Source organism: Episyrphus balteatus, chromosome 3, assembly GCF_945859705.1.
Source record: "Episyrphus balteatus chromosome 3, idEpiBalt1.1, whole genome shotgun sequence".
In the NCBI taxonomy this organism is placed as follows: Eukaryota; Metazoa; Arthropoda; class Insecta; order Diptera; family Syrphidae; genus Episyrphus; species Episyrphus balteatus.
The window spans coordinates 51,234,079-51,355,974 of record NC_079136.1 but is presented as its reverse complement, the minus strand read 5'-3'; the positions used below and the strand labels follow the sequence as shown (position 1 = coordinate 51,355,974).

The following is a 121,896-nucleotide window of genomic DNA, read 5'->3' as shown; positions in this document are numbered from 1 at the left end:
CTTTTTGACCTCAACAGGTAAATATTACCGAAACTCATGTGAAAAACAGGATACATTGACGAAATTCGTGATGAAGGTTTAAGATAAAGCAGAGACAAAAGATTCATAAAATTTCTAAAAATATTTTTGATGAAAGGGTGTTTTTTTGATGGGTTGACTTATGTGTGAGAAAGGTATCGTAACAGCTGATATAAATTTTATTAATTTTTTAAACATGGTGAAAATGTTTCGTTTCTTATAAGCGTTAAAAATCTAAAAAGTTTACAAAATTATCTTGAGTGAATTTTTTTAATGATGAAATCCAGAATTAATATCACAAAAACTGGAAGAAAAATGTAACACCAACGAAAATCGGTACATGTTTCATTATTTATAACAGAAACCAAGAATCTAAGCAGTCTTTACAAAATATACCACACTCATAGCCGTAGCTAGGATTTCGTTTCGGGGGGGGTTAGCTCAGACCAAACAAAATTTTGTTTTTAGAAATCACAATACTTTGTATCAACTATATGTAACTGCAGTCGATTCTAAATCCCGCTAAATCAAATAGTCATTTGAACTGTGTAGAAGCGAAAAATTTGCCAATATCCTTTTTAAGTATTTTTTAGGAGAGGAATTCGTAGTTAAAAGTTTAAAAAATCCCTGCTTACGGTAAACGAATTTACAAAGAGTGATAAGTTGGTTGAAATAAATTGCGAGCGTTAGCGAGCAAGAAAATTTTTTTTAAGAAACAAATTTTAACCATTCTAAGGCTTTATAAAAAAAATTATTTCGTACAATTTAATATACAGGGTGTCCCAAAAGTTAACGTCGAAACGAAAACGGTAGATAGGGTAGGTAGTGACAGTTATCAGAAAAATAATAAAAAAAATCGCAGCCATATATTTTTGGAGTTATGGGCATTTGAAAAAAAAGTCGAAAAAATGGTCACCCTGTGAAGGTTTTTCATGTGCCGTGACTACAAATCTTAATTTTTCTCATTTTTTTCTTTTGTTACGGAACCTTGAATAACCCTGCTATCAAATGCATTCAAAAATTTTAACTCAGCTGTATCAGTTTTAAAGAAAATATTACTTTTTACCCAACTTAGTACTAAAAATTTTTACATGACTCTAATTCAATGAGCCGTAGTGTAAAAAAAATGCACTACAATGTTTCGGCAAGTTGCCTTAAAAGTTGGTGTGTTCAATTCTCTTTTCAAAATGGTATAACATTGTTGTTAATATTCCATAAATAACCGAGATACATTTTTTTTTCTTAAGAAATCCGACTTTTTTATGAGGTAATTTTTCCATGTTATTCAAGTTTTGTACCCTTTCAGAACCTTTCAGAATATTTTTTCGATTTTCGCACCATATAAAAATGCTATTTATATAAAACCGGATATTGCAGCGACACCCTACTATTTTTTTTATTAAAGGGGATCAAAAAACAAGAATATTGAGAAGAACAAAATGTCCCGTTACTTTCTCTTATAATTTTTAGAAATAAAAACAAGTTTTTCTTCCATTGCAAAAGTATAATCGCATTTTTTTTATTTTGAGTATGGCCAACAAGGTTTTTGTTACAGAAACCAAGAAATACTTTTCTAAAGGTTTTTTATATGCTGAGCTCGAATCCGAACTCAGAAAAATTCTATCACATCGCGTTTTTGAGATATTCCCGTTAGAAAATCGAAAATCCCGCTTTTTACCAGTTTTCGAGGTTATTTCCTAGCGTTGGTAGGTACTACAGTCTCTGAATAAATCGATACATTTATTTTCGCTTACATACTGGATTTAAGGTTAACATAGAACAAAAGTGGGTAATAAGCAATAAGCAATAAGTACTTGTGGTATTTAAAGGGTTCTTAAAAGAGCATTTTAAGGTGTTAACATAGTGCTTAAGGAAATGGTCAAAGAGATAAAAACTCTTTGTAATGGACCAAACAATTTTTGTTTTCCTTTATACAAACTTCATCGACAGCTTCTGCAACGATGCAAAATTGGTAGTGATTTTAAGAGAGATTTTCATATAGGTAATCAAATCACTAAAATACAAAACAAATCATTTAGTGCTGCACATATTAGAATTGTATATGTTTATAATATAGGTATCTTTTGATTTTCTGAAAAAAATTTCGGGGGGGGGGGGTTAAACACCCAAACCCCCCCCCCCCTAAATACGGCTATGACCACACTATATTATTTTCAATGGTCCAGAAAACTAGTTGTCGGCTTGTTGCACATTGATTCAACGAAGAAGAAAACCCAGATATCTCAAAAACGAACAAAATTGAGTTAGCTTTGTTCTTTTCAGGTGACGATATTATATTTAACTTTACGGAAACCAACAGTTTAATGCTTATTATACTTTATATAAGCTTGGCATTTTTTGTCAGCAGTTTTATATTTAGTTTATCCAGATCCATACAATTTTGCACCCAAGTTCGTTTAATAAAAAAAAGTCACTATGGCGTATGAGTAATATTTTTTTTGGAATTAACTATGTTTCTTCATTTGATCAATTTGTATATAATTCATACGAAATTGCATTCATCTGCAATTAAATTTAAAACTATAAAAATTGTTTACATTTTGAAATTGTTTAAAACATTCAAAACACTATATACTACAAATGACAGCACTGTTGCAGTCACAATTATGCAAGTTATTCTATTTCCAGAAAAAAGAGAGAGTATAATAATCCAGTCTCTGCAATAAACAAAATTCATATACAAATCAAACCTGAACTAAAACCCAACAGAGCCATTCCAATTTCCAACTCAGACGGACAACCATCAGTTATAATCTTGCTTATATTTTGCAATATCAATCGGTATCAAAAAATCTTAAAAAGAAAACATTTTTTTTTTAATATTTTTGTTTTGATATCTATCAAATTTGATCGAAGTTCAAGTAATTCGGGTAAATTGTGCATTTTTATTAACATTTTTATCAGAGTTTAATAATGCTTATCATAAAATTGCACTTAAACTGAACTTTAAAGTCCAAAGTTCACTCTTCCACAACAGTTTATTGAGTGTTTGTTTTGTTTCTCTACTCGTACTCTAGCTAGCTAGTACCTACTATCTACTTTGTGAATTTAATTTATACTTTTTTGGAAAGTATTATTTAGTGACAGTCTCTGTCTCCATCCAGTGCATGCAAATGTCCAAAGAGGCCATACAATTTGTGAATATAATTTGATAAGCTATTGAGCTTTGTAAGAAAGGTACTTTGAGAATTTTTGATAAGAAAGGGAAGTAGTGGTTCGGTCATTAATATTTTTAAACGCATTCTGAAAAGCTTTCGGAGACATATATTGAAGACCAGCGGCAGAGTGTCAAATAAGTTTATCTCATTGTTATCACAAAATTACCCAATTTATGTTGCCAGAAGTGAGTAGGTACATATTTTTCGAGACCGTTTTTATGCTATGCATTGGAGAAAAAGATGATTAAACAAGAATCTTAATTTTGGTTTAAATATTTGTGTGCGATTAAGGTTACAAAAAATATGAATAAATAAATTGTTATCGATTCAATGAACAAAGAGAAAGTATAAATAAATTGTCAATGTTTAAGGCAATATGATGAGAGTTTCTTGTAAGTTGAATATATGCAGGAGAATGACTTTAAAGCTTAGCAAAAAAAAATTATTACAAATTCTTGAGTTAATTATTATCTTGTGTAATTGTGTATTTAAACTATATGTTCAACTTTAGATACATTGCAAACTTTATGGAATTTTAAACCGGTGTTCGTTATTTATTTTGTTGTTTACTCTTAGGGAAGACCAAAGGTTTATTAGTGTAATCCTTGACTTAAGTGACATTTAAATTAAAATAAATAATAAAATCACTATGCAAATTGAATTTTTTAAAACTATTTTGGCACTTAGTTGGATTACCTTCAAAAAAAATTAAAAAAAAAAACGATTCAAACTTTGAAATGTAAAAGTACTGTGCCTATATAAATAAAGTGGATTAACAAATCTCATTTAGAAGTCACTGCATTTTTGTTCAAGTTTTCATTTCCATACATATTTTTTATACGAAAATTTCTTAAATTATTAATTTTTTTCGAAAGAAATTAAAATCAAACAGTCGTATAAAATGAGAAATATTTAAGGGGAGATTTTTGGGTTTACAGTAGCGCTCTTTCTTTTAAGTTGATACCAATTAGTGATAATTTTAGAAAACGCTTATATACTTTGCTATACCTTCACTAATTGTAGAAACTCAATATTATGTAGGTATGATAGATTATAACTGCTAGCTGCTGCGCCCTTCATGATGATGGTTCGAGAATAAATTTTTCTTGTTGTAAAAGAATTTCTATTGATGTGAAATAAGCAATGCCTTTCCCTTTAAAAAAAAAGTCAATACAGGTTGAGTTTGTAGATCTTGCAAATCGTGGAATAAGTTAATTTCTTCCTATCTAAAGAATACCGACTCTTCATTAGCCAATTTTTAAATAAATGACTGTAGTATTCTGGGACCCCATCTTGTTGATTATGATTACGGTGACCATCCGTCCCGGTTTACCCGGGACTGTCCCGTATTTCTACAGCTTGTTCCGGGTTTTTATTTAAGAAACCCGGGACGTATAAGTGTCCCGTATTTTGTAATTTGTCCCGTGATTGTCCCGTATTTGGACATTCTCTGATTTTTGTATTATTCAATATTTTAAATACTTTGTATGGAAAACTAGAAAACAGTGGCTGGAAATTAAAGTTTTTCTAATTTTTCGGAAAAAGCATTAAACCTAGTACGCTGCTGAAGCAAAACGAAAATTTTTCTTAATCTCCAAAGTCAAAAAACTTTTGCTGCAAGAATAATTGCCTGGACAAATAAATGGGAGTGACAAACTATTAAAAAATCTCCATATATGTATTCTAACACAGGTAAGAATTTCGTTACCTAAGCTGCGTATTGTGCAACCAAAAGCAAAATTTTGTGCTGGTTTTGTATGAAAATTTTCGTTTCGCCTCTAGACTAGGCTTTAGTTTTTTTTTAAATGTTCGTCAATTATTTAGTTCCAGCTTCTGTCTGTCAGGTTGCTACACCAGGTAAAATGTTTTCGAATAAAGAAGAGTAAAGAACCCAGATAAGTTTCAAAACTTTTAAGGACATGTTAAAAGTTGTGTTAAAGATCATACAATTCCAAAATCATTTAAAATAAAATTAAAATGTTAAAAACAGCTCTCCCGGTTTTGATTAAAAAAATATATGTTTAGATGTTAATAACAGACATTGCTATAAAACCATTTTCTTGATTTCTGGTTTTGTAAACGACTTAAATGGTTTCAACAAAAACGCTCCCATAAAATCGTTTAGGAAATCTTGATGTCAAAATAAGAAAAAATTATGAAAACTCATTTGAAAAAATTTAATTTTTTTTTTTGAAAAATCAATATTTTCAAAACGATCAAATGAATTTTTTATCTGTCCCGGGTTTAGATTCCAGAAATATGGTCACCGTAATTATGATGCACTTAGGTAAATTGATAAAATATTCTGGATTGGATCTGGTAAATCATTTTGCAACACACCTCCATCAATCAATATTCGCAATTAAAATTAAAAATACAAAAAAAACGGGATCTTATCTGCATACAAATTTGAATTAATATTTGTTGTAACTGCATTTTAAATTAATATTATCTTAAAGAAAAAAAAATAATAAATCTTTTACTCTTAGTATTTTAAGACTAAAACAAAAAACACATCTTCTTAAGATTTCAACTGGTGGAGACTTTCCCGCAAGTATCTTAAAATGTATGAGTTTTCTGGTAAACTTGTTAACCACTTCTTTTTTGTTAATTAATATTTTTCTCATAAGAAATTAATAAAACACTATGTTAATTACACAATTTCTCGAAGAAAATTGGAGTAAAATTTAAAAAATCATCATATGCAAGAAAAAATGAACATAAAATGTTAATCTGATTAACCAAAAAAGATATCAACATTTTTTAAACGCACCTACAAAGAATAATATTTCACCTAAATATAATTATTAATTGTTTTTATTAATTCATCCCTTTAAATTTCTCTTGTCTTATAGTAGTTCCTCACAATATTATAAAAAAAAAAACAAATGTAATAAAAAGAAATGTAATTTAATTGCTGATTAACGATTAACGATTACTGATTACTGTAATCATTAATCGATTACTGATTACAAAATGTAATCAGTAATCGTTAATTAGATTACTTTTCTTGCCAACACTGTTTGAAAGAAATAGTATTGTTGGAAGAAAAATTCCAAAAAATAATTTTTGGATTTAAATAAAAACAAAAAGCATATTTTTTTTGAAAAATCAATTTCCTCGAAACGGACCAATGAAATTTTTTTTTTTTTTTGGTTGAATTTCATAAAACAAATGATAGCAAAAGATTCTCTAGGTAATTTAAGGAAAATATATAAAAGGCAGTAAGGGACAATCTTCCATCGTTTAAGCGATAAATGCAATTTTCTAACATTCTGACCTCAAACACAAAACAAATTTTTTGAAAACAACGGCAACACCTACAATATTTTAAAATACATTTTTAGAAAGCCAGAAGCTCATTCATATCTCTTAAATTTAAATTCACTAAATTTAATCAAGACTTTTTGAAAAAATGGTCCTCAAACTCAGAATTAAAAAAACAAAATGTTATTAGAAAAATTTAAAATGACTTTTTTCCAAACTTTTTCTGATAAAATATGAATTTATTTAAAAAAAATTTTTGGCCATAAATATTATCAGTTGAATTTCGAAGCAAAAAAGGTAAAATATATCACACTTTTGAAAAAAAAAAATGAAAAATTACTTCAATTTCAATGGTTTTTTTTTATTAAAACTGAATGTTTGCATTGAAATAATTAATTTTCTCAAAGACTGTGGTTAATAGGAACTTTAAATTTTTGCTATTTAACTTTCAACAGGGTTATTAAATAATTAAAAAATAATTTTATGTTTAGATGTTGAACTTTAAAAAAAAAATAAGTTACATTTTTTTTCAAAACTTTTATTAAAAAAAGTTCTTCGAAAATGAAATACTTTTTAATTGTTTTCATAAACCGTAATACATATTGACATTTCCTTTTATAATTTGAAATCATAATAAATGCGGCTAAAAAAATTTGAAAATAAATGCATTTTATATTACGACTAAGTTTAAAAAACGACATGTTAAAATTTTTTCAATAATTTTTTTTTTTCAAAAATCTGAGTTCAATTACCATTCTTTCAAAAGCCGTTCATTCAATTAACTTAATTTTAATTTTACATATATGACTAAGCTTCTAGCTTTTAAAAAATGTTTATTTGAATATTGTAGGTGTTGCCGTTGTGTTCAAATATTTTTTTTTGTGTTTGAAGTCAATTAATAAGAAAATTGCATCTATCGCTTGAACTATGGAAGATTGTCCCTCACTCCCATATATTTTTTTTCCTTGAATTTCCTAGACAATCTTTTGGCATCAATTAATTTATAAAATTTAAGAAAAATTTTTGAAAAAAATTTGTTTTTGTTCACAAAAATCTTCAAATAAATTTAAAAAATCAAAACGGCAACACCGTCAATTTTTAATCTATAGACTTTAAAGTATTTTTAATTACCGACGTTTGAAAAAAAGAATATCAAAATCTAAGCTGTTCGGCCGGGTTCCCTAATATTGCCAATTTTTGAGCTTTAGTTACTCCACTAAAAAAAAACTATTTAAAAATAAAAAAGGCCTCTGAAGATTCTTAAAAAAAATATTAGATTTTTTGAAGTAAATCAACCCATCCATAAATTCTGAGATTTGTGACATTTTCACTACCTATCCTCGTCAGAGTCATGTTTGAGGGTTTTTTTTGCAAGTTCAATTTTTTTTCACGAACATGCGGAAGTAAGTTATAATGACAATGCTATAGGTACTACTAATAACAAAATAACTTTTTTGCATGTCAACAACTTCTAAATTCAGTTTGCTCTTCTTTAAAAAAAAAAACTTGTTTACCGATTTGATTAGATATGGGCGTATACTTTTTACGTTATAATTTATTATAAACATCGGTTTTATTAATAATTATATTTTCACAAATTACCGATTATTTTATTTATATGGTTCAAAAGGAAAACATTGAAAACAGTGAAAAATCAACTTATGTATTCAAAGAAAAGAACTAGGTAACTCATTCATAATTCATAACTAAGATAGTTCCAGAATCGTGATAGCGAAATTCTACGGATCAAGGGGCACGGTAGTGCCCAGCCAAGTTCTCTAGCAACTTTGGCACTACACCCTTATTTACAGGAAACAACTCAGGCCATTATCGACCCCCCTCTAACTTCCACACTACATTTGTTGAGCTCGTCAAAACCAAACACCTCACAAAATTTCAGCCTCCTAAGATGAGTAGTTTCTGAGATATAGGGCTTCAAAAATCGCAAAAACCGTAACTGACTGACTGACTTACTCACTCACTCACTGACAGATCATGAAAATTATGGAGAACTTCCCGATATCGTAGAAACTTGAAATTTTACACGGTGATAGGACTTGTGGTGTATACAAATTTGAGATTTTCAATTCAGGGGGCGTGGCATCCGCCCATTTCCGCTGAATTTTCATCATATATTATAGAGCACTTCTGATTATCGTAGAATCTTGAAATTTGGTAGAATAGTAGAGCTGGTAGTTTATACAAAGGAAAAAATTTAAAACTTGCGAATTTCAGCCAGGGGGCGTGGCAACCGCCCATTTCCGCTGAATTTTCATAAATTATTATAGAGCACTTCTGATTGTCGTAGAATCTTGAAATTTGGTAGAATGGTGGTGCTGGTAGTTTACACAAAGGAAAAAATTTAAAATTTGAGAATTTCAGCCAGGGGGCGTGGCAACCGCCCATTCCCGCTGAATTTTCATCAAATATTATAGAGCACTTCTGTATGTCGTAGAGTCTTGAAATTTGGTAGAATGGTGGAGCTGGTAGTTTACATAAAGGAAAAAATTTAAAGTTTGAGAATTTCAGGCAGGGGGCGTGGCAACCACCCATTTTCACTGAATTTTCATCAAATAAAGAGATTTTATATTCTACATACCTTGCAAAAAGTAGTGAAATCACAACAAAAACATTACTGTTAAAAAAGAGCCAAGTTATCCTATGTTGAAATTATGCTGGCACAAAAAGTACTGAGATGTAAAAGTGTACCAAGTTCTAAAGTTTAGGTTCAAATTCGTATCAATAAAATTTTGATTGTTTACTTGGCAATTTTTGAAATAACTTTAAAAATCGATGGTTAAGAAAAATTGTCAAGAGAACAATCAATTTATTGATACAAATTTGAACCCAAACTTTAGAACTTGGTACACTTTTACATCTCAGTACTTTTTGTGCCAGCATAATTTCAACATAGGATAACTTGGCTCTTTTTTAACAGTAATGTTTTTGTTGTGATCCTTTTAACATTATTGGACACTATAACCTTTCAATAAAGATCTAGGTTATCCAGGAGTAAAAGTGTTGTTTCTTTTCGCCATAGTCGTAAAGCCTTCTAGAATCATTTGCACACTCAAAATCTTTACGAACTTAGATAAATAAATTATTTACCAAAAATTATTTTTTTCTTTCGAAAAAGTGGTTAGCGTTTACAGTTTCCTTTAATACCCTGATAGTTTAAGCCAGCCTCATTTAACATTCATATAAAATCTTCAATAACTGAATGCTTATATTTTTATTTCTTTTATAGAAAATGGACCGCGAAAGTCTTTATGTATCACAAGATGGCGAACCATCAACGTTTGAATTTGACGACACTCTTCCTCCGCTACCACTGCCCAATTTAATGACTACACTCCTGCGTTACTATGAAAGTGTGAAACCATTTGGAACTCCCCAAGAACTGCTCAACACACGAAAGCTTCTAACTGAATTTAATCAGGGAATTGGTGCTCAGTTACAAAAAAAATTACAAGAACGTGCTTCCAAAATGAAGAATTGGCTAGAAGAATGGTGGGATGCATACGCATACCATGCCTTAAGATTGCCTTTATATCCATATATGGCCATGTCAACAGTTTTCAAGTTAGACTGCATTGGAATTGAAGAAAGTCAAGAATATTGTCTAAAGGCTATGGCAAGAATCATACATCACACTATTGAGTTCTGGGAACTTTTGAGATATGAAAGAATGAAACCAATGTCATCAAATGGTGGAAAAGTTAAATATTCATCAGCTTTATATAAACGATTTTTGTCAACCAGTAGGATTCCAGGTGATCCTTTGGATAAGGTCGTAAGACATTTTAGATCAAGTACGGACTTTTTTTTGTTCAAGAAAGTTCGATTTCTCAACCTTTTTATCATTAATTTTTAGTAAGTGAATCTGAAAAACCTCCAACGCATGGCTTGATCTTTGGTAAAGGAAGGATATTCCTATTCGATTGCCTCAATGAAGACGGTTCAATTTTGTCACCTCAACAGATCTTGGTGATCCTTAATCAAGTCACTGGAACTTTAGAATTCGAAGGTAAAGGTGATTGTGTGCCTGTCTTGACTAACGACGATAGGACTTTCTGGGCAAAGGTATAAGTTAAGATTGCCAAAAACCTGATCAAATCTAAATCGGTTTTCATTTGTCAATAGAATCGTCAAAGATTGCTTGAGATTTCACCTAAAAATAAAGAATGTCTCCAATTAGTGGAGAGTTCTATAATTGTTGGAGTTTTAGATGATAATCAACCAAAAGATCATGAAGATTCAGCTAACATAGCGATAGCTGGTGATTTCCATTCAAAATGGTCAGACAGAAGCAGTATGATTGTTGCATTTAAAAATGGAAGATTTGCATTTATTGGAGAGGTATTAAATATGATTTTTAGCTGAAATAATAAACTTTTTGAAACTTTTATATCTTCTAGCATTCAGCTTATGATGGAACGCTTAGTTGTCACTTTTCGTTTTACATGCATCTTAGCCTTTTGGAGAGTGGAGAGCCCAACTGGAATGACAAGCCTAAAAACTCTCCAAAGCCAATTGAAGAGATTCGTTTTGATTTGGATGAAACTCTTCAAAATGAAATCAAAAGAGTGATGTTAGACTGTGATTCTAGAGTGGGTTACTAACTTCTTGAAAAATGTTCTTGGTTTTTTTAACCTTCCAGTCTCAATTTTTAGCGAGAAGATGTTATTGTAACTGATTTAACTTTCGATGGGTATGGAAAAGATACTATTAAAACTTTTAAGCTTCATCCTGATTCGTTTCTTCAGATTATTCTTCAATGGACTTATTATTTGCTTCATGGAGAGTGAGTTTTTTTTATTCTTGATATCTCACCTAACTTACAATATAAATAATTCCAGATTTGCTCCAATTTATGAGTCAGCTTTGATGCGACAATATTATAATGGTCGCACAGAAACACTTCGATCGTGTACAATGGAAGTTGTGAAATTCATCAAACTTGCTACAAATCCTGATTCGACGAAAAATTCAATCGCAGAAAGTTTGCGAAAGGCTGTTAACCATCACACTCATATGATGAATGAAGCTCGAGAAGGACGAGGTATCGATCGTCATTTGTTCGGATTATGGTGTGTCATTCAAGAAGAGGGTCTAGAATTACCAGCACTGTTTACAGATCCACTCTATTCGAAAAGTGGTGGTGGGGGTAATTTTGTTTTATCCACCAGTACCTTAGGTTACACCATCGATAATGGCTATGTAGCTCCAATGGTTATGGATGGATATGGTCTGTTTTATAGCATCGTTTCTAATGCGTAAGGTTTTGCATTGATAACTTTTAAATTTTTGTTTTTATAAAATGTAATTTATTTTACAGAATTCATTTGTATACAACAGTTTTTCGAGGAAGTGAAAAAACAAGCGCACACAAGTTCAACAAGAAGTTTGATGAAGTAATGCTGATGGCTAAGGATATACTTGAAGGATCGTCACCAGCAAAATTATGAACAATATGTATGTGGCGTAGTGCAAGGCCAAAAAGTGTTCTAAATCTGTTTGCTGTTAATTTTATGTGATAGTGTGATAAATTGTCACAGATTGAAGGGTCCTCTTTAAGGCAAAAAAATTGTTTTAATAAAACTTTAACAAAACATTTTTTCTGTTTTACTTGAGACCGAAAATGTCCCGAACATGTTCTGAACGTGTCCCGAATGTGTCCGGAACAAGTCCCCAACATTTATTGAACGTGTCCCAAAGGTATTAGAAATTAGATTACAATGATTTAATCTCAGTTTACAGTAGGTGCAGGTAAAATACATATTACAAAAAATCTATAAATAAAAAAAAATATTACCTTCATGAAACTTTGCAAAAAGTTTGCTTTTGGAATAAGAACCAAGGATCAAAAGAGTATAAGTATAAAAAAAAAATTAGGTGGAAGGGTGTTTTTTTTTTTTTGCGAAAAAGAGGGAGGGGTTTAGGGTCAACAAAACAGTGATCAAGATTGATTGTGGAATATAATCATATGACACGTGTTGTTTTGATATTATTTCATGCTGAATCAAATGACATGCAAATAAAGTGAAGACGATTCTTTGCCGATTAAACACAAGAGTGCTTGCTTTTTTACTTCAACAGGTAAAATAGAGAAAATGTTGAAAACATGATACACTGAAAAATTCCGAATGAAGGTTTAAGATAAAGCAGAGACAAAGGATACATAAAGTTCTTACAATATTTTTGGTGAAAGGGTGTTTTTTTGAGGGGTTGAGTTATGTGTGAGAAAGCAATCATAACAGCTGACATAAGTACCTACATTTTGTTAATTTTTTAAACTTGGTGAAAACGTTTCTGTTGTTATAAGAACTAAAAATCTCAAACAGTGTATTAAATTATTTTGAGTGAAAGGGTGTTTTTTTTTTTAAAGAAATGATGAAATTCAGAATTAGTACCCACCACTACCACAGAAACTGGGACAAAAATGGTACCCTAATGCAAATTGGTAAAAATATTTCATTTTCAACGGAAACCTGAAATCTAAGCAGTCTATATAAATATTTCATGTGAAAGGGTGTTTTTTGGGAAATAAGGAAAATCCGCAATAGTCCGACAAAATTAATGGTATAATAGTTATCTTTACAATTTTTTTTTTTAATGTTGTCTTTGCCGTGTTAACTTCAGGTGAATGCCAACCATGTAATCAAGAATGCAGTTGTTCTTACATATTATGAAAATAGGTACTCTTATTACTTATTTATTAAACAGATAACTGTTGATTTAAGAAGTTTTGATGGAGTTAGCAGGAATTCTTTGCGAATAATGGAGTAAGCAGGTTTAAACTCTAAGCCGACGATATAATAATAATGGTACCCTATTGAAATTCAGCAATTATATTACTTTTGAAATTGGAAGTATTCGTAAGTGTATATAAAGAATATCATTTTTAAAAGGGTGTTTTTTTTTTTTTAAACAACAAAATTGATGGGACACCCTAACGAAATTTGGTAAAAAAAGTTGCATTTTGGATAAAAATCAAGAAAAAAGAGCAATCATAAAATAATGTAGGTGATAGGGTTTTTTTTTCGAAGAACTGGTACATTCTGTTATTGGTCCCAAAAAGCCGTGAATTAAACCTTCATTGTTTGATCTATCGTTTTGTGTGCCTTTACCATAATGTTTCCTTACTCCTTACTGTATCATGTTGGACTTACTTTTTTTTGTTTACGCTGCCAATTTAATACCTATTTTATTTCTAACGTAGTTCAATAACATCGAAAACTCCAAAAATAAAAAAAAAAGAAATTCAATTTTTTTTTTAACAAATTCTATTTAAAATATTTTTTATTTTTAATTCGCTTAATATGTAAACAATATGAAAAAAATATCTCGCTTCGATTATAATAATATATTGTAAAATAGATTCTTAATTATAATTATATTCATTTCTTTTTTTTTATATAAAAAAAAACACGTTTTATTTTTCTATGAAAAAAATGTTCGTTTTGCATTATAAATAAATATTTTTAAGATATACAATACATGCTTTTTTCTCTTAATACATACAATATTTAATAATAATATTTTCATATAATTTTTAAACTTATTAATATAAATCGAAAACACAAATTAAAAAAAAATAATCAAGTTATAGAAAAATAACTAAAAAATCTTCTCTTTGAAATATAAAATGTGTATAAATTCTAAATTTGAGCATTTGCAAAAAAATAAAACACTTCAGGTCCAACCTATCAACCTTGTTGAAGGTCTTTTTCTCTTAAACATTCATATAATTATGATTCTCTTCATTGCCATTTCCATTCTCACAAACTAATTTGCCATTTGGTACATTTTGGTATACTTCAGCTGCCACAACATCCTTTTTAACTTGTGGTGCAGCTTGTGGCTTAAATGAACTGCAAATATCCTTTGGTGCGACTTTGGTTAACTTTCCATAAATTATATTTGATCTATCATTTAAAGTTTGTACTTTAATGGGTTGCACAGTGACGCCATTTTGATAGCTATGCTCATTCTCTTTGGCCTCAACAATGGTATTCAGATAGCCATTGCTGTTAATTGATGATGACATTGACTGATCATTATTTGGCACCTGGAATACTGGAAGGTTCGATGGAAACATGTAGTAATGGTCACTGTTGCTGCCATTATTTGTGGCCGGACTGGGACTAGTTGGGGTCATCACTCGTGGATGATGTGGAAAGATAATTCTTTCTTTCTCCTCGCCAGGTGTTGAACTGGGCGTTAGAACTGGCCGAGGTGGAGGTGGGACTAGATAGTTGTCCATAAGACTACCGGGTGAACCGATTCGGCACATTCCGAAACGACGTTCTTCATGATCGGAATGGGTTCCACTGTCCCCCAGACTAGCTCCACTGCATGCACTTCCAGTACTCAATCGACCAGACGATGAAGATGATGACACACTTTGAAGACTCAAAGTGCTAATGGGACGCTGGCTTGACTGGAAGGAGGAAGCAATTGATGATTTCGTCTCGTCAGGACTTTCAATCGTCACCTTGTGAACTGGTGTCTTATGTCGAGAGAATAATTTCTTGATCTTTTCGAAGGGAGTCTCTCGTTTCATGTTTGACTTAATTTGCACTTGAATTCTTTCGTACTCTTGTCTTAAAAGCTCAATCTGTTCTTGTTTCTCCTTGAAACTCTGTTTAACATCGTTGCGGTGCTTCCATTTCTCAACCAATTGTTCCACATCTCGAATTGACAGGACATTGTTTTTGAAATCATTCATTATTTCGACGAGTTCATCATCGGCATTACCTTTGTTACTCGAAGCATCACTTCCGGTTCGCTTCAGAGTTCCCAACTTAGATGTGGATCCCATTTTGTTGAGATTCATTCGAGACTGATGCATTTCTTCCAGAGGGAGTTTTTCAAGTTCGACTGGTTTATTCGAAGGTTGGAAGAGATAGTTTCCATCATCTTCGACTGTCTGCACGGGGATATTTGATGGTTGAAGCATATAATCCAGCATCGATGCATTGCAGTTATCTGGGACATCTTGACTTAGTTTCTCAGGCACTGGATAGTGCTTTAGCGGGTGAATAACATTGCGTTTGTTCTTCTCTTCGGACTGATAGTACGGTGGTTCACTGATCTTCAGTTCATTTGTGGTGACCTCAGCTTCAGTGATGATCTTCATTTGATCAAAGTTTTTGGTCATTTCCCCAGAGCTTTGTAAATTATCATCTTCAGTTTCCACACTCACATAGTTGAGATTCGAAACTGCCATTGTAGTTCCTGAAGCTTGAGCTGGACAAGGAGAATTATCTCGATCACTGCCACTACTCATGTCCATGTATTCGGCCTGTGCCGCAGCAGATTCTTTGGATTCATGAGATTTCTGTCGACTAACAGTTTGTTTCTTTGGTGATTCAACTCCTGCCTTTGCTTCGATCATAACTTTATTTTTGGTATTAGCACCATCTCCTTGGATTCCCTTAAAATAGTGATACATTGTGGTGAGTTCATGGAATTCCGAGAAACTATTAATGCTCTGTGCAAGTTTGTGGAATCCTTCGAGATCAGCCAGTTCGGCAGGTGTTTTACCAACGCAATTTCGAACTCCACAGGCAGTATCACCACCGGGACATTCCATCAACTGTATACATAGACGATCGAGTCCGAATCGTGCTGCGAAATGTAAAAGAGTTGGATACTCTTCGGGACTTGATTCGCGGATAGTTAGGAAATGGTTTTGTTTGTCAAATGGACCAGTTAGTAGATGGAAATTTGGAGGCATGTTCTTTTGGAAGCATTGCAACAAATGGAGGTCCAATGAATCACGTTCGGTTAAACCGATGCCTAATGAATGACACATGAATTCAATTGGAGAGTCTTCAGTTCGAAGAAGTTGTTCGAGTTCCCGAAGGCGACTTTCGCATTTGATTGGTCGGCTTCCGATAGTTTTTTCATTCTTTTCAATGCGAATTTCTACCATTGTTGAGATTTCCATGCAGGATTCTAAAATCAAAGAAAAAATTAGTTTCATTTCTAAACCTTTTATAAATGAGCTTTGTTTTACCTGGAATTGTAAATTGTATTGTAAACGGATTTCTGCGCTTAAAGTTTCGCACTTCAATGAGTTCTCCGGATTTTTCAATCATAATCTTTAATACATCGTCTTTGTCCAGGGGTTCATTTAACATTGCTACAACTTTATTTTGACCAATTTTCACCTTCCGCGGAAGAACTGTAAAACCTTCAGAGCTGCTAAAACTTTTTGTTTGACTTGTATTCATATCCTGGCAGGGAGGACGTTGACAGAGCGCCCTTCCCAGGATATCAGTTGCAATACCAAGAATGTTACCAATTTGAGATTGATCATTGTCACGTATTACACAACGACGCCATTTGCGGAATGATGGAAGGGCTAAAAGAGTTAAAGGATTTTGTTATGAAAATTTTTTGAGAGCTAAAAACTTGGGTGTTTTAAACTTACCACTTTTATGAAATTCAAGACATTTTTCCTCACTAACGTCCAGTAGAATAGCGAGAACCTTTTCAATTTTCAATATAGCCGAAAGTTGAGATTGTAAAAATGAATGTGATGTTGCCAAAAGAGCTGGACAGAGGATAACAATTTGTAAGGCAGCATCTTGGTATTTTCGGGCGAGGTCCTCACTAAAGGGTCCATCGTCAATTTTGACGTGAAGAAAACTGAAAATTAGAATAAGTCGGTTAGAAATGGACTAAAGAGTAAGAAAAGAAAAGTCAATTAAAACATGCATGTTTTCGAAAATCAACAGCCTTTTGATCTTCCTAGAACATAAATTACTTCATCAAGTCTTTTTAATATAAAACTTAATGTTGGTTTTTGAATTTAGTTTTGTAAGTTACTGCAAAACAGCTAGCAATTAATCGTTGCATATAGTAAGAACCTTTAACTTTGGGTCTTTCAGGCGAATGATAAGTAAGTATCCTATTCTAAAGTTGTCATTTGTACTGATGTACTTATTTGCCATGTGGTAAATTTTGGCTATTATTCAAAAACAAACATTTGGCATGGCCAGATGCTTCCTGTTCAATGACAAGGTGATTAACCTGTTTGAACTTTTGAAAAATTCCAACACCTAATCTGATAAAAGTTTTATCGAAACAGAATTTTAAAGCACGTGGAAAGCAAGTAAAAACAAAGGTTTTTGCCAATTTATTTTGAATAGGTTTATTTTCAAATAACAATTTCGAACATCGAATTCGAATTTATATACATAGGAACGTAAAATTTCCTGTATTTATAGGTTTATTTAAAAAAAAAAGCTCACTTCAGTACGAAAAAAGTTTTAATCTGTGAAGTTTTGTTTTATTAATAATTTAGTTACAATATGAATCAAAAGTTGGATAAAATTATTTTACAAAAAACTGCTTCCGAAATTCTGTTTTTCAAAATTCTGAATTTCATAGTTCTGTTTTACAAGATTTTGCGAAATTTTGTAAAATCATCCTCTCAGTATTTTAGTACCTTTGTTAATTCTCATCAAAAATTTGATGCTTATTTGATTACTAAGGTACTAACTTTGACAGATTTTTTTTTATTAATTTTAATTCGACAAATTTATAAGTTTAAAAACATTAAGAAAAGGTTTTTTTATGTTAAATATTTTCGAAAAATAATTTCAAATTTATTAATTTATAAAATAGAAACGAATAAATTCTAAAAATTGGAAAAGAAAATTAGTTAATTAGTTGTCAACATGTAATGCAATATGTAATGCAAATGTAAGTTGTAAAAACGTCAACTTTTGAAAAGTATTTACAACAGTATTAAACAACAAATAGTTAGGACGGTACTAAAGTTGAATATTACTGAGGTGTATTTTTGCTTAGTAAGCGAATTTGCATTAAAAGCTGGCAGAATTTTGAAAAGCAGAAATTTGAAATAAGGAATAGAAAAATTCAGAATTGTGAAAAAGCAGATTTTTGAGAAATTGAATTTTAGACTTTTATGAATGTTTAAAGTTGCATTTTCAAAAATCAATAGTTCTATGTACGAAATTTAATTTAAGATTTAAATTTTCTCTTGGAGAATGATATTGATTTATTTATTTATTTTTAGTTAATACTTGAAAGAAGAAGGATGTGCACTCGTCCTTTCATATAGACTTTTTCTGCTACGCCTTTCGAGAACGGAACTTTCGATTCATAGAAAATTTATATTTGTTTTAATTGAATTGAATCAATTGGTAACAAATAAGAAAGATGGACTACTGAACTATTGTTCAAAGAAAAAAGTGTTTCTCATTCAGTGAATTGGAAAAAAAATTGCTCCCTTTAATCAAAACTTTCTATTCCTTTCCATGGAATTTTGCACCTTATGACTTGACGGGGAAGAATTATTTTGAGGTAAGTTAATTACTTAACGTTTGAGGATAAATTCATTTTCTGGGGCTGGTTTAAAAACCATAACACATTTCATCCAAAATCAATTATAGTATAGGATTCACTTTCATCAATTTTTTCTGTTTATACCTATTTTGCAAAATTATATGACGATGTTCAAAGGAATTTATTGTGAGAAAATTACAATAAAAATAAAAACTATTGACTTGCTTGGAAAATGCTGTTAAAAACACTAATTTTATTGAGCACATTTAAAATATTTTATAAAACTCACTTGAAAGGTTTACGTCCACGTTGTTTAGTAATTTTATCGAAATGATTTTTAAGAAAATTCGCTCGCAATATTGCACGTTCGCTATGTTTAGCTGTTATGATCAGGATGTCGTCCATATTCGAACTGGTTACACAGTTATCTGAAATTTTATAAAAATAGATTTCATATGGTTAAAAATCAATTCAGGTAAAAAAAAAATGGTTTTTATCGATATTTGTAAACAAAAAAAGTGATAATACAAAATATTGACTTTGGGCCCTTCGAACTAGCCTATAAAATCTCTCACCTTCAAGAGGTATTTCTGTATATTGCGCGTGAAATGCAAACACCACCCTCTTAAGAATTCTTATTTGCATTTCATCAGATATCCTTTTTTAGTGGTCTTTTTTTTTGTAAGCTAATAATAATGTTATCGAAAATTCTAGATACGACAGGCAATCTTATTTTCTATTTTTAAAGAAGAAGTCTCTCCCACAATATAAATGATTACAACAGATCTAGTGAAGATGAGAATCAAATATAATCTTCAGTAAGAGTGTTTTGTTAGTGATTGTTGATGGCTATGTTTTCTTGGTTAAACAAAAATATATATCTACGGGGGAAGAACGCCGCCGCCGCGGACGACTTGTCTGTTGGAATTATTAATATTGTCCTTGAGAATAAGCCGGCTGACTTCGTTTGATGGGGTTTTTTCAAAAAAGACCAAGAGACACATCATCAATGCGCCGAAGAAAAAAATATAAGAAAGAATTCAAGAAGTTGATGAGCAATTGTCTGGGGTAGAAAAACGACATGGATACATAATTTCATGGCAAAATGTAAGCAAAACGATCATGATGATCATCATCGTCATCGTTTTGAAATGTCGCGACGGATGTTTTGTTTCAGTGGCAACACAACTATCTGGTAAACTTTAGTTTTTTTTTTCTTTTATTTGACGAATCTGGTAGCAATATGATGAAGATGACAAAAAATTATAAAAAAAATACTAAAGTTTTATTTTTGCGTAAAATTCTAAAATAAGATCTGGACAGACTTAATGACTTAAATGATATTCTATGCCATATGCATTAATATGAAAATTAAGATAGACGGGTGGTAATAAATAAAATTGAAGAAATCGTGAAAAGGAATAAATTTTGTGTTTCTATATGAGTCTTTGTGGAATACATAATTTTTGTTTGGCATGACATAGATTTTCAAGTGAAGCAAATGGTCAGTGGATCATCACAGAACAAGTAGAATATAATTTATTGGAACAAGGTAGGTACGTGAGAAATGATGGGATTTTGTTTTCGACAAAAAGAAAACTTCAGAGAACTTCGTTGTCTTCGATTTTATAAATGCTCGTTGGAAAAAGCAAAAAGAGGACTCTTTCAAAAGTTATAACAAAAATTCGATTTTTAATAAAAAGTTCTCACTCAACAGTCAACAAGGCTTGGAAATAGTTCCACAAAGCAAAAACTTGTAAGATGTTGAAAAATTGCATTGTTTTTTTCTAGCCTCAAGTAAGACTTTATGGATTTAAATTATATTTTCTACCACACTTTTTTATATGGGTTTTTACCGCCTAGTTTTCGCACCTAGTAAAAACTTAAAAGTATTCAATAATTGCAAATTTTTTTAGAAATCTTATCGAACTAAGTTTATACAGAGAGAAAATAATGTAGGGATAGCTGTACTCTTGTTTTTTCAAGGATTTTTTTATACTTATTATTGGTATATTTAAGTAGGTATATTATGATTTTATATATAATAGAAATAATGTTATCCCTGGCGATATTTTTTTTCCGTTGAGACTCACGATTAGGGAGCCTATAGAAGTTAGATGAAGAAGGGACTTCGAAAAGACTTCTAATAGTCTTCTCTAACAGCTTTATAGAGAAATTAGGAGGTTAACAGAAATAGTAAAGTTACTTGTTACAATCGGCTAAGGTTCTATGGGGAAAGAAATGAGGAGGCATTTTTACTAACTAAATTACTGCGAATGAAGATCAGAATGAATTAATTTGACTATTTTGTATGGAAACATCTCCATTATGCTAGATTTTAAGGCTTTCTTTGTGAGATACTAAGCTTAGAAAATAAAAGTCTTTAGACTTAAACTAGCCTATTTAAGTTTCTTCAAATTTCCTGATTCAGATTACATATGATTATATCTCACACTTCGGGTCCACCTGAATTAATTCAGATCAAAATGCCCAAAAATATCGAAATAATCCAAATAGTCCAAAAACAATTTTCTAAGGTCTCGAAACTCCAAAATACATAAAACTTAAAATCCAAACAGGTTAACTTTTCTTACTAGTTTTGACCCCAGATTTGTGAGAATTCTGTTTTTTTGGTTTTCAATATCGATGAACTTTTTGTTGGTGAAATAATGATTACAATTGAAGTTTAAAGTGCACTCTGTGATAAAAACAAGAAATGTTGGTCAATGGTAACACTTTTCTGCATTGCACATATTTTGTTGCATTTTTAAGTAAATCTAAGTAACATTTTTACTAGTATGATACACAATTTTGAGGTAGTTTTAAATGCCGAATCTAATAAGATCAAAATGATGCTTCTATCACAAAAATTACAATTGATTTCTTTATTTTTCTGACTTTAACAAATAAACTTATTTTTTTTTTTTAATACTACAATAATTTCAAATCAATAACCTTATAATTAAAATATGAAAATAATTATTTATTTTAAAATAGCCTTTTAAATAGACATTTTTATATACATAAATGATGGCAAATGAGTCAATAAACGATTCATTGAAACATCGATAAGAATGCTTACTCATTTTTTACAACAAACCCCATACTTTTATTGTTCCCCTAAGGAGATGAAATATAACACTCACTATTTAAAAAACAACACCGTAGAGACAAAAAACAACAAAACACCAACAGAAACAAAAACAAATAATGCACTTTCAGTCACCTTTTAACTTTGGCATATTTCCAGATTTTTTCTTAATCATCCCACTATAACAACAACAACTACAGCAACTCATTTATTATTATAAACACATATTTCTAACAAACTCCTATCAAAAATTTGAATTTATTTTTTTGTTTGTCAAGAATTCACGCACTTTCTTTAAATCAGTGGGGCTTTTTTCTTATATTTTTTAAACGATAAAATCCGATCGAAAATCCGATCCGTCAAATAGGATGTAAAAAACTATATCATCCGCATATCCCAAACCGATCTTTATGGCCACTAAATTGCTACTACTCTTTACTACTTCGACTGCTCCCACTATTTCCGTGGTGGAAACGAAAAATGCGCGCCCTCTCCTTGTTGTGGTTTTTGTGGTGCTGACGGTGTTGTCTTTTTCTTGATATTTTTGTTGCACATATCTCACAGAAGCACAACCAAAAGCCAAGTCAATTCGAAAAATCCATCGTCGTTGTCGTTGCAAGAAAAACCAAACCAGATGCACTCTTTTTTCACTTTTCACTTTTTTAGACAGTCTTTGGGTTATTTTTTTTTTGTTGAAATTTTTAAAAATAAAAGAAAAACAAAAAAAAAACCATCAACAGCAACCATCAGCAACCCCGAAAAGAAAACATTTTTGAATTTATTTAAATGGCACCCAACGAAATCAACACATGCAAGAAACATCCCAGACACTGACTGGAGTAGATCCTGTGTGTTCGATCTGCGAGAGGGCGGCAAATAAGAGACCCAATCAAACGCAATATTGCAATGCGAATATTCAAGATTCACGAGGTTCGAGGACGGAAAATCTTACAAGAATTCCCTTTTGGCAAGATCACCGCGACCGATCGCGATCTTGTAGCTTTTTTTTTAATTATTTTTTTTTTTAAATAAGAATGTTCGCAGTAGTTGTACTTTTTGCGAGTTCACTTTAAGACATCTGCTAAGTGTTACGGCTTTGACCGAAAATAAAACAAAACATTCCCATCTGCCACTGCATCACATCTTTAGAAATCTGCTATATCAAAAATGAAGACAATTTGCATCTTGAGATTGAAGTTGTGATCGCTACAGAACTGTGATGGCTGATTCATTACAAAGAACGTGATCGCAATTATTGTGACGCTTGCTTCTAGTGTATTATGGCAGCTTGTTCGATCTTAAAGCTTAATGGTTGTTGATGTTGATTCAAAGATGATTCGCACAGAGAGCACTCTCTGGTAAATGTCTTATTTCGAGGCAGTTGTTGGCATATCGATTGCAAATAAAATTTTAAAATTACTAAAAAAGTTCAAGGACCTACTCTTGTAAAAGATCGTGTTAGCCGACGATCGCCGCCGCCGCCGTCGCCAGATCACCCGTCGATCGATTTTGTTAAAGTTTCTTTACTATTTTTAGGAATCGTTGAAGAGATAAGACAAAGAACTTTTTACTTTAAATTCAAAGAGATAAAATGTAGGACAATGTACATAATTATTTTTTTTTTATTTTAGTATCAGAGAACGCGACAGACAGACACTTACGTCTTGTCTTGAGTGGTTTTCGCTAGACCGACACAATTAGCAAACTGTGCGATGAGAAGTTGAAAAATTGAAATTGATTAAGGAATTTGTTAAAGTTTCTGGTTTTGTTTGTTTTTTTTTTTTTTCTAAATTGACGGGACGAGGTTTGAAATTAATTAAATCATCACTTAAATGGCCGTCATGTTGATAATGTGTTACTTTGTATGTACATTGTATGTTGAAAAAAAGCCCACTCTCAGTTTTTATGTTGCGATCAATTAAATTCTTTTCGTTATAGTTTCATAACTTTTTGTCTGTTTGTGTTCTTCTACACATGACAAAATTTAAAAATCTGCCTTAAATGTATGAACAAATTGTCAATTAATAAAGAAGTGAAGACATAGGCTTTTGGGTAGGTCATTACCATCACCGAAATTAATCAAAAAAAAAAGAAAAGATTCTACTCTTAATTTTGGTCAATCTTTGCGATTTTTTTTTTTGGTTCATTTACGATGAGAAACAGTTGATTTTTTTGTTCCCGCATTAATGGGACACTTTTTCAATCCTTTTATCAAAATCTCTGAATATTATTAAAGAATAAGGGTCAACCAGCACGAGTGACCAGCATATTCAATTGGTGACCGTGTGCATGTGCACCAAATGCAGACATCAAAATACAATAATTGTCAACTTCCGGAAAGTTAAACGACAAACGGACGACGATTTGAAATGAGGGAGAGACTTAAATGTAAGTTAAGTTTTTTTTTTTTTTTGAAAAGTAGAGGGTGTACATTATATGCAGTTTGATTATGCATCAAATATTGTGCGTGGACCAGTGAAGACACTTCCGGTTGATGGCGACGGTTTTGGTCTTCGTTTATAGAGGAACTCTTTTGTAACAAGTATTGCTTGTGGTTATTTTAAAGAATAGAATATTACAATAACCAAAGAGTACAAACTTCTTACGTAGGTAAATTTTAACAATGGAACATTAGGGTGGTCCAGAAAAATCAGGAAATGATATAAAGATCAACAAAATTTGAAAAGTTATCATATCACTTGTTATTTATTGACGGTGAAATTGAAAAAAAGACCACCCTAATTAAGCTTATGAAGTGTTGGTGGAAAATGATAGCTATTTATAGACAATTATGACCATAAAGCAATATGTTTTTTTTTTTTTTCAAAATTTTGGAAATTTTTCTAAGTGCCTGGATCAAAATCTATCACAGTCAAAAAGGCTTTCAACACCTTTTGCGCCAATCCCACGTAAACTTTCCAAAATAGAAAAAAAAAAAAACTCACGGCAAAGTCATCATGAACAGCCCAGGTAAAATTTAATAAGGAGAAAGAATACAAAACATAAAAAACAACAAAACTATATTTCATGATGGGCTATACCATGATGAGTTGTCCTACGATGATAATGTTCTATAATATATGTTATGATATGTAAGGCACCAGTTCAAAATCTGATGCTAGACTGTATGGTACGAGTTTATTTTCACATTTTCCATCAATTTGACATATGTGCATATTAGGGCTGTAAAAGTAACGACAAGATGAGTACCCGCATGTATACGTTACTTTTAATACTAGTACCCGCATCAATAATATCGTTGCTCGTTACTTTCGTATGCTTCGTATTTTTCGTATATTTCGTATGTTTCGTGTGTTTCGTATGTTTCGCATGTTTCGTATGTTTCGTTACTTTCGTTACTTTCGCATGCTTCGTACATTTCGTACATTTCGTATATTTCATGTATTTGATACGTTTCGTATGTTTGGTATTGTAAGTATGTTTCGTACGTTGGTATAAGGGTGAAAAAATTTTTTTGTATAATCTAAGCTACATTTTAAAGTCATAAACATTAATTTAAGTTGCGGCGTTTTCATGTTATAAGAGTTTGAAGGTAGCTATAATGATTTTTTTTTTCGATTTTTTTTAATCAAACATGGAAACTTTTTTTATTTTTTTCCTAATTTTTCGACAAAACTTTGGTAATTTTTTGTTTATATTCGTTCAGTAATCTTATTACAATTCTTTAGAGACCTTTATTTCAAAAGTACATCGCGTAGATCTCGAAATATTAACACTTCAATACAACCATGTCGAACAATTTTTCATTTTTTTTTCTGTTGAGAGTGATTTTCAAACCTCGTTTTCTCTGCTTTTTTTTTAGTTGAAAATTTTGCACTGAAAATTAACAAATTATTTCAAAAACCAAAACACTTTTGTACATTCTTAAGCTATATTTCAAGCCCATTAACAAAAAGGTCATAAACACATTGGTTGCGGCATGGGTATATTTCGGCCACATAGAGAAAATACTGAAACGTCTCTTTTGATATTTTTGAATAAATTATTATCGATACGACAACACAACTATACCTTGGCACTACCGTTTTTATCGAGACAAAAGTAAGCTCCAGATAATTATCTGGAGTTAGCATTCCGACTACGGTAACGATATCGATACGACATGCTAAATGCGACAAATTGAGTGTACTCACTTCGTTTCGTATCTCATATATCGGATGATTTAGCATTGAAATTGGAATGGGGTCGGTACTCGTATGTTTCGTATCTCGTATTTTTCGTTACTTTAGTACCCAGTAACGAAACATGCGAGTAACTATACTGTTTAGAAAGTAACGTTTCGTTACTCGTTACTGAAGCTTATACCCGCATTTTAGTGACGAATACATACGATTTGCTACAGCTCTAGTACATATCGAGTGTTAAATGAAAAACTTCTCAAACCATAAAACTTTAGTTTTGTTTAGTGTAATTTTGTGATTGTTTTTGTGATACAAGAAACCAACCGTAAGTTTTAATGTAATGTTGTTATAAATATCTGTCTTCTTCTCAGCAAAGCTTTTCTAATTTCTCATCGTTGAGCCTCTATAAAATTTCTTACAAAAACAACTTAAAATCACCAAACTGTCCCCACAAATTTCCATTTTCGATGTAAAAAAACAAACCCCTTACTTTCTTCAAATACTCGTAAAACATGAATCAATCTTATTTTACACCAGCCATGACAGTGATAACATTCCCTAGCTGCTGGTGTGTGCAATTTTATTGTCCATCAATCAAATTCACAATTTTAGATTCAAGTTGAATCTCCGATCGAGAATGTGTTATGTATTTTCAACCAACAACGTGTCGTTGTCTCCCCATAACGATCACCTTCCTAAATAAAATAAATATCCCCTTTTTTTCATCTAATAATAAATGTCCTCATAAATATCTCGCCGTAGCTCATTTTACGAGGAATTCTCTTCCCCAAAAAATGCATATAAATTATGAAAGGAAAAGACCATGATGGCTTCTTGGATGCATGAAATTCTATGGAAGCATCAAGAGAGAAGTGATGAGGTAGCTAGCATTAGATACTCCTTCTTTTCCTCATTAATAAAGAAACGGAACAAATAAAATAGATTGTACCGAGTTAGTTGTTAGATTTTTTTCGCAGATGTATCAGCAAAAGAACTATATAAATGTGCATAACATCTGCAAAAATTTCATCCTTCCTTTTCGCTAGACTAACCGGATGCTAGAAATTAGACTTCACCATTCTGCCATGTTTTGTTGAATAAACGGAGAAAAGGGAGGAAGCCGCCATCATATACATAACAAACGATACAGAATAAATGGCCATGTTGAAGTGCATCTGTCAATGGGCACTCATTCAAGTTCAATTTCAATTCATTTAATATTTTCGCGGTAATATTTATGATGTAGCCGCGAATTAACTCTTGTTTCTTATAGCATTGAATTTCTTATTAAGTCGTTATATTTATGGCGATCAACCAGAATTTACAGCGAAGCCCTTTTGTTTTTCTCTGTCGGAAGGGGTAATCGAACAGTGCTCAATTGACAGTCAATAATAAAAACATTTGTCATTGTCTTTGAATTGCACAACTTGCTTGACACTTTATTAAATATTTTGAGAAAATAAGTTACCAAGAAAAATTATCACTTCTCAATTGAGAAAAATGGTAAAATTGAAAAGTTATGTGAATGATTTAATTTAGTCAGTTATGCCGACTTTTCATACGAGTCAATTTTTGTCGTGCGGCAAAGCTTTTTGACTCGTGTGAAAAAAGGCCGCAAGTGACTAAAGTGACAATTCTTATATGTAGTAGAGTCCCAGTCGAATTTAGCCGTCACGTGTTTGTATAAGATTCAGAGTGAAAACTTATTTTTTGACACATGTCAAAATGACATTTTCTTATATTAACAATATTCCTGCGATTACATGACGGTGTTCACATTGGCCTCAAGTCACAGACTCATTTTGACGTTTATGTGTTGCTTTCTCACTTGCACTTCATGATGAGAAAGAGATGTCAAAAAGAGGCAGGAAATTTAAAACTCATTTAAAATCTTCGGACTTACATAGCTGTCAAAATGAGTCGGCGATGACGTGAGGCCAATTTGAACACCGTCCATCGAAGCACTACTAGGAACTAATTCTTTAAAGGCATGTTCACACGAGTTCGAAAAAAGTTTTGATAAAAGTGAAAAATTCTAATATCAAAACACAGAATTCACTTTCCTATTCACTAATCTTGCATTGTAAATGATAATCAACATTTAAATATTAATTTCCGCAAAATTCCACTAAATCCTCTAATGATGTTCCAATCACCACTAATCCCTACATAAACTCCTACCTTTTCGTAGAATTATAAAATTCAGCACCTGCTAAGTTCTCAACACTTGATTTAGTGATTTCCTCTTCAAAAAATTCTACAAAATTCCAATGATCATGTCTACATAATTCTTCTTCTAAATCGTTGAACCATTACAAATTCCAAGAATCATTTTATACAAGTTTTTCGACATAAAACAAATTAAACAAAAGAACAACTCAAATTTTCCCCATTTTTGGACACATGGACACCTCCATTAATGCATTTGTATTCCAAATCAAACTCTAGAGCACACTTTTCATTTCTATTCAAGACTCTACATAATTTTTAAATGCAGATTCTTCTTCGTTTTCTAGAAATTTATTATTCATTCAAACTATCTGTGAGACTGACGATTCGATCCTCTAATGAAATCTAACACGCGTTTATTCTAATTTAATGAACGAATTTATATTTTTCCCTGAACTGATTTTAATTTAGTTATTTTTTTTTTCTTTTTGTCTAAATCGAGATATCAGCTTTAGAAGGGGGCATGCCGTAAAAAAAAATTATAACAACACCACTACAAGATGCGTTCGTTTATTCGTTCCATAAAAGAGCGCGCGTGTTCTCCTCCCCATTTTTAGATTAGAAACGACAGGAAATCGCTTGTTTACGTGCTCTACATGTGTGTCTATATAGATTGCGACTACTGGCATTTTATGTTGGGTTTTTTGGAGGAGTCCATCTCTCTGCTGCTGCTCTGCCATTACTACAGATGTTCGTTTTTATTTCTCATCTTTTTTAGTGGAGCCCACACTGAAGTTTTTTGAAAAAAAAAAAAAAAAAAATTATGCATCCATCCATATATTTATCACATACAAGTAATAATGCTGATGCAGACCCTCATAATACGGTTCATTCATTTAATTCGATGGAATTTCGTTAGTTTAATGTTTTTGTGTATTTAGACACTGAGTTAATAGACTCTATGTACGAGTACAATCATCATCGTAAAAAAAAAGTAAATAAACATGACTACTTGGCTCTGTTCGATTTAAAAATTATTCGTGATTCGTTAAAAATGATCGTTAAAAAATTGAAATTTTAAAATAAATAAACATGGAGTCTTTTGACAGTTTAACTCTTCTTATAAATGTCAAAAATTGTGTTATAATTTACGACTTTTTAACTTTTATTTAAGACTTTTCTCTCTATTATAAGAGCTCTTCCATCAGGATCATTCTAAGTACTTTTGTAAACAATAAAAATCTCCTTGAATTCACATATGGAAATTAAAATATTGAAAACAAAGGACACTCAATGTGCCATATAGTAATATTAAAAGAAAGACAATTCACACGCTGTGCTGAATAATTGTGACTTGACTTGAAATAGTCTGACTCTGGCCAGCAACAAACATATGTAACCAACCCGTATTCCATCAATAAAGAAAGGTTTTTTCGGGGATTTCTTTTCATTTATTTTTTTCAATTGAATTTCATATAGATACTTTAGCTGCTGTTGTGGATAGCAAGTTCTTTAGGATATATTTAAAAGATGCAGACCCGCACAGTAATTATTTTTGAGTGTGCGTATAGGTACTTGAGGATTTGTCCTTTGTTAAATAACGCACTTGAAGTGGTCTCTTGGGCACTTAAGACAATAGGATGGGTTTTCTTCTTTTATTTACACTTTTTTTTTTCTTATTTTTTTTTTGAAAATATTCTTATGAAGACCAAATTGAATGTTATTGGAAGGGATTTACGCAAATTGGAACATGTGTCATGAGTTGACTTAAATCACAACAAAAACATTACTGTTAAAAAAAGAGCCAAGTTATCCTATGTTGAAATTATGCTGGCACATAAAGTATTGAAATATAAAAGTGTACCAAGTTCTAAAGCTTGGGTTCAAATTCGTATCAATAAAATTTTGATTGCTTACTTGACAATTTTTGTTTTAAATACCGATTTTTAAAGTTATTTCAAAAATTTGCCAAGTAAAAAATCCAAATTTTATTTTTATTTATTTTTTCGTTTGTATACACCACAAGTCCTATCACCATGTAAAATTTCAAGTTTCTACGATAGCGGGAAGGTCTCCATAATTTTGATGATCTGTCAGTGAGTCAGTTACGGTTTTCGCGATTTTTGAAGTCCTTTATTCCAGAAACTACTCATCGTAAGAAGCTGAAATTTTGTGAGGAATTTGGGTTCGGCGAGCTCAACAAATGTAGTAGTTTGAAATTTCTGGCATCTTTGGTGTGGAAGTTAGAGGGGGGTCGAAAATGGCCTGAGTTTTTTCCTGTAAATAAGGGTGTAGTGCCAAAGTTGCTAGAGAACTTGGCTGGGCACTACCGTGCCCCTTGATATAATCGGTTTTCCGTAATAAACAATTAAAATAATATTGGCTACATTACATTTTTTCATTTTGTTGATTCATTTGGTGGTTAGAGATGGTGGCTGTTGGGTATTGCAATGTGCGAAATTAAAAGAATATCAGTAGAAAAGTATAGCAAACGCATACAAAAATGGTAAATCTCGCCCTAAACTCGTGATTCCAGAACTGGAATGTTGCAAAAACAAACTATTAAATTCCAGTTGAATTTTGTGAGTCCTCTCTAAAACTGGCAAATATCAATGAAAACCATTGAATTGCGGCTAGAACGGAGCTGAAACTGATAAATGGCAGCCTTAACTCAAAAATCGCATCCGAATGTCGTAAATTGGCAAACACAGCTAAAACTGATAAGCTTCGTCCGAAACTGAAAAGTTCCACACAAAACAGATTGATATCTTTCGAAACTCGTGATTTGCAAAACTGCTAAAATGCTCAAATCGGAGCAGAAGGTAGGAAAAACAGCGCCGAAACATGCTAATTCTAACTGAAACTTAAAAATCGCAAACAAGATTGGAATCTCACCTCAGTAGTAGCCAAAACCGGTAAATTTTAGTCGAAAGTTATAGACTTTGGACAAAACTGGTAAATTTCAGTCGAAATTTGTTAGTATTAATCGAAATTCGGATTAAAATGAAAAACTGTAGGCGAAAATACTTAAACGATTTTGAAACTGTACAATTTCAAATTTGATTGCCAAATCGCATTCGAAACTTATAAAATCGAAAATCTTTGATTGATTTAGACAAAATTGCTGTTTATCTGTCTAAACCTACAATAATACAGGCGGAGTCATACAGACCAAAGAGTATATTATTCATTCAAAAGTTTTTTTCAAAATATCAACAGAAACTCCTTTCAAGATTATAAATGTAGAGCATCTCATTTCAAATTAGAATGAATATAAATTTTGTTACAAATAAAAAAATAGAAAGCAAACTCAAGAGTTAGAACATCAAAGAAATGTAATATGAATCACAGAAAACATGATCCATCAAAACAAGCAAACAAACACATTTTCTTCTTAGCAAAAATATTAAACAAAAAACTGTTTACATAAAATATACAATGTTTAAATTCGCACAAATCACATCCTGATTTAATCTCTTTGCGTGATTCATTTGCATCAACAATATAAATCAATGGAAATCGAAAAAAATCAAATTAGTAACCAAAAACATTTCTTGAAAATTCGCATTTTTTAAGACATTCGTTTGTATTTTAGGACTGTTTGATATTTTTCTAGTTCAATTTAAAATCTTCTTTCCTTTTAAAACCTAAAACAACAATTTCAACACGAAACAGTTAAAATCATTTAGGTATAACATGGCACAAACTTTAACTGTTATATTAGTAACTAGCTGCCCATCTATTTGACAGAACAGGAAACAATTTCGTTCAGTTTTTGACATTAAATTCCGCTTGTTTTTAAAAATTATGGTTGAACTTTAAGGATTAAAGGAAGAAGAACCACTTAGAAGGGTTGATCGTTCAAAAAATTCAAATTGCATCATGTTTTTTAAAGAAAAAATTGAAATAATCGCGAAAAAAAACTAAATGTTTTTTTTCTGATTCACACCTTGCTCTGAATTTGTTTATCTCTTCTCATACAATGTATAAATACAATTCATGCATCCGGATAAAAATTCTCTCGATGCAGGGGCGTACACTCCCTTGGGGCAAGCGGGGCGACGCCCCGGGGCCCCCGACCGACCTCAGGCCCCCCACTGAAGACAATGCAGAGAAGGAAACTGTTAGCATAAATTGAGTTACGAAGTAAATTAAAATAAGTTTGAATCACTTCGGATACAAGGGAGACAAATTATGTCATTCAGTGTAATGTATAATGTAGCCACATAATATATATTGATTTGATAAAAAGGTTACCCCAGGGGCTCCAAAAGGAAATAAACTGCTTTTTTAAAAGAAAAATTACAATTTTATCTTAGGGCCCCAAAAAATATTACTTGAAAAATCTTTGCAACCACTAATAATACATTAGGGGCCCCCAAAAAAAAAAAAAAAACTTCAAGCCAGGGCCCTGCAGGGACCCCAAATGCCTTTACTTCAGTACTTAAAAAAAAATTAAGTTAAAAAAAAATTGTTTTTTTTGCCCCAACATAAATACATCAGGGCACAAACTAAAAACATTACGTTATTGGTTGCATTCCGAATATTACATCAGAACAGAGGCTTCAATACCTATTAATTCTTGGCTCCAAAAAAATTATATTATATTTTAGGGGCCTCTTAGCACTTAATTTTGATAATTTTGAGACCCCAAAAATTATTTTTCAGGGGCCCCAAAAGAAATAAACTATGTTTGATGATGGAAAATCAAATGTGTACACATTACTTTAGAACAGAGACCCCAAGAACTATCAATTCTAAGCTAAAAAAATTTTATTTTAGGGGTCTCTTAATATTTAATTTTAGTTTTTCTGGGGCCCCAAAATAAAAAAAATATGTCTGATGATGGAAACTCAAATATGTATTTATTACTTCAGAACAGAGGCTCCAAGAACTATCAATTCTAAGCTTCAAAAATTTTTATATTAGGGGCCGCTAAATATTTAATTTTGAGGGCCCCAAAATGAATTTTTCAGGGGCCCAACAATAAAAAAAATTATTTTTGATGATGGAAAATCAAATATGTACATGTACATATTACTTCAGAACAGGGGCCCCAAGAACTATCAATTCTAAGCTAAAAAAAAAATTATTATAGGGGTCTCTAAATATATCATTTTAGGCAAAGTGCATTACGAACATATTAAAACATTAAAATAAACCTAAAAATATATAAGCCATAGAAAAAAAATGTATGGCGTATACATACTTTTTTTTGTATCTAAAGGGCCCCCAAATATGAAAGGGACCCCAAAATTTAGTCTTGCCCCGGGGCCCCGACGACTCAACGTACGCCACTGTCTCGATGATCCATTTACCTCATTGTAGCATGAATCTAATCCAATAGGCATTTCCGATATTATTTTTCTTAGTATTAATTTTTTTCAAAAAAAACAACGAAAAAGATCGTGTCCCCGTTTCCATTTCAAAACACCCAACTTGCGTGTACCTAAAACCAAACAAAATCGCACATATCGATCGCAAAATAATATTCTTTGTTAGTTTGTGGATTCAAACTACTAACTTGCCTGTTTTCTGCTTCCACTCTTCTTACAATTTAACAAATATTGGTTTATGTTAAAATTCAAACAAACAATAGACGTGATTTGAATCGAAAGTATCATTGCTATATCCCATCACTATAATGTTCGTATTACAAACAAAAAATGAGAACGTGCTTAGATAGAATTGCGTGTGGAGTTTCAGACGATCTATAAGAATACGAAGACGCACTACGCAAGGAGAATCAACAGGATAGTTGTTGGATTATGTTTGGAAAAGAACTAACAGAGTTGAAGTTGTATCTTCTAATAAAATTGTACAGGAAATGCAATCCATGTTTTCTGTACACGAACAACTGTGTTACTCTGAACTTGTCCCTAAGCAACATTGTTGCCATTATAAACTTCCGGAGACAAATTATGAAATTCAACAGATTTGATTTGAAAATAGGAAAGAATCATTAAAAAATGGAGGGAAGGATTTCAAATAAGAATCCTTTGTTGCATATTTTTAGAAAGAAAAGATAAAAGGAAGCACGAGCCGTTTTTTTTTATGATGAGTTGGTTTGAATACAAACTAAAAATAGGGGAGAACTCATCCCTTTTTTCCGCTGTTGAAAATTAATAGAGTTGGGGGAAAGGTATGACAGGAAATCCAACATTGTATTAACTGTCTGCAGTACCGCCAGTTGTACAGTGTATAACTCTTTCATGTTCCCATTTCGATAATATTATTATGCTGAAGGTAGACATAAGTACCAAAACCTAGAAGACTTCACAAAAACCGAACTAATCCCACTCAAGTGGTGGATTATGAGTTCAAAAAGCATGTAGGGTTTGTTTTTTATCCACTATCCCCCTATTCTCTTTGACAATTTTTATCGCTGGCGCGGTATAGTGATGGCGGTAATAGATTACTCCAGCAAGGGTGTACGTACTAGAGAGCTCTATTTGGATTCATCAAGTGCGTTTGTTGCTTCGCTATGTGTACATTATCACTTCAAAAATCATCATTGCTTTGTGAGTTTTGAAGAGGTATTATAGGTACTTTTGAGTGCAGTGATGCGCTGCGTTTGTAATCTCTCTCTCCCTCTACAATGCATTATAAAATGATAAATTTTTTGTTTGAATCTTCAATGATAACGACTACGATGATGATCATGATGATGATGATCGGTGATGTCGTAGCTTGTCACCGCACTTAAGATTGAATTTATGCATTTTAATTTTTTGCTCTATAAAACCATATGTGTAGAGTTTAGAGGTACAATTTTACTATATAAGTTTCTTCTTGGTTTTTATAAAGTGTACGCGAAATTCCCATACCACTTAGAATTGATAGTTACAATTTTTTTTTGTCCAGAAGTTATATTTGAGTGGGAAAATCCAATTTTTTATAATGGATTTAAAGTGGTTAGGTTAGAGCAGGGTGAATTAGTTAAGGGCTATTTTTGTGCGAAAAATATTAGAATTAGTACCTACAGTTTGATGGCTGAAGGACTTGCCTTCTAAATTGGAGTCTTCTTATGAGATTTGAAGAAAGAATGCCTTAATGATCAAGCTAGAGCTCTGCGTTTAGATATTCTTATCCAGAATATCTGATCTAGTCTGAGTTGATAAGAGTTCTATTTAAAATGCAATGTCTTTCATTGGAAGAACTCAGTGGAAAATATAACAAATGAACGAGTCCTTAATAGCATCAGCAAAATACTGGAAGAAACGATGGTTGACTGAAGATATTTCATAGGAATGCAGTTCGGCCTACTATAAAATAACCCGACACTGCATTATAGCTTTTTTCTTTTCCAAATAAAGAGCTTTCAAACTGTAGTCTCAAAAGGCTCGAAACTAAATGAGGTCAGTTTTTCTACTACTTGATGTCATCCGAACAACCTTGAACTTCGTCTCACTTTTTAACATCTATGATGCCAATAATTATTGTTATTTTGTAAGCTCTAGGCCTTATTTTTACAGACTCTTCTTGAAACTGTCGCACAGAAAAGAAATTTAGAATATTTTTCATACAATTTTAGTTGGATGATCAGAAGCATGAAGTATCTACATAAGATAAAAGAAAGAGGTTTTTCATAAAACCTCAATGTAGAAGCTTCACCGCAATACTGATAACAAATAGGAAACAATCTTTTTCTGGGCTTTATCAATAGTTTTTCAAGAAAATAAACAAATACATATTGGCTCAAATAAAGGTAAGAACAAAAAGTAATAGAGGTTTTTTCTGTAAACTCTGATATCGCTAGCGATATAATGGCTTACTTATCTATTTATTCAAGTACTTCAACTTTGTTATGCAAGTAGTTCGTAGTACGTGAAAGCACTTCAAAGTAGTATGGAAATGTTAGACTTCTCATGAGTAGATGATTAGGAGATCTAGTACTACAATAAACGCATGATCTTCTGCTCTAGTATCATGTGTAGTTGGTAGTACTAGATTTCTAGTCATGAGTATTCTATCACCTTCAAAGGAAATCAGCCAGTGATAATAAGACTAATGATGAATAATATTGAATGATGAATTATATATACGACAGGAAACGAAAATACTAAAAAATACCAGTTGGGCAATGATATAGGTAGTCAAATAAAAAAAATTTCTAAGATTTTATTTTCAACCCTTAATTATTACCCATCAAGCAATATGTACTTTTAATTTACCATTTTTACTCGCTTAAAACGATTAAAATATGTGTGCTATTCAATCTTCACTTTGGCTTGTGAGAATCATTTATATTAAAATTAAATGTGCAAAATAATGTTCAATTAAAAACAAATACGGATTTTTAAGTGTTTGTACCGTCAAGTATGAATTCTAAATTAAAATTAAAAAGTTTCACTACTAACAATATTTAGGATCCAAATATTCGTTGGGCGCCATTTAAATAAGAAAATTGATATTTTGATTTCAAATTAAAACTCACCACAACAAAATTCTTGCATTTCCATTACAAATAGACAGAATAGACTATTCTTAATTCTATTCACAATTGTTTAATAAAAATTGGCAATCAAAAACCACCTTGTAGTTATTTAGACACAATCACACATCACAGAGGTTTATATTTATTTTCTTTTAACTGTTTGTTTTTAATGCATTTCAAACATTTCTTTATTTTCAATAATTTTTCTTTTTATAAATCAACAAAATTCACTTTTCCAAAATATTTGTTTCAAACTGAAACTAGCAGTTTTCAAAACCAAAAATCAATTTTCTACCACCAAAAGGGTCCGCTAAAAAAATTTCTTCGGAAAACTCACACTCACGATCCAACCACTTGACAATCGTTCCGATATCTGTTGGCCATGTAGCTAAACAGCAAGAGAACACTGGCCAAGAGACAGAACAGACAGTAGCACACACAGTAGCAACATTATACCTACCAATACAATACACAGTATTGCTTGCAAAAAAGGAACAAGTTGAATGAAAAAAAAAAAAAAAAATAAAAATGAAAAAGAAAATCATTACCACTGGTAATCAAATATGCAAAACAAACCTACGAAATGGAGAATTGAAAGAATACAAAAAAAGTAAGGAGCTAAAAAAACACAGAAAGTAGAAAAAAAAAAAATCAATCCAACAAATACGTCAAAGTGTTGAATTATGGCAATGCTAACCATAAGTTCTGTCATGTAGCTGTTTTTTTTTTTTTTTTTTAATTCATATTTATCCCTTCTGTCATTCTCTCTTGGAGATAATTTTTTTTCTTGTTGTTTTTATTTTTATTTTCTTTCCTTTAAGACAAAAAAAATATAATTTTTTTTATTAATAAACAATAATAATGGTCGATGAAGACCGAAAATGACGAACAACGACAGAAAATTGAAGGAAAAATTAAAAATGCAACATATGATTGTTCGTGATTGACAACGGATCAAAAATATAAAACCCGCGATATACCTATAGAATAGGAGAGATGGGAAGGGATATATGGAGACTTAATGGAAACCGAGAGGAAGCCAGCTCTTGACACTTGATTAAATTAATAATAATTTTTTTTTTTATTTTGTATCTATTCAAGTATTTTTTTTTTGTATTTTGTTTTTGTGTAAGGAGTTGAACTGTTGAAAAAAAAAAATAAAAAAGAGAAAAAAAGGAAACACTTTTCCCGTAGAAAGAAACGTGACTTGTTGACATAATGTCAATAAGTTAATGCACGCGCGCATGCAAAGTTTTGGGTTCACCCTGATGGCAGCAAAACAACGTATTTTTTTTTTTCTTATTTTTAGAGTTTTTAAATGGATAGGATCTTTTTTAACACACAGCAACACAACAAAATACTGCAATTTGGTATTCTAAATGAATTTTTTGAGATAAAGGGCCAAAAGGACGATTCTTTTCAGAAGAATTTCATTGAGAGATTCAATTCATTTATGGAAATCACGCATTTTGTGTTGTTGCTGTTTGGTTTGGCTTTAGTTTGAAATTTTTGTATGAATAAACTTAGGCTTCGAATCAAATAAAAAAACAATGAAGAGAAAGCCGACTTTTTTTTCTATCAAAGGATCTGAAAATGCATTCGGTGTGGCGTTTGATCTACAGATAGATATATTGAAGAAAGGTGGTTTTAATGCGACGATTACATAGTCTTTAACACGTCCCTAATCCAGTGTTTGGAAACTTAAGTATGCAGAATGAAAAATTTGGGTGCAGGATAAAGAAGAGTAATAAAAAGACGTTAACAATAAATCGAGCGTGAGATTGCCCTACTGACTCATTATTTTAACACCAACCAATGAAAGTATTAAGGTATTAGGTGTTTTTAACAGTCGATACCAGTTTTAGATCGTTTAGATCAAATGATTTTACTTGTTCTTTTTCTCGCCATGAATCTTTTGTCTAGGATTCATAGGTCTAATTGTTCAGGTGCAGTGTTCTTTACTTGGTTTTCAAGCAATAGCAACTGAAATTAACGAGTTGACAGCAATTTTTTGAGAAATTTTGGATATTCGGTGTTCACCGATCGCTAGGTATTTTCGGATCGAGTCAGAGCACGGCCTGTGAAATGGGCTGGCAGTACACAATTAGGCTTCTTTAAAAAGTTCTAAGCACTTGAGCCCATCAGTATAAGCTATCGACGTCTTGTAAGCCCAGCATCGATTACTAATTTTGAATTGAATTGCAAACAGAATTTGTGCACCACTTTTTTCGGACCGAACTGAAGAAGAAAAATCAGCTCAGGGGATCTTTATATTCGTTTTAGATTTCCAGAATTATTCCCACGACACGCCGAAAACCAGCCGCGAACCGGGTAGGTGAATACCCTTTTAAGATGATTGCAAGGTACACATCCTTTTTCCTATAACAACCAGTCAAAAGAGGCGTTTACCCGGTTCCCGGCCGGTTTTTGGAGTCCCTTTCACTAGGTAACTGCTGGAAATCCTAAAACGTTCTTTTGGGACTTGATCTTTTCCTTTGTTTCAAAGTATTTTGAGTCAGTTGCTAGCTTATTGATAACGATCCTCGATGTTATAGGCAAAGAACAAAAATTAAGGATTTGGCATCTTCCATTTGAATCTACTCAAATATAAATGTAAATATTTAAGTCTGAATGCATTCATTTGGAATCGTTCAGTATATTTTAGTGCAATGATGAATATAGACTGTTTTTGGGGTTTTTTTCGTTTGGGTCTGATATGATCTTCGTCAACAACTTTTCATTAATTTGGTCTTAATGGTCAGGGTTTTAAATTTTTTTTAGGTGGTTTTTTCTCGGGTTTAAAAGCGAAGTGCCTTCTTCATTCTCTCTCCCCAATCCTTCTTATACCTTTATTAAGTCAAAGAGGGTTACAGATAACAATTTCTGAAATTTAAAGGTTTTTGACTAACTTCGGAAGATCATTATATTTTCAGCTACGTCAGAAAAATATAAAAATAGGCACCTTAGATAAAGCAATACCAGGTTTGGAACATCGAATCTTTCTCAACAGCCTACCCAAGAGGAGAACAAACACATTGGATTTCTTTTCTCACGTTCACTTTCATGTGAATTTTGTAAAAACCAATGTAGCCAAACAATTGAAGGAATCATTTACCATCAGTCAATCATCCCTACAGACTCTCTCATATCTACGGAAATCCAAAAATACACGCACGCAGTTTCCCATCACCTATCCCAGACAAATTTTTACACAATATTTCCTTATTTCCTGATTAAAATTCCATAAGTTACTCTCAAATACTCTCTCCAAACACAAGCTATACCTAATATAAACAAAAAACATTTCATTCTGTCAATTTCGTCTACCTTACGTCATCGGAATGTCAAGTTCCATTATATTACATTATATTGATTGAAACTTATGTAAAATTCAAACTTTTTAAAATTATTCAATATTTCTTTATTTTGTTTTTTCTTCAGACTCCTCATTTATTATTGCTTATTTGTAAGAGAACAATTATAATCACTCGACACCTTATAGAAACATATCATCGACCAAAAGGCAAGGCATTACTTCATAGCTGATTTTTTTTTTCACCAGCCTAGAGTCGCGATAGAAAATTCCCTTGCTGTCAAACTGACGCCAGTTCTCAATCAAGCAAGGAATCACATTCATCTTTTTTTGTGTTGTTGTTGCTGTTTTTGTTTTAAAGTCTCCAGAATGTGCATCTATTAGATTAGATATAGCTTTCAACGCTTTATATTATACAAGTCTTATAGGAATTATAAAAGGTACCTCTATGCAACGGCATAGAGGCAACCCCTCCTTAAACATTAAATCAATCATTCACCACCCTCACACGCTAAATCTATAAAATACTAAAAACAAAAAAAAAATTTATAAAAAAAAACCTCATTACATCACAACGTGTATCTAATCTTATGGTTTGTGCGTGACGCTTTTGTGTATCGTGTCGTCGACGTTGTGATGAGTGTCGTCAGTCAGTCGACTGACGACTAAGACGCGTCGACAGCGGTTTTTTCCCTGTCAATAATAATTTTCTGATAAAAAAATTTAAATAAAAAAACATAAACAAAAAAAAGGTGATTTGAGACACAGTATTAGCGGAGCTTAAGCTCCGTTTAAAAACAACTTTATCCTCACATTTATTTCACAATTTTTCACTACAAATTGTGGTAATAACTCTCAGTGGCAACCGCGCGCCGCCATTAACAATGGCGCCATTTCTGCAGCTACGTGCATCGTATTCTAAAGTTAGGGAAAATATTTTATTTATAATAATAAAAAGCTGATGCATGCCGCCACCACAATAACATCAACAACAACAACAACAACAATTGTCTCAGGTTCAAAAACGAAATCATTTTTATGTTTATAATTTATTGCAAATGGACGTTTAACAGTTGCAATTACAAGGATATGTGATACGAAAGTGAGAGTTGACAGTAGCACTGAATGGTTTCATTTCACATTCATTTTTAAATTAATGATGGCGGCGAGTGGACTGTCATCTTTTGTTGTCAAATTTATGAGACAATTCACAATACAAACTTTATTGAAAGAGTAATAAATTTTGTTCGTTTTTACTTTTTTTAATTAATATAGGTAGAAGACAATATTTATAGAAAGAGAGGTCAGTAATCCATAAAAGAACTAAAAAGAGGAAACAAAAAAGAATAATTGAAAACATTAGGACAGTGCGTTACCGTAATTACATTTACAACTGTTGTTTCCGGTTAACGTTAAGCATTCAGACAATCAATATATGGTCGTTCACACAGGGCGATTGCATTAAACTGCATAGCCACAGAATATACACAACAAAGAAACTAAACCCACATGAAAGTACTAGAATAATAATTATATTTAATTTTTCATTTATAAGTTCCTGTTTGGTTAATGCCAATCAACAGGAAAGGGAGTTTTATAGCTTTGTTTGCTCCAAAAACACAGGAACTCTATGAAGTTGGGCACGTGCCAGTTGTTGTAGGGCGGTGGTGATATGTTGTTTACATTTGCATTCTAAAAATGGTAAAGAGAAACCGTTTTTCTTTCACATTCGAAAAAAAAGAAGGAAAACAATATAAATGGCCAACCGTTTTTTTTTCTGTTTCTTTTTTAATTCAAAAAAATAATAACAGCACTGGTTTTTGATGGGGGAGGGCTAAATTTGTTTTGGTCGTGTGGCATGTTTCCTTAGAAGTAAAAATGCATTTGGATTTAAAGTCTCATAAAAAGAGATAAAAACTTCTAAAAAAGCATTTAGACTTTTCATACGAATATGGTGATCAGATAATATTCTATTCTGTATGTGTGGTATATGTCGATCAATATGATGGGGTATGGAAGAACTGTCAAAATTGACGAACATGTGTAAGAAGTCATCGATTTCTAGTTTTGAATATATGGATGGTGTCAGACGGTGTGTTCTTGTTTTAATGAAAATGGGGAGCTGTTTGAATGTTTGTATATTTATGTTATTTGCGTTTGGAATTTTTTTCTTACTTTTCTGGAATGAAAGAATTCCAATTATAGAACTCAATTCAGGGTAAAGCAACTGAAGTTGAAACTTCCGTGTGTGTTTTGGATGTCCGCGCGGGCATAATGTGTGTGTCTATTATGCCAGAAAGTGTTATGTGGAGAATTGCAGGTAAAGTGCGATCGTATAGAAGATGGAATCTTTGAACTGCAAAGTAAACATTTTAATGTTCTTATTTAATTTTTTGAGAAGTTGAGTTCTTTTGCAGTTTTTCGATTTTTTTTTTTGAAAAATTCAGATATTTAGAAGAAAAATTTGTTATGATTAACCATTGCGATCAATAAACATAAATATTTATGTACATTAGGGTGGGTCAAAAAAAATCGAAATTCTTTTTGTTTGATTTGTTACTCCGAAAAATCGATTGCTACACACTTAATAACTTTTTTCACTAACCTAACCATTCTAAAGATATTTGAGGTCAAATTTAAAAAAAAAATATAAAAACATTTTTTACTTTTCAAAATTTTCTAATTCACTGAAAATTCATTATTTTCAAATTAACAAGATATATTCTTGTAGGGGCTTAAACGTTCTTTGATTCCTTGGAATCAAATTGATTGCTTTAACCGTTAAAAAGATATTCGTATCCAAATCACAATGCATACGGGTCATAACAAAACTATTGGAATTAGTGGGCATTGGTTTGGATACGAATATCTTCTAAACTGTTAAAGCAATCAATTTAATTCTGAGAAATTTTTTATAGAACGTTTAAGCCGTTACAAGAATATATCTTGTTAATTTGAAAATAATAAATTTTCAGTGAATAAGAAAATTTTGAAAAGTAAGTAAGATGAAAGCAAATAACTAGTTAAAGTATGTTATAAATGTTCATTAAATAATTTTACAGAAGAGCCTTATTGGAGCAAGTCACTTAAAATAAAAAAGTAGCTGCACGACATACAACATAACTAAAGTGAATGTCCACCGGAAGCAAAATTTAAAAAATTCTTATCTACATAAGGAAAGTTATAGAAATACCTACATACCTACGTACAGGATTATGAAAATAGCAACATTAATTGCTTGATAATTTTGTTTAGTTAATTACTCAAAAAATCGGTACGTTTGCGAAATAATGTTTTAAAAATCTATACCAAATTTAAAAATTTCTTGCCTTTTAAAAAAATAAAAACAGCAACTGATTTGTTTTATTCTTACAAAAATATATTTAAATAAATTCAAAATAATGAAAATTTGTTGAGAATCTTCTTAATATGAAGAAAAATTCAAAATGTGAACAAATATTCTGATTAATTATAATTTATTTGAATGAAAAGTCATAACAAAAAAAATTATTTTAATTTTAAGTTTCAAAACTGATAGGCAAGTCAACCCTACAAAATAGGAAGGTGTACTTTTCTGATCTTTTTTGTTCTGACAGTTTTCAAGAATTTGTGCTGTTCTGATCTTTTCTGTTTCAGTTTTTCTTCATTAAACAGACCTTTACTTACATAAAAATGTGACTTTGTGACTTGGTGCAATAATCATAACTAAAAAATTGTTTACTTTAGCACCAAGATCAACATCCAAGACGTTCACAATGCTCCCAATGCAAACGCCATTATTATTGTTGCCTTGATTTTGCCTAATAGATTAAAAAATGTATCAAATAACATTTTGCAAAGGTTTTCTTTTTGGATAAATCTGTTCTCCAAACTAATTAAGAAAAGACGGGAGAGAATTAGGTGTTTACATATATTGTGGAAAAAAACCATAACGCAGGATCGAAACTATTCCCTTACAAATTTCAAGTACATAATCTGAGTGAATAAAATTAACTAAATAGTTCTTAGCTAATTTATTCCTCTTCAGAAATTCTGCTTTTGGAGCTGATTCTGTTGGAGAATCGTTGATTAGAACATCCCATAGATTCTTGGATTCCAAATGAATTTTTCCTCGGAACTGCCAAACGTCATATCCCAAGCCGTTTAACTGTGGGATACCATGAAAAATCCTTACTTATTGAAATTCAATGTTTAGGCTTCCAAATAAAAGATTTCCAAGAAAAAAGTTTCCAACAAGAAAAATATGTTTAATTTAATAATAACGATGTTTTCGTTACAAAGTTTAAATTCCGAATAAAAATAATTTAAATGAAAATTGAAAGCTAATAACAAACAAAAAATCGATTGCTACAATTTCAATAAATGCAAAATAGAGGTTAGAAACGTTTTACTTTGAATATTTATGGAAGATGAGATCTTTGCCTAAAATTAATCTACATGATTGAAAAATAAATAAGGACATTTAAACCTACCTACAAATAATGGTAGCTCTATTGATTTTTAAGCTTTTTTCTTATTGGTTTTGACTTGAATAATTGGTCATAAAACACATATTTAAAATTAAAGTTTACTTTTAACTAGGTACACTCAGAGAAAAAATAACTATTTCAATAGTTAAAACCGTTATAAATAATTAAAATACATAGTCATGATTGACTATTTTAATAGTAAAATTGACTATTTAATAGTTAATTTGGAGAATACGAGTACTTCGATTGACTATTAAAAAAGTCAAAAATAGCTACGTTTTTATGACTATTTTAATAGTTATCCCGATATCAACTAGTTTTAAGTGCATATTAAAAAGTAGATTTAAAAAATGAATACTTTCTTGTTTGTCTTTATATCGTCTTACTTATTTTGAATTTTAACTTACCCCTTCTTCTTCCACCAGTACCGCGATATCTGCTTGGTGAAACAACAGGTGGCTTTGGTGCAATCATATTTGGAACTTCATCAGGTGATGTTGGACTTTTCAATCGATCTCGTTGGCTAAAATTGCCAAACGAATGCCTTCGTGATCCATGACAAGGCAGTGTGTGATGGTGATTTTTACTAAAAATAAAAACAAAAGTTTATAAAAACATCGTAGATTTTAAAAAATGTCAGTATCTTACCTTAAGGGTGATGCATTGAATACATCATCATTTTCAGGATTATAATTGGCAGTTTCATTATAAGAACCTAATCTCTCACGAAATGATTCAATTGTATTAGGACGTCGCAGAAATGGACCATTAACACTTGTTGGAGAACCTAATTCGAAAGCCTGAAAATAAAAAATGAAATAATATAACAAAAGTGTTTCACTTTTTATGAACAAAAAACTTACATGCATACACCCACCACCCGAATATGAACCAAGTGATCCGAAACTTCCTCGTGGGCTGCCTAAAACTGAAGCAGCTGAATCCAAATTTGCTGAATTAATTGGTCGAATTTTCTCAGGAATGGCAACCCTTGGACTGCTTCCTTTGGAATTTCTTCGTTTGAATATTGAAAACCCCTTGCTAGAAGTTGTCGAATCTGGGGTTTTCGGTGAAGATTTGTCATTGTAAAAATAATATGGGTTATCTGGAAAAAAAAGTAATAACAAATTATTAATTTAGTGTTGAAACTTTGTTGTTGATGATTAAATATGTATAAAATTGATTTTAATATTTTTTAAGGCAAAAAGAGTAATAAACTAAAAGAAATGCTTTAAAAAGAATTTTGGTCACAAGGCCCAATATGAGGATTTCGAAAACCCTTTTTCGTTCAGAATCATCAAAAAAGATTTTCTTCCTTAATCAGACACAAGTATAAGCATATTTTTCATTAAAAGTGGGTAGCAGTTAGGAGGCTAAATTGGAAAAAATAGATCGAGAAAAGTTGCAACACATTGATTTTAGAAATTAAAAAAAAAAAATTCAAATATCTAAAATTTTAAATTTTTATTTATTTAAAATTTCTTTGATACGAGCAAATTGAGACAGTTGAAAACAATAATCTAGATAAGCTTTAAAATTAAGTTAAAATTTCAGAGTAAACAAAATACTTTTAAAGGAACTCATACATCGGAAAAGTATAGGTACGGTAGCTACTTGTGCTACTTGTACAAAATTACTTAAAGAATCAAAAATTCTAAAGTGCTTCCGGCATTCATCTTTGTTTAAGCAAAATTGGTGTTAAAAGCAAAAAGGTGCTTAAGAAAGAATACCTACCAAATAAAGCAGAAATAAAGATTGAATAAAGAAGTCATAAATTTCATATCATTTTAAGACTGTGTCACATAGTGAAAGTGCGATGCACAATGATGCCAGAGGTCTGGGTTGAAGTCCCTGCCTCCACCACCTCTTGCGAGTAATCGACAAAGCCTCCAAGTGTATCATTGTCATAAAAAAGTGCTTTGGACAGGTAAATTGTGGGTCCCTTCTATTTATGCAAATTAGCAACACGCACACAAGAATAAGCATTGCTCCATTTTTGTGTTACAAGTGTGGAATGGACTTACATTTTTTATTCAGGTTGAAAGGTCCAGTTTTTGCGAAATAGTACCAAAATTAAAAATTTCAAGCTTAAAGAAAGCGTCAGTTTTTAAAACCACAATTTTTTTTTCATGATTTTTGAAGATGTAGAAAATAACAATGATTGTTGCTAAAAAATAATTTTAAAAAACAAATGGGGAACAAAAAATGCATATGTTATGTGATTTTAATTGACTTTAAGAGCTGATTTCAAACATATTTACAAATTTATTATTTCACGTCTACTTTTTAGTTTATTTTCAAAGAAAATCTGATTTATGTTTAATCCACCATATTTATATTTTCATGGTATGTTGTTGTTTTTTATGGGAAACCGACGAAGTTACGAATACCAGAGTTACGGGCGACAGAGTTACGAGCGTCAAAGTTACGCGAAACCGAAGTTACGAAAAACTAGAGTTACGAATTCTAAAGTTATGTTAAGCTATGACATGTGATTTTTGGGTTGGCAACAATTGCGAGGAACGATATGGTATTATGGAAATACAAACAAGAGATTAACATTTTTCTCATTGGTCAGAACTAAATGCGTAAAGCGAAAACGGGTGTTATTTAATTTTGTAAAATTTTGATTGGATAGGTATAGATATACATATGTGGTTTTGTTTTTGTGAGAAGATCGCAAAAACGTTGAAATAGAAAAAAAAACATAAGTATACTTATGTAAGTTTGGGGGACATAATTGAATTTAACTTCTTATTTGTCCAACTAATATTGCAAATACGTATTTTTTTTTCTATTAATTAATATAATTATTCATATCGTATTTTGTAATACCCACTTTGTTATTATTTAAATTAAAATAATAACCAAACCACCCCTTTTTTTTACAGACGTTATTTTGGTGTGGTGAACTGTTGTTGCAATTGTTGCCAACCCAAAAATCACATGTCATAGCTTAACATAACTTTAGAATTCGTAACTCTAGTTTTTCGTAGCTTCGGTTTCGCGTAACTTTGACGGCCGTAACTCTGTCGCGCGTAACTCTGTTATTCGTAACTCCGTTACCATTTCGTTTTTTATAATCCAAAGTTAGAAGTCACAAATTGGTATTTCCTACAAAAAACATAAGCTTTTGAAATATCATACATTTTTATTTCCAATATCTTTAAGAGAAATATAATAATTTTGAAAAGAAAACATAAATATTTTTTAGATGATAAAATGACTTTTTGAAATTATAAAAGTAGTTATGAGAAAATGTAAAAATAAAACGCTTTTTTACCTACCAATGTGCAAATATTTCAAAAACATCACATGACTAGGAAATTTTTACTTCGGATTCGGAATCAGCACACAAAAATCCTTTGTTATAGTACTATTTGCTTTTAAACCTATTTTCGTTGCATTAATTTTGTATATATTACTTTTAAACGGATTTTGTTTTGTTTTCAGAATTTGTCTAGTTTACATTAAAAAGTGATGAAACGCAAGATAGAGATAAGTCAAAATAGAATCGCTAATAGTTTTTTGATAGATAAACCTAGGTTAAGTTTAACTGTTTCCGTAAATCCTTCTTGTATTTTTCATCTAAAAATCCCTAGGGATACCTAGAATTTTTCTTATTCAGAAGTAAGACTGAAGACTTTTATTAAAGTATCAACTGGACGGTTATTCATATCCTTTTAAAGATAAAGTAAGATCCTAGATAAAGTATGTATAACCAAAAATTAAAGAATAAATAGGCTAAATCCGATTGATTTCTTAGGATAAGTTTCAACTAGACGGGTTTGAAAAATTCTACATACCAATCTAAAAATGGTTTACAACAAAAAATGAAAGAAACATCCTCTATGATATAGTATGTTTATTTTCAATTTGAATTTCAATTAAGCACTCATGAGATATTTAGAGGATTCAAGGATAGGTTCCAACATCGAGGACCTACTGTCATCATGTTAAACAGCTTTTTCAGTAGTGGAGCCTGGTATATTGAAATGAATGGTGATTGAAAAAGGTGAAGAGTTATCCATAACCGACTTCATATTCCAACAAGATTATGCTTCTACCTACGATCACGTCCTTTAAAGGCTGAAAACCTAGTCCTATTCGTTTTATTGTATCAATGATTTCTTAAAACATTACAAAAATACCAAACATTCATGTATGTGCACACATTATCAATTTTGTGATACGCCCTATATATTTAAACAAATATTCTACCTATTTATCTTTTTCAATAAAAAAAAATATCGTTTCGTTGGGCGCCATTTAGTCTTCTTTCGTTCGGCATTTTTTTTTTTTTTGAAGATAAACACCCAGTTGATAAAGTTGAACGTATAGTAATTTTTGACCATCAAATATTCAGCCCCTAATATAACATTTTCCATACTTTAAATAAAGAATGAGGATCAAGTTCAAGTATACCTGTCTGTTTCGGAATGACAAAGTTGATGAATTTAAGGAGTCGAAATTTATACTGCTCCAAAGAACATCTAGACTAGGTCACTAATAATCATCAACCCGGGACTGTGAACGCCTGTAGTTAGTAAAGACCTACTTTTTGGGTCTTTAAAAGTCCAATCACCCTTAACCACTAATTTATTGGATCTAGCCAGGTAACCAAGACATTCATTTATTTTAATCAAAGTTTGCAGGTTTACTGGGACTTCATTTTTAGCTTCCAGAAAAAAAAAAAACTGGGCCTTCTGTAAATCTTCCGATATAGAAGGTCATCATTAATGGTATCTTAAACCGGTTGCTAAATTCATTAAAATGTTTAAGATTTTAACTGACAGAATGGTTTTTCTTCTATACCGGAAGTTGAATAAAAAAATGTCCCCCTTAAGCTCTTGATAAAATTTCTTACCTGATATAAAAGAGCTGCTATTATCCACAGTTACGAACATTGTAATGTTTCTTTTTTAAATTTATTTTTCGATTTTTTTAATTTTTTTTCGTATTTCTTTATATTTTTCAAAATTCACTCTTTTTTTAAAGAGTTTTCATATTTATCAATAAATTGTTGCAAAAAACTCATTTTTATCAAACTAATCAAACAGAAAAACAACACTTTGCTGTCACAAACAAACAAATATAAAATCTTCTCATACGAATTGAACAATCAAATTCATACAAAGTCAACAGTCACTTTCACTATCATTCGTCGTTGCGCCAAAAAGAAATATCAGTTCAAAATAAACAAAAAACATCAGCAACAACAACATTAAACATTGAATTCAAAAAAACAAAAAAAAAAGAGAAAATTCCCACTTGAATACGACGACGTCATTCGATTTAAAACGCACTAAATGTACTGAGCGAACGAGGACGGGTCATATTGTCATGTACCCTTAGAAAGAAGTTCCGATCCGATCCAAACTCTGAATCTGAATCCGCCAAAGTAAGAAAATTCCAAAACAAAACAATATCTCACAGAGGCGATATTATGTTCTCTATACACGCACACCACACTACCTACTTTAAGAATTTTATGTTGCTCTAGCTTGCGTCCGTTCTGTTTGGTTCTGCTGCAACATGGGATTCGAAAACAAAAGAAAATCATTGAAAAGTGCATGCACTGGCCTCGCCATCGATACAAGCAGTACCCTCTTCTTGGTGTACTACGATGGCTGTTTCTTGTGTATAGACCTTCCCGTTGCCGTATTCCATATTGCACCCACTCTACCAACAACATAACATAAGTGTATGCCTTGCCTATGCAAGCATGAAGGCAACAATGTTGTGTGATTCTCACACACACACAGAAAGAGTTTGTGGAAAATCTATCAGAATTTTCTTTCCCCTTGCAGACGCTCATGTCAACTTGACGTTTTTCTGTGCGATATGATGTTTCAGCAGGCAAACTGAATGAGTGGCATCGCCATGCACATACATTGTTGTGGTGGTTCATTTGGAATTCATAGCATAGGGGTTGATATCAAACGTGTTGCAGTTGCATCTTGCATGTTTAAATGGAGTTTTTGAAAGTACTTTTGTTTATGTTGAGTAGCTTTCTAATGACCAAGAATACCTAAAATTTTAGATGATTTTGTGTTTTCTGTTTAAGCTAGTGATATTAAATGAAGATCAATCATGGCAGCATTTAATTTTTAAGAGAATGGCCACACTGGTCACTCAACTATATGCTACCAAATTGTATTGTAAAATTTCCCTGTCCGTATAATTGTTGTTTTAAATTTGAAGACAAGTATTAAAAATAATATTTCAGCCCTTAATAAACAAGGCAAATCAGATAAAAGTTTATTTGTTAACTTATCATCATCAAAAGAAGAATAGTCATTTCGGGAACGTATTTAAAATCAAAGAAAATATCAATAAAGTTTCTAACGGTAATAAAACACTCTAACTAGTTGCACGTACTTCCACGTAGATTTTAAATTTTTAGGACTGTTCAGAACTTTCAAAAAGCTTTGAAATGTCAATAAAAAAAAAAAATTTCGTCTTCAAATGTTAAAAATAGCTTCATTTCTTAAACAAATCGGAATTCAAAGAAAATAAAAAGTTAAACGAAATGCGAAATTATCAACTTCCTACTGTATTGTTATTTAAAGTTTCAATTATTTTTAGAAATTTACGTACCTACATAAAAACACGTATTTTAAGTTAGACAAAAAGCGGGAAAACTTATATAATAATAATAACACCGGCACACAAAATAAAAAAAGTGTCAAGTACCAGGAACCAGACCTATCTTTCTATATGTTTTTGGGCACGCTGAATTCGAATTTCAAGTCCGTTTGGCCCTGTCACCCTCCGGTTTTGAGTTAAATGCAAAAAAACTAAACAAAAGGAAGTTTTTTGCTTTTTTGGGGTCTTTTTTACATTTTTCTCAAAACTGGAGGGTGACCGGGCAAAACGGACTTGAAATTCGAATTCAGAGGGTCCAAAAACATACATACATACAAAGATAGGTCTTGTTCTTGGTACATACAACTTTTTTTTTGGTGTGCTGGCACTGTCGTGAAATTTCGCTTTCATCCCCGGCACACAAAAAAAAAGTTCCATGTACCAGGAACCAGACCAATCTTTCTATATGTTTTCGGACTCGCTGAATTCGAATTTCAAGTCCGTTTTGCCTGAACACCCTTCAGTTTTGAGAAAAATTCAAAAAACTCAAAAAAAAGTCATAAAAATCCAAACAAAATGCAGTCACAGCACAAAACTGGAGGGTGACCGGGCCAAACGGACTTGAAATTCGGATTCAGCGTGCCTAAAAACATATAGAAAGATAGGTCTGGTTCCTGGTACATGACACTTTTTTTATTTTGTGTGCCTGTGTAATGAATACAGCGAGAATCGACTTGCTAATAATCTGGCAACGATGGTCCCTTTCTTTTGGAGTTGGTAAGCTATTCATGAGTAGAAACCTAGTACTACCAAATACACTTTCCTATTTACTCAAGGAGATGATCATGAGTAGATCTTTGTACTAAATCTTCTTATTATATACTCATGAGTAGTCTACCACCTCCAAAGGATCGTGGTCAAAAATGGGCATTCCAACAATTATAGCAGAGGTAAAATATACAAAAAAAAGTCCAACTTACAGAATAAATCAAAGTAAAGGGTTTTTAATTTAATGCAATTAACTTTATTTTCGCATAAGAAATTACCTGAAAGTCCACCGCTTCTTGAGTCGTACACCTATATTTTTTAAAAACCCGTATATCACAGAATTGTCTACAAACAAAATGCAGACACTTCTCGTCTCTTCTGATCGTTTTGTTGATTTTACTCTTTAATACCGAATTTATCAGGAAATATTTTATGGTCACTTTTCCAAATAACAATAGGATTAAACTTTAAGATTCAATAATAACGAACATTGGACCTGCTGAATTCGAGAGATGGAACCAAATTTTCTACGAGCTCGTTGTAAAACCTTTAAATTTTTAGCGCATTTATAACACATTCCTAACAATCCTTATTCTTTTAAGATTTTAATTTAAGATTTTAAAAGGAAAATATGGCAGAAGTGAACTTTTTGTGTTTTGAAAAAGAACATGTTGCTAATTCAGTGTTTAAAGTGTCTAGTAATCTAATTAGGGACCGAACGGTATAGCAATCACCATATATTACAACCCGAGTATTTAAAGTGGTGAAGAATTTTAGTCAAAGATAATATTTTTTAGTTTTGGAACTTATTCATTTTTCCCAAATGGTGATAAATTTAATGATTATTGAGTTCTTCTTGCGAGAAAACTACATTATGATTTAATTTCTTTTTAAAAATGAAAAATTGATGGGATAAGAAACCAGAACAGTTTCTCAATTTTATTGATCAACAGGGTGTCTTGTTGTGTTCATCTATTATATGTTTAATGATTTTGATCATCTCAAGTTTAGTTATTCATTAATTTATATTATTTGTTCAAAATTAGTTTCACCAATTGATTATTGTCCAAATTTATCAAAATGCAGGCATGATCACCATGATCATTTACAGTATTTGTTTTGAACATAAATGCACCCATACCTAAACTAACTATTCGTTTGATTATTGTCAAAGGACCACACATGATATATCCATCCGTTCAATCTTTTAGGGTCCCCTTCGAATGTTTGTGAAATATAAAATAAGGTAAATGTGCGCAAGGGAACTCTCAATTTGAACAAAATAATTTAAACAAAACATGTTCACCCAATGCTATATGCCGCCTTACTTCCGGGATCGAATGCTTCAAGCGAATCATTTTATTTTGGGTGCGTTCGTACGAATATTATAGGAGTATTATGCGATCCTAGAGGTAGCATAAGCGCAAGCAGACACTATGCCAGTATCGTTTCCGAAATTTTCAATCTGTCACCGTCTTCAGGAAACAATTATTTCGTTCGTTTCGATGGTATATATGGACTAGACTATAACGTACACACTCTCCCCTTGAAGATTATTGTTCGTGGTGCATGTCCCCCAGAATATCGTTTGATTCAATAGTCCAGGTGTTAGAGTTTGATCTCAGATAACCAGGTGATTGCATTGAAAGATCTTGTCAAAAACAAAACTGGGACCTAAGCTGATCGGAAAGTTGTTGAAGTGCTTATTCTACTTCTTAGGCAGGCTTACCTTACACTTGTCTGGAGAATTGTTTGGAAGTAAGCAATGCTAGGTTATATTGGGGCTTAAAGCTTTAACTCCCCAAATTGTACTTTTTCACTCTAAAAAAGCACAGATTTTGAGCTGGGATCTACTGAAACTGATTTCTTGAGGGCCCTTAACATGAGCTTAAAATCTAGGTTTAGTGCAAGTATGGATCTCCTTCAGCTTTAAAAATATAGTCCTTTACATCCGGAACAGAAGGTTAAAAGGTATATAAGCTGTCCGAATTGATCATTCCATTTTGGAAATCCAAAGTAAAGATTATAAATGTTAAACAACTTTTCTACCCAGACTATAAACTTTTGCATTGTGATCATGGCGATCATTATTGTCGTCAACGCATACTCGTCATAATCACAAATTCTATACGACTTCTTCCTGTTTTCTGTTTGATGGTTAATAGATTTTTATAGGGCTCCCTGTCCCTGAGGTACTCAAGGGAAACCCATTTTATATACAAAAAGCTATGGTTAGAGCAAGAGCAAGGGTAAAAAAGACACACAAAGTAAGAAATAAAATTCAAGTACGTAAATGAACGACACAAGTGCACAAGGAAAAGGGACAGACAAAATAGACAACCCTAACATACTGCGACTGCATGTACGCTGTCAGCACTGGAAGACAATAATGTTGTTGATGGCTTTGGAATTGGAATTGGAATTGTGCTCCGGTGCATCTTAATTATTACTCCTGCTTGGATCGCGTATCGAACCAATATCATAAGGGGGGAAATCAAAAGAGGTAGACATCAGCAACAACAACGACAACATTTCAGAACTCATTTGAAGCGTCCTGTTTATTTGAATTTTAGCAGTTAGGTTCCTTTACACAACACGCGGACAGCTCCAGCAAGAGAGAATTTGTATGTTTTTCGATATTTCGAAAACAGATCTCTCCAATAAAAAAAAACAACATTGTCCATATGGGATGTTTTACGAAATTAAAATGTTTATCTTTAAGTGCGTTTACTTCTTGGTGCAGAATGCATATAGCAGTTGAAGAAACTCATCATCTTGTTTTGACCGTTAAATGTTGTTTGGAAATTTTTATTTGAAAAAAGTGTGGTTCGCATTTCTTTTAGACTGATTGTACACTGCTCTTAAAAATTCTTTTTGGAATAAATAAAAGTGGCTAATTCCTAATCAGTTTTAAATGCTTAATGCGAAAAGAAATTTTACTGTTTCAAAGCGTTGCGTAGGACTATTTACTTAAAATTATGCTCATTCAAAAGACATAACTTTTTAATAAATTACATTAAAACAAGATTGTTTCTTAAACAAAATTTTTTGAACTGTAAAGTAAGAGTGACTCTTTATTCATCATTCAACCTCTGACTTTCGTTATTCAAGAAATTATGTCGGTAATATTACATTATTTGTGTGGATCAGAATCAAAACCCATTTTATCCACTTTTTTTGATTTCGAGTAAATCGCGAAAAACTTGTATCTCGTAAACGAAACATTTTTTAGTACTTTTTTAAATGCAGGATTGATTCAATTAGGATTCCCTACAATTCAAGTCCAGAAATCGTGATCTGAGGGTTTTAGTTTTAGAGCTATACCCAAAACAAATATGGATATAATGGATTTTGAAAATCACCTCTGAATTTCAGGCCAAAATAAGAAAATATGGCATTCAAAAAAACTCAATTAAAAACCAGAAAACTTTATTTCCTTTTTTTTAACTACGTCTACTTTCTTGAACAAATAAATTCAAACCTAAATGCCGAAATTTTTTTTTCAAAAATCCGTATAAATTTTCGGATATTCCCATCTAATCTCATCCCATGGATAAAATGGTTTTGAATTTCAAATTTATTTTAGAAATAATATTTTGAATGGATATAATGGATTTTGATGCGAATAAAATTGTTTGGATATAATGGGTTTTGAAACAAAAACTCAAGTGGATAAAATGGGTTTTGAAATTAACCTCTAACTTTGTGGTCTGATTTCTACGCCAAAAAATGTAGTTAGAGACTCAAACTTGGGCGCAACGTATGTATTTGAATACTAGAAACAAAACCTCATACCTAAGTCATTTTTTTTTGAAAAGTGGATATAATGGGTTTTGATTCTGATCCACACATTTGTTCATAATCCTAAAGTAGAAATGACGTTCCACGAAATGACATTTTGACCATAATTGTATTTTTTTTTAATTTTTTATTGTAGATATTTGAAATTGTATTGTAGTAGCTTCAATCATAGTATCAAACAAAAAAAATAATGTTTTAATCCAAACATATTCCAAAATAAACGTTCCCAGAATGACAGTTAATTTATGTACGTTACTTATAAAGTAACTGAAATACACTTATAACATACAAATTAATCTATCCATAAAAACGGTATATAATAAAGCAAAATCCTTTGAAAGCTTTCATCTCACGAAATTTTGTAACGATTGGACAGTTGCGGCATCTGGATATTTGTTAAAAAGATCCATTATCTAGAAGAAACAAGCTTTCAAAAGCCTTTTCTGTTATTATTACAAATTAAATTTTAGGTACTTAAAATTTTGGACTTGTGTATTTTTGGTGAAAGGATTCAGGGCACGGTGGTCTTAAAAACGCGGCAGGTTTTATAAAAATGGATCCCAAAAGTAATGATGCAGATTTGTTCGAAATTATCTCAGGATTCCAAATTTGTAAGTTTCAAAATCGTACCTGATCCCTTTTTTGAGTTACAGGCATTATACATATACAGGGTGTCCCACAGTCACCGCCCCAAATGAAAACCATGGATTCCTAAGGTCATTTTAAGTCGAAAAACTTAAGAGGTAATTTTCTCGTTTTCGTCCCGTTTTCGAGTTACCACGGTTTTTATGATTTTTGCTCTCTTGTCCTTTAACTGGCCTTATCTTTGCCAAACTAAGTTTGATTTGAAAGATTTTTTTTGCAACCAATCAAGAATTTATTACAGTTTAAGTTTGTCTCAAAACTTTTTTTTCTGCGGACAACCGTTTTCCACAGTTTTGCATCAAACACAATTTTCTTCGTTTTTTAAGTTGTTTTTTACACTTTCATATCATTTAAGTCAAACAAACACGTTAATGAGTATTAATTTGTTGTCCTTTTTATTAAAGTCCAGCTTATTTTTATAAAAAAAAATAAGTTTTATTTCATAAAAAAGGCGAAAAGTCAACGTGGATTCATGAAAAATGGCTCTCACGATGAAAATGAAGAGGTTTTGTGGTCCCTGAGGACCTTAGCTGTCCTGAAATCTATGTAATATGGGATATTTTTCTGTTATACGTAACATTATAACTCTTACATTTCAAAAATAGTCCTGAAATATTCAGAACGTATTAAAAATAACTTTAAAATATATAAAAATTAAAAAAAAAAAATACAAAACTCTGAAAATGGCAAAAAAAAAAACATTTAAAAAAACACCAAAAATTAACAAAAAATCTCAAAAAAGGTGCCAAAATACCACTTCGTTCTTGGGGTTGATTCTGAGTCACACTTATTGTGATTAGAACTTACAAATCTGTTGATTAAATAACCATTTGTTCCTTAGGAACAAATGGACCAATAATAAAAGTGCCTATCTTTTCTTTCCATTTTTGAAAAACTAGAAAAGTTTTTTGCATCTATTTTTAAGGATTTGAATAAGAACTAAATAGAACATTCAATTTTGAAAAAAAAACTTGTACCTTGTAATTCAAAGGTAAAAAAAATTAACATAAATACAAAAATTATTATTTTATTTTTAATTTTGACTTTGAAATTAAATTTCTCAAAAACTATTTACTCAATCAACTTCAAATAAACATCAAATTCAAGGAGTATATTTTAGCTTTCCAAAAAGGTATAGGACATTATAATGTGCATTTGTTTTTTGTTTAATTTTTTTTTTCCATTGCAAGTCAAATGTATATCTGCATCATTACTTTTGGGATCCATTTTTATAAAACCTGCCGCGTTTTCAAGACCACCGTGAGGGGTTTAGTTGTTTATTTATAAGTAGAAAGGGTCAGTGACAATTCAAAGAAATTGGTGATATGTATAAATAGTAAACTTACGAACTTATATATAACAAAAGTTTCCCTTTGCCATTTTTTGAGGTGAAGAGATAATGTTGGGTCATTGGTAATTTTCAGTTAGAAAAAAAAAAAATAAAATACTTATAGTAAAAACGGCTATATAAGATATAAGACATCCATTTACTGTTAATTCATATAATTCTCATTTCAATGTTCAATATTAGGGGTATTCACGTAAACGCGGAAAACCCGTAGAAACCGTAGAAACTGTAGAATTTTCTATCGGTAGAAATGAGCTGTCAAAATTTGTATGGGAAAAATATTCCGCAAATCATAGAATTTTATCTCACAAATTTGAAGCAGAAACCGAAGAAAAAAAAATCAGATAAACTTTGGGTGTGTTCAATCACCTATCGGATAGGCTATCTGGGATCCCCGTATCTGGAATATCTTTTTGAACGCGATTTATGTCTTACTATTCAGATAACCACAAATAAAATATGTTAATATTGAAAAGAGAATATTATTTTATTTGAGCAAATTACATTTTTTTTATTGTTGCATAGTATTTGCAAAATTAGCTTGACTTATTTTTTTTAATTAAACAAGTTCAATTTGACGTTTAACAAACAGCTGTTTGTTTCCCTTGTTTACGCAATTATTTTCTGCTGGGGTGTTCATTTAAACCTTTTGCGGAATTTTCTATTTTTCTGCAAAGTAGAAAATTATCTCGTTACGTGAATACCCTTATTGTAAATTAATACGTCATGTTTAATCACTTTAAAATAATTTATGTTTGTAATCATATATTTCATTGATTTAAAATTATTTCAAAAATCATATAAAAGGCAGAGCTTGATTCAAAACAAATCACTCTTATTTGATATTTCATTGAGCAAAATTTGCCTAGCGCTAACGTTCTCAAAAAAGTATCACACCAGGGGGAGAGGCTTTAATTATAAGCCAACCTTAAATCGTTTAATTATTTTTTATTATTTACGACGTTTTCTTCAAAGCGCTATATTTTACAAAAAATGGTTCAACGCAGTTCATGGTTGCCAACTCATTTCATTTAACGTAATTTAAATTTCTCAATTATTATATTAATAAAATTGTTTATATTTATATTTGAAAATATAACAAAACGTCTTTTCATTCATCTTTGTTGGTGATTCAATTTTCTTTTGTTTAATACCTTTGTTCGTTTATTTGTTCAACGTTTACTGCGGTCTTCGGATAGTATAAGCGCCTCAGAATAAATAAACAAAGCTGCGATTTCTAGATTTGTGACAGATAATTTGAGAACTGATACTACACAATAGTGTGTAGTCACACCCACAAACATCAAGGACGAAAACCTGTTCCTACAGCTATAAATTATGAATTTCATCTACTCATGTACACTTCGAACTTTTAAAGGAACTCGGCTCGGATAATTGGGAAACCAATTTTCTTTACATAACACAAACCCTTTCTAAATGTCAAAATGGAGGATCTGGCTTTATTTGCTTCTTGCAATTTTTCGGTTCTAATCATCAATTTAAAAATAAACAATAATCAGAAGCAGACTTGTATTTAATTTGACAAACCAAAGAAAAAACAAGCGTTACCTTGTTTTTATTCAATATTTGTATATAAATTCCAAGCAATTGTTATTTCATATGTCCTTAACCAGGATATTCACACCTAAGATCCCTAACTATAATAAATTTATACTCTTTTAACCAAGGTGTGTTGAAATTTCATTGTGTTTACCTAAAAAATAGGTAATTCTCCCTTCTACTGATTACTGAATGCCTCTTGTTTCAGAAGGAGCTATACTGGATCTTAATCTGGTTTGTTTGTCCAGTAGGCTGTATCAACAAAGGACTATACTATAAATCTGATACGTGTTTTCACAACCACATCCGTTATTTGCGCATCATTGAACCAACAAGCATCTTTCTATATACATCTCGTATAAATACATCCCAACAATACGGTAATTGAATTGTTTTCTTCATTTATCCTGGTAGATTGAAACTACCTGCATCTCGCTATACAGATTCTTAACTGTATCCTGTTTAGATGTCCTCCTCCTCCACGGATCAACAACACAAATCCCTAAACGCATTTACACAAGTGCGCTCGTGAAAATAAAATAAATCTTTTGTAATGATCATGACATGATGACGATGACGATGAGCATAAGGGACTTTTGGATGTGGTGGTGGCAGCAGCCTGGCAGGCTTGCAGGCACTCTGAACATCTCCATCGATCGAGGTCGATTGGAAATTCAATCTGACACTTTTACGCGAGGAGTTCGTCGAAAACGATCTTGGATCTTCTCTGAACAGATCGTTTCTCTTTGGCAAAGAGATGGCACATTTTCGGGATCACGGGCCATCCGTCAACCTGTGGTTTGGTCGTTGTGAGGCTGAGGATAGTTTATTATTCCTTTTGAGGGACTTTCCTTCGTGTGTCTGTATAAGCCCTGCGTTAGAAGCTATTTTTAACCTTCCCTCTGCAAAAGAATTATTACGGATGATGGTGGTTGGTTGAACGTTGAAGTGATGCTGCTTCTGCTGCATGTGTTGCCCATTTGCATCCCAACTTGCACAGTGTTCTTAAATTAACAAAAAAAAAATAATAATAAAAAACAAAGACGAAAGAAATAGGGACCGATTCGGTGCGATGCGTGGCCCTGTGGTGTTTGAGTTTTGAAATCTGTTCAACAGATGTACGCCTGGGTTGAGTCCTTCTTAGTTTTGTTTTTCTTTTATTTTTTTAAGTCTGGTACATTCAACAGTTCAATGGTAGACGACGATCAAGTAAAAGTAATTATTCGAATGATGCCTTGAATAGAGTATACTTTAGTCTATAGGGGAAGATAAAATAAGGTGTTCCATAGTGAGGTTGGTTTTCGTGGTTTCCCCCCTCTATTGGCACGCGTCGTTGATTTTTTAAATTCGAAATTTCATAAATTATATATATTTTTACTCGTACTTCGATATTTTCGTGTTTTTAATGTGGAAAATAATTTGTTTCCGTATTTTTAGGAGAGGGTGTATTACTTTTTACTTCCACAGCACGAGAGATAGGGATCGTGTTCCGTTTTTTTGGGTAAAGTAATTAAAAATTGTTACGCAGTCGTTTATGAAGCTTGTCGTAAGTGTTTTCTTTTTTTTTTCAGGTAGATAATGCAGCAACAGACACGTACTTTTTTTCATGACGAAATGGTTGCTTGTTGTTGATTTGAGACTAGAAAATGTTTTCCCAAAGGGGAAATTGAAAGACAGCTTAGAATAAAAAGGGTAAGGTCATAGAAAATAGAAAAACCAAAACCATAAACGATTTTTTTTTACTTTTCCAGTGACTTGAAAATGTTAATGAACTTTATATAAGGTTTTAAGGATACATAAAGGAGTTCCGAAGGCTATGTTTTTTTTCTATTTTTAATTGAATTTTTACCATTGAGAATTTCAAATATAGTAACCTCGAGAGGTGTACGTTGAGTTGCCGGAGCCCCGGGGCAAGACTAAATTTAGGGGATCCTTCGAGGGCCCCTTTGGTATAGAAAATAAGAACAAATAAAAAAGTACGTATACGCCCTACTTTTTTGTTTGTTTTGGATCCTTTCATGTATCATTTGTTGGTTGCTAAGACTATTCAAGTAACATTTTTTGGGACCCTAGAATAATATATATGTATAATTTTTCTTTCAAAACAACCCATTTATTTTTTGGGGCCCCTGAGGTAATATTTTGTTTTGATACAAAATATTACATATGTGGCTGGCATCCAATTCATTATGCATGACACTGAAGAATATAATTTTTCACTCTTGTATCCGAAGTGATTTATTACTCCAGTCAAAGCGTCGGAAAAAAAGGGCCTCGCCTTGCGCAGAGAGGCACTGTCAGTTTTTATTTCATGGATCGATAGGGGTATATTTAAAAGGCTTAAACCCAATTTCTCACCACCTGATCATTCTTTTTAGCGGAGTTATTCACAAAAATGGATTTTTTGGGATATTTTACTTCTAAGCTAATATCTTTGCTCCAGATTGTTGTAGACCAAAAAATAAACATACATTCTCTTCCTTACAACGAAAAAAAATGGCAGCCATTTAAAGTCAAATTCTTGCTGTTAAAAAACACATTTTTGTCATTATTTCGAAAAAAGCTTATATCATGATTGACATTTTTCTAATTTATTTTGTAGCCCTATTCATGTCCTGCATTTTACAGAAAAAATCAGCTCTTTATCACCAAAGGCCGAGCAATTGATAAATGAACGCATGCAAAACCGGTGCGAAAACACCCAAAAATATCGTTTTTTGGGAATAACTCGGCTTCAGAGTGTCCTACGACAAAAAATAAAGCTATTAATTGTTCGTTACAACATTTTCTATCGATTTGGTGAACATTATTTTTGTTGAAACAAATAAAAAATAAGTTATATTAAGTCAAAGACGTTTTTTTGTTTAGCAAACTTTTTCCTTATTATTTTATAAACAGTGCAAGTATTGGCTAACAAAATAAAATACTGTTGTAGCCCTTTAAATTATCTACAATTTAAAAAAAAAAATTAGCTCTCTACGACCCACACGAGCCGAGGATGAAACCCATTGGAAAAGGAGGAGAATATGATAGGAATGAAAGGAAAAATAAATTACGGGCGAGCCGAGTTCGGGAAGTAGGTGGGTTGAGTTTTTAATGGTAAAAAATGGTATATCTCGATTTCCGGCAAAACTACAAATCCTATAGAAAAAAGTTGTATGGCAAAGTTGTAGGTAATAAAAAGATCTACAACTTTTGTATCAACAATTTTTCACATAACCTCAAAATTTATGTGAAAAATTAAAAAAACCGAGTTTTTGGTTTTTTATTTTTATCTTTTTCAAAAACAAATATTTTTCTACGAAATTTGGTGAAAACTTACCTTATTATGTTCCAAATACACTGTAATTTATTTGATTTAAAATATTAATTTGTTCACCTTATTTTGACTTAATACCAAGAAAACACCCTAATTTTCAATCGAAAATTCACGTGTCAAAATATCAGCTTTTTTCAAAAAGTCGGTGGGCATTTCGTTCGTTAAAATGTCTATTTTCTGATGGTGTAAAAAAAATTTTACATTAGTGTACTATAGAACATGTTCTAGTAAAATTCCAAAAATGAAAAAAGCTTGAATTAAAAAAAAAAAATTTATCGTTGTTTACAATTTTGGCCTATTTATTCAAATTTACACTTTAATTACTCAAAAAACGTAAGATTTCATGTAACATTCATTAATCTTATTATTTTTATTATTTTAAGAATTTTCTTTCTTTTTTCAAAACATTACTGAAAGGGAATATTCCTTACAAAATAATGGTGATATTTTTTTTTCTATTATAGATGATATAATTGTTTTGTTATTTTCTCATAAACTATGTGAAGTAAAATGTTAGTGCCGATCAAACTTTCTCAGTAAATCATACATTTTACTTCGAAAAAACACAAAGCGCATTTAAATTAGTACACATGAAGAATTTTTTATTTAATATTTTTCAATAATTTGAAATGAGAAATTGATATGAAAAAATGATAATAAAATATCAAAAAAAAAATTCCAAAATGTGACATTTAAATATCCTCCTGATAATAAAAATGTTGTTTCAACATTTTAAATATCATAAAACACATTTAATAGAGCATTTTTGGCTGATATTTAAAAAATGTTAATTTGATATTTAAAAAATGTTAAATTGATATTGGTTTTTTTTTTCGGTGTAGCTTTATTTTTTGTCGTAGGACACTCTGAAGCCGAGTTATTCCCAAAAAACGATATTTTTGGGTGTTTTCGCACCGGTTTTGCATGCGTTCATTTATCAATTGCTCGGCCATCTTTGGTGATAATGATTTTTTCTGTAAAATGCAGGACATGAATAGGGCTACAAAATAAATTAGAAAAATGTCAATCATGATATAAGCTTTTTTCGAAATAATGACAAAAATGTGTTTTTTAACAGCAAGAATTTGACTTTAAATGGCTGCCATTTTGTATTTACTCACTCAAATACAATGAAATTACATACAACGATAGAAAATATTATAAGGAAGAGAATGTATGTTTATTTTTTGGTCTACAACAATCTGGAGCAAAGATATTAGCTTAGAAGTAAAATATCCCAAAAAATGCATTTTTGTGAATAACTCCGCTAAAAAGAATGATCAGGTGATGAGAAATTGGGTTTAAGCCTTTTAAATATACCCTTATCGATCAATGAAATAAAAACTGACAGTGCCTCTCTGCGCAAGGTCAAATGACGCTTTGACTGGAGTATATGTCAAATATCTTATCTTTTTGTTTCGTTACTTTTATAATAAGTTGCCTTTTCTGCATTGTCTCTAGTCGGGGCCCTAGCGTGCAGGGGCCTCGGGGCACCACCCCGCTTGCCCCAATGGTGTGTACGCCACTGGTAACCTCACCAGATGCACTAATTCTGCGAACCGAGATAAATATTTTTTTTTCTTGGTGCCAAAATAATTGTTAAGAGCTTAACATTAAAAAGTGTCAAGCTGTAATATTTTCTCGAAAACGAAATACTTTTTTTGCGACATTCGTAAGGCCACTTTTCCAGTTCGCCTCCCAAGTCTGATGGTGACCTTATCACAGTTCATATCGAACGTATTGAAGCTGTTCAGGGTAGATTTTTGCTTTTCGCTCTTCGTGGCCTTGGTTGAGACCATCCTTTGAACCTACCTATGAGGATCGATTCAAACTCTTAAATTTACACACCTTCAGCTCGTGACGCGATACCAATATTCTTTTTGTTCCCCAATTATTTAATGGTATCAAAGATTGTTAAATTTGTTTTAAAACTCAATAAAAACACTCGCCAGCTAAGTCGGTTCCATTTTTTTTTGCAATAATATTAGCAATAAAAAAATATTATTGGTAAATTTGGATTCAAAACTGAAAGTTTTTGAGTTTTTGTGTAGAAATATAACTTCGTAGTCCTTAGCTTTCATAAATCTTTCCAATTACCTACACAATTGCCACAAGATAGGTAATTTAATATTAGTGCAGAAGTATTAAGTTAATCCTGGTTATTCACAGAATCAACCATTGAAAGTTTCTGATTGAAAAGCCATAAGCCATATCTACATCGGAAAATAAATCACTATCGAAACTCTAGCTAATGGGAAATTGTAATAACTGGCGTTTTACTATCATTTTTAAGAGCTCATTACTAAGACCTTAATTGAAAAGGAAAACTATTTCGGAAATAGAAGCATAAGCAATAGGTATGATGTTTTAAATCATTTAATTACAAATTACCTATAGTTCTTTTTTTAACATTTAGCAGGCAAATCAGTAATTAAAAAAAAGATAAAAAGAATACTAATCAAGATTGAAGTTTGGGGTCACATATGATCATCAATTATAAAAAACATTTGGTGGCCAATTTTCTAAAAATTTTCATCTTAGAAAAAATAGTTTTTACCCACTACCCTTTTTGAGCATTTCTCTTAAATACTTACAGTTTAAAAACCAGCAAAATTTTAAATTACTTACATGACATTTGATATAGACAAAAAGATAAAAATCAAAACTGTTTAAAGCATCTAAGATTTGTACTATATGTATATGAAAAACGCATTTTTAAGTGCTACCCATGTAGTCAATTAATACCTTAACACATTCGAAGGTTCCATCTATTAACGCCCTCATATTTAAAAATTCTCAAACCTTAACAAGATTCTCAAAACTACCGAATATAATTCCCAACTCAAAACATTCATAAATCAAAATTCTGCACTATACCAAGTAGTTTTACATGTTACCATGCAATGGTCATTTGACAGTACATTTGACAATGCATTTTCCTAGAACATTTCCCCTAAAAAGAAAATGAATTTCCCTTTAAGAATAACCATATAATGCATATATTTAAGGGATCTATTAGTACAAATTCAACCCTCTTCATATATACGCTCAAACGACTTATTAATGAAGGAAACAAAAAAGTAGGCGTTCACAACATGAACCTAAGCATTCAAAACAGACACAAAACGCCACCACACAAAATGTGCATTTCCCATGGAAAAACATGTACAAATTTAACAGAGCGCCCCCGTACTAGTGCCACATAGTTCTAATGGAATCAATGAAATCATAATCGCGCCCAAGTCATAAGAGAACACACATTTTAGAATCTCAGTTCTAACTGCGAGTTTAAACTAAGCCAGCAACTGGGGTCATCCATCAATTTGTTTCTCCATATCATCCACCACCACCACACCAAGTCAGTACGACCAGCACGGATATGGGAACTGCACCAATTAATGTCTTCCATTCCATCCATATTGCAACCAAGGACTGGGCTGTGTCAGAATATGAGATTTGCATTTGCGTATAATCTCGCATAAAAGTATCATGTGTAATAGGTATACCGGCGTTTTACCTTACTCTTACTCCCGATCCCGAGGGACAGTAGTTCCACTCCGCTCGCAATTCCAATTCAAACCAACTAATCTAATGTGACAGCGCAAAGAAATATTGAATCTAATTAAGGATTTGAGTCAAGGTTTCTCATTTGCGATGACAGAGTGCCGTTGTCGTCGTCGGTTCGGTTGACGATGCGGTAGCGGCACCGCAGCTCCATCTACCGCTGTCGTGGTTTATTAATTAATTGCATAATAGTTGCGATAAGCTTCTATATGAGTGCATAGAAAGTCCGGTGATTACCGTAGATTGCTCGACACACACACACAGTTCCTAATACCTCCAAACGACCTAACGCTGACTATGATGATATGGTTCTAGAACTTCTATGGAATTCAAATGATACGACTTGACGATGGACGTACGACGTATCGAAGACGATCAAATCAAAGCGCAATATATTGCTATGATGGCCATTTTCGGGACAATCACAGTTGTAATAAATTATTCCGCACAAATCAATTACTGTCGCTTTGGGTAATTGAGTACCTATTCATTTTTTATTTAATATTTTTGGGAAGGAATATAATCGAACGGGTCCAAAAAAGGAAGTAAGAAACAATCGATTCAAGTTGAAAAGGGGTTTTTGTTTTATACGTTTTTGTTTTTATTGACTTACCTACGGACATCTTGGATGGGTACAGTTTGGCAGCAGCAGTCTTCTAATGGTCTTTTGTATTCGTTCTTCAAACCAAAGTTGTATACTTCCGCCGGATGAACGAAGAGTTCCGTGTTAAGATTTCTTAATTTATAAGTTAATAAAGTTCCCCTGCAAAGAAGAATAATAAGACAGAGAAATAAAATAAACGATTAATACTTTTTTTTTTTTTTTGTTTTATTATAATTAAAGTGAGAGAGGTGTTGATTTGATTGATTAATAGATTGCATAAAAATTGTATTATTAATGCAAAGTACATCTTGTTTAATAAAAATTTTGTAGGTTACAATTTGTAATTAGTCGTGGTAAGGGCTAAGCTACTTCCAAAAATAGCAGTCATAGAGGTAATTCAAAATTAATAGGTTGATCAAGCTTTCAAGTCGTAAAACTTCTATATTTAGAAGGAGCCCTTATAAAGGTGTTGAAGGTGGAACAAATTTAATTGTTGTTTGTTTTCTAAAAAAAATTAAAGTTGGTCGTAGTTAAGATTGTTAGCAAGCCCTTTTTAGTTCAACATTAAATATACACTACTATTAATTGATAACAAGGTTAACCAACGTGTGATACCTTAAAATAGAGTGATGATCGTTAATTTATTTTCTAATTGGAAACAAAAAAGTTGACAAGTAAAGCTTCTTAATTTTAATGATTTCAAAAATAATGTTGATGGTTTCAAAACTTCGAGGTATAAGGTCATGTTTGATTTATTTCAATTTGGCAAGAAATGCCATTTCAGTAATAAATCTATTTCCCCTCCCTTTCACTTTGAATTGAGCTGTACTAAGTAAACAAATTGAGCACTTTCTGATAAAAGTATGAAAATTGAACTATCATTGTTTATTTATTTATTCCGTTAAGGACTAACGTAACAATTCTTATATCTAAAGTTAGTACAGGTAAAATAGTACATAAAATCAAGAAATAAAAAAAAAATTGTTACACTCATGAAACTTGGCAAAAAGTTTGCTTTTGGGATAAGAACCAAGTAAAAAAAAGTCTATAAAAAAAAGTTGGGTGGAAGGGTGTTTTTTTCGTAGAGACAATAAAATCTGTAATTGGTCCCAAAAAGCCAATGATTCTATTTATTTTTGGTTTTGATGACAAATTGAACGTTTATATTTGAGTTCTTAGATGTTTTATACGAATCGCTGGGTTTTTGGGACCAATTACAGATTTTATTGTTTCTACGAAAAAACACCCTTTCACCTAATTTATTTTTATAAAAACTCTTTATTCTTGCTTTCTATCCCAAATTCAATGTTTTTACCAAATTTCATTAGGGTGATCCATCATTTTTGTTCAACAGACAACGGTTAAGGAAACGCCTCCAAAGGATTCACCAACGGGACCTGAATACATCAAACCCCAACTACCGGACAGTGTGGAGTGAGCTACAGTGCACTAACATCATGCTCCGTAACTCCATTCAGCACTATAACAACACACAGTTCCAGAAGAGACTGCAGTCAATAAAGCCAGGGCCTGATGCCTTCAAGAACATCAACCGAATTGTTGGACAGAAGTCACCAATGCCGGAAGTCGTTAACACCAACAATGGAGAAGTAACAACATCTCTGGAAAAAGCAGAAGCATTTGCAGCCCACTTTGAAGGTAACTTCTCACCGAACCCTTCCGCAGACACAGACTTTATAGAGGAAGTCGAGGCATCCATCCAAAGGACTCTGCTACCTAACCCGGATAAAGTGATATTCAGCGACACAAATCCTGCAAGTGATCCTACTGACAGCCCAAACCTGACTACCCCAGAAGAGATTGCCGAAATAATTAACCTATCCAAACCGAAAAAATCTGCTGGACCGGATGGCATCTCCAACTTCATCATAAAGAGGCTCCCGCAAACAGTGATAATCTTCTTGGCTATCATCCTCAACAACTGCATAAACAACTGCTACTTCCCACAGAAATGGAAAACTGCAAGAATTGTGGCGATTCCTAAGAAAGGTGCTAGGAACATCATCTCCAATTACAGACCAATCTCTCTTCTCAACAATCTTAGTAAGCTCTTGGAAGAGCTGACACTCAGGAAGCTGAAGAAGTTTTGCAGCGATAACAACATCATCCCAGACATGCAGTTCGGTTTTCGGGAGAAGCACTCCACACTGCATCCGCTCATGAAGTTCCACCAAGACATCACCTCAGCTTTAAACAACAATCAAGTTACCGTCGCATGCTTTCTGGATGTCGAGAAAGCATTTGACAGCGTATGGATCGATGCCCTTATCCATAAACTTCATTTACTAAGCTTTCCTTTGGCACTAATTAAAATTATTTTTTCTTTTCTCTCTTCCAGAAACTTTTTTGTGCAAGTGGAGGATCGGAAATCACCAATGAAAGTCATTCGAGCTGGAGTTGCTCAAGGATCCAAACTTGGCCCCTTTCTATACAGCATCCTGACATCAGACCAACCGCCTGCAAGTGAGTGCGAGAACCTGCTTTACGCGGACGATTCACTCACATACTGCAAGTCCATCTCGCCAAACATAGCTGCCAGGAAAGTCGAAGCTCACATTCGGAAACTGTATGAGTTCTACAGTAAATGGGGTATCCGGATCAACTCATCCAAGTCGGAACTATTGTGCCTTAGACGATCAGGAGGAAGAGGCAGTCGATCGGCTGGAAGCTGCAGAAGCATCACATTGACACTTCCAGATGGAACTAGATTGCCAGCCAAACGCAGCGCCAAGTACTTAGGAATCAACTTTAACGAGCTCCTCAGATTCAACAATCACTCCCGTTTGGTCCTCAAAAAAGCCAACTTTGCCTTCCATCGCCTTCACCCTCTGATAAAAAAAAGAACAGGATTAAGTCAACCAACGAAACTCTTGATCTACAAGCAGCTTCTGCGACCTGTCATTGCCTACAGCTTTCCGGTATGGTATACCATCTCCAAGACAGCCATGAAGGAACTACAAATGTTCGAGAGAAAAATACTGAGGATGTGCACCGGACTTTACTTCGATCGACAGCGACAAAAATACTACAGCAACAAGCGACTCTACGAGGAAGCAAAAATCATACCACTGGACAAGTATCTACTGCGATCGGCGAAGATACTTGTAGGAAATATCGCCAACCACCCCAATCAGCTGATGAGAAGAATGATAGCCCAACAACGACATCCGGAACCTAGGTACCTTTGCGCTTTGGATATACTGGATGAGCACATAATTTCAATGGACAACGAAGAAGCAGTTAACTTTTACGCCGACACCCAGTCGGCATACTATCGTGGCTAAACGCCAATCAAACCAACCCAACTCAACCAACCCCACAACTGGACATCCGGGTCTGAACACCCCGAGGACAACCTAGTCAGCAGACTTTTTAAATTAAGTTTATCCATGTATAATATTTATTTATATTTTATAACTTAGTCATTGTATAAGGTTAGGCCCCTTCTGTGCCAACAAAATTTTATATCAACCAATGTATCTTAGAAATAAGTTAATTTTAAGTCAATTGTAAATAACAAGTTCAATAAACTAAATTGAATTGAATTGAAATCATTTTTGTTTAAACTCAAAAAAACACCCTTTTGACCATGATATTTTTATATACCTTTTAGATTCTTGTTTCTAGTTTTAAAAATAATATAATTTCTGAATTTCAATAGGGTACCATTAATATTACTCTAGTATTACACACTTTTTCAAATATAACCATATTTTCTCTACACCTAAAAAAGACAACCTTTCACATGAAAAAAAATTTATAGATCTGTTTTATTCGTAATTTCTATGGGAAAGAGAACATATTTAATGAATTTCGTAAGGGTACCTTTTATACCATTGATTTTATGGGACTTATATCGCGGATTTTCCCTATTTCCAAAAAAAACACCCTTCAACCTAAAATATTTTTATAGCCTTTATGGGTTCTTGGTTTCTGTTATAATTTATAAATGAAACATTTTTACCAATTTTCATTGGTGTAACAATTTTTTCCCAGTTTTTGTGGTACTAATTCCGAATTTCACCATTTCTTAAAAAAAAAAACATCCTTTCACTCAAGATAATTTTGTACACTTTATAGACTCTTAATTCTTATACCAACCAAAACTTTTACACCAAGTTTCAAAAATTAATAAAATGTAAGTCAGCTGTTATGATACCTTTCTCACACAAAACTTCACCCATCAAAAAAACAACCTTTCACCAAAAATAATTTTAAGAACTTTATGAATCCTTTGTCCCTGCTTTATCTAAAACCTTCATTTCAAATTTTATCAGTGTAGCATGTTTTTCACATGGGTTTACGATAAATTTTGCCTGTTGAAGTCAAAAAACAAGCACCCTTGTTTTAAATCGGCAATAACTTTTCTTAGAGCAATCGTATTGACTTTATTTTTATGTCATTAGATTCACCATCAAAAAATATCTTGAAAACATGTGTCATATGATGATATTCGACAAACAATTTTTTTCAGTATATTTTTGACCTTCACCCCCTTTCTCTTGTCCGCGAAAAAAACACCCTTCCACCCAACTTTTTTTATAGGCTTTTTATGTACTTGGTTTTTATCCATTTTTTTAAATGCCTATTTTACCTGTACTAAGTTTACATTATAAATTTTTGAAAAACACACTGACAATGAGTAACTAAAGCTCAAAAAATGACATTTTTAGGAAACCCGGCCGAACAACTCCGATTTTGATGATCTTTTTTTTCAATACTTTAACCTCTATAGGTTAAAAATTGCCGCTGTTGCCGTATTGATTTTTTTAAATTTAATTGAAGATTTTTGTAAACAAAAAAAAATTTGTTTTCAAAAATTTTACTTAAATTTCATAAATTAATTGATGCCAAAAGATTGTATAGGAAATTATAAGGGAAAAAAATATATCTATAGGAATGACGGACAATTTTCCATTGTTTAAGCGATAGATGGAGATGCAATTTTTTCACAAATTGACTTCAAACACAAAATAAAATATTTGAACACAACGGCAACACCTACAGTATTTAAATATACAATGTGGGACTTTTGAGTATTTTAAAAGTTATAGTTTCTTTTCCAGCATTTGTATCAAAGTGGAAATATACTTTTTGACATAACATCATGACGGTGAAAACTTTACGAATATATTGTTGGTATGATGTAGGTATTCAAAAATTTAGAAATTTTAAATTTCTTAATATTTTTCTAAGGAAAGTGTCTAAGCCGACGATGTGTCATTCATACTACTTACTTTGTATTATTGGTAAAATTCCAAGGAATGTTAAAGCTTTTATTCAACAAGGAAATAAAAGTTCATACGATTACCTACGGAAAATAAATTCTTAAATGAATTTGAAAAAAAAATGTCTCCACTTTCTTCTATACTTATTGCTATGTTTTTTTTGAAAAAAAATCTTATTAATCTTTTTTTCTATTTTTTTTTATCCATCCAGACCTAGAGAAGCATTTTCTTTTTATAAAAGTCTATAACTTTCAGCTTCAATGTTAAAAGGTTAAGTGATGAACCCAAAAGTTACGAGTTTTTAATGGATCCATCATCATGAAGATTCCTCATCTTCTAGCAACACTTGAAAAATAAGCAAATTTTTAAAGATTTTCTACTTTTTTTTTAAATAATACAAAAGCTAAAATCGAATTTTGCGTTTACAAATCAAACCGTACACCGATTTTTTGTATTGCACCGAAAAAAATTTGTTCATAATTTGCACACATATTTTTATCGGTTTTTTTTTAAGGACCGATTGTAAGACTCAGATTATAAATCGAAAAAGCCAACCATGTCCAAAAATGGATTTTGTGATTGACTTGTGGATATTGTTACAAACTAATCGTCGCACAGTGTGGCCAATCACGAATCTAGCTGGACAAAATTAATAACTCGCGTTAAAGCGACTTTTTTTCCAAACAGTTTTAAACAAATGAATGTGAATAGATAAAATTCTATAAAAAAAAGAAAGATTTTTTAAAAAGAAATCTATAATTTCTGCAAAAAGTGGGTCAAAATAGTGATGAAGAAAATGCATTTTTATAGTATTTGAACTTATGTTTCCATAAACATATTCTATGATTGGATATACTTAATTATTTAAAAAAACGCTTGAAAAATCTCAATAAATAAAAACTCTATTGTTATTCACGAAAAAAGAGAGGCAGAATAATTAGTTTTTGTTAAGAAATAGAACTTTTACACACGTTTTTGACAGGTGACATACATGATTTATTTTCTCAATATCATGCTTTAAATTAAAATTTTAGCAATGATTTTAATTAAATATATTTCATAATCATAAAAAATGGCATCACCTTTAAAAATATCTGCAGATAATTTAAAAAAGTAACTCCTTTTTGTGCGATGCAAAGTTGAAACATAAGGGCCTATTAAAAACAGCTGTGTTTATATTACCTTCAATGTTTTTCAAGCTAATAATTCTCTAAATTTCTTCGTGACCCTATTTCTGGCCTTTTACACTTGCTTGCTTTTTGCATTGAACTTGTTTAAGATGTTCCGACAGAAAAGCATCATTCATCAATGATAATGCCTCATTAGTTGAAAATTCCAGTGGTTTAGTGGTTCCAGAGGATCAGAACTTAGTCTTTTATACATTTTGATCCTTCACTCAAAGAAAATTTCGATAAATCCCTTACGGTTTTATTGGAATATGCTTTTCAAACTTTGCGGAGAGCGATTCTACTGATTTTAACTATTTCCTAATGGATAGGTGCACTTAGGAGACTTTTAACCTTCCGTTTGTTAATGTTGTTAATTTTTAAAAATTCTTTTCTACTTTTGTTTCATTATCTACTGCTTCTGTTTATTTAGTTATTTGGTCAAGTAAAATGAAATTCATGTTTAAAGAGAGGTCCAATGTGTCTTCCACCTTTATTGTCTTTTTTTTCGCTTAACTTGAAGCACAAAACTTTTATATAGGTATGTTTTTAATTTTTGTTTACCTTCAAAAAAGTTCCAAAGATGATACCTGCTCATTAAAAGATCAAAAAAACTGTCTTTTCGATGCTATTTGGTAGTTTTGACACATTTTTCGAAAATTTGTTTTTTTGAAAATTTTAACTTCATTTTGAAAAGTGAAAAAAGTTGTATGGCGGTCGAGAAAACGCGAGATATGTAACTAGCTAATCTTAATGACAACACTCCACAAAACATTAATTAATTAATTTCAGACCGGAAAAATGCGGAAAAATTAACTTTACCTCTATTTGAAAAACAAAGATATTTTTTTTGCACTTTCTAGCCTTCTTACACAATTTATTTTTTTTTAAATTGTTGCAATGGTAATTAATAAATACAAATTATAATACTTTACTTCCAAATGTAGATTAACAATTAAAAAAAACAATTAAACAATAAAAGTATCACAGCGTTTTAAATCGTCAACCAAACTCAAGCGAAAAATAGAATACTTTGTATTATCTCCATCCAACTGTTGACAAGAACCAACTTTCAAGCTTAGCTAACGCTAATCCGAGATGAAAACAAAAAAACAAAACATGAATTATAGTTACACATTGTATTGAGAAGCTCAACTCATGATTTAAAATCATGTGGCTAAACTTTTTTTTTTCTATTTTGTCCAGTCAGATTGGCGAATTACCACACTGTGCGTCGGCACAAAGAAAAAACCGCGAATCTGCATCTTTGGACATTTTCACTTTAATGCGTCATATAACTTGTTATCGGTTCCACAATTAACTGTGTCGACCCCAATCCTCCATCGGTTGCCTAGCAGCCTCTAAACTATTAATATCCGTTGCAAGAGTTTTCATAAGTTTGCATGAGTTTCCAAAATTTTGAAGTCGTTTTTCTCAAAACTACAATTTTGCAGATTAGTGGTTTTGGTTTTGTGCCCACAATATTATGATATTGCAAAGTTGCAGGGTTTTTTTTTGCAATTTTTTTAACATAATTTAGTGATTTTATTTATTTACAATCTTTTCGTTGGTGAATGACAGGAGATCTGTTAAGTGACATTTTTTTTAATCTTTTCTTTAGCTTGATCAAGCTTAAGCTTGGTTGTTAAGAAAACTTTAACAAATTCCAGATATTTTAAAAAATAATACAATTCCAAACATAATTTCGAATTTTGAAATTGTTAAGAAAAAAATGTATCCAAAAGAACAATATCATCAAAACAACCTAACTTAAGAAATTCAAAATTATTGGGTACTAAAAACAGTTCAAACTACACAAAAAACACCCACGCACGATTTCTTTTTGTTTTTCTTTTTCTTTTGCGTGTTTACGAACAACGAACACCCAAATAGGTATATCTATCGCAAGTGCCTATATAAATAAATCTTGTCATTATAATTCTTAACAAATACTGGACAATCGATGGAATGGAATTCGCACGTGATATTCTATTTACCGCTTTTGGCAATTTAATTAGCATTCAGTAACCATATTGAGAATTCTGTCGAAATACCTTTGTTTATCGGAATTTATAATCGGCTTTTTATTGAGTGCGATATTATTATTTGTGCTTACAAGTGCATTAATTACATGAATTTTTGTTGTTGTTGTCTTGCGTTTTTATTTCGAAATAGACTGCAATTTTCATTTCGTTTAAATTTTTTTTTTTTTTTAATTATTGTTTTGTTTTCTTTTTCTCTTTCGATATTTTTATATACTCATACCAACATTTATAGCCTAGAGAAGGAATTCCTGGAAAATTATTTCCGATTCGATACGTTTTGAGTTGAGAACTTTGGATAGAGTTCTTCATTGCACAAGAAAAACTCATTTTTATTTCATAAAAAAGTAAATAGTTTCTGCGATTGAGATTGTTTATAAACAAAATGTTCATAATATCCAAACAGAAAAACAGAAGAGCGGGAAAAGTTCGTAAATCAAAGGGCTTTGACGTAATTTGAACAAGAATTTATAAGCAATTTCAAAAGAAAGCCTTTTCCATGAATTTCTGAACTTTTTCAATCAACAATTAAATTTAGCAACATATATTTGGCCCGGCCCACAGATGGTTTTAAGCTCCAATTATATTAAAGCCATAATAATTTTCTTCAAAAATTTAGTAGAGTCATTTGGGGTAAGATCGCTCAGTGGGTAAGCGCGCGCAGTGCTTATTTCTCGAGTTGTGTCCAAAAAAAAAACTAAAACGAAAAATGAGGAAATCAGCGCTTAGTAAGACGTCAATAAGTGATGACCTTCGCGATTGTGTGCTCAGCTCCATTTTATTTTAAAAGCGGGTTGAAAAAACCCGGCTCAAAACAAAAAAAAGTTGTGCGGGAAAAGTGTGTAGTGTCGGCGTGAGAGCATTATATACCGAGAGTAGTACATATTTTGGAATTGTGCATATTTATATTTGCATTTACCATTTACTACCACTGTACCCGCTTGGGTACAAAAAATTCATGGACTATTTCGCTTTACCGTTGACTTATCTCTCATTTGTTTTGATCAAATATTATTTGTGTTGGTCTTTGGACATGTTGACAACATATTGCAGTTCAGTTTATGACAAAAAAAATGTAAAATGTAATTTTTTTTATTACTCGGAGTGAGGTACGATTTGCGTTTACGTCTTTTTACTTACAATTGATCAAATATTTTGGTCATCAATGTTCAAAACAGTCCAAAATAGGAAAACCTTATAAACTTGATTCTAGGGCTGAATGTTTATTACTACTAAAATAAAATAAGAACCTCGAATAAGAAGAAATATTTCAAAAAGAGTAAAGGGGACATTTTCAACGGAAACATAGAATTATAGGCAATAGCGAGTAATAAGGGTATGGACTGCCGAACTACACCACCAGTTCATCAATTCGTTTTACGTCAGTGCTAACTTGTAAACTGGTAAATTGTTGGAATTATTACAAAACCGCAGCCAGTTTCCAAGAAGATTTGCCTACATTTTAGTGAAATGTTGTTCAAACGTACATTACATTTCAGAATTTGTTTTTTTTTTTTTTAATCTACTAAGATTCTAAGCTTCAAACATTCAAAAAGTTTGCTCTAAAAAAATTTCATATGAAAAATTAGAACCCGTATCCTCCCATTGTACCTGCTTGGGTACAGCTTAATAAACATATTAGTTACTTTTTTTAAAAAATTAAAAATATTTTTTTTTGTTCCTATGACCGTATTTAATAAAGTTTTGTTACCAAAAATTTGAATTTTTAGTTATAAAGGACTTTGGGAATAAATGGGTCAAAAATTTGTTAGATTTTGTTGTATTTTATTATAAATTTGGTAAATAGAAAAAAAAGTACCTTTGTGGGTAAAATCGCGCTGTCCATTTGTGGGTAAGAACGCGCACTTCTCCCCATATTAAACTTTTCTTTTTTCAACAGACAGAAACATTTGAAACTTGAATTTTGAAAAACGAAGGCTGTTATTCATGAATTCCAAAAAAGAAAGACCGTAATCTTCTTATTTAATTCGAAATATTTTTTTGTTTGTTTTGTTTTATAAATAAAGTTTAAGTTTTTGTATTTGAACTTAATTTGTTTTTTCATTAACAATTTCATTCATTTTAGTGAAAACTTGAAAGTTTTGAAATAAAGTTTTGTTTAACTAAGTATAACATTAACTTTTTAGACATTTAGTTACCGTAAACTGTCAAGATTCCTTATTACTCATTATTATGTGCGCGCTCTTACCCAAGATTTTGCGCGATCTTACCCTGACTTTGGGGAAAGAGCGCGCACTTCGACTTAATTTGGTTTTTGTTTTTAATCATATGAAATATTTAAACTAAAAAACTTTTTTTCTGTGTTTTCTTGTTCCCAAAGTATAGGTTTATCAAATCTAAAAAAAATTATGCTGATATCTCTTACAATTTCGCTTTAAAGTGAAAAGTGCGCGCACTTACACCAACTGACTCTATTTTAAGTTTAAAATGGTGAAAGGAGGCTGATATTTTTTTTTTAAATATTGTTGCGTTTAACACTTAAGGCCAAAAACCTAGGACATTCCTTAGGCCAGAACAATGGACAACTCTGTTAAACAAATCAAAAATCTCTGATGGCCACAAAGTAACACAAAAACTAAACAGAATTTTTGCTATTTTTCGCCATGTTTCTTTTGATACGTTTTCAGTTCAAACTTTCAGTAATTGAGTCACTAATTAACTTTATCCGATACCTAATTAATTAATTTCTAAACATCATTGGTACATGAATGTTTTGATTTATTGTTACAAACTTTTTAATTAGTGTGATTGAAATTCAAGAGCCATACTCAAAAACTGATCACATACTATTTCGTAACATAATAAAATTGTGTGTGGATGGGAATTGTAAATTAACTTACCTACTGGAAAATGATATTATTTGTTCCTTTAAAATATTAATGAATGTGAAAATAAATTTTTTTTGTTGTCTAAGTATTTTTAGTGTTATAGTAACAATTTTCTTAGAAAATAATGTTAAAGTTTCACATCAATATTTTTGCTAAAACAGAAAAATAAAAAGTTGAGAGACAGGGAAGTTTTATAGATATTAATCAAGGTTTTATTACATTTATACATATCTGCTTCTAACGCACCTAGTTTTTACAAAGCCATAAAAAGGATAGGTGTTTTACGCCATAAAATATGTTGAATTTTTAATTTTCTAATTTCGCTATAAAAATTTAGAATATAATGCGTTGGTATGTTAATTTGTTTTTTCTATGTTAAGCATTTAAGAATTTCAAGACCTCATTATGAGAGATTTCAAAAAAAGAGAAAACAAAATTTACTGCCAAAAACATTGGAATTTGAAGAATTGTCTTAAATGAATCTTTTAAATGACTTTGATAACTTTTCAAATACGATTTTTAAGGATCAACCAACCAAAAAAAAAATATTATAAAAGTTAAAATTAAAAATTTAAACCATGTTTGGTTCCACCTCAGTGGGACATAACTCCATAATTCCATTATGGACTTATGTCCCACCTTAACATAAATATCGTTGCACGACAACATGGCAAACACCCGATAAAAGAGCAAGGCCTTAGAACTCTCAACCATTCTTGTGCACGTGTATTTAATTTGCAAGAATGGAAGGGACCTACAATTTACCAACGAGTTCAAACGGCTGAACAGTAGGGTGGTCCATTTTTTTAGATTTTACATTTTTGCTGTTCTCCACTTAAAAACTTGTTACATATCGTCGGTGAAACCAGAAAAGTGTGTAACTCTATTTTAGCAAATTTTATAGGAGAGCAAAAAAACAAAATCGTTTTGAAGGCATTTGTATGAGTTTTCATTTTCGAATTTGCTAATAAAATAAAAACTATGAACTTTAAGGGGATTCTGAGTTTAAGGAACGGTAGATAATAGGTTTGTCTAACAGATGGCATTCAAATCTAATTTTCAGAAAATTTGGAGTTACACACTTTTCTGGTTTCACAGACATTTATACATATATTTTGTATTAAAAAAATATCAGCCTTATAGCTGAGGTGGAACTGGGCACTCAACTAGGAAGGTGCCCATACCTACAAAATTAACTTTTTTTCAATTTATCTGGTGAAGTTAGTGGGGATTTAGTATACTTTTTCATGTTTCTCTTTTATAAAAAACCGTTGGTTAGTGGATATTATACAGATTTGTTTTGTTTATTGAAATTCGTGTGTAATTTTTTGTTCTGCTCAAAAATAATAAAAATAAACGAATGATAAATGAGTTATTCGACGTGAAAAAAGATGAAATTTGTTTACTCGGTTGTCGGGAACTTGTAACCTTATCAATTTTAAGAAAAATTACAACTCGAAGACAAGTTCTATTACGATATCATCAGATAATAAGCTGATGAGCGCCCTCTTCCCATCACTTAAGAGGGCTTAAACTTTTAGCGTATGGTGGTATTGTGATTAACAATAAAACAGGTGGGGACGTTAAGATTTATATGGTTCATTTTTTTTTTGTCTTATAACGTGGGCCACATTACTGAACAAATTTGCACTTTTCATGACAATAATAACCTTAAAGGCTTTTTCAATTCCTCTCAAGTCGTAAGAAAACCTCTTCATGCTCACATAGATGCCCACCACTGGGAATCTAACTCAGACATCTGGCTTCATAGTCCATCACACTAACCATCCACAAAAAAAAATTTATAGACTTATGTCCCGTTTTTTTTATAATGTAAAGAATTCTTCAAAATGTTTTTTAATGACTGGCATTATGGCTTTCCAAGTAAAAGGTCCAAAAAGGATAATCTAATCGTACATTTCGCCGAACAGTGAAACAAATATTTTACATCGTTTTGGATAAAGTTGTTTTATTGTATTTTGTATTTCAAATGCTAGAGTTCGGCTTCATGCTCTCTTAACACAAATATATGCATTTAGTATCGACCATTCTCTTCGTCGTTGGATTAGGACTTAGAAGCTTCTTTTGAGATCGTTAAATGCAAGCGGAACTGTAGGGTCCTAAGTCTCTTCTTCATAAAATAAATGCTGATGTGCCACAGGGTTCCATTTTGTATCCAACTCTCTTTTTAATATTCACAAACGTTTTCTTGTCTGAAACATCTAATCCATTTAAATGCTTTGCCAAAAACACCATCTATAGCATTTTGATATTCGTTTATAAATTTGTGTGCCTTTTATTCAGAAGCTCATTAAATTCTAATCTTGAAAATATTGTGCAAAGGTAAATCAGAAATCCAAAAATTGTATGGAAATTAATTCTACAAAAACTCAATGCTGTTTACTGCAGTTAAAGCGAACTATCGCCCCTAGTTTGGACTATTGTAGTCACTATCAAATTATTTCCATACGAAAAATGAAATACAAAACTTCTAGAGTTCCTTCCCCTGCAACAATTTTATAACTTAAACTTTTGACTCAATTTTAAAAATAATTGTGATTTATCGAAAAATTAGCTATGAATCAGAGAGCTATAATGCAATTTTTTTAAATGAATTTCTTCGTCATAATCAACAAACTCAATAAAGTTTTTTGGTTGAACGATTCATTGATTCTTCAGAACGTGAGAATTTTAAAAACAATCATTTTCTCGCTGTTTTATACAATGACTCTCCAAATTGGTTCTCCTACACAAATTTTGTATCTTTATTTTAGTTTCAGCCTCTTCAACAATTGTTGTTGTTGCACAATTTTACTAAACATTTTACACATTAATACTAATAAATCTGAGCGTTCTCACATTCCCAAATCATAATAATACGAGAGTATGAGTATACGCAAATTTTTTCTTGTCTAAATTTTAACATGAACAAAAAAAAAAAGCATGCATAGAGAGTAGCAGCATATTTGTATTATGTAGTTTGTAGCATCAGAATCATTTATCAGAAAAATTGCTCTTAAATTGCCCTATCGAAATCAGTATTTAACTACTTAGGACTGCACAGACACTATGGAGAGAATGAGATTATCCAAATTACAGTGTAGTCGAAAAGTGGCAAGTGATTTATTATTATAAGTTATTTATTATAATAACAGAACAAATTTAATAATACTATTGGTATTAGTTTTTACTTAAGGGGTAATAACACCTTGTAAACCACGAAATCGAGCGTCATTTTCATCAGCGTATAAAACAAAGAAGAAATATTATTTTCTTTTGGTGTTTGTTTAGTTTAATTAAGTATATTAATAGGTAACAGAATAGGCTAATGTTAAATTTTTTAATGATGTGAAATTTTTTAAATGGCGGTGTATTTCAGGATGATAGTAAAATCCTGTGCTCCCATCGGGCGACCAACTAACTCCTACAGTTCTTAACCGATTGGGCTGAAATTTTGTGTGGAGCTTAAAAATACTATTCTTTAGTGAAGTACGTAGGATTTTTTTTTGAAATATTAAAATTTAACGATTTTATGGTCTTTTTTTCAACGAATTTTGTTTTTGGAATGAAATAATTTTTTCAAACTAATGCCATTTCTTTAAAAATTCATATTTTAAAAAAAATTTTTTTTTAATTTTACTATAATCCTGAAATACACCGCCATTTAAAAAATTTCACATCATTAAAAAATTTAACATTAGCCTATTCTGTTACCTATTAATATACTTAATTAAACTAAACAAACACCAAAAGAAAATAATATTTCTTCTTTGTTTTATACGCTGATGAAAATGACGCTCGATTTCGTGGTTCACAAGGTGTTATTACCCCTTAAATAAGTGAGATATCTTGTGTTGCAACAGAGAGGGGTCGGATTCCATTAAATCAAAACAAATTTTATTTTCTGAGAAATGACGATCAAATCCAATCCCTCTCATATATTTCTTAGTCTATACCTAGTCTTGGATTTGAAAACCTATTATATTGATAGCTGATGTAAAGGACCGTTGTTGATCGCTAATGTTTTAAGGAAAAAATTCTAAGAGTCCTGCAAGTTGTTGGGTTTTTTGTTTTGCAAAAATACATTTTGAAGAAGTTTGATAATAACATTCACCATTTCCTATAACTTCTTTTACTATTGGTTTTCAGGGCTTCTTACAACCATAACCATAAACAATTCTTTGTTAATTATAATTGTTAAAGCTTTTTTATGCATGTAGAATGACTAAAAATTTTACATCGATACATATCACTTTATTGTTTAATTAAAAACTGCAAATGATAAAAATTTTATACTGTCGGTAGACAAAAAAAGGTTACGCATACACCACACTGACCCGCAAATCTTAACATTTATTAATTGAATGGCTCAAGATATCGTTTACTCGTTGAAAAGCAAACAAAAAATTATATATACAAATTTTGGAATTGAGTGAATGCGGTTCAAACTGTTTTATTGGATTTCAAAACGAGTGAAACCAATCGAAAACGACATAAGAAAGCAGACAACTTTATCGTATTCAGTTCCTAAAAATAAAAATAGGCCGAAACAATTTGAAGATCTTTATTAATAGTTGTTGCTTTGTCCTGACAAGGCAACTTGGATGATTCAAGTTCGAATTTTATTGCTGCTTGGTTTCAAACAACTCCAAAGCAAAAAATGATTGGTAAAGCTTTGTGGCGATATGTTCTTGTAGAATCGAAAAACACACTTTGGGCTTTTTTAGTCCTAGTAACCAGTGATAACAAAAATTTCACAGTAGATTTAGAACAGGCAAATTCAGTGAATTCGCCTGTAGACAGCAAAACAGTCGTGTAAATCATTATGGTAAAGCTTGGTGAGATATAGGCACACTTTTGAGAACACATATTTAACATTTGAACAATTGTTAGCTTTAAGATCGTCTTAAGCTATTAAAGTTTATCAACTAAATTGCTATTCTCACATCTGTAAAACCATTTTTACTTTTTGCTTGTAAATGGATGTTTCTCTTGTAAAGGGTGTGACATAAAATCAAATGTTTCTTTAACATTAAGATATTGTATTAATCACTTTTCACTCATGTTTAAGTTTACTATGTTTTGTACTTTTTTTTTTAAGTTATATTTTTTTTAATTTTGTCTCACGTTACAATAGGTCTAGAAAATATGTAACACACGATATCGTGCAATAGGTGCCACTCGTTTGGAGTAATTCCTAAAGACTGTGTTTAATGAAACATAATTCGTTCATCTTCGAGAAACACAAACAATTGAGCCTATTAAGAGATTGAAACAAAAACACGTCTCCTAGAGACGGGCAACGCATCACCAAAAAAACTGCATAATGGTCAGAGTTAATTTTGAAGAAGATCGAGAAAACTCTGTATTATGATAAAACAAACAACAACTGTATATTTTCTGAATTACCTACATTTATAAACTTCTCTTTTTATCGTCGGTCGGCGTTAAGCAAAATTGGTCTAAGTCACAAAAACCAAATTTTACGGGGGACGATTTTTAATTTTCAAATTGATTGAAAGCGATATTTTTTTGCTCGTGGGTAATTTAAGTTATGTTTTTTATAAAGTTTGTTCTTTCCTTTTGAATAAACCATACACAACTTACTTCATTAGTAAATACATACTATTTTGTAATTTTTTTAAAAACTAAAAACCCAAAACTGGACAAAGAACAATTCCTATACAATTACGCACTTTCCTTAAATAAAAAGTGGACTAAGAACAAAATATGATGGGGCTTACAACAAGAATACTCAGGTCTCATTTTCAGAAGGCTACTTACCTGTTTTATTGTTCGATGTCCCATTAAATTATATTATCTGCTGAAGAAATCTTTTAGTCAAAAATGCTTTTCAAATTCGGAAAGAGCACTCTCAAATAAGTAAAACTGCATCATTATCTCATTTTCGGTAAAAAGTGGATTTAGAACAATTTTGCTTCCCGCCAACGATATACATATACAATATACATACACTGCGCGTCACTTGAATAGAAACAACAATTTTTCTTTAGAAAAAAGCGATTGGCGCTTTGGTGAGGTAACTTAGTAGATTTTTGGTTTTGCATTTTCAAAGAAGAATTTTTAACAAACAATGTTGTAAAAACGAAAAACTCAAAACAGAAACCGGGTGACCATTAGTTGCGTTTTTTTCGCATTACTTCACAAAAAACAGTGTTTTTTTTTTGCGTCACTTGAATAGAAACAAGCTCTAAAATTAGGTAAAAATGATGAAAAATCATGGTCAACACTAATTTTAGTAAAGCAATATTAAACTTTGACATTATTTGCACATTATAACCAATTATGGGCTACGAGCTACTACCGAGCTACGAGCACTAGGGTGTCCGTTATTTCCCAAAGTGATGTTTTCGGGGGAGACACCCCCCAGATCGAAAGTTTAGGGCCTAAATAAGGGGAATTTAGCAAAAAAAATGTTTTGGAGGTCATTAACCCGTGCCTCTAATGTCATACTTTCCCCATACAAATTTGTATGGGAAATTTTAAACTCATACATAAAATTTTTTTTCTCTCGAGTTAAATCATCTATTTTTAAATTTGTTTGTTGATTCTGGTTGGAAAATGGTTGGTTTTTAATTCTTTTCAAATATTGCATTCAAAAATTTGTGTATAAATCAAAAATTTTAATTTTTTAAAATTTTTTTTGAAATTTTTGCCGTTTTTATACGTTTAAATTTATTTTTCTTGAACTACAAAAGATATGTTTACAATATTTTTATTGAATTTTGTTTAAAAATTATTCACCTAAAAAATGACATCAAAAAAGTTGCAAACAAGAAAGGGTAAAGTATTTAATAATATTTATTTATTATAAAAACGGCAAAACTTTCAAATAGAAATTTTAAAAAAATAAAATTTTTGATTTATACACAAATTTTTGAATGCAATATTTGAAAAAAATTAAAAACCAATAAAACTGCATTTAAACATATGTGATAGGTGAAAGCAAAAACTACGTAAAACAGCTAATAATTTCAAAAACCGAAATAAAATATAAAAAAAATTTTTAACGAGAAATTTTGAATGTAATCTTTTAACTCATACATTGTTAAATTTTTCTCTGTCCTTGATTTGGGTCTCACCTGTCTTATTTTTTTATTAAATTACTAGTTTACGATATTTTAAAAATATTCTTATCCAAATTTGGCAAATTTTTCAATATCTTTCGCAATTTTGCATAGTGCAAGTGCATTTCCAATGTTAGCTCCTAATTATGCATTTTCTGTGATGCCTAATGGTAGCTCGTAGCCCATAATTGGTTATAATGTGCAAATAATGTCAAAGTTTAATACTGCTTTACTAAAATTAGTGTTGACCATGATTTTTCATCATTTTTACCTAATTTAAGAGCTTGTTTCTATTCAAGTGACGCAAAAAAAAACACTGTTTTTTGTGAAGTAATGCGAAAAAAACGCAACTAATAGTCACCCGGTTTCTGTTTTGAGTTTTTCGTTTTTACAACATTGTTTGTTAAAAGTTCCTCTTTGAAAATGCAAAACCATAAATCTACTAAGTTACCTCACCAAAGCGCCAATCGCTATTTACTTAAGAAAAATTGTTGTTTCTATTCAAGTGACGTACAGTGTACATATTATAAATATATGAAAATATTAACTGCCACCTCCTCAAAATTTCTCACAAGAGGGAAGAAATTTTATGAAATCATCCAAATTCATGGAATCAATCTGCAGATAGCAAAAATTTTCCATCACCGTTTTTTTTTTTTTTTTAATGATGCAAAAATGCGTTTATTTTTTCTTCATCTCCTGAATGGCCCCACTGATTCATTTGCCCCAACGTCATTATATCTCACAGTGCACATTATTCTGTTTTGTTCGCATATGCACATCACCATGGGTTTTCGTATATTTTTGCACCCCCGCTTCACTAAATTAGTATTTCCGGCGACATACAACAAGACACAGCCAATTTTTTTCATTTACAACAGTAAAATTATGAATTATATTTAAAAAGCAAGAAAAAAAAAAACACAAGACCAATAAAAAATTAGATCGTTTAACTAAAAATAGGTCATCTACGTAGTTTTGTATTTATAAAAATAAAAACTAAATAAAAATCATAATTATTAATAATAACAAACTCACCCCTCAAATTAATATAACATTTTTTTTTCAAATAATTTTTTTGAGAAAACACAAAAATTATTATCATCTGTTTTTTTTTGTTGTCTCTTCTTGTTCAAAAATTATGATTTCTATCACTCTCCTTTTGTCCACTATAAATCACTTTAATTTATATTTTTTTTTTTTGTTTTTTATTTTTATTAAAATTGTTTTTTTTTTTTTAATTTATGCGATGTCAAACAATTATTTGGGGTAGTATTTCAAATAATTTATGCTTCTTCGTTTATTTATTTATTTTTTTGTTTTTGATAATTTTAGATACCACACGACACATTTTTTGGCGAATCTTTCAGAGAGTAAAACAGAAAAAACAGACTGTCTCTCACCCACACTATAATTATGTGATGATAGAAAAACGCACGTTTTCGACTAAAGCGTCTTTTTCGAAAAAAAAAATAAATAAAAACACAAAATTTTCAATTTTATTTTCTCATTTCTCAAGGAATTTCACTTGTTCTCTCTTCTTTAGTTATTTTCGAAACGAAACTTTGTGAGAGCAAAATTTAATTGAAAACGAAGAAAACGATGATGATGATGATGAAGACGATCAACTTGGAACAGACCGTTTTTATTTAATTTATTTTTTATTTTTTCGTCTTGTTCGTATAGGTACGAATCGGGTATTCATATGATATCGAGAGCTATGCTACCGCTAGAGAATACTAATTACGCGCAAGTCTTGGCATTATTTTCCAATCATATATACAATCAGTTCGAATAGGCCATGCGATGATGGACAGCTCGAATGTATCTTTCACTTGTTCCAGAGATAGTATATTTTGCCTATCTCTCTTTGGAACGGACGACTATGATGGACGATGGTTTCCCATCAAAATAAAGTTCTTGTCCCTTGGTCGGGGTTAGTCGCGCCTTTTGGTCGTCTCCGTGATAACTTTCGATTAATTTGAAAGTCCTAAAAGATTCGTTTCACGATCGTCGTCGTCGTAGTTGTCCACCTCCACCCTTTGCACTCGCGGATAAAAAAAATATAAGATTTGCAACCGATTTACTGTGAGATGTAGACTCGTCAGACGATATACACACTGCAAAGTATCTTAGGCTAGAACCCCAGCCAGGTCCCAGAGCCAGAGCACGAGCGAACTTTAGAGAATGAAATTCAAAATAAATAAAACGGCGCGATGGCCGACTGGCGGTTGGCTGTTGTTAGCTGATGGCTGGTCGCTGCTGGCTGGCTGGCAGTAGCTATTTATTTTTTGTATCTTACTTTTTTTTCGTGTACACACATTCGATTTACAAATCTTGTTTCAGATTTTCTTTTTTAATTGGGGATTGGAAAAGTTGAAATGCGCTACCGGTGGTCAACATTTGCAACCAAATAAACAGGACGGAAGGAACTAGCGCCGCGTTGTTGTGAGAAATGACAACAGAAGTGTCAAGCTGTCAAGCCTGACATTTTTTTTTTTTTGTAAACAAACACTTTTCTTTCACATTCAGTGGTCGATTATTTTTTGAAAAAAGTCACATTTAAAACATTTATATTCATAAAAAGTAAATTAAATATCAGAATGTTAAAAAAAACTTCATATAATTCAAGTAAACAAGTGCGGTGTCGTGTTATTTACATAAATTTCGTTATTTCTGTCGTCGGTCTCTATCCCCTTTGTGTTTGGCAACCTCGAAGTCGTTTTGTCGGTCGCATCTCGGGCTGCGCAAAAACGAACCCAAAAAAAAAAGAAACAAAAAACCTTGCGTGAAAAGTTGAAGATCAATAAAGACAACAAAATGATTCCAACTGCTGGTGGCAAGTCACAACAACAACCGAACCAGGATCTAAGAAGAAGGCTGAACATGAAGCAGAACCAACAAAACTACACAACAACAGCAGTGTCATCACCAGCAACATCAGCAGGGGAATAAAGATAAAGTCATACTACGTAGGTAAGTTCTATTTGGTCAGAAAAACATATAGCTAATGGAGCTTTAAACTATCCTGCAGCCTGCACAGCTACACATTTAAAAGAATTTTTTATTAATTGAAAATCTTCTGTTTTTATCCTTTCTTTCAGATCATCATCTGACCTCCTAGAACCTAGATGATAGTCTAACGATTAGATTAAATGGTAGCAGAAGTTATATTAATAAATAATTATAATTATAAAATGAAAGAAATAATATCGCTTTATACAAATAATAATTGAAATAAAAATGTATATATATTTGTATGTACATACAAAATAATTTAATTTTTTTTCTGCTCCTGGGTTATTTCCTAAAATAAATGCAGTATCTATGTAAGTATTATCTGCTCTCAAGTTAAGTTAAGTTAAGTGGTGCATTTAAACACTGGCAAGTTTTCCTTGAAGGAACCACTGACCTCAATGCAATTACAATTTTTGTTTATGCAAAAAAAAATCTATTCATATAGTTGTTCAATTAAAAACGAAGAAAAAATAACAACAATAATAAAAAATTATTTTTATTTTAAATTGAACGTATTCAAAATAGGTTTAATATTTAAAAGATTAAAAATTTAATCTGCGTAACAGCATTCAGTATAGTATTTAAACAATTCAATTTGAAAGTTATAAATTAATGTAATTTCAGCAGACGCAATACGGCTTCATCATTCCTTTTATATATATAATTTGTAATATAATCGCCAGGATCCTGATGCACCTGCAGGCCTGGTGTTTTTTTTTTAACTTTCATCGGTAGACGATGTTTTTTCACTTGAATGCATTCGGATGATCTAATACGGGCATGTTAATGCTTACGGCTACAGGTGCTGAAGAATTGTCTCCACTTCTTTGTTGTTGTTTGGCATTAACCTGATAGAAAAACATATTTTTATAAAAAAAATCATGCTAAACGATTAAAATCAAATACCTACTTACCTCATTGCCTGCCTCAGCGGAATCTGTTATGGGATAATTATGTTGAAGGTGATTCCACCGACTGCAATCTCCCGAATTGTAATCACCAGATTATCATCTTTTCCGCTCCATCTCTTTCTCTACCAGAAGATTGCCTATTGCGTCCAACATCAATGTCAGACTTATGGGAATGCATTTTTTCAAAAATGCTCTCAATGTCTGCTTGCAATATTGAAGCTGTGTTGTTTGCATTAGAGCTCATTACCATGCCGCTGAATTACTTATATCCTTGCCTTCACCACAAATAAAACTCTCGCTTACACTGGCCGATGATGTTGAGGATTTTGTGCTTACACCCGCAGTTGAATCAATTGATTTTAAAGACGTCTTCTTGAAGAAGGTCAGCCAACATATGTATTTGACATTTTGAAGAATCGAATTGCTTTGGAATCCACTCCAGCCTCAGATGACTCTGAGAGCCTAGTCTTTTTTTTCAACAGCTTTTTCGTAGTTACAACATGGGGCTGGGCTGGTTGCATCTGTTGATATTGTTGCTGTTGGGCCCGTTTGTTGCATCTTGGGAAACGACAAAGAGCAAGTTCCACATTTAATGATATTGGACTGATGAGCTTTAGCCGAGAAAACATTCGTTTTCTCATACATCAAAATCGAGACGCGACCGCACAACGATTTCGGACGACAACAACACGATGGTAACAAAATATTTAATTCCGAATAAGTTTTATAAAAATTACGTTAACACGACACTAATATTTAATTTGTATGAACTTCTTTTTTAAGATTTTTGTATTGCTTTTTATGTATTTAATTGTATTAAACAGAAAGAAAACATTGAAATGCGAAAGAAAATTGTTTGTTTACAAAAAAAAAAAAAAAATGGCCTGACAGCTTGACGTAAACAAAACTATTTCCAATTTGTGAAGGCTAGGTGGCGCTAGTTCTTTCCGTCCTGTATATTTGGTTGCAATTTTTGACCACTACAGCGCTAGTAGTATATCCTCCAATCGCCAATTATGTTTTTTTTTTTTTAGTGAGAGGAGAGTGTAATCAGCAACATACAGGGAGAGATAGAGAGAGAGAGAGCAATGCGAAAGAAATGTGGGGCTATGCTATGAGTACGATATTTGATTGAATGGCCTCTTCTAGTTTGTGAAGTGTGTCTTTATATTTACTTAAAAAAACATGTGTTTTGTATGAACTTTAACGACACCAGAGTGTTGAAGAATTTATGCCCCTTTGGACTTTTGTCTCATTTATGTAGGTATACCTCATATTAATTGTATTTGTAGCTTTTTTAGGGTTACAATCATTTTTTTGGGGCGATTCTCATTTGATTTGACGTGACAAGATTTTTATATTATGCTTTTACTGTAAATATATTGACCTAGATCAGTAATTGGAGAATAGTTTAGATGGCTTGAGGTTTTACAGGTATATTGTCCCACTAGAATTTGTATAAATATTTTTACTAAGCAGAAAGAATTGAAAAAATTTGAAAAAAAAATATTTATTAGTTCTTTAGCATTAACTATTCCCCAAAGGAATTCGACCTAGGAAGAATACACACACGAATGACAAGATGCTGCCGTCGTTATTACTTCTTATTTTTTTTTTTTAATAAAATAAGAAAACTCAAATTAAACCACTTATCACTATTTGGCTGTTCCTATTATCTGATTTGTGTTGTGGTACACTATGGCGTATGTGTAATATTTTTTTTAATATGATTTGAAGATTTTGAGTGCATTTTATTACTTTGGATTTTTAAAAATTTAACTCCAAATAAAAATCAGTTTTTTAAAGAGTTTTACATGAACAAAAGGTTTTACTCGAAAAACTATCATTTTGAATTTTACATAACTGTGAATTCTGGTAAAAAAGTTTTTCATGTTCTAAACAAATCCCCTTTTGATCAATGTCACAACTTAAAAAACACGGTTTTTCAGAAGAAGTAAATCAAACAGCTAAATTTACATATAAAACAGATAAATTTGATATCGAAAATTCTGCTCCCTAGCGGCGAGATTTTCAGATAGAGTCACGTTATTTAGTACAAATGTAGAACTTGAGCTTGTGATCTCGAATATTAATTAGAAATCGACACTTTTTGAGTTATGACACTATCTTTCTCAACGTGCAATATAGTGCTTTGCATAAGTACTATAACCGCATGTTGAAAAATCTAAGAGAGTAAGAGACTATTTAAACGGAATTTCCTTTTATGCAAAAACAAAGTACAAAAAGATAATTTAAGATCTTGAGAAACAAAAACACAGTTTTTTAGTGTTTCATAAGTAGTATAAAATCGCATTGCATTCTTTTCATTTTAAATAACTGTCTCTGCAAAATTTTGTCTGGAGTTTTAAGAAACCATTTTTCGGTAATAATGGCTTCGATTGGCATTTTCTTGAATTTTTTTTTTTAAATGAATACTCTGGAGAAGTAAAAATCTCCTAATTGATCTTCAAGCTCGAAAACATGTCTTAATTTTCCAATTATGGGCATGAATTGATTGCGTCTAAGAATAAATAAAAGAAAACTCCATCTATGAGAACTTTTCTTTGAAGACACTACATAGTGATCTAGTAAAAATAGGTGTTAAAACTTAAAAGCCTATCCCTATTTATTAGAAGTTCCGAATGGTTCGATTAGTGAGTTCCAAACTAACTTGTCTTTTGTGAGTGAGTTCTCTGTCAGACAGCCACTTTAACCTTACCTACTGCGTTTACTCTGCGTTACTCAGTTTTGTTGAGATGAAGGTAATTGAAATATAAACGTCAGCGAAAAAAGGTCAATTAACGGTACTTCTAAATACGATGTTCCACTTCAAAAAACTTTGGCTACCTACTTAAATCTTGATCAAGGAACGACTACTTGAAAGGCTTAACTAAACATTTTTTTTTACTGGAACATGGGAGTTAAAATTTACGTTATGCATTTTTTCGCTTTCGTTAAGCTTTTATTTGCCTTTTTCTCCACAAAACAAAACAAAAAACTGAGTTACACAAACTAGATGCAGTAACTCCTTTGAAACTTGTAAATTAATTGGAATTGAAAATTGGAAAATTTAGAGACTTGAAGAAGTTGATATTTTCTGAACTATTTTTGCTCATGACTTTGATTTTTTCATGCAAATCACTGTAATATTTGTACAGCTTGATTCTACATTTTTCACTTTCACTCGAAATATAATTGAATATTACAATCGATCTAAAAATGTAAACTAGTGATCCACAATTCACTTTTATCGATATTTCCAGACCTATTCTGCTATTCGATTCACGTGAATCGAAAGATTTCATTCCTTAATCACGTCAAATAGGCTTTGAAAAATCACAACTTTTCGAAAGCCAAGCGATGTGTCCCGCTGTCTTAGAATTTCAAAAATAAATTTGCTTAAATTTTATTTTAACCCCTATTTAAAGGCTTAATATTTTTTTAGACTTTCACGTGAATCGAATAGCAAAATAGGGCCGTTTATTTCACCTAAAATGATTTCGATAAATGGTTGAAAAGGTGGAAACTTGAAAAAACCAAATACACTCAATTTACTAACTCATTAGGATTTCATTTCACTAGGTTTCTAGAACTTAGCTGTTAATATTTTGGACTATTGAGATAAACGAAAAAAATTTGGTCCAATGTCAGTTTGTTTAACAAAACACTTCATTTTTACAAAACTCGTACCACAATTCAAAATAATAATTTTCAAAACAAAAATATTCCTCATATTGCTAATTGGCCATTCAACTCTATAAACAAAAAAAAACAAAAATTTGCCCCTTTAATTGAACAGACAAACAAACATTTGACCAAACATTAATAAATACAATTTGCATCTTCTCAGTTAAACTGATCATAAATTAAGAACGACATATTCAAATCACAACCCCTCACAATCCCGATAAGATAACTTTGACCTTCTGCAACAATTACTTGCGACATTTGTTTTACTGTAATTTCGATTAAATTTTGCTGTTTCTTTTTTTCTGCTTTTTTATTTTGTTTTGTACATATTTACCCACTCTCAGTGATGATATATTTTATCTCAATGAAAATGATCTTTTTCTTTCATGAAAATAAATTTTGTTATTTCATTTGAATTGCGCATGCTTTTATATGAATGTAAGTAGTTTATTTCTCCCTTTTCCTTGTTATTATGAGAAATGAGAATCAAAATTTCAATACCACTACAGTTGTAATTGTGCCTTAATTTTTTTGAGAAAAGATTCTCTCTCTCTCTGTTGAGGTATTTTAGATAAACAAGTTGATAAAGTATTTACATCATCAGCTGTAGGGTAATAATTTAAAATTTTAAATGAGATTAAAATTTCAACAGCACCTTTCAAAGATTTTTGTCTTTTTATTTTTCATTTAATTAATTAATTAATTTATTTATTTATCATTTTTTTTTTCTTTTTAAAAAAATTCTCAGCTTCATGTAATAATATCACAACATACAAAAAAAATCTATGAAAGCAACAGACATTTTGGTGGGAGCGCTTCTTTAAATTCGTTATACACTTTGGAGCGCTAGAATTTCTTCTTTCAACTTTGTTGGACTGTAAACTCCCATTTCCGTTATGATTCCTGTAATAAGTGCAGCTGGTGTAACATCGAAGGCTGGATTCCAACAATTAATACCTGAAAAATAAATATGGAAGAAATAAGTTTATTTCAAATGATAAATAAATTATATCGTAAGTTTAGGTTATAATTACATGTTAATATTGGCACAAGACACATATGATCAATTTTTTTTTTTTTACTGAAGTTATGAGTTTTCTCAGAAATAAATATATCCAGGAAAAACAGGTGAAGTCCAATTTTAAGACTTGTACATTTTTTTAGGTTTACAAATCAACATTAATTTATTTTGGATACAATATAAAACAGAATTCTATTAAAAATCACTTTTTGAGACTATGAGAAAAGCTCAAAAACTCGAAGTGACAGAATTAATTTGCAAACAGTTTTGAATTCAACGCCTACCTACCTACAATTTCTAATAATACTAAAAATAATTACAGAACTCGCTCGAAAAAAAAACACTGCACTGCGGCTCGTGTGTACTGAATAGATTTGTATCGTTTCGTTAGGGAATTTACATTTAATTACTCGATAAAGAGTTATGGCAGGGGAGACGAATAGGACTCGAAAGGCATGATACCAGTAACTCAGTGAAAGATCATAACTGATGAGGTACTATACCACGTTTATGCGGAAAAAAAGTAGAGACACCAGTTTTTTTCAGAAAATGGAAGAACAAGCTTGAAAAGAAAGCAGTGAAATCTATTTAGACTTGCTTTGGAACAGAAACCTGTGGTGAGATTACGAATATTGTCGGTACTGAGAGTCTATAAAGCACACAGTTCATAACACCATAAGCATAACAACGAATAAAAATGGAAACTTGCCAGTAGCCTCTACCGATAATAAGAGAGAAAATCTGTGTGATCTTTACAATGACAACTATCTGTTTAAAAAGGTAAACATACATTGGTTAATTTGGGTGAGACAAGGGGAGCGCATGGACTCCCTACGAATTCTTCCCAATTTTTTTTTGACAAAGTGGCAGAGGAAAAATGCACCAAATCAAGCAATTTAAAGTGAGTAATTGGGTAACTGAGGACACCGAATAATTCGAAATTTGAAAAATTCCATACAAGAAATGAAACACGACTGACTCAAATGGTACTTACAACTTCACGATATAACCGTGAACTAAGAAGTTGGCCAGCATTCAGTGGATCAACATTCAATTGGCCAACAAAATGGAACAATATAAAAACGGGATAAACTACAGCTATATATGTAACTATGTTCTTCATTCAGTTATATAAATGTATACAATGCATGCTCTGTCAAACTGAATTATAAAATGAAAAATAAGGTTACACATACACCACAGTGTCCATTTAATTTGAAATACTAAAAGTTGATACATTTTATTGAATTCGGTCCATTTGTGCAACGAAGCTAATGTTAAATCAAAAGTCGTATTAAGGGATTTAGATGACTTGTGTTGTTGCAATATTAGCAATTTAAACATATTATCCGTTTTATGTGTACAGTAAGTTATAAAAATGCGTTTGCAAATAAACTTTAATACTTCCAAGTTCAATTTTCATTGCATAGTTTCATTGTATTAATGATGTACGCTCTTGACCCAAAATTTTCTTATTTTCTTTGTCACCCAGCAAATAGTAAATCCATTTTTTGAGAGACAATTTTTCTTCCAAACACCACATATTAATGGTATTGAGCAAAATGGGCCATCTTTCATATCGATACATTGCTAACTCTCATAAAAATCATGTATTCGTTAACTTAAGTTGCTTTTTGGTTTGTTAGCTAGATCAAAAGCTTAAAACTCTATCTCAAAGCTTTATTTCTTTGAAAACAATTTCCATTACCTCCATAACCTAAGTCCGAAGTTTCCTCTGACACAATAAATCACAAGATCCAATGTCAAAAACTAAAGTTCATAAATCGTAACTCTTCTCTATTGTAGGATTAAACAAAATGTAAACCCAATTGCCACAAACCAGCTTCAAGCTTCAGCTATTTTAAGGTTTTCATTTTGGCATTGGTGATGATAGTGTTCATGTAATTGACAAATATTGTTCATTTATTAACACAGGGTCAATCAAGGTCTGATTTGATTGAACCCTTTCCCAGTTATATATTATTTAAAAAGAAAAACAAAATAGGTTTTTCTAATGTACCTGGTGCAGCTATCCTATGTTCACCAACATGTGTCATCTCTCGATCGGGACGTTCTTCAATTATAATGTGATCACCACTTGGAATTTGCAAATCAATTGAAGTCAAAGGCGCTGCTACATAAAAAGGCACATCGTGGTGTTTAGCCACTACAGCTATTTGGTATGTTCCTATTTTGTTTGCTGTATCACCATTTGCTGCTACCTATAAAACACACAACACAACTTCCAATTAAAAATACCTCAAGACAACTAGCAAAATAAAATTCACTTACTCGATCTGCGCCAACAACAACGGCGCCTATATTTTTGGATCGTAGCAAAGCTGCCACCATACTATCCAACACCAATGTTGCCGGAAGTTTATCGTGTACTAGCTCAAAAGCTGTCAGTCGTGCGCCTTGATTATATGGACGTGTCTCTGTGCAGTAAACATGTTCTAGAAAATCCAACAAAAATACACAAAGGAGTATACTGTTTAAATATTGTTTGCAATTGCATTCAACCCACCACCTTCAGCATCACCATGATTCCTTACAACTTTACTCACCTAATTTCTTCAGTTCGTGCAATTTCCGCACAACGCCCAGTGCTGTACCATAGCCGGCAGTTGCCAACGAGCCTGTATTGCAGTGCGTCAACACTCGAACAGATGTTTCTTTGGAATATTTTTTGAGAATAGCAGCGGCACCATTCGACCCAATGGCTTTGTTGTCAGCTATGTCTTTCTCCAGCATCGCCTCCGTGGCAGCCAAGAATCTGTAAACCAGAGCAAAAGAAACATGTTTCAAATGAGAATTGTTTGAGCACAAACAGATGCAGCTTTAATACTAAATAAATTAAGTGTTCATGTACCTCGATTTCATGTCTTCCACAGTGCACTGTTCATCCTTTGTTAATTCGTTTGCAAGTGCGATTAATTCATCGGCGGCAATTTTCATGTTCACAGCTGTCGGTCGAGCCGACACGAGGTAGTTCAATTTACCCTCGATTTCCTGGCGCAATGATTTCTTTGAGTCGAACTTTTCTGGATAGATTTCTACGGCTAGCGAGAGACATCCTACAATAGCTATAGCTGGAGCACCTCGCACCTGTTTTGTGGAAAAGAAAAATGTATGCAATTAGAAAATATAGATTGGAAATGTTTCTAATTCATTCGGATTATACGATTACGAGGAATTTGTTACTAATTTTAGAAAAATATGCAAAAAATACACCAGAGATTTATTTTATTTTAGGTGACAAATTGCTAAAAATGACAGACAGGTATTGAGGAGGTTCACCTCTGTTTGAAATAAGCAATTTCAGTGTTGGCGTGGATGTGTGGTAATAATTGTTTTCTATTTCTATATGAGAGCGAGCAAATATTGTAGATTTAATTGATGATTTTAAGACATTTACATATTAAGAGTGTTGGCAAGGAGACAATTTTACATTTAACAAATAATAAAGACATAATCTTTAAATGGTTGTACCTGGCATATGGGGGTAAAATTATATTTCTTTTGGGGAATAAATTGTACTCAAATTGGGAGGCTGTGTTGAGGAGTTAGGTGGGGTGAATGTCAAATGCTATTGGCCTCTTTTTCAATTTTGAACGGCTCTTTGAAGCAATTTTAGTTCAAAATAATTGAGTGGGTTTATGCAATTGAACTAATAAATCAGATGCATATAATTTTTTGAATTTATTCGCTAGATTGAACAAAATATGAACTTGATGTACCTAGTTGATTTGGAACAATTTTAACGTCATAACAAATATAACATTTTTATTTTGTTTTTTGAAATAAGACAAAATAAAAGATTTTTACTTGGGACTAAAAATAATATTTGCTTCTGTCATGTTGTAAATAAGGCTATCGAAATGTTGAAAGAGAATACTGCAAAAATAGTAAAATCGAATTTTTCTACCTTTCTTAGTCTTTTATCAGTAAACTTATCCAATCCAAAAAAAAAAAGTAAGTAAATTTAATGATAATGACGAGAAATTTAAGAAGAAAATGCCAAGATAGCTATAAAATAGGGCACAGTTATCACCAGTCTTTCGAAACTGAAAAATTGGTTTTAAACTGTATCTTGCGGCCTTAAACCAATTTTTGTCTTAGGTGACTGATTTACTTATAAATGAGAATTTTTTTGAATATTTTTTTTTTTTTTTTGAAAATCGTTGGAGTTATTTTCTTTTGTTTATTTTTCTTTTTTTTTAATGTACCTAATGGCCTAAGCCGACCTCAGAGAAGTTTTTTTTTTACAATAAATACCATATTTTTTACTATCTGAATTTTTTGTGAAACACTAAAAACGCACTTTGTTAGAATTAGTTACAGCATTTCTTTCACTTAATTTAATCAAATTTGTTACAGCCGTTTTTGAGAAAATTGCAATTAATCGAAAAATTTGTATGGGGGGTACACTTTCTATAAGCGATATTACAAATCAAAAAGAAAACAAACTTGAAAATTACGAAAAAAACATCTGTATCAATTTTCAAGAAAATCCGTCCACCCATTTAGGCTGCAGCATCATGCACCGATGGACGTCATCATCATAACTTCTTTATGGTAATTTTGATCAAAACCTAGAAATTTTTGTTTGACCCGAAAGCAATACTTGTCGTCTTATAGAACAAGTAAAAATTGATTTTCATAAAAAAATCAAAAATCAAATCAAAAAGTAGTTTACTTTTTGAAAATTAAATTTTTCAGCGCTTCTGCAAATTTGTTCGTTTTTTTGTTTTCAAATCTTTTTTACGAGAAGTTCAGAAATGTTAACCCCAGAGATCAGAAATAAATCCCAACCTTTTGAAAGGTTCTTTAATAACTCTTATTTGTTGCCATTTTCAATAAACGTCATAAAATAACCTTTATTAAAAAAAAAAAGCTAAATTTCGGTCAAGGTCTGAGAGAAACCTTATTTTGTATTTTATTATGTTTCGGTCAACCAGTAGAACATCGGTCTCCTGAAACATTCGAAATTGCATTGGTTGTGCTTGTCGTCCTAGAGACTCAAATCACAGTGGAAAGTACATTTTCATCTTTACATTTTATTTTAAGCGAAAAGAGATATACAGCCCTACTCTGTTATTCACGTGAATCTCAGATCCGATTCACACATTCGATCCACTTTAACTCTACCTTCATTCTGCTATTCATCGGGTGAACTGCATTATCTTACCTTTGTTTGGTGAATTTAATTTTACAACCAAAAAGCACAGATCCGCAATATTTTCAATGCGGATTGCAAATGTATGGACCGAGTTTATTGACGTGAATAGTGGAATACCGAACAACATTACCGATATTAGTATAGATATATTAGTAATTGGTGAATATTTAGAGATTATTCCCCCCGATGGATAGCAGAATATGGCTGATAATCTAGGGGTATAGAACTTTGAGAGTCCATTATTAGTTGAACTTAGTACATAAACTAAGAAAAAACTTCAACTTCCTCTCTAGGGAATATCCAAAATTTCATAACTAGAAAGTTTGAAGACAATCGCCTCGGTAATTTAGGCTGTAGCTAAAGACTCACAGACATACTGCGGGACCGACTCTTTTGGCATTCTATGCATTCAAATTTCAATTTCTTTGTGAATCCTGCACTTGGACTACATCAAAACTAAACTTACTTAAAGTGGCACTAACAGTACTTAATTCGCAAAGAAATATGTTGTTTTCAATTTCGCGGTAAACATTCTAAAATTATCCTCGTTGAGCTTCTTGCGATTAGTTCCTTTGTTAACAATATTTTTTTTTAAGGATTTTATTTTCAACTCCTGGTTTTTTGTGCTCAATCTGAAATTTTTAATGAATTGCCTCAGAGTGTGCCAGTTTTCTATCTCTGCTGTTTTTCATTTTCTGTTCATTCGTGGCAAATTTTGAATAGTACCTATAAAATTTTTTGTTTTCTTAAACTGGCTTCAGCTCTTAATTTATCAAAGGACATGTTAAGGAAAAAGGATCTTTTAAGCTGCGACTTCTTGAAATCTAACTGTATTAATGGCCGAATCATATACATATTTACATATGTATACAATATTTGTAAAAAATAAAAAACGTATTGCTTTACTTGAAATAATTCGTTAAATAATGGATTTTTTTTAAATGATATTGATACTGAACTTCTAACACGGTTGCCGTTTTAAATTTTCATAAAAAACTGCTTCCTCAATTTTAGATTCGAGATTCGGAAATAAAGGTGTTTTAATTATTCAAAACATTCAATAATAAACTTTATACTACTGTTTTGCTTGATATCATGTTAGTTTACCTATTTAATTAAAAATTATTGGGAAAATCGTACAGATCTTAAAATAAAATTCATTTAATTTGTTTACCAATTCTGCATAGTTGCAAGTTTTATGCCTTAATAGGGTAAATCAAGTTCGTGCGACACAAATAAATGCATTTGTTTTAATAATATCGATAATAGAATTCCATTTTCATATGATTCGTGATTTGTTTTGCAAAAACCAAACTCAATCTTAAAAGACTCCACTTAATATTCCAAATAGGAAAATAAAAAAAGTCATTGAAGATAACTACTCTTATATTGCACACTTTTATGGATTACATCTATTTATAGATTTATTTACCATAATACGCTGATATTTTTATTGAGTTTCATGGAAGTATATTATGAAGCACGTGAATGTTTATCAACTTAGAATTCGATAAGCAAATTCTTATCTTTTTTACAATACCTACTACTTTTACCTACTGTTAGTTCTATCAAAAATAAAAAAAAAAATAAATAAAAAAAAACTTCAATAGTTACATCAACTTACCTGCATTTTATTTATAACTTTCCAACCATCTTCGACTCCTTTAACCGATATAAACTTCGATTGGACCGGCAATAGCAGCTGATCCAATATTTCTAATTTGAAATCTGCATATTTGATCGATTGCAAACTCATTATATTTGTGTATTTGTTTGTTGTTGTGGTGCCTTATTGCTCTTTTTTCATGCAACAGAACTGCAAACAGAAATAAATATTTTATATTCTATTAAATTTGTTTATTGATTTTTATTTAAATAAAATTTAAGAAAAACTGTTAAATTAACAAAAATATATCACTTTTCAAAGATATCTTCCCGTCTATGGATTTACAATTAAAAAAAAATAAAAAGACTTGTTTAAAAAACAGAAAAACACTGAAGCGTTAGAGGAAAGTGTCGCGAAAATGTCCAACGTAGACGAACTGTGAAATTCTTTTACCCTGAGGCGCGAACTCAAGTCGACAAAAGTCTGTTGCATGGGTAGTGGTGGATTATCGTCAGGCATTTTGTGCTCTCTGTAGCAAATTACTTGTCTGACGACGATTGATCATTCTGGCGCTGAAAACTAAGTGCAGAATAAAAAAAAAAAATAAGTTCACTTTTGTTGAGGTAACAAATCTGAGAGGAAAAGGAGAGTAAGATGTTTCTTAAGATGTGATATCAACATCATCATCAAAACACATGGCACATTAAAGTGACGTTCAGAAAAAGATCATGCAATGCACTGTGAGTACAGAGAGAAAGCACAACTCACTAAGCACGAGTTAGTTTAAGGAATTTTGTAGTTCTTATCACCTTTGTTTTTTGAAGGGAATTGTAAGAATCTTCAATATTTTTCTGTTTAGATTATAAAATTTCTATTTAAGGAATTTATTCTTTTATTTATTGCATAATAAAACACAGACTACACAATAATTAATTTTCAAAAAAAAAAGAAAAAAATATAAAACATTAATGGCATTTTGCACAATTTGCAACATTTGGAAGGATTTTCAATCCTTTCAAACTGATCAGCGTGGTATGTGACGTGATTCCCATTTATTTCTATTTTTGTTTTTTGACAATTTTCTTTGTTAGATGGGAGGGAGGTGTGGAAACATGTACATAATGTAGGTGTATTCGAAAATTAATAATTTGGCTGAGAAGCCAGAATATTTTGTTCGTCTTCTAGATAATTGTTGTCAATTTTTCAAATTTTTTTTTGTTTACATGAACTTATTTGGGGAGCCAGTGAACATTTTTCTTTCGTCATTTCTAAATAAAATGGAATTTTAAAGATATTGTATTCACATGAGGAAACTTCACAATGTTTATTAAATCAAAAGCTTTTCTTTACAAAATATACTGTATATGACCATAATCAAACCTTTTAGAAAACAAATACAATAATTTTGTGTTTTGTAAATAAAAACTCTACTTATGACTATCGCGAACTATGCACTGCAGATTGCTTTGGTGGTACGTTACTGACTATTTGTATTAAACAACCAAATAACCTACTTACGCATTCAGTTTTCAACCACTTACGATGCGAATGGTCGGAAGTAGCAGAATATTTGCGGGAATGAAAGTTAAATATTGAATATTAACACTTCCACAATACGTGATAGTCACAGGTGTTGGATAAATAACAGATTTGTGAGAAAAAAAAATTGGAAATGGACAAATAAATATTATAAAAGAACTCTATGTCATTCATGAGGTTGTTGAGTTTGTGGAGGAGGGGAATTTAGAAGTAAAATCCTAACAGAAAGAATGTACAGTACAACAGCATCTTACTGATGAGCCCAACTGTTGTGCCTGGGCGAAACGCATTATTTTGGACTAAAGGTCAAAAACAAAACATCAAATTGAATTTATTTCATAAAGTCCATAAAACAAAAACAAATTCTTGTTTACGTTTTCTTCTTCTTCGTACAGTACAACATATAAAATCATCAACAAAAGGTCATCACCAACAACATATTAGAAAGAATGTACTTCGGGTTGTTCTGGTGCTATTTTTATTTAACCGAATGGATAAAATGAGCAACTTTTTAGCAGAACAAAAAAATTGTAGATTGTATCATTTAATAATCAGAAGTCTTGAAAATAGAAAAACATTTATAAGGGTGAAATAGGATGAATTTGAACCCACACTTCCGGTATTCCTGCATTTCTTATAAAAAAAAATAATTATGAAAAAATAATAATTTAAATGAAAAATGCGTACAATGCGTACAGTGTTATTTGAATAACATTTTGAAAAAAAAACATAGGTACATTAAAACTTCTTAATTTTGGCCAGTAGGACCAAGACTCAATTTTTCGATATAAAATACTTTGCCATAGAGAAAATAAGAAAATAGTCGCACTTTTTGAATTAATCTTTTTTGTGAATTCTGCCAACATCTTAACAAAGAGTTTACAGAAAAAAAATATAATTTTGCCTAAAATGTAAGGAAAAAAGAGCCAACGACGAAAAATATAGTTTTTTAATTTTTTTTTAACCGGCAAATTTCCGTTGCACCTCTCCCCTATTAGGCCTCGGGTGTCATTCCGTAATTATCAAAACGATAATCGAAAACGTGATCGTCTTTGATTTGCTCTACGTTACTCAATCGCTATCGTCTCGTTTGTCATCATGAAATTGCATACTTAAAGGTACTTATTGAAGTACTAATTGGGTTGGGTTGAGAAAAATAAAATGGTATCTGCCCAAAATAATTAAAAAACAATTAAGACCAAGAATTAACCAAGAAGACAATATATTTCATTTTGGAATGGTATAGTAAAAAAGGAAGTGAAGGTGGAGATAAAAAAAATTACGAAAAGGTTTCATTTCGTTTACAAATTTACTCAGTACGATACCTATTTAGCTATTGTCCAATAATCGTCTAAGCACAATCGTTTTCCTTATGATAATCGAGTTACGGAAAGCAAAAAAAAGTGATGTCTTGTGTGAAGATAATGATTTATTATTGAAGTTACGGAAATCAAAGAATCGTCAAAACGATATCGTTTTTTCCATAATTGCGGTACGGAATGACTCCCCTGGTTATGTTGTTTTCTTTATCTTTTGGAAAAAATAGAATGAATAGGAATTCTATTCAAATGTAGTTTTTGGGAATTTTGTTTAAATTTAAATAACGGCCACCACTGACCGTTAAAGTGCTAACATATTTTTTTTAAATGTATGGCACGACAAAACAGCTTCACGGAAATTGAACCAGGCAATGAGATTCAACATTTTGGAAATCTGGGACACTTTAGTGTATATACATTCCTCCTAAAATTAATCTCCATACATAAGTTAAGAAAAATATGCTTTCAGTATTATTGAAATAGGTGCCAGCGAGCGCTTGGATAAGTATTAAAAACATTTTTCAATTTTTTTCAATATAAAGTTTAAATTTTTTTAAAGAGATGAAAATTGTAATCTTCCTAAGAAATTGTGTTTTAGACAAAATTCATGTTGAATATTGGAACACGCAATTTTATTCAAGATCTTCTATTATGTATAGCATAATATTAGATTTAATAATTATAAAACTACTTTTCAAATTTGTCACTAATATGGGAGTAAGTGCTACACTGCCCATAAACTCGTAAAGGCCCTAACTACAAAATTTTCGATTTTGATATTTTTGCATATTTGGAGTTAGGGCATTGTCTCTGATTTATTCTCATTTATTTTTTTTAGCCTAGGTCTTCAAATAAGTCAGAAAATTCAAAATGTACTTTTGATTTTTTTCATTTTTATATGCAGATTGCGATATTAGATTTAGTGTTTTCCTCTATAACTCAGAAGTAAGAAAAATGTAGATTATGGGCAGTACAGGAGAACAAGACTGCTCAATTTGATCCATAAATCTTTTTGTTTTGTCATTCGTTTCAATAGGCCTTAGGTATTAAAACATTCGAGGCCAAAGATTTGTATTAAAAGTTGATTTTGTATTGATCAAAATGATTCTTTGTGCAATTTAGTTTCAAATACAGTTGGCTCCCTCTAAGTCGAATTTCCCTCTAAGTCGAACTTTTTCACCATTTTATTTTGAAGAAAAAATATTAAATAAATCCTTCTAACTCGAATTTATTCTAACTCGAACTGATTTTCGAGTCCCGTGAAAGTTCGACTTAGAGGGAGTCGACTGTAGTTCATTGAACTAAAAAAGTAGTGGTTACAGTATGCATTTTACAGATTTCCGCTGTCATACGTGAATTTTGACAATTCCACATTGAAACGGAATAGGTACAAAGCACTATTTTTTTTTGAGAAAAGTTAAAATTAATTCTCAATACTTATCACTTGTATTATCTTCAACTAATTCGATAACAACAATTGAATCATTTATTTTCAAAACATGATAAGTCCATGATTTCAAATTTTTCAGTAGAAGAAAAAAACGTTCTATTTTCTTTTGTTAAGTGTAGCAAAATGTATAAAAAATATATGTTGTAGAACTTTTACCTAGCTACAGAATATCGTTTGGTATTTACTTTTTGGACCGATTGTTTAAAAGATAAAAAATAAAAACGATTTTGGACTTATCATACTTTGAAAATAAACGAATGTGAAATTAGTTTTAAAATGAATATACAATTTTTTTAAAGCCTCAGTCTATCAAACAATTGCATTTGGGAATAGAATATAATGTTTCGAGTAGTTATTTTACTTGAAAGACGCATTCAACTTAAGATTTTGAGTCAGTAGTCAGCTTCTCTATGTGTAGGCAATTACTCATAAAAAAGTTGCTGTTTATTTTCAAAAGATGATAAGTCCGGGACTTTTATGATGTTTTGACAATATAGACTGAGTAGATGCTTCATGTTTTGAAGGGATGTGTGGTTATCCCCCAAGAACATATTCATTTAAAAAAAAACGAATTTTGAAAAAAAGTGGACTTATCATGTTTTGAAAATAAACGATTAAATTTTTTTAATTATAAAAGTTTACAGAGAAATCTTTAAAAGATAATTGAAAGGGGCTGTAGGAGTCCCTAGGTGTTTAATAGAACGAAATGTGTTTTAAACCATCTTTTTAAATGAATGTACTACTTTACTTTAAAAGCAAAGCTGGACAATAATAGCGTTTTTGTTTGGTCGTCCGGGACTGTCCGGAATTCTCCCGAACGATTCTGAAACTGATCGTTTGGCACTCAATGACAGTTCTAATTCTGAAAAGAAGAGAAAATCGATTCCGAATTTTGAGGCAGAATCAAAACCAGAATCACGCACACATGTTTACACTTAAGACGTCAAAGTAATGAAATGTCATTCTTTGTTATTCATTTCTCAATTTCAAGATTTTTAACTATGCACAAACTTTAAACTATATTAAAATAATGTGAAGAAAGAAAACAAAAATAGATAACTTAATGATAATAAAAAAAAAATAAACAAAACAAAACTTTCATCAGACGTTCGCATTTGCTGTTTCACAAATACAAAGAAACCCAAACTTCAGAATAAAAAAAAAGTATCTAACTTTGATCGTTTGGCATTCCGGATCGGACAGTCCCGGACGCTTCTAAGAATTCCCAAACGAAAACGCTATAAATGTGTTATGTACTCGTACACAAGACACCCCTTTCTTGATCCGCACGTGACTACTGATTATAATACCTCTTTTAATATAAGGCTTTTTCTCAGAATCCATATTGCACAATTTATTCCAATTATTTCAATTTTGCACTCTCCTTAAGTCTTTTTACTTTCTATATAAAAACAAAGAGCTTTTTGATTTTCTGAATTCCAAAAATAACTCTTCAACATCAAATGAAAGCAAAATTGAAAAAAGAAAAAAAAAATCGAAGTAAAAAAAAATCGAAATTGATTGACTATTTTCCTCCTCATGAACCCCAAACATATTTGCCACCCAAATAATTAACTGCAATATGTTTGCACCGAAATGGGCGGAATCGGAATGGGGTAGGTACCTGCACTCTGTGCACCTCTTAGAAAATATAAATATATGCAAATAAAATGCTTGCCAGACAATAATTATTTTAATTTGCAAAGAAAAAACAAAAAAAGACTAAAAACAAAACAAGCATGTGTTCAATGCTCTGCTCGTGTAACAACAACAACAACACGCAATTCCTGAAATCAACTGGTGGTTTGTCTAGCGTCGCAGTGCCATTGCACTTGCTCCATAATCCAAACCCCGTGTAACCAAACCAAAACCCAACCGCAAAAGACGTGACCAAAACCGACCACACTTTTTGGTTTTTTTCAATCAATTTGCGAAAAGTTTAAGTAACATTGCAATTTCATAAGAAACTTTGACTCAAATATTAACAAGGAATATATTAAAATTACTTTCTTATAATAAACATTTGTATATTTGTAGGAAAATTAATGAAATTTAAACAAATTTTTGTTGGTTATGATTACGAGAGAATAGTAACAAGATGGTTCTTCTTTCTGAGTGTATTTTATGATTAATTTAAAATAAAAACTTACCTTGGAATTGAGAAAGTATAATAAATTAATTTATTATTTAATGTTTTATTGGTGCAGTAGAAAGAATTATGGAACAAACTAATAATGAAGAAAAGATTTAGGGGTTGGCAAAGACAGAGAAAACTATTGAAATTTTGCAACAAGATTTTTTTGCAAAGGAGCCACCCGCACCGGTTTGATTTTTTGACGTATTTCAATTTTTGTGCAGTGTTGTTGAGTTTTGTTGTTGTTGTTTTGCTAGTACCGATTTTTTGACAGTTTTGTTGAAATTCAACAATGGTCGTTATTAAAGGCGGAAACGTAAGGTCGATGTGTTTTGTTATGCATTCAATCACTACTAGGTAGGATTTTGATTGGTTTGGAAGAGGGGTTTTATTCTAATGACGATTTTTTTTTGTTGCTGCTGTAATCGCATGAGATTTCATTTCACTAAAAAAAAAAATGTACTTTGTCCTCTCCTACAGTTAAACATTTTGCAGGGTTAATATTTTGATACTAAATTTTATTGAAATTGTAGCAATCGATTTTTTGTTTTTTATTAGCTTTCAATTTTCATTTAAATTATTTTTCATTCTGAATCTGAACTCTGGAATGAAAACATCGTTTTTATTAAATTAAATATATTTTTCTTGCTGGAAAAACTTTTTCTTGGAATCCTTGAAATCTTTTATTTGGAAGCCAAAGCATTGAATCTCATTAAATTTGAATCAAAATACATGCTCAGTTATGCTGAGAGTACAACTCTACTTCTGTAAATTGAAATCTTGCATGCAATAGCTTGTATATGGACCCTGCTTTAAAATTAAATTGCTTATAGAAGTTCGAGTTTAAAGAAACTTAACCGAAGAAGGTTTGTTTTTCGGATGATCTTCGGTTTGTAAACTTATAGAAGCCTTACAGAAATTACCAAGTTTTGTATTTGTTTTTTGGTTTTGAAATTGAATAATTGAGCTCGGATATTTTTTGGTTTTGACATTAAACTAGCTCGGACATTTCTACTACATATTTGAAGTAGTAAAGTATTTGATTTTTTGATAAATCTTAGATGGCCGAGTGAGTAGAAGTGGACCAACAGCTAGAAAATGCGATGTTCGATTTCTGGGTGAGGTTAAAAATGATATTATATACTCTAAAAATTATCATACATTATATTATTTCAGATAAATAGATAAAATTATATAAATTTATATAAAATCAAAACAAATTAAAATAGATTTTTTTTTATTTTTATGGTTCTTTCTATAATTTCCGAAGCAGAGCTCAAAGCTTTAATTAAATTCAATACAATTAAGTTCAATTCAATTCAATTCAATTCAATTCAATTCAATTCAATTCAATTCAATTCAATTCAATTCAATTCAATTCAATTCAATTCAATTCAATTCAATTCAATTCAATTCAATTCAATTCAATTCAATTCAATTCAATTCAATTCAATTCAATTCAATTCAATTCAATTCAATTCAATTCAATTCCATTCAATTCAATTCAATTCAATTCAATTCAATTCAATTCAATTCAATTCAATTCAATTCAATTCAATTCAATTCAATTCAATTCAATTCAATTCAATTTAATTCAATTCAATTCAATTCAATTCAATTCAATTCAATTCAATTCAATTCAATTCAATTCAATTCAATTGAATTGAATTCAATTCAATTCAATTCAATTCAATTCAATTCAATTCAATTCAATTCAATTCAATTCAATTCAATTCAATTCAATTCAATTCAATTCAATTCAATTCAATTCAATTCAATTCAATTCAATTCAATTCAATTCAATTCAATTCAATTCAATTCAATTCAATTCAATTCAATTCAATTCAACAGACCTCTTACAAGGACATTTTCCCCTCGTTTTTTTTTTTCAGATTAAGGTCCAGTTGTACAAACGTGGTTCAGCCTCGGATCAGGAATTTAACCCACCGATTTCGGCGGATTAGCTGCGGGTCAACTTCGGTTCAAGCATGGATGTGGCTATTTTTACATATGTGAACCTTGCACCAGTGCTAAACCGGAACCTTACCTCCGATTTCAGAAAATAAAAGTCGCTCATCCACGGATTAAATATTTGTACAACTGGCCCTAAAGGTATAACTACAACGGCCACTTGACAAAAAGTCAAAAAGTGAAAATTTTCAAACTCATTTTGTGATAGTTTTTCCGAACTCAAAATTAAAACTTATGATGCAGAAAGCTTATTTTTCGGTTAAAGCCTGGTACGCTGCTCGCGCTAAAATTTAGCTGAGATAAAATTCCCATACAAGTTATCGATAACTTGTATGGGATCCATTTTATCTCGGCTAAAAATTTTCGATAATTTGTATGGGAGCTAAAATTTAGCGCGAGCAGCGTACCAGGCTTAAAAAACAATTTTTGTAGTTTTTTTTTTTCAAAAACAAATAGCGCTAGAAAGAAATAAAAAATTTTTACTTTTGTAAATTTCCCACTTTTTCACTTTTTAGGTCATTGTAGTTATGGCTTAAGCCTGGTAAGCAGATCAAGCTAAATTGTAGCCGAGATAAAATTCCCATACAAGTTATCGATACTTTGTATGGGTTTTAGTATAAGCCTGGTACGCTGCTCGCGCTAAATTTTAGCTGAGATAAAATTCCCATACAAGTTATCGATAACTTGTATGGGATCCATTTTATCTCGGCTAAAAATTTTCGATAATTTGTATGGGAGCTAAAATTTAGCGCGAGCAGCGTACCAGGCTATAGAAACAACTCAATCAATATTTCTGAAACATAATTTGATTTCCTTTTTTTCAATTCATATTTTAATTTCAAGAAAAATGTATATTTCTTTTAAGAACTGAACAAAATTTGCTGTGGTTCACGCAGAAACGGGACGATATATGAACTTTGAACCAATGCTAAACTTCAGCTTTACCAACGATTTTAAAAGAAAAAGTTACTGATTAAATTTTTGTACAACTGCCCCTTCCTAATCAAAATTTCAGCTTCAGTTAACTGTATTACCGAAGCTAAATTTCAGCTCCTGTTGAACTTGTTTGAAAAAAATTCAAAATTGGAACTTTTAAGATCAGATGTGGAATTTTTTTCATACAATACCGTAACTCTATCATTGGCGATAAATGTTTTTCAACGTCTCTAAAATCCATTTTCTTCCATAAATAAAGCAAAATTTCTTTCAAATTCAGAATTTATAAATTAAGAAATCATGATCTGCAACAAAATTTCTTTTATATTGATAAGATTTAATGGATTTTAAAGTCATTCAAATATTTTATAGCTAGTGATAAAAGTTATAGAACATGGGCACAGTACCGCTACCGCATACCTTTCCGGTGTGGTCATTTCGGTATCGTACCGAATGCAGCTGTTAAAAAAAATTTTTTTGTGTCTCCACCCTTATTTAATTCTACTACATTATTCAATCGGTAAAAGACAAAAATCTACTCTAAATCAAACTGACATTTTATGTAACATCCCTGTATTTTTGTGGCTGTTGTTCTTGATTTGTGTCGAATTTTCTTTCGATGTTTCGCGTTTGTTTTTAATTTTTCCAAAAAGAAAAAAAAAAACTATTTCTAAAATTAAATTTATAAATATTTCCAACCAAATTATTATCATGGCGAAACCAAAAACATCAACTCAATCTACTGATCCAAATCTCGCCACAATTTGTCGCCTCTGTCTACAATACGACACAGGCACCATCAACATATTCCAATCACAATTATCGATCCCAGTCCGAATAATGAGCTGCTCTGCCGTCGAAGTTCGTTCTGGTGATGGTTTACCAGAATTAATATGCTCCAAATGTCGCTATCAATTGGAAATTTCATATTATTTCCGACATAAATGTCAAATAAGTAATAGAAAGTTGAAAAAACACATTCGCTTGTTGAATTTGGGTAAAAAGAGTCGCGTATTTACCAACTCGGAAAATGACGACGACGATGACGATGAAGAGGAACAACAATATGAAGAATCATTGAAATTCATTGAAGCTGAAGATGCACGAAAGAAATCCGAGCAAGATGAAGCAAATCAAAAATGGCTCGAAGAACAAAGAGAACAATTTAGAAAAGAAGACACTTTGCGGCTATTTGAAGAGTTTGGAACTTTTATGCAATCGCGGGCTCCGGTGGCAATTGCAAATGTTAAAAAGGAAAATAATCCTGTTTCATTGCCAACAAAAACAGAAAAAAACGATCCACCGCCGCAGAAAAAGGAACAATTAGTGTTTCCTCTGCAAAAAAGGACGGTTCCAACTCCTCCCAAACAACAACAACAACAAGTTCAGTTGGAAGACCCTCAGCCACTTGAAATCGATGCTGATAATGAAATAACTTCTTCTGAACAAATCCCCGATGAATCTGAGCAAGAACAAGCTATTTTTTATAGCGACAATGATGATGGCGAAGATGAATCTTCGGAAATGTTGATATTTGATGAAAAGTGCAATGAAGAAGATAATAGACATCACAATCAACATCAGGAAACTGTGCAAATTGATGAAAGCAGTGTAGAGGCTGAGATGGTTGAAGATATGAGTCCAGAGGAGGACGGTGGAGCTGTGGAGGATGTAATTGATGGAAATGAAATGGAAAATAAAGACAATGATGCAGAAGAGATGAGCGAGTTTATATTTTTGGCTGATTTGGAAGATTCAAGTCATTGTGTTGAGAGGCAGGGAAGAGCGAGTGAGGTGGAGTCATATCAGAGTAAGCCGTACCTTAAGTTTAATTTATTTTTTTTTTGTATGTATAGCATTCGCACTTTTATTTAAACCAAACACAAATGATTTAACCTTTTCACAAATATATTTTACCTTTTAGCAAATATAATTAAACTAAAAGCAAATTAATTTAACCCAAAAGCAAAAATAATTAAACTAAAGCAAACTATTTAAACTTTTAGCAAATCTATTTAGGGCGATTTTGTTCACTATTGATCAACTTGAAGCAAACTCTCAAGTTGACAAACTTGAGAGTTGACTTTAACTCGAGAGTTAAAACAAAAGTTGAGAATCTATTTTGTTCACTGTTTTTTTCTTAACTCTCGAGTTTGAAAAACAAAAGTTGGCCAACTTCCAGTTTCAAAAATATCCCTGGGATATTTGTGACAATTGATACAAAAGGTCTGTTTAATGAAGAAAAACTGGAACAGAAAAGATCAGAACAAATTCTTGAAAACTGTCAAAACAAAAGAGATCAGAAAAGTACACCTTCCTATTTAATAGGGTTGACTTTTGCCTATCAGTTTTGAAACTTAAAATTAAAATGATTTTTTTTGTTATGACTTTTCATTCAAATAAATTATAATTAATCAGAATATTTTTTCACATTTTGAATTTTTCTTCATATTAAGAATATTCTAAACAAATTTTCATTATTTTGAATTTATTTAAATATATTTTTGTAAAAATAAAACAAATCAGTTGCTGTTTGACACTTCTCACTCGTTTGCTCTACCTCAAACGTAGGGGCAGAAAAACTTGAACTTATCCGTGCTGGAAAACTTCATGGAACACAAAATGACAGTTTGTAGAACAGTTTAGGGCAAGGTGTTTCCTTATGAAACACACAAACCTGTACTTTTCGGATCTTTTCTGTGCAGATCAGATTCATTAAACAGACCTAAAATCTGTCAACTTTAAGTCTGAAATTCAAACAAAATGTCAAATATGAGTAAATAATAAATAATTTAAATCCATAAAATCCATAAAAATGATTATATACAAATCAATTCGTTTTCAATTGTTTGTGTGTGTATCTGCAGTTGGAAAATATTCAGAACCTTAATATAAAATGCAACAATCAGTAATTTGTGTAAACGAAAGTGAAAATATAAGTATTTGTCTTTTGATAATATGTGAACTCTTCTTATAAAACCCATTTCGTCTATTATACTTCAGTCCAATTTGCTATTAATAAATATTATTCGGAAAATTTTGGCTCAGTTTAATTTTTTCTCAATAAATAAAATAAAAAAACATGACATTTTCATCCAAACTCTCAAGTTTGCTTACTCAACTTCTACAATTTCCGGAAGTTAAGAAAACTGAAAGTTATGTCGTTTTCGATTGGAAACACTCAAGGATTCACTCATTCTGAAATCCAATAAAACAGTTTAAATCGCTTCCACTCAATTCATTTTTTTTTTGTGTTTGTGTATTTTTCTTTGAAATTTCAAATGTCAAATATTCATATTAATTTATTTTTCTTTCAAAAAAAATCTTTAAGATTGTTCAAAAATGTTAATGCTGAAGAAATTAATGGTGAAGTTGGCTTCCAAAATATTTTAAATAAATTTGAAAATTAATTAAAAAATTTATTTCGGAAAACAATAATTTATTTAAAAAAATTAAAAAAAAACATTGAATGAGTGATTAATTTGACTTTCAAATATTCATGTGTTAGTGCTTTTTGAGTGAATTCCGATTTTAAACCGAGAATTTCTCTTTTGAGAAGCGTTCTGCCTGTCATATTTGTGCGAATAAAACGCTTTCAGAAGGCTTCCGGACGCTTCCGGAGAGCCAATCGAAAACGACATTAATAAACTCTCGAGTTGAAAATCGAAAGTTAGAAACGTCAACTTTCAGTGAACAAAATCAAATTGGGAAGTTAAAGATAAAAATCCTCAAGTTATGTTCAACTTCGAGTGAACAAAATGGCCCTTAACCCTTTGCCTCCTAGTCGTTTCACCATGAAACCACCCATTAATTTTTATTGTAATAATAACCATAATTTGAAAATTATTGCATGAGCTATTGCATTATGAGTAGTACGACCAACAAAAAATTTAATATCTGCATAAAAGTTAATATTTAGTTAAAAATATGCAGGATTTGTGAGAGTTTTCCCAATTTTTCAAGTAGCCTTTAGCTTAGAGCTATCAAATTAAATAACGGTAACACTGAAAGAGAATGATTATAATGGTTCTTCAATCTATGGAATATGTAAACGTGTTTTTCATCAGAAAATTTGCTTTTCCAATCTAAATACCAGTTTAATATGACTTTTTGGTAAAACACATTGGTTTGTACGCGCATTTTTATCTCTTAATTTTTTTTACTCAAAAATGGACTTCAACTTTTGTACTCTTAGCTCAAAACATTCCTTATACAATGTAATTACTAAATCAATCATTATTTTTTCGTTTTGGTGTGTAATTAGAAAATATCAAAACTTTTTCTCAAGATTTTTGTAATTTTTCGTGAAAAAAATTTAAAAAAAAGTTACTCCGGGAACAAAGGGTTAAACTAAACGCAAACTGATTAACCTAATAAACTGCAAACTGACTAACCTAAATAAAAGTGCGAATGCTATATTTTATTTTATACTAGAGAAGCACTCGCCCGCTTCACAGAGCGTTTTTCTGAAAATGATGTATTTTCGATTTTTTTTTTTACAAAAACCTTCCCCTGAGAAAAACAAAAAGCATACAAAACAATAGCTGTGTTTTTAGCAGTTGGCGTTTACATGCAGTACAAAAACAAAACACGTAGCTGTCGATAAGAATAGAAGCTAAACCAAGCTCCGCATTGAATTTTGATGAAGTGTTTCAGTTTACGTTTTCCTATCACTTGGTACATTATTTGTTCAATGTTGATATTTGGGAAATCCTACTGCGGATAGTTTTGCAAAAAAAAAAAAAAAAAAAACACGCCTAATAATAGCCTGTTTTCACTATTGAAGCTAAGAACTTATTATGTTACTTGTTATTTACAACTACTTTGAGAATTCAATTTTTTTCGATTTTTGCTTTATGAAATAAATACTGTATTATTTTCCCATAAACATGGTAAAATTGTCTTCTTCGAGCTCAATGCAAAGAGTACTTTTGCTAACAAAGTTTTTGATGAAAGAATATCATTTCCAAATTCAGACTTTTTGGAGTCAATCCCCGATTTAAAGTGAATTCTTCAAAATGCGTCTATTTTTTTTAGTGCATTTTTTTCATTTTTTATCCATTTATGGTAAATTTTGAATAGCATAATATTGTATAATTATATTTTTGTGTTTTCATATTTGGTAATTTGTAGTTTCCCGTGATAAATTCAGTTCTCCACAGATTTTATAACAGACAAACCCAAATTATGACTTGCAACAGAATGCACTTAGATGCACTAATTTCAATGTTAAGTTCCTCCGTTTTGCCCAATTTTTTATAAATCGGGGCCTTAACAAGTCTGTCAGTTTTATACGTGCTTGAAACACGTAAAATACATTACCTTACCTTACCAACGTTGAAAAAGAACGTTTGTCAAAAAAATATTTTTTTCCCTCAAAAATTAGTACTTTTTATACAAAAAATGCAGCCTCGAAGCATAATACCAACTTTATGACTGACATTGACCATCATGAGATTCACCATAATATATGTACTTAATAAATAACCGTCAACTTCCTTATTTTATGTTTAACCGTTACAGATTATTCTCATCAGTAAGAAAAATGTTCATTTTGTCAAAATACTTTTTCCGACTGTTGTATTATGAAGTTAATAATTTTCTATCTGAAAATTATTTTTCAAAATTAATTATTCTTATCAAAAATTGTGTTAGGAGCTGAACTAATATTTTTTTTTTTTTTAAATAAAATTCTATTGACTTCCCATAATTTCGCAAATTCCGGCTGCTTTAAAATTAAAGTAGGAAATTGAACTTTTAATCATTTTGTAACCAAATGGCGTTTCATATAAAAAATGTTTTGATTAATTACAATTAGCCCATTTTCTTAAAATAATAAGATTTCCAAAAGAATTCCTACGTACTTCACGTACTACACACAAAATGTCAGCCCGATTGCCAAAAAAGTCGGTCCCGCAATTCTATCTGTCTGTCTGTTGAAATTTTTTTATTAACCTCCATAGTGTCAAAAATTTAACACGGATTTAACTATTTAACGCAATTCACACACGGCCTAAACATCGTTTTAAATGATCTTTTACAAAAAACCAAGTATGCCATTTTATTTCTTGTATAAAAAGAAATTTTCAGAAAAAAAATTTCAAAAATCGTTTGAGCCGTTTTTTTTTTAAATAATTTTTTATATATAAAAATTTTCCAACATTTTTCAAAAAAAAAGTTGGTATGCCATTTTTAAGAAATAATTAATTTACACATAAAAACGAAATTTCAAAATTTTTCATTAACCCGTTTTCAAAAAATTGATTTTTCAAAAAAAAATTTTCAAATATTTTTTAAAAATCCGAAAATAGGTTTTTTGAAAATTTTCTAAAATTTCAATTTAAAAATTTAAATTTTCGTGGAAATCAGGTTAGTTTTGTACGAGATATTCAGATACCAAAAAAAACGTTCTATGGCAGGTACCGTTAATAATGGTCCAAAAAATATTTTTTTTATTTCAACATTTGGCTCTTATGTGTGATACTACACACAAAAGTTTTATTCAAAATCGTTAGAGCCGTTTTTGAAAAGAATTAACTTTTCTATTTTTCGTTATATGACAGGTACCGTTAGTTTTGGTCATAAAAAAAAAATTTCAATTTCCCCTCTAGGGAATCGCCTAGTATTGTTAACTACCAAGTTTGAAGAGAATAGCTCTAGTCGTTTAGGCTCTAGCTCGAAGTGCATACAGACGGACGGACAGACGACAGAATTGCCGGACCCACTTTTTTGGCATTCTCCATCATCGTAATGTCATGTAAAATTGTTATCTCGAGTTCGATTTTTTTTACGAATCCTAAACTTGCCCTATAGTACCTATATCGCAAGTAAAAACATTGCATTCATTGACCCAAAGCTATGATTATATAGTCAACGAAATCGGTCAACGCGTTGACTCTCTGACGTAAAAATGACGTCACAATCTGTCGCAAGAGTGTCACGTCGTGTGATCGTCAACGAAAACTGCTGTCATCGCGTTGACGGGTTTTATGACACTCGCGTTAGCACACATTTTTGGATCAACGCATTGACTATTTTCGTTGACCGTGTAATCTCTCTATCAATGCCATTGGGACGCGTTGACAGGGTTTTAGGACTGTCAAAAACGGCTCTAACGATTTTGATTAAAAAATGACATACCAACTTTTTTTTAATGTTGGAAAATTTGTATATACAAAAAATTATTTATTTAATAATTTTTTTTCTAAAAATTTCTTTTCATACAAGAAATCGGGTTGGGGTCAAAATTCTGCCCTTTTTTAATTTTAGGCAGAATTTTGTAAAATCATCTTCTAGCAATATTTGCTGCCTATTTGAGATTACTTACTTATAGTACTTTGTCAATTTTTGTGATATTCATATTTTTTTCATAATTCAATAAATTTAAAAATATTGAGAAAAGGTTTTTAAAGATAAATATCTTCGAAAAATAATAATTGAATATTATTTAATTAGTAAAAAAAAAAATATTATTCAAAACATTAAATAAGAAAAGGAATATACTTTATCACATCGTTTCTATAATTAGTTTTCAACGGTATACTCGTATAGATGTGAGTTATAAGAAAGTCAAAATACCAAGCTAAAAAAGCAATAATAAGGTGTATTTTGGTAAAGTAAACGCATATGCTATGGAAAAAAAGCAGAATTAGCAGAATTTTTTTGTTAAAAAAATGCTGGCAGAATTTTGAAAAGCAGGATTTTGAAAGACAGAATAGAAAAAAAGCAGAATTTTGAAAAACTGAATTTTCTTAAAAAAAACAGAATTTTGTAAATCAGAATTTTGAAGTCAGAATTTTGACCCGCTCCCAAGAAATCATATGACATACTTCGTTATTTGATAAAAGTCATTAAAAACTGTGTTTCATCAGATGTAAAAACAGATTTTAGATATTTTTTTTACATAATCAAAAATGCTTTAAAAAAATCAAATTCTAATTTTCTTTTCATAAAAAGTTTTAAGATAAGAGCTACTTTTACCTTAAGAGCAAGTATGTACATGCGGCCAGTTGTGCATTTTATTTCTTATATGGTTTGTGCGTCGGATTGTCCAGCAAGATTTTTAAGTTAAAATTCACTCAAAGTTATTGCAAAACTAATAATAGTTGAGAATGTAAGCACCTTGCTAACTCGTGAGCTTGTCGCACCGAAAAATTGTTTTTAATTTTTAATATATGAACTAAGTGTTAATTTAATCTTTTATGTACTCGGTACCTTCAAATTTATAAATAAATAATGTGTTATATCTTTCAGTTGAGGAGAACGGTGAAATTCAATACCTTAAAGATGAAAGATTGTCCCACGATGATGAAATCAATTCAAATCAAATTGATGACAATTATGATTCAAAATATATCATGGAAGATGTAACAGTAGTAAATGTTGGTGTATGTTATCTTCAAATATAATTTATATAAAACTGACTTAAAGCCAAATTTTTTACTTTTTTAGAAATACGGAGAAATAGTTCCAGTGAAATTAGAAAAAAAGAAAAAGTTAAAAAAGAAAACCCCTCCACTTCGAAGTGAAATTGTAGATCTCATGAATGCCAGAGTGTCAACAAGTGATTTGAAAATATTCAAATGCAGTGAATGCCCACAATCATTTACTCGAGCTAATTCACTTATACGTCATCGATCGGCTCACAGAGCTGGACGTGAATATTGTTGTGATTATTGCGATAAGTTCTTTTCATGCAAGAGCTCACTAGATCGTCACATTCGCATTCACACTGGAGAAAAACCATTCACCTGCGAACAATGTGGCAAGAACTTTATGCAGAAGGAAATTCTTAAACGTCACTTGACTATACACACGGGTCAACGGCCACATCAGTGTCCACATTGTCCAAGGTCTTTTGTGCAAAAATTATTAATGAAAACGCATATAAATGCAGTGCATATGGAGGTGCCAAAAATAGTTAAGAATGTCTGTCATTTGTGTCCAAAAGTAAGTTGAAATCAATCAATTCAATGAACTTGTTTTTTTTTTAGTAATATTATTTCTTTTTCAGAGTTTTCTTCATCCTTCTGGACTGAGTAGGCATCTCTTAACACACAAGGGAATGATATTTTCATGTGCCGAATGTGGTCGCACGTTTAATGACAAAAGTTCACTTCGTCGACATTTTGCAGTGCATTCAAAAAGTGGATCTAAGACAGATCAAAAGGCAGAGCCCGGTGAAAACGAATCATCTAATGAATATTAAGCTAAAAAAATGCAAAAAAAAATTACTTTATAATTTTGTAGTACAAAAAAGAAATATATTTGTTAAGTAATTTCATTTAATTTATACTTACATATATATCGCATCTATGTCACTTTGAATATATTGTAGATATAAACTACACAATAAGAAAATTAATAAATAAAAATAACTTACAGTTAAATAAACATATTTTAATTGTTTTTTTTTAAAGAAATTGAACACTTTTAAAAATAATAAAAAACGCCTTTCTGCAAATTTCGAATAAAATTCGTTTAGCCAGACAAAATTGCTAAAAAATCGTAAGACTATACACGTACTTATACATACTTCCGTTATTCGCATTAACAAAAGAAAACTAGAAACGCAGTTTTATCGGGAATGGCTCAGAAAATTCTGTACCCAAAATTTACCCGACATCAATAGAGAAAATTGAAGTATGTGCATTCTTAACGCTATGTGTGAGATATGCATTCTGAAAGACATATTAAAAAAAGCCTTGAAAATCACAAAAAACTGATTTATACATAATTTGAAATCAAATCGGTTCATCACACTGACGAACAGAGCGACAGATAGTATGACAAAAACCACTTTTTCGAACTTTTCAAGAATCGCAATGTTGTTTTTTATAATTTTTTACTTGCATATTGCAAGTGTACCTACTATTTATATCAATTTATGCATTCGTAAAAGAATACGAAAAAAGTGGGTCTTGAAAGTCCGTCTGTCTTTCGGTCTGTATAAGGAGCTACAGGGGCCCTATTTTGTAAAACGGTTATAGTTGAAACTACTTCGTTTTCGTTGAAGTGCGACTACGTATTACGATAATCGTTTTACTTCAACGATACTCGTTAATCTTTACGACCGCCATTTACCTATCGTTTAACTTTATTAGAATTCATGTGAGCCTTAAAAAAATATTTTTTTCAGTTTAGTTTGGCCAAACGACTTTCTCGTTTTACATAATCGCTCTTTGTCGTGACTATCGTTTACTTCAGTATCGTTGACTTGCCGCTCGTTTCGTATTACGTAATAGACCCCCAGCCTAAACGGATGGGTCGATCTAGTTTAAACTTGGTATGTAGCAGTTTTTGGATCCTGTACAGAGGAGTTTTTGGAATTAATTTTTTAAATTTGAAATTATCTTCCCAATTACAAATTCAATTTAAACGAATTTAAACTTTGCCTAAATATAAATCAAAATTTAAAAAAAAAAATAATTTATGATTTTTGAAACCATGACATTGAATTTTTTTTGAAATTTCGATTTACGCGTTGATTAAAAGTTTCTTCAAAATGCCATACCAAATTTACTTTTAAATTATTTTTTTTTTAATTATTTATAAAAAATTACTTTTTTAAAAAACGGCTCTAATGATTTTGAATTTTTTTTTCTAAAAATGCATCTTTATAAAAGAAATTAAACTGCGTAGTTTGTAGAAAAATTTGTCAGTTAACGTTAAGCTCAATCACAAGTCATAAGGTTTTTATTTGGCTTTTATTTGTATGCTTCATACGTTAAATATTGGCGGTACAATAGCCCTGTTCCTTTGGGAGGTGGCAAAGTACTACTAGTAGTTTACTAGCGATTTTCAATGGAACGCACTTTCAACGAATTCCATACAAATCGTATCTACTCGGGAAAAAGAGCATGAGTAGATGATAGTACTAGATTAACCAAAACATCTACTTTACTACCACCTCCAATGGAACAGGGCTAATATACTTTTGGTACTTTAAAAAACACAGCAAAACAGCAAAAAATTATTGATAATTTGGTTTAAACTGAAAATACCTTCAATTTTAAATATAAGCTTTGAATTTAATAATTTGTCTTTTTACACCTTTATGAAAATTTTATCTATGTTCTGAAAAATTGTCTATACACCTCAACTATGTTTAATGTTTAAAAATTACAATTTAGATTTTTGTATGGATCTAATTTCAACAAGCACGAATTTTTAAAAACGGAATTATTTAATCGGTAAATGTTCACTTTTAAACAGAAAATATCACAAATTTTAAGCGAAAAAACATTTACAACTATTTTAAATTTGTTTTTGAAGTTCCTAAAGGTAACTCTTCGGGCACTCAAATATACTAGTGACGACATAGTTTTGAAAGCAACGTTTCATTATTCGTTATTCGTGAATACCCACATCTTGGTTACAAAAACATACGATTCTTGTGTCTATTAGTTGTGAGTATGAGGTTTGATATATCGTTTCATTTATTTCTACGAAAGATACGTACGTTGAGTTACCAGGGCCCCAGGGCAGGATTAAATTTGGGGCTCCTTTGATATTTGGTGGCCCCTTTGATATAGAAAATAAGAACAAATAAAAAAGTACGTAAACGCCCTACTTTTTTTTGGGGTCCTTGATGTATCGTTTGTTGGTTGCTTAGATTATTCAAGATAATGTATAATTTTTCTTTCAAAAAACCCTGAGGTTATAATATTTTTTTAGATGAAGTATGACATATGTGGCTGGCAACCAATTCATTATGCATCACACTGAAGAATATAATTTTTCTCTTTTGTTTCCGAAGTGATTAATGTCAAATATCTTTTGTTTCCTTACTTTTATAATAAGTTGCCTTTTCTGCATTGTCTCCAGTCGGGGACCCTGGGGCACCGCCCCACTTGCCCCCATGGTGTGTACGCACCTGTGCATAACTCTAACTTCTTTTAGTCGAAGTCTCTATAAGTCGAAATATGTTTTGAGAACTTTGCGTATAAAATAGTAGGTTTCCAATTTTTGTTTTCCTTTTTCCATTTTAAGAGTTCCACTGTAAAAATATTTTTGAAGATCATGCGATGTTTTAGTATGCCCTTAAATTTATTCTACGTCGAAATTCTTGACATCCCAAGCTAGCTTTTCCAATACAACTTTATCAGTCGCAGAAATTC

General features: G+C 31.3%; 4 protein-coding genes and 1 long non-coding RNA gene across 13 annotated transcripts; 3 read left to right on the top strand and 2 right to left on the bottom strand.

The window, feature by feature from the left end:
- The first annotated feature begins 2,734 nt into the window (after positions 1 to 2,734).
- On the top strand, positions 2,735 to 12,078 carry LOC129915760 (peroxisomal carnitine O-octanoyltransferase). Of its 4 annotated transcripts, none has more exons than XM_055995423.1 (8): positions 2,735 to 2,909; positions 9,712 to 10,276; positions 10,339 to 10,547; positions 10,608 to 10,823; positions 10,883 to 11,074; positions 11,138 to 11,268; positions 11,324 to 11,740; positions 11,803 to 12,078. In XM_055995423.1, the coding sequence occupies exons 2-8, from the start codon at positions 9,715 to 9,717 to the stop codon at positions 11,930 to 11,932; spliced, it is 1,857 nt and encodes a 618-aa protein (XP_055851398.1). In that variant the 5' UTR covers positions 2,735 to 2,909; positions 9,712 to 9,714; the 3' UTR covers positions 11,933 to 12,078. The 4 variants fall into 4 exon arrangements, with proteins under 4 accessions (XP_055851398.1, XP_055851399.1, XP_055851397.1 ...); XM_055995424.1 differs by lacking the exon at positions 2,735 to 2,909 and adding an exon at positions 3,030 to 3,216; XM_055995422.1 differs by lacking the exon at positions 2,735 to 2,909 and adding an exon at positions 3,286 to 3,382.
- A 1,766-nt stretch (positions 12,079 to 13,844) lies between these two features.
- On the bottom strand, positions 13,845 to 86,120 carry LOC129913053 (phosphoinositide 3-kinase adapter protein 1). Of its 4 annotated transcripts, XM_055991443.1 has the most exons (9): positions 86,039 to 86,120; positions 66,616 to 66,765; positions 45,273 to 45,514; positions 45,058 to 45,209; positions 44,817 to 44,995; positions 19,078 to 19,216; positions 16,906 to 17,123; positions 16,489 to 16,836; positions 13,848 to 16,427 (listed from the first exon to the last, which is right to left on the bottom strand). In XM_055991443.1, the coding sequence occupies exons 2-9, from the start codon at positions 66,623 to 66,625 to the stop codon at positions 14,200 to 14,202; spliced, it is 3,516 nt and encodes a 1,171-aa protein (XP_055847418.1). In that variant the 5' UTR covers positions 66,626 to 66,765; positions 86,039 to 86,120; the 3' UTR covers positions 13,848 to 14,199. The 4 variants fall into 4 exon arrangements, with proteins under 4 accessions (XP_055847417.1, XP_055847418.1, XP_055847420.1 ...); XM_055991442.1 differs by lacking the exons at positions 66,616 to 66,765; positions 86,039 to 86,120 and adding an exon at positions 49,277 to 49,362 and having other exon boundaries at positions 13,845 to 16,427; XM_055991445.1 differs by lacking the exons at positions 44,817 to 44,995; positions 45,058 to 45,209; positions 45,273 to 45,514; positions 66,616 to 66,765; positions 86,039 to 86,120 and adding an exon at positions 36,628 to 37,084 and having other exon boundaries at positions 13,851 to 16,427.
- Positions 86,121 to 87,360: 1,240 nt separating this feature from the next.
- Positions 87,361 to 88,276, top strand: LOC129913054 (uncharacterized). Its single transcript, XR_008771970.1, has 2 exons — positions 87,361 to 87,976; positions 88,105 to 88,276. It is a non-coding gene; the product is annotated as an uncharacterized LOC129913054 (long non-coding RNA).
- Positions 88,277 to 93,324: 5,048 nt separating this feature from the next.
- Positions 93,325 to 107,120, bottom strand: LOC129913952 (methylthioribose-1-phosphate isomerase). Of its 3 annotated transcripts, none has more exons than XM_055992956.1 (7): positions 106,887 to 107,120; positions 100,447 to 100,638; positions 96,513 to 96,748; positions 96,208 to 96,416; positions 95,933 to 96,096; positions 95,661 to 95,862; positions 93,325 to 93,576 (listed from the first exon to the last, which is right to left on the bottom strand). In XM_055992956.1, exons 2-7 carry the CDS (start codon positions 100,576 to 100,578, stop codon positions 93,449 to 93,451), a joined length of 1,071 nt encoding a protein of 356 aa, XP_055848931.1. In that variant the 5' UTR covers positions 100,579 to 100,638; positions 106,887 to 107,120; the 3' UTR covers positions 93,325 to 93,448. The 3 variants fall into 3 exon arrangements, with proteins under 3 accessions (XP_055848931.1, XP_055848932.1, XP_055848933.1); XM_055992957.1 differs by lacking the exon at positions 106,887 to 107,120 and adding an exon at positions 100,741 to 100,871; XM_055992958.1 differs by lacking the exon at positions 106,887 to 107,120 and having other exon boundaries at positions 100,447 to 100,657.
- Positions 107,121 to 110,370: 3,250 nt separating this feature from the next.
- Positions 110,371 to 119,174, top strand: LOC129913951 (zinc finger and SCAN domain-containing protein 12). Its single transcript, XM_055992955.1, has 4 exons — positions 110,371 to 111,587; positions 118,031 to 118,164; positions 118,229 to 118,726; positions 118,791 to 119,174. Exons 1-4 carry the CDS (start codon positions 110,489 to 110,491, stop codon positions 118,983 to 118,985), a joined length of 1,926 nt encoding a protein of 641 aa, XP_055848930.1. The 5' UTR covers positions 110,371 to 110,488; the 3' UTR covers positions 118,986 to 119,174.
- The last annotated feature ends 2,722 nt before the right edge of the window (positions 119,175 to 121,896 follow it).

Coding starts and splice junctions, on each gene's coding strand:
- LOC129915760 (XM_055995422.1), top strand. Junction 10,548..10,607: donor ATAGGACTTTCTGGGCAAAG/GTATAAGTTAAG, acceptor ATTTGTCAATAG/AATCGTCAAAGATTGCTTGA. Junction 10,824..10,882: donor GATTTGCATTTATTGGAGAG/GTATTAAATATG, acceptor TATATCTTCTAG/CATTCAGCTTATGATGGAAC.
- LOC129913053 (XM_055991442.1), bottom strand. CDS start 49,316: ATGTTCGTAACTGTGGATAATAGCAGCTCTTTTATATCAG. Junction 45,210..45,272: donor CGGGTGGTGGGTGTATGCAT/GTAAGTTTTTTG, acceptor TTTTATTTTCAG/GCTTTCGAATTAGGTTCTCC. Junction 17,124..19,077: donor CGTGGACGTAAACCTTTCAA/GTGAGTTTTATA, acceptor TCTAATTTTCAG/TTTTCTTCACGTCAAAATTG.
- LOC129913952 (XM_055992956.1), bottom strand. CDS start 100,578: ATGAGTTTGCAATCGATCAAATATGCAGATTTCAAATTAGAAATATTG. Junction 96,749..100,446: donor AAGTTATAAATAAAATGCAG/GTAAGTTGATGT, acceptor TCCACAAAACAG/GTGCGAGGTGCTCCAGCTAT. Junction 96,417..96,512: donor GTGGAAGACATGAAATCGAG/GTACATGAACAC, acceptor TCTGGTTTACAG/ATTCTTGGCTGCCACGGAGG.
- LOC129913951 (XM_055992955.1), top strand. CDS start 110,489: ATGGCGAAACCAAAAACATCAACTCAATCTACTGATCCAAATCTCGCC. Junction 111,588..118,030: donor TGAGGTGGAGTCATATCAGA/GTAAGCCGTACC, acceptor TATATCTTTCAG/TTGAGGAGAACGGTGAAATT. Junction 118,165..118,228: donor TAACAGTAGTAAATGTTGGT/GTATGTTATCTT, acceptor TTACTTTTTTAG/AAATACGGAGAAATAGTTCC.